The sequence below is a fragment of the Canis lupus genome, chromosome 12 (genome assembly GCF_011100685.1).
Source record: "Canis lupus familiaris isolate Mischka breed German Shepherd chromosome 12, alternate assembly UU_Cfam_GSD_1.0, whole genome shotgun sequence".
In the NCBI taxonomy this organism is placed as follows: Eukaryota; Metazoa; Chordata; class Mammalia; order Carnivora; family Canidae; genus Canis; species Canis lupus.
In genome coordinates, this window is record NC_049233.1 from 57,383,745 (window position 1) to 57,527,923 (window position 144,179).

General features: G+C 38.3%; 1 protein-coding gene across 3 annotated transcripts; it reads right to left on the reverse strand.

Annotated features, from left to right (window-relative positions):
* Positions 1–25,045: 25,045 nt before the first annotated feature.
* Positions 25,046–103,403, reverse strand: FBXL4 (F-box and leucine rich repeat protein 4). 3 transcript variants are annotated; one of them, XM_038554779.1, is made up of 10 exons: positions 103,248–103,403; positions 96,988–97,113; positions 86,985–87,102; positions 85,746–86,329; positions 77,201–77,546; positions 69,903–70,147; positions 62,375–62,588; positions 41,712–41,783; positions 37,160–37,472; positions 25,046–25,600 (listed from the first exon to the last, which is right to left on the reverse strand). In XM_038554779.1, the coding sequence occupies exons 4-10, from the start codon at positions 86,255–86,257 to the stop codon at positions 25,437–25,439; spliced, it is 1,866 nt and encodes a 621-aa protein (XP_038410707.1). In that variant the 5' UTR covers positions 86,258–86,329; positions 86,985–87,102; positions 96,988–97,113; positions 103,248–103,403; the 3' UTR covers positions 25,046–25,436. The 3 variants fall into 3 exon arrangements, with proteins under 3 accessions (XP_038410707.1, XP_038410710.1, XP_038410708.1); XM_038554782.1 differs by having other exon boundaries at positions 96,988–97,081; positions 103,248–103,368; XM_038554780.1 differs by lacking the exon at positions 96,988–97,113 and having other exon boundaries at positions 103,248–103,401.
* Between the last annotated feature and the right edge of the window lie 40,776 nt (positions 103,404–144,179).

Below are 144,179 nucleotides of genomic sequence, written 5' to 3' on the forward strand. Positions count from 1 at the left end.
CGCCGGCGACGCCCCGGGAAGGCGCCGCTCCAGGGCCCCGCAGGCCGGGCAGCCGGGCCTCCTCGGCGCGCCTCTCCCCTGCCAAAAGGGAGATCCGCTCAGTTTCTGGGTAAATATTCCACCGGTTCTGCTTTTACTGTTAATATTTAAACTCGGATTATCCCGTCTCTAAACGCGCGTTCCTAACCTTTGCGGGTGGCTGGGATGTAATAAACCCAGGCGGGGCCGGGCGGTGCAGCCTCCGCGGCCTGGGCCGCAGCCACCCCGCCCCCCTCCAGCCCCCGCCCCCCGCCCCCCGCCCCCCGCCGCCACAGCCGCGCGGGAATGAAATCAGCGCCTCCCGGCAGCTGACGGCTGAGCATCCAGGACGCTCGCAGGCTGAGCGAGGCCGCCCTTTATCCCGGGCCGAGGCGTCCTCGGGGGGCTGCAGATGGAGCAGGGCAAGCCCTGCGGCGCCCAGGGGGAGAGAGCGAGCCCCGGGGCCCGGGCGGGGGCTGCAGCCCCCAGACGGGGGTGGGGTGGGGAGGGGCGGGGGCGAGGAAGTGGGGCGGGGTGGCCGGTGTGTTTGTGGGGAGCACATCCTCTCCAAGCCCCCGCCCCCTCCCCCTTAAAAGAGGTCGCGGCCCCAGTTTGAGAAGAAGCCCGAGGATTTCAGGGGCGAGGAGGAGCGTGTGTGCCAAGGGTCAGCTCAGTGGTCCGGGACCGTCGTCTTTCCTAAGAGCTTCGCCCCATTCGCACCCTCCTTCTTCCCTCCCAACAAAGTCTTCTAACACCACGCACGGACTTGTTATGTAACAAAGTCTCCCCGGCGAGTTAACTGGAGAATAAAGGACACCCCAGCCCCACCCCTCCTTTCCTGTCCCTTCCCCTCCTTCCCCCCTCTTTTCTTCCCCCAGTGCATCTGTTCGCCAGGACTTGTGTCCTCGCACCTCGCACCGGGGCCGCAGGCTTGGGCCGAGTAGAACTTTGGCGCCCCACAGTGGCACCGGCTCGGAATTACTCTCGGTTCTCCAGCCTCCCGATCTGTGCAAGGGTTTTGTTTCAGCTCCGGGGGCCTCCCCCCTCCTCTTCCTCTCCCTCCTCGCTCTGCTCTCCTTCCCTCAACTGCTCCTAGCCACATACTTGGGAAGGTGACTTTATACATACGGCTCCTACAAAGGTTTCTCAGCATCCAGTTCTAGGTAGTTCCTGAGTAGGGTTTTGAACTGCTTCACCTGGAGAGATCAGACATTCAGGACCGGAAAGGTCCCCCCCCCCCTCCTTCCCCCCCAAAAAAAGGAAAGAAGAAAGAACTCCTCCCCAACCCTTGGTCCTTACATGTTTGGACTTTGGCAAGTCTTCAGCCTCTCAGAGAAGCCCCCAGGCTTTCAGGGGCATCCAGACCAGAATAGCAGGTTAGAAGCAATGGTTGATAATTAAATAGGAAGCTTCATCAGGAGGAAGGGTGCCCAGTAAATGGCTATTTTAATGCGCCCGCCCAGGCTACACCTGTGACTGCTTCCTATATAGTAGGTTTGTTCAGTCTTAGGTTTCAAAAGTGAATTTCTAGCTATTGCTGGAACAGAGACCTATCCATGGAAGAGCCTTCCAGAATAGGGACCGTCCCCTGAAAAATACCCACCAAGAGTATCAATTCAGCATAGGGGGCTGAACTTTGCTTCCTTCAGAGCCCAGTGAGTTAGTCCTTGTCCCACACGATAGACCATTCTCGCCATGAGCGATAATTTCTCCCTCTGCTTTTATCCCAAGTAACATTATAAGAAGGGAGAAGAGAGCAAGGAGCAGCAGCAGCTCGCAGCAGTACTCCTGGAGCTGGAAATGGGCCTGTGCTCAGAACCCCTGCATTCGTGTCCCAGCTCTGCCCTTATGTGTGAGCAACCCAGAAGTCAGTAGACACCCCCAAGTCTCAGTTGTTCAAATCTCAGAAGTGGATAATACCACTTCTTTCTTTACAACAAGGTTCTAAGTAAGGCTCAAATGAAATAACGCACCGGAAAGCATGTAAAGCGCAATACCAATGTGACCTTCTGTTGTCGCCAACTCCCCTGGAGCCCCTGCTGTGACTGTCCAGCAAAAGATGTTTTTAGCTTAAAAATAATGACGTAGCTTTAGGTCTCATCAGTGTGGAGAAAGAAAAAAAAAATGCAGGGATGGCCATCTCAATTGCATTATCTCCGAAAGGAACTACTGAACTGATTAGGTTTAAATCAGGACTTCCACTGCATGGGACTTTTTTTTTTTTTTTAATTTAGGATGTTCAGACTCTGGCAAAAACCATCATTAAGGCCTCCAGCGCCACACCACAGCAATCCCAGGGGGTTGTAGCTCCGCTGGGGTGCCAGGGCCAGCCTAGTACTCCAGCAACACCCCCCCGCCCCCGCCCCCACTTTAACATCTTACAACCTCTTGACATTTACAGCGTCCTTCTCTCGGTGTCATTTAGAGCAGCCTGCACAGCCCCACATCCACATAAAGCAGCACCAGCAGCGAGGGCACCAACCACCCGCAGGTTAGCTTGAGCCCACGCAGGCCTCCCCCCTGTGGAGAGGAAATAAAGACAGCTCGGATCCCGAAGGCTGTCGGCGACCCCGGGGGCGCCCCCGAGGGGCGCTGTGGAGGGAGCCGGCCCGACACTCCGGGGGACCCTTCGCCACTCCGCAGATCCACCCCACGCGCAGCGTCCCGCAGCCTCCCTGTGGCCCCGGCCAGTCCCTCCTTCGGCCCCTTGGGGCGCCCAGCCGGCCCGGGGTAGAGGGACAGGTTCTGGGCCTTTCCCCGCCAGCGCGGAAGCCTCGGCCCGGTGTCCCCGGGGCGCGATCGCGGGTCCCTGCGCTGGCGACTCGAAGGCGCGGGCGGAGCAAGGGTTGCGCCCCGGGCCACCTCCCCGGCCTTCTCCTTGTTGGCACCGCGGGGCCGCTCTTACCCTCTGTCTCCTCTGTCGCCGGCCCCCGGGCGCCACCATCGGGGCACCCCCGGGACCCGGCGAAGACACCGCGCGCTGACCAGGAGGTGGCCCGACCGGGAAGCGCCCTGCGCCTTGCGATCCGCCGCCCTGGGGTCCCGGCGGTGCTCCCGGGGCTCTCGCCTAGACGGTTACTACTGAGCGCCCCAGCCCCCCGCCCCCAGGCTTCCCCTGTCCTGGCTCACGGGGCTGGGGAGGGAGAGGAGGCCCAGGCTGCCCAAGGCCCCCGGAGGCGAAGGAGAGAAGTGAGGTGGCACCAGCACGTCCCCGATCGCGCCCATCCATCCGGCCTGAGCCAAAGGCTGAACACTAGGTGCCCCTTCACCTGGTGGCGGGTCAAGCCAAGCCACCAGCCCGAGAGCGAGCCAGGACTTCTTCCAAGGGCGTGGAGTCCCTGGGCCAAGATGTGTGGGCTCTGCTCCCTGCAGCAAGGCGTTGATAGCGCAGGTGCATGAGAGCACACGCCTTTCCCAAAGGCTAGACCCACGTTCAATCCATTAGGATTCTTAGAATAATCCAAGTTGGAAGGGAAAGGTAATGTAGCAATCTTTTTTTTTCTTTGTTCTTTTCTTTTTTGGGGGAGAGAGAGAGAGAGAGGGAGAGAGAGAGTGCTTTGGCAGAAAGAAGCAGCAAGTGGAGCGGGCCCTCCAGGTAGGAGGCGGCTGGCACCAGGCAAGGCAGGGGGAGCAGGAAAAGGCAGAGGGTGAGCAGGTTTGGTCTGCTGGGCCTGAGAACAGGAGCCGCGCCGGCATGAGAAGGCTGCTAAAGGAGCCTGCAGACAGAGTTAATTGGTAGAGGGTCTTGAAGAAGTTTTAATTAGATTCAAAAGGCAATTAAGAGCCATTGTAGAGGAGTGATCCGATGAAAATAATGCTTCAGAGAGGAAGAGAGTTGGCGCCCGTGCATCAGATAGATTGGAGAGGATGAAAAGCGGGGAGGTTAGCGAGGGGGCTGCGGGGAGCAGTCCTGACTCAAAGTCTGAGACAGGCAGGCAGATGATGGTGCTGACATGGCTGGAGGCGCTAAAAGGGGAGATAAAAAAAAATTGCCAGACCATGATTACATTCTTGGGGGATCAGATGGACAAGGAGAGACAGACGGGAACAAAGAAATTGTGCTCAGTTTGAGAGGTACTAGTTTCACTAGTCTCTCTCTCTCTCTCTACACACATCTCTACACACACACACACACACACACACAGTATCACAAAGCCATCAGGGTAGCAGGTTTTGCAGCAATACTTATCTATGTGTTGAACCTACCTGTAAGGTAGGTTCTAAGGCTAAGCTGGTTAAATCAACTTAATTTCAATTCAGCAAATTTTTATGAAGCGCCTCTCAGATGTTAGACCCTTTCCTGAAGGACGTCTCTGTCACCGAGCTGGAAAGAATAGGAAGGGAGAGAAAAATGAACATATATCAGAAGTCACAAGTTTTTCGTACATAGAAGGTGCCAACCGTGTGCAGAAACCTTTGTAGACAGACCACAGCCAGGGTTCTTGTAACTTCCCAGAAGGAGGCCTGCGTAAGCCATGTCGCTTTTTTTTTTTTTCATGTATTTCCTACCACATATTTTTCATCTGAATCCTTACTTGCTTCTAAGGGAGTTAAAGAAGTCTGTTTTTTGTTGTTGTTGTTGTTGTTGTTGTTTTTATTTTTTTATTTTTATTTTTTTTAAGAAGTCTGTTTTGAAGAAATTTAGATGTACATGAAACTTCCCTTATTTAACATGTCAAGTATCTAAAACAATGGGGGTTAGACTTGGGGGGTAATATATTTGTTTACATTTAATGCTAGATTCCCCCCAATAAAAGTGGGCAAACGCCTCTCCAAGATTTCCTAGCCTTGCAAAAACTGAGAATGGTGTACTAGATTACTCTGCGTTAGGAAGAAGGGAGCAATGTGAATAGACACCAGGTGGCCCAGGAGTCCGCCAATATTCCCTCCAATGTGGTGTACAGCAGCCGAGACTGCCTAGCTTAAAAGACAGAACATGAACCAACTTCGTATAATTTCTCTTCCTCTTTTGTATACCACAGACAGTCAACCTACAATGCTTTTATTTTCCACTTCCCATGTAAAATCAAGATGTCCTTGATTTTTTTTTCCCTTGGGAGCTCCATTTTTCAGAAAAGAACTTTGCACCTGAACATGTTTGTTAGAAATGAATATTTAGGGGATATGGGGGGGATGGGAATGAGACACTATTTTCAGCCATATTTGTCAGAATAAAATTTAATCCTAATTTGTTAAGGGAATTAAAGTTTCCAGAGTCCTTTCCCAAGCACTTTTTCAGATGTTCTACTCGCAGCCCACGCCAGCCTCTGAAGCACTTCACCAAATGCATCCTGTAAAAATCTCTCAGGGGTAACGCAGTGAGCAGGTGAGGCGACTGGTCCTGAGGTAGAGGATGTGTGCGTAGAGCACAGACGCTGCCCATGCTGCCTGTCTGTCCCCTCTGCCTGTCATCAGCAAGCAGCTAATTTGGAAAAAAGAGAAAGAGCTACTATTAAATAGTACAGCATGGGGGCTGAGTTCTTAGTTGCCTGTAGAGTGAAGCAACATTTTAGAAACCCATTAAACAAATATTCCTGAGTTTCAGGGAGTGTAGATTTGAATGGTATCTTAATCAGATGATAAAGTATAGAATTCTCTTTATAATTTTTTCAGTATTTCATATAGAAAAATCTAAAGAAATACATCACAAATCCCCGCATCCCTCCCGCACCCTGAGACATCAAACGTTTTCAGTATGTTATTTGCCTCTCAGTTATGACTCCCTGGTGGCTTTCTCCTCTCTTCTCCACCAGAGGTAACCACTATCCCGAATTTAGTGTTTTCCCACCATTAATTTCTTTATGTCTTTACACATACATTTTTATTCTTTTTTTTTAAGATTTTATTTTTAAGTAGTCTCTACACCCAGGGTGGGGCTTGAGCTCATGACCCCAAGATCAAGAGTCACGTGCTCCACCAACTGAGCCAGCCAGGTGCCCCAAAGTATATTTTAATTCTTAAGAGTTTTTCATGTTTTTAAAACTTTCTATAAATGATTTTAAACTTTTGAATACACCACACTTTGTAGAATAAATTTTAAAGACCTCAAATGCAAAAGACAGGTATCTTCGGATATACTGCTCTCCTTTTCAGGCTTACATAATGCAATATATTATTTCAAAGGCCTGTATGGCTATTCTAAACCAGTTCAGCTTTTACTTTATTTATTAATTTTTAAGATTTTATATATTTCTTCATGAGAGACACAGAGAGGCAGAGACACAGGCAGAAGGAGAAGCAGGCTCCCTCCGGGGAGCCAGATGCGGGACTCGATCCTAGGACCCCGGGATCACAACTGGAGCCAAAGGCAGACATTCAACCGCTGAGCCACCCAGTTTAAAACCAGTTATGCTCTTAAAAACTGAAGCTCCATATGATATTGTAAAAGGTAGAATGAATAGCAATTGTAATATTTATGTTTTGCCTTTTTCAATAAGCAAAACCTACATATTTTATAAATTATCAGCTTAGTCGTGTATATTAAGCCAAATACTACCATATGTGTGAACTTGCAAATAGCTATATGCCCCAATACTTGTCACTTCAGAAATATTTCTTTCCCAATGGAGGTATTATTTTTTCCTTTTCAGTACTTTGAAAAGTATTAAATGGTTCAAGGAGTCTCCTACTTGCATGTATTAAGAGAATTCAGATATGAGAGGTAGTTTCTCCAATTATGAATGAGAACGACAGGTGGTTTCCAGAGATGGCCCCAACCATAGTCCCCATCCTGCACACTTTCTGCACTGAGGTTTTGCCATTCTCTCCTCACATGGTGGAGTTACTAACCCCTACCACCATCCTATCTAAGCTGGGCTGGCCCTGGCTTTGCTTAAGAAAATGCGACCATGGGAACGACTCCACATGGCTTGCAAAACTAAGATTTAAGAGTCCCTGTAACTCCTATTTTTGAGCTCTTGGAACCCCCAGGGGAGAGGAGAGATGAGGTGCCTTAGCCAACAACCTGGCTGAACCCAAGCCTGGCCCAGTCAGCTAGCTGAATGAAGCCATGAGTGATTAGAGGCAAGAACAGAAGACTTGGCCAAACGGTCCAGACTTATTTGTTTGTTTGTTTTTTTATCTATTTATTTATTTATCTCTCTTGAGAGATAATAAATCATTATTGTTTCAAGCCATACATTTTGAACTAACTACAATGCAGTCATAAATAACTGAAAGAGAGAGTAATAGGAGAATGGGTTTGCGCTATAGGCCTGGCATATTTGCGCTGTAGAGGGAAGTCATAAAAAGTGCTCACAAGACAAAGTCTTACCAGTTCTGTATCTCAGTGAAATTAAATATTTAAAGAATTAAAAAAAAATAAAAATAAAAATAAAAAAATAAAAAATTCTTAGGGTGCCATTTCTGCTCAACTCACAGACCTCTGAGGTATGTCAGTTGTGAGCGAAAGAGACTTGACTTATCATAGATGAAAATTTTCAAATAACCAGTCCAAATGGCACTGCACTTATTGCTAAATGTGTGGGGAACCCTGAACTACTCTGGCATCAGTAGTATTTATAACTGCCACAAGGAGTGTAGCATCCGAGGACATGAATCCAGACCAATTTCCAGGACAACGGAAGCATATGAATTTTATGTGTAAGCTGATTCAGGATTCTTAGTTGGAGGAGAATTCAAAGCTAAGAAGAATAATATAAGAAAACAATTTAGCAGCCTTTAAGAAGATGAGGTGATGTGCTTTGGCAGAAGTGGGCTGATACTTTACAGAGGGAAAACCTGGAAAAGGCAAAGGAAACTTGCCCTTTATAGGAAACGGGTGGGAGGAGTAGTTCCTTGTAAGAATATTTTCTTCAAAGTAGTAGTAGTTGACTATTAGAACTCTTCCTTTTGCAAGTCACTGAAACTAAATAAAGTGGGCTTGACCACCTCCACAACACACACACACACACACACACACACACACACACACACCAAGGAATTTAATGGATCATGCAACATAAAACTTCTGAGGGACACCTGGGTGGCTAAGTGGTTGAGCGTCTGCCTTTGGCTCAGGGCGTGATCCCGGGGTCCAGGATAGAGTCCCATATTGGGCTCCTAGCGGGGAGCCTGCTTCTCCCTCTGCCTCTGTGTGTGTGTGTGTGTGTGTGTGTGTGTGTGTGTGATGAACAAATAAGTAAAATCTTTAAAAAAAAAAACACATAAAACTTCTTAAATGACTTGACTCAGAGGGACCAATGGCATCATCAGCACGGAGTCAGGCTCTCTTCGTCTCCTGGCAGGTGAACTCATTCTGGTGACCAAAACTGCTGGCTTGAGGATAGAAGTCAGGTTTGTATCCGGTACTACAAAGAGCCTAATCCTGAAAAGTTCCACTTGAGGCCAAGAATTAGTCTTACTGCTCATTCTTTTTAAACAGTCAGTGTGTAGTGTGTGTGTGCATGTGTGTGTGTGTGTGTGTGCACATGCGTAAAAAGAGCTGCAGTGCTCTGATAGGTCAGTCCTGAGTTCACGTGATAACTTCTAAAACCAAGGAATCAGCTCCATCTAAATCATATGTCCCTAGAGTCTGAGATGGGTTTTTTTCCCAAAGAAAGTCAGGGTGGTAGTGCAAGAAGTGTTAAAAGGTAGTGTGAACAGGAAAAAAAAGGAATTAAAAAAAAAGGTGTTTACAATAAATGTACTTTTGATACAGGTATGCTTATATTTTAAACATCTCTAGGCTAAGACCTAAAAGTAAAGGTACTTGCAGAATTCTTACTTTTCTATCTTGACTTAGCAACTTAAAAAAACTGGGTTATATCATAATTTAAGTGAGTTACAAAAGTGAACGTTATTAGTCTCTTAACCTATAGTTTCCTCATTTCTTACTGTAGAGAGAATAGACTTTTCTAAGAAACTACTTTTAGAAGATTAAAAGATTTCATCTAAAAAATGTACTTATTTGAAATTCCACAACATTCTTAACGAAAAAATATTATCTGCATAATTACATTAAATGGCTTCTGGAATACATTACCACTAATGATGCTAATAGAGTTAGTCCAGATGCAAACTATAAAAACATCCATTATCTTTTGTCCTTGAAGGAACTTCAAAAATTGCTCTTTTTTTTCTTGTAGGAAGCCTCCTAATGCTAATACTCTAATTTCTTGTATGTTGTTTTGTAAACTGTCCTACAGAGCCTCAGTATCTCACAGAAGTTTCTGAAATGATTCAGAAAACATATTCCAGGTTTGTTTTTGTTTTTGTTTTGTTTTGTTTTACCTTTTTCTGTGGTTCAATTTCACATGTAATTGATTTAAAGAACATACTAGCTAACATATTTAAATCTGATGTTTATGTGTCTTCCTAGTTTGTATTTATCCTACAAGTAGTAGGTAGGACCATACACAACAAAAACACTTTCTACTATTTTATAAGAAAAAAATTAAGTTACCAGTATTGAGAATACATAAAGTTGAAAATAGATTTTGTTATGCATCAGTGTTAACTTGCAGAATTTACAAAAAAATGTCTGCAGTGATAAAGTAACCTCAATATTTTGGATCTCAGGTTCATAAAAAAAAAACAAAAGTCCTACAAAAATGATGTTTATTTTAAAATAGATATTTGTAAGATAGGCAAGTGCATGGTGATTTAAAGCTCAGTGAATGACTAGATCTCTCCAATAAAATTTATATAATCCGAACTGCCGCTAGCTTTAAATGATCATATGACATGGTCGTTAGTATGTATACAATGTTTTGATTCCAGTTAATAAAAAGTTTTTATTTTCTCATACGTTATTTGTAGGTCACAAGATTTTTTGGTCTTGTTGGGAAGCGTATCAGTCAGGGCTCTCCAGAGAAATGGAACTGACAGGATATGTATGTATGTATATATGTATAAATATTTGTACAATAATAAAAGGAGTTGGCTCATGGTATTATGGAGGCTGGCAAATCCCAAAATCTGCAGGGAATGATGACAGGGTAGAGACCCAAGAGAACCAGTGTTCCAGTTTGATTCCAAAGACGGTTTGCTGTAGAACAAGGAAATGCCAACATTGCAAGTAAAGCTCAAAGGCAGCATGCTGGAGAAATTCTCTCTTGCTTGGGGGAAGCTGAGCTTTTTGTTCTATTCAGGCCTTCCTTCAACTGATTGGATAAGGCCCACCTACATTACAGAAGGCATTTTGCTTTATTCGAAGTCTACTAGTATAAATGTTAATCTCATCGAAACACAAAGAAAACACCCAGAATAATGTCTGATCAAATATCTGGGCACCTGGTGGTACCACTTTGACACACAAAATTAACCACACTTGTAGTGTACCCCTTATACACTTGGCATCCATACATATGTTCTGAAACTATGCTTAATCTCTAAATAAAGAAAATGAGGTCGAAATTCCACCTCACATGATGCAACTATCCTGCATACAACCAAAACCCACTAACCGTTTCCCCAAAAGAGAAGTACACCATTCTTAGATGATGTTTACTCTTCCTGATATCCTGTAATATAAATACTAGGATGTAAAATTAGCAATACTTAAATACCATGATATAAAGTCAATAAAGCTTATATTACATGATAAGGAGATAAGAGAGACTAAAACAAAGTTAAATGCTTTAGAAATATGCACACAAACATTTTCATAATGAAATAAAGAGGAAGTACTCGTGACAATTACAGTCCTTATTTCTGTAACTGGTCACGTGGTCATAGCTGGGATTCATGACTACCTCCTTCCTCTACCCGATGGCTTTCCCCCTTTCCTTTAGCAAGCACCTCTGCTGGTCTTGGTTATTAATGTGATAAGGTGACCCAAACCTTCATTCCTGACCGTGTACTGGCACATCAGGAAATTCTAGGCACCAGACCAGGAGGTAGGTAACAATTAGGGAAATCTGGGCCAGGGAGGGAGTAATGTCCAAATAGGTGGACTGTTTCAATGTGGTCTAATCTTTTCCTTTTTTTAAGGATTTTATTTATTAGAGAGAAAGAGAGAGAACACATGAACCCATGAGTGAGGGAGGAGCAGAAGAGGAGGGAGACGGAGAGAGAGAATATCTTAAGTGGACTCTGACCCTGAGCATGGCACCTCATGTAGGGCTAGATATGACCTGAACCAAAATCAAGAGTTGGGCGCTTAACCAACTAAGCCACTCATGTGCCCCTGGTCTAATCTTATTTTACTAAAAATGTAAGCATTGCAACAGCTATTTTTTTTTTTTCAGTTTTCAGTGCTTTGGACCTCTTGTCTTAATAACCTCAGTTCTATTCCAGCCAGGCATTTATTGTTATTTATATTTTATTTATTTATTTATTTATTTATTTATTTATTTATTTATTTATTTATTTTTGAATTTTTATTTATTTTAAAGTAAGCTCTATGCCCAGTGTGGGCTTGAACTTGCAATCCTGACATCAAGAGTCACATGCTCTATGGACTGACCCAGCCGGCTGCCCCCAGTCAGGTGTATTTTTATGGCATAAAAGCCTCTACCAGACATATGTTGGTTTTAGAGAGCATGTATCAGAGGGTGTTGAGAAATCAGTTATCCTTTTAGTTCTTTTTTTTTAATCAAGAAGATTTCTAGTTTTCAGAGGAAATCTTGAGTGCTATTACACATTCATATACCTATCCCATATATGTATCACATGAAGATAAGTGCTCAGTTTTATGGGAATGTAAATCTGGTGCCTTTCACCAGCATTGAATTCATAGTTGGAGTTTCATATTTCAATTAAGTAATTAAAACTTGTTGAAATGAAATATCATCTTTAAATTGCCATAATTCAAAATAAAGTATCACACATAATTAAAAAATAGACTAGAAGAAAGATGGAAAGAAGAGAGTTTGCAAAAGGGATGATAAATCTAAAAGTAATAAATTAAAATGACTTTCAAAATAGATGGAAATTAAGAGAAAATAAAACTGCCTTTAAAAACATTCCTGTTTTATAAAGCGTGGATCTTAATAGTCTTGGCTTATACTGGAGACAGGCCAAGCTGTGTATAATCTCCAGAATTTGTTCAACAAATATTTACTGAGTACCTACTCTGTGCCAGGTATTATTTGAATTCCCAGGGGACAGAGCAGAACCAAACCAAGCTCTTGTTCTCATTGAGATAAAAATCATAGAGGGGTGGTTATAAATCAACACATAGTATGTCAAATCGTTGTAAGTGCTCTAAACAAAAATGCAGGGTAAAGGCTAGTGATTGATGGGTGGGGGAGAATATGCTACTTTAGCAGAGTGTCAATAAGGGGCTCTCTCTGCAGTCAGTATTGGAGCAGAGCCCCGAGGAAAGCAAGCTGTGCAGGGGAGGAGACACACGGGGAAGAGCACAGCAGCAAGGAGCAGGTGCAGGGGCAAGGGCGGAGGTTGGGGAGATAAGATCCCAGAGGACAAAGGTTTTGGTTTTTATTCTGCAGGGTTCTAAGCAGAGAAAGGGACATGATGTGAGGATGTGGATGTGGAGATTCGATTGTGAGGGAACAAGGGAAGAAGCAGGGAGAGTGCACGTCACCATCTAACAGCCATTCCAATTTTGCAGTATTTCAACCTGAGGTGGGTCTACCCTATGGATTTGGAGAATCTAATACTAATCAAAGCACTTTCACTTCAAAGGAATAGTAAGAGGGACACCTGGGTGGCTCGGTGGTTGGGCGTCTGCCTTCGGCTGAGGTCATGATCCCGGGGCCCTGGGATCGAGTCCCTTATCAGGCTCCCCGCAGAGAGTCTGCTTCTCCCTCTGCTTAAGTCTCTGCCGCTCTCTGTGTGTCTCTCATGAATAAATAAATAAATCTTTAAAAAATTTTTAAAGGAATATTAAGATATTTGGTTTCCAAGTTTCTAAAATTTCTTTCTGAACATAATCCTATCACTTACAGAGGTCCGATATGCTAAATGTGTGGGGTTTTTTTAAAGTTAAATTCACAAAATACAACCACCAGACAAGGAATGTGTAATTGAGAAGCGTGCGATTACCTATGGGGTGCTTGTTAGAAATGTAGTGTTCTGGATGCAGTCTAGGCTTGGCGTCCCTGGGGGTTTGGGGGCTGGAAATTTACATTTTAAACAAGCTCCCCAATGATTCTTATATATAATGTTGCCTAAACCAGCAAAGCTCAGAGTAATGGAATTACATCAGTTTGAATATTAAGATTAAAAACAAGGAGAGTTGTACTCTATTACTTTATCTCAAATCCCTTTTTTAATAGGGTGGGATATGAATAAAAGAAAATTAAGATTCCATTGCTCTGCTATAATTCTAGGAAAAACAACGAGTTAAACCATAATATAAATTGCAGAAGGATATGCTTTGTTAATTAGATGACAATAAAAAAGCATTCGAATGAGAGCTTTATAGTAAGAGTGACCTTAGGAAGCTTGTGGAACAATTTTCTTATTTTACACATGAGGAACCTGAGAGGCAGAAGAGTTAAGTAACGGCCACAAAGTAGCACAGTCCAGACCCTGGCTGGGTTTCCTGGGACTCCTGTTTCCCTTCCTTTTTTTTTTTTTGTTTTTTTTGTTTTTAAATCAGTTTCTTTTTTTTTTTTTTTTTAAGATTTTATTTATTTATTTATTTATTCATGAAAGACACAGAAAGAGAGAGGCAGAGACACAGGCAGAGGGAGAAGCAGGCTCCATGCAGGGAGCCTGATGTGGGACCCCATCCCGGGACTCCAGGATCACGCCCTGGACCAAAGGCAGGGGCTAAACCGCTGAGCCACCCAGGGATCCCCTCCTGTTTCCCTTCCATTGTTCCCATGACTACCGCATCAATTAGCTAGGGCCACTCCAATTAGTTTATCATATTGTTTATTTCCCACACAATTAGGTCATATTTGGGGGAATCTTTTTATTTTTTAAAGGATGAAATACAAAGAGTGAGGATCCTTCTAAAAATTCTCAACCTAAACCAACGGATTCCTTTTTTAAAAATTAAGATGTTATTTCCTTTTATGTTATTTTGACCTACTTTGGCTAGAGTGAACTCAAATATTTGTGGGAAATTGTGGTACCTGGGGTATTACTGTTCAGAATTCTTTGTTCCCAGCACCTCTGGCCATGACGTATAACGGCTCCCTGGAAGGAGAGTAGTGTTGTTGCCCTATGATTGGGCTTGGCCACATGCCTTGCTTTGGCCAACAGAATGTGAGCAGGCTCAATGAGCAGTATATCTACCGGAACACTTTGAGATGCATTTCACCCTGCTGCCAACCCCCTTCCGCCAGTGCCCTTTGCCACTAGAGGGGCACATCTCAGTTAGGGTCTTCTCCTTCAGCCTGGGTTCTGGCTGGAGCAGACCTGAACCTGAACCAAGCCTTGGAGAACAGCTATGGCATCCAACTCACAGTAGCCAACACGCCACATGAGTGAGGAATGTGTTATTGGAAGCCACTGACACATTTGAGGTTGTTGTTCACTGTAGCCTGATAAAGGCTAATACATAAATGCTTCCGACTTTGGGTCAAAAATCCAGTACCTGAGGCAGGAAGATATCAAAAGTTAAAAATTCTGAGGTTCCAAGAATCTTTGTTATAAAAATGTAGACGTGTCTCATCAGCGTGCCTGCATATCCATTAGTGATAGTATGTTTTTACGCAGAGTTCAGTATATGATAGGTACATATTTGAGTTATGGTCATTTGTGTTTGGAAAATAGGTGTAATGAATCTCCATGACAATTTCGTAATGTAAAATTGCAGCAACACGCAGAAGGGAAATGTCACAATTTATCTGGGGATATAATTTTCAAAGTCCATGGAAATACAGGGGAGTTTTTTTTTTATTATAATCCCACAAATACACACTGCTCTATCCATTTACATGACCAGTGTCAGATTGACATCAGCAACAAGAATTTGCTTCTCCTTATAAGTTTTTGCAAAGTTTTTAGTATTCTTAATTCTCTGACTAGTGACGATCTGATAATAGTTTAGGAAAATCTATTTTAACTTAATTTTTTTGGTGTATTCAGTGGAAGGAAGAACTTCATAGATTTTGAAGGACCAGTTGACCACAGAGGACGCAGCCTCTGCGGGGAAACTAGCTCTAGCTTCTGATGCCTGTTTCTCCGTCTGGCAGCCGAGAGCTGGAGGCAGTTCACATCAACTCAGAAGAACAGTGTGCATCTCCTCCCAACTCAGCACCCAGTGACTTCACGTGGAAAGCCTGAAATGGGTCACGCTGGGAATATTTACATGACAAAAATTGGAAAGTGCTACAAATCAGGGCTTCTCCCCTCACCAGAGAGTTAGTGGTTAAACATTTATCAAAAGGCTTAAAAAGTTCTTTAACACTTGATACTTTAATGTTCAAAACATCAGAAAATAGATGGCCTAATTTGATTTCTGAGGGAGGATGTGAGGCTACCGGGTGAAAACCGGAGCTAGTGGCTCTGACAGTTTAGGACTGTTGGTGCTGAGGAATAGGGCCCGATGATGCTCCAGGAAGGCCCTTCCGCTCAGACTGGACACCGTGGTACGACGGAGGGAACAGGGTGGGACACGGGACCCCTGACTTTGGTTAAAGCGTGTACATAGATGGGCGATCAGCAGATATTTTGAAAGACGAAAGCAGAACAGTTGTCAAAGAGTCTTAAGATTTTTTTTTCTCTTAGCTACACGTGGTCAGACACTACGGACAGATGCCAAGGAAACATATGCTGGAGACACACATTTTAAGGTCTTTCAATTTTATGAATATTTCTGATTATAAGGACTTATGAATATTTATTTTAGGTTTGACTGGGTGGAATAATTTTTAGAACTTTTAAACAGAGGAAATAGGGCTTCAGCACTATCAATCCTGTATTTGGGGGTTTTGTCAGCAAAAACATCTCAAATAAGAACAATGGTGTGCCAGACTCTGTGTTAGCCTTAGTAATTCTCTAGCTTTTGTGGTTGTAATCTTAGCAGCAATTTATAAACATTCTATAGGAGGAAGCATAACTTCCCACTAAAAAAAAGTTAACGAAATTAAACACATATTTGCCTAGGAGACTGAAATGTGTATGTGCGTGTGTGCGTGTGCATGTGTGTGTGTGACTACACATACAATAAGGTTCACATGAAAGTATCTCTTTGGGAAGAAACAGTCTTGTAATAAATTTTTAAAATTTATTTAAAATTTATCTTAAAATAAAATTTTAAGATCTTATTTATTTCTTCATGAGAGACACAGAGGGGAGGCAGAGACACAGGCAGAGGGAGAAGCAGGCTCCCTGCAGGTTGCCTGATGTGGGACTCGATCCCAGAACCCAGGATCATGACCTGAGCTGAAGGCAGATGCTCAACCACTGAGCCACCCAGGTGTCCTGTAATAAATTTTTTTTTAAGATTTTATTCATTTATTAGAGAGTGAGAGAGAGAGCACAAGCAGGGGGAGGGGCCGAGGGAGAGGGAGAAGCGGGTTCCCTGCTGAGCAGGGAGACTGATGTGCCCTAATCCCGGGACCCTAAGATCATGACCTGAGTCAAAGGCAGACGCTTAAGTAACTGAGCCATCCTGGCGCCCTGATCTTGTAATAAATTACCAACTTCTATCATAGACTTTAGCAAAACAGGTGCTAGTTCTGAATTGTTGTTACTCTAACTTTATATTCAATATTTTTAAGTAGTCACCGATCAGGAGTTAATGTAGATTTTCTTTTTCTATTGCTACAGAATTGATGATTAGAATAGTTTATGGAGTAGCACAACATATAAATATTGAATAAGGAGCATAACAGTAAAATCCTACAAATATTAAAAATCCTCAGATGGTACAGCATTTCCTTTAGCCATTCCCAATGACTAGACTATCATGTTCACAAAATTTTAGGATACCAAAAATAAATACATATTCCAAAGATCTAATAAAGGAAGAAAAATTAACTTAGAAATTATTGGCCAAAATAAAAAGTAATCGTGCTCAGAAATTTTTTTTAAAGATTTTATTTATTTTTTTCATGAGAGACACAGAGAGACAGACAGAGACATAGGCAGAAGGAGAAGCAGGCTCCCTGTGGGGAGCCTAAGGCAGGACTCGATTCCAGGACCCCCGGGTATCACGACTTGAGCCAAAGCCAGATGCTCAACCACTGAGCTATCCAGGTGCCACCAGAAATTTTTTAAATCACATCACCAAAGCATTAGTCAACTTCCTAATCTTTCTCTTAAATGATACATTTAAAATATTTTTATTAGAAATAAATTATAATGCATGATCTTGAGGAAATATATTGAAAGTTACTGTAGTGAATACTTTTTTAAAAAGATTTATTTATTTTGAGAGAGAGAAAGCACACAAGCGGGGGGAGGGGCAGAGGGAGAGGGAGAGAGAGTATCTCAAGCAGACTCTCCGCTGAGCACGGAGCCGTATGCTGGGCTCAGTCCCACAACCATGAGATCATGACCTGAGCAGAAATCAAGAGTCAGGCTCTTAACCGAATGGGCCACCCAGGCGCCCCTGTAGTGAATACTTTCTGTAAGACACCATATAATACTGCTTTAGTACTTTCTAAACTGTACCCTGAGAGACTATCGCTTCCAATACCATTGACCAGTATTCCATGGAAAATTGGGAAATACTACAAACCTTACCTCATCTCACCTTACCTCTTCACCTCCACTAGACAGTAAAGGTTCTGAAGTTCAGAAGCAAAGAAATCTGCCTAACTGTGCTGAAACCATGGGATCTCATTATTTTTTTTCACCATAGAATTTTTTCTTGGCACCTGACCACTCATTAAAAATTGCTCTGTGGGGCAGTCCTGGTGGCCCAGCAGTTTAGCGCCGCCTGCAGCCTAGGGCGTGATCCTGGAGACCCTGGATCGAGTCCCACATCAGGCTCTCTGCATGGTGCCTGCTTCTCCCTCTGCCTGTGTTTTCTCTCTCTGTGTCTCTCTCTGAATAAATAAATAAAATCTTAAAAAAAATAATAAATAAAATTAGGTGTTTTTTAAAAAATAAAAATAAATAAAAATAAAAATTGCTCTGTGATTATCTCTGTGCATTCCATACATCTGGTCCTTCCCACCTGAATATGTGCCTAGCACAGAGATCTCCACATATATTTGTTGTCTGTATATACTGTTGACTAAGCAGATGGATGAATATGTCTTAATCTTGTGTTATTCTTTCCATTCTAGTTCATCAAAAATAGTTGGGGTGCAACAAGAACTGTAGAATCTGGGGGCTAATTAGTAATGAAGGGATTCGCTTTCAGAGAAAGCAAATGCCACAGTACATGATACCTTCTAAGTAAAAGCAGGAAAACACTGTATCAAACTCTGGTTTGAGTAACAAACAAAACAAACTTTAAATAAATTCGTATTTGGGGGAATTACAGAGAAAGGAGAGAGAAATAAATAACAGTGTGAATGCAGTCTGCAGTTTAATTGCAGATTCGTGTAATTTTAGAGTTTAAAATGAGCTGATGTCATTTCATAACATAAGGATGGATTGTGAGTGTTTAGCACATAGATGATGGTTCATCTACCAGGCTTATCCTCGTCTAATTTCATAGAGGCTGTGACACAAACCTATTTACCCAAACCTTCCATTATATTCAGCGGTGTCCTGAAATGATCAGTTTTGAAAGTGAGCTAATGAGATACTCAAGCTTATCTTATTATTCTGAAGTACAGAATAATACAAACAATAAAAATCATTAGACATTGAACAGCATTTTTATACAAATAAAATTTAAAACATCTCAGTTAGTTGTCTGCACAGATTCTCATTTGTAACAGAAAGAGCTGTTTTATCTTTGGTGTAATCTACTCAATTTATCTGATCATATGACTGCTTTGCTTTTAAATTTTTCCTTGAAAATTTTATAGCTAGGACTGCACCAATTTACTTCGCCAAATACACTGATAAAAATCTTCCTTCCTCTCAAAGTGTCACTTTCAACATAATTACCTTTTTCCTTTCAAAACGTAATAAACCATTAATAGTATTCATGCGTATAAAAATTCAAGCCCAAAATTCAGACTTATAGGCAAAAATCTTCAATACACTTTCCGCTGTGCCAAAGGAAAAATCTTGGCCTCTATCCACATTTATAAAACATATATAATAAATCATGATCCTTGATTAAAGTAATTTATCTTTTCCCTTTTGACTTGTTGCTATTGCTGTCAATCATCACCTCTTTTGCTTATTGACATTAATGTACTGCTAGAGGACTGGGCTGCATGGATAAAATCACAGCTGCTAGAATAGTTTTTTAGCAATAGCTAACACTGTGTTAAGGGTCACTGACAAAATTTTCAGAAAGGCTGAAAAAAAATTTCCTCTGAAGTATTAATTTAGTATTAAATGTGCTAAGAAAGGGGACAAACTAGAAATAACACTGAAAACTGTGATAAATGGCTTTGAAAATGAAAATTACTGTGTCAGAAATGGTGTCCTTTAATATTGTAAAGTGAAAAATGAAAAGTCATTCATTATTAATGTACACGGTAACCAAGTGAACTTTTTATTTCATTTCATATCTCTTTGTTAGTATTAGTATACTTGTAAATATGAGTTTTCAGTCTTTAGTTAATTCCTGGGAAACACCAAAAAAATAGAAACACTTCTTTTAAAAATTCACTTTTTTCTTTGCTACATATTGGCTGAAAATTAATCACCCTGAAAGAAAGGAAGAATATTAGCTGTCTAAATGTTTTTCTATATATTGTGTATTTTTAGGGTCTTATTTCAGGGCAGTTTAAATTAAGAAGCTCCTTTACTTATGCTCACAGAGTTAGGGATATATCTTTATCTATTACTAGCCACTGGGAAGATAATTTATCTTACCAAAATGCTAATATTAAAAATTTTAAGTCAACTGACAATATTAATAGTGATGGGTCATTCGGCTTCAAATTTTAATGGACAGTCTATATATTTTCTCTTGTTAAGGGAACTCTTATACATTGCTGGTGGGAATGTAAATTGGTACAGCCATTATGAAAAACAGTATAGAGGTTTCTCAGAAAATTAAAAATAGAACTACCATATGATCCAGCAATCCCACTTCTGGGTATATATCTGAAGAAAATGAAATCAGGATCTCAAAGAGATAACTGTACTCCCATAATCATTTCTACATTATTCACAATAGGCAAGATATGGAAACAACCTAAATGTCTGTCAACAGATGAATGGATAAAGAAAATGTGGGGTGTGTGTATATATTATATATACACAGCCCACACGTATATGTTATTATATCATAACATATATAACACACACATATGGTAATGCAATAGTATTCAGCCTTGAAAAGAAAGTAATGCTGCCATTGGCAAATACATGGAGGCCCCTGGAGGACGTTGTGCTGAGTCAAACAAACCAGACACAGAAAGATAATACTGCATGATCCCATTTATATGTGGAATCTAAAAATAACAAGTTCATAGAAGTAAAGTACAATGGTTACCAGGAACTAAGGGAAGGGAAATAGGGAGAGATGCTGGGTAAAAGGTAAAAAGTTTTGGTTATGCAAGATGAATAGGTTCTGGAGATCTATGTACAATGTGACTATCGTTGACAAAACTTATTGTGTATTTGAAATGTGCTCAGTTGTCACCATCAGAAAAAAAAAGTGGTAACTATCTGAAGAGAGATACCTTATTTAGCTTGAATGTGGTAATGACTTTACAATGTATATCAAATAATCAAATTGTATACCTTCAATATATACAATTCTTACTGGCCAAATACACCTCAGAAAAAAAGAAAAAATACAAAATTCTCTCACTGTAATGGTAAAAATTTTTTCCTAAGTCAATAAAATACTGTTTTTCATATTAAAATCTAAGTGGTAAAGTGAGAAAGATAAAGGCTGAGAACAGGTTTGAGACTAGTGTATAAAATTAGAAATGGGCAAACCTGAGCTCAGTAACGACTTGCGAATATCCCAGAACAGTGTTCACAGATTTGGTCCACCGGCCAGATTCAGACTGCCACTTGAAAATGGTTTTTAGATTTTCTAATGGTAAAAACAATAAAATCAAATCAAAGAAAGAAGAGTATTATATGACACACGGAAATCACATGAAATTAAACTCTCAGTGTCGGTAAGCAACTAAGAGTTTTATTGGAATGCGGCCACATTCATTCATTCAGGTCTATGGTTGCTTTGGCCTGCAGTGGAAGCGGTGAGTAGCCACAGCACACACCTACCGGGTTCTCGGCGGTCCACACTGCTGCTCCGCACGTTACAAATGGCAGGGATGCAGTTACGACTCTTCTGCATTCTGCATGCCACACATGTTGCCATACCACAATGTTTTCTTATTACCAGTGGACACCCATTGTGCCAGAACAAAAAGGAAAAGGAAAAAAAGAAATGTGGACTTCCAAGTTTCCTATGTTTAAGACAGTATGGATAATTTTGTTGCCACATGAGATGGCAAAGGTTGTGTTTAACATGCCATGACACTGTCACTGTTCCGGAAAAATACTATACATACAATGGAATGATCACAGTGGCCAGAAAAATTAGGAAATTTGAAACAAGGTATCTCATTACAGAATTTTTTTCTTAAAAAAAAAAAAAAATGAAAAAGCTGCAGCCAAAGCAAGCTTCTGCATGGTTCATTCATTAGCCCCGTGAGGAAAGCCTTTTACCAATGGTGAGTTAAATTGTTTTTGATTCATCAGCTAAAGAAAAGTGTCCAAAGTAAACTTGCTTAGACTATGTAATTAGGCTTTTGGCAAGGACAGTGGCTCGAAGAGTTGAGAACACTGGGAACAACATCAATAGTCAATAAAAAAAAAACAAGGCACATGATTCTGAGTGGTTTTCCCTGGCTCTTGCTGAGTCAACAGATGTTACTGCTACTGCCCCGTTATTGTTGTTTATTGGATAAGTCCGTGCTAAGGCTCAAGTGACGGGAGAGTGATTTTCTACAAACAGTCTGTGTGGAGCAACTTCAGGCAAGAGCATTTCTCAGAAGTTAAGAAAATAGGACCTCGGTGTACCCTGAAGTAGAATCTGCTAAGATGTGTTAAAAAAAAAATATATATATATATGTGGAGCAAAAAAAGACTTAGTTGGTCAAATTTAGAAGAACTTGTGAAAACGTAAAGTGTTGAAAACCTAAGGTTATTTACTGTACTATTTATGGCAAGTAGTTGTGGAATATATGTGACTTGACCTTGTGTTAATGACCTAGTGCTCTCGGCAGGCAGTGAATGCCACTGAACCATCCTCAGCTGTCACCCGTCAGCTATAGAAGCTGAATACTCGGATCTCTCCTACCACACTGCAGTCTGTTGGCTTAACAGTGGTAGTTTTATCGTGAGTTTTTGAGTTCAGAACGGATATTGCAATTTTTCTGGACCAGAAGAAATACCCTCAACCACAACTACAGAACGCCAAATGGCTTTGGAACGTAGCTTTTCTTGCAGAGTTGATCATGTTTTGTAATGAATTCAACCCAAAATTGAAACACTGCAAAACAGTGGGAACAGTTATTCCCACGTATGTGGGATTCAGGAAAGGGCTCCTCCGGACCCAAAGAGCATTCTGGAGTGGTGCTTTTCAAAGGGTGGCCCTCAGACCAGCAGCAGTCAGCATCCACTGGCTGCTCATTAAAATGCAAATTCTACTGAATCAGAAGGTCTGGAGGTGGAGCCAGCAAAACCGTGTTCATATGCGAAACTTACACTAAAGTAATTTTGATGACAACTAATATAATTTGAATCACAAAGTAACACCAAGCAGCTTTATACATTTCCTGTGCTACCAAAAGGTAAGACAAGAAGCAATATCTCCGTTCTCACAGGAATCTGCAGCATGTATTTTTCTGAGCTCAAACCATACGTCCAGCAGTGGGTTTTTTGAACCCCGATGCAAATATGAAGGAAATCTCCATTTTTCAAATCCATTCAATTGTGCAATTGAGGAGCTCCACCCAACCTTCAACTGGAAGCGATTAATCTGCAAGGTAATGGCATGCTAAAAGGAAAATACCAAGAGAAGAAGGAATCTAATAGAATTCTATCAATGTCTTCCAAGCGATAAATATGCTCAGTGAAAATATTCTCATGGATTAACATATGTACTTGGCAATACTTATCTGTATGAAAAGATATTTTCAAAGACAAAAATATGTAAAATCATACCAGAGATCAACATTACCAGATGAATACTTACAATCAATTCTGATGACAGGAAATAGTAACTCTGAATCCCAACTAAGTGAAATATTATCCTCCCCAAGAGTATTTCATTCTACTTGTTAGTGGAACCATATCACAAAAAAATTTTCTCAATTACTATGTTTTGAATTCTGTCCTTCAAAATTTTGTGGAAATTCACTTTCTCTATCATTACTATAATACCTATATAATAACCTCAATTTTGCCTCTTAGTCCGTTACAGAAAATGTTCGCTTGACCTGCGCTCTAGAATCAGAAGCCACCCTGGACACTTAAAACATAGGGTGAAAGCACCGCCTCTAAAGCCAGATGTCCGAGGCGTGTATAATGGCTCTGCCACTAGCAGCTATGTGAACATGAGTAAGTTCTTCGATCTTTCTTTGTTTCCTCACCTGTAAGTTCGTGTAAGTAATGGTATCTACCTTATGGCGTGTAAGTATGGTATCTACCTTATGGCGCAGTTGTGAAGATTCAGTGACTCAGTAAACACAAAGCACACAGAGCATCTGGCACAAAAGTAAGCACTAATTCCATGCCAGTTGCTAATTCAAGATAAAAGTACTATTTCACCCAGTTGGTAGTCAATTCATAAGTCTCTTCCTCCTAAAAGTTCCACCAGATAAAACATTTAAAATGTTGACATACATTTGTCAGTGAAAAGCAAATCCAAGTGCATGAAGGTAACAATGTAGGTCAACCCAGCCCTTTCCCAACTGCCCCTTGCTTCTGCCATGAACTGGAAAATAGGGTGTACCATACACGTGACAGCAATCCTCATACAGATGGTCTCTTACATGGAGGAGACTGTATTACTATTTTAATATTTTAAATGTCATGATATTACATTCTTTATATTCTATAAAAGAATAAACACAGCACTACTACTAGTAATAATTTATAACCTTTACATTTTTAAAGTTTGACATATTGTATGGCCTAACTCAATAATATATTCTTATTCAATAAATATTTACGGAATGACTAATATTTGTCATATGTATAAATTCACTAGCTTAAGTACTTTGGGGGGGAATGCTTTCATATGTATACTGTTGAGAATACCCTCAAAAATTGCCTAGAGACAAATATTAATCATGCTAATTTTTTTAGCTAAATGTGTGTGTGTGTGTGTGTGTGTGTGTGTTTTAAATGACTCCAAGAAATTCTACAGTAATGGTGTCCAATATGATAACCACCAGCCCCCGGTGACTCCTGAACGCTAGCACAACTGAAGTATGGAATTTTTAATTACATTTAACTGCAGTTAAATAAAATGGCCACAAATGGCTAGTGGCTGCCATACTGGACAGCAGAGTTCTCCAGGATTATTCTAGGGTGTGCAGATGTTGGAATTTAACATATTGCCCTATGTGGGAAAATAAATTTTGGTATACTGTATCCTTAATATTAGTTTTCTACTCAAAATGGCCTTGTCATTTTATGCCACAAAATTTTTTCTGTTTACTTTCAGAGCAGCAGAACTAAATCAGTTCACTATTTAACAAAACAATGTTGTTTGTTTTTTTATCTGCTGTAACAGCTTTCTAATTATTTAAGGTGCTGGGGCACAGGAAAAAAATATATAAATAAATGAAATCCACATATATTTCAGAAGTCTTAAACTTTTCTCTCTGGCAAATTTTTAAGGCATCAGCTTAACAGTTGGAAAGTTGTTTTCTTTAGTAGTTTACCTCTGTTCTTGATTATGCTCATATTTTTATACTGGTATTATCCAGTAGTAAAATATATATGTCAGAAGAAAAATGGAAAAACTAAAATTCTCAAGTTGAAGAATTGATTTATCAGCTTAAAAATTAATCATAGCACATTAATTTCTCCAGTTAAGTCTGGAAATTCTGTATACACCCAAACAAAACACTGGCCAGGTCATAAGGCTTATTAATAAGACATCCTTACATGGAGGTGTGAAAAATTATTTTTATTTTTAAATATCATGATACTTTCTGGCTCAACATGTTCCTTTAAAAATAAGTTAAAAGGTTTCCATATTATTCTTTTATTACACAGGTAATTACTGACTAAAGAATAATATTACTGATTAACATAAGGTACACATAATGTGAGCCACTCACATATTCTTCAAGAAAAGTGCTTGCAATATCTTCTCAAAACACTTGTTTACATTTTTACTTGATTTAATGGACAATTTCATATTTTTTTCTTCAAAAATCTACAAATGCCTTAATGGAATATTAAGACATTCCCACCATCATAAAAACTAAACAAAACCAACTCTAAAATAAAACCCTACAAAAGCGCATTGATTTTATTATAGAACACATATTAAGTCACTGCGTAAAGCTCTTTTTTATGAACACTTTTGGAAAGCTCACATTGAGTTCCAGCACAGCTCTATTATCAATCTGTGAACAGAAGGACACATCAAGCAAGGAAAGATCTTTACAAGATTCCAGAAGTTTTCTTAAGGATGCTGGACTTACCATTCTTGTTCCTGTCAAAACAAAACAAAATACCATCAATATAATATTTATATGATATCCTGATAAAAACCCCTTTTTTATTGCTTAAAATGCACTTAAAATAAATTGCCTTTTAAAAATTAAAAGCATTTTAAACAAAAGACATACTGAAACAGTCTTGTAAAAAAATACAAACTGAATTCTCCTAGCCAATTTGGTATCTAGGACCTAGATTTTGTCCATACTCTACCCACTATCTTCATTCCTACCTCCTACCCTTTCCAATCAGCTCCTCCACACCTTCCTATTTCTGTCACCCAACTTTTCCTTAACCCATAGGTCAAATCAGACAGAAGGGCTTACAGTGATTCCACCTCATATTCCATGCAGTGCAATTACTACGCAACCACCCCTGCAGAAACTTCTGTGTGAGGCCCTGGAGATGCAAAGATGAGTAAGACATGTGTCTGCCCTAAGGAGCTCATTGACCAAAGCTGGAAACAAATAACTACAATACAGTTTGGTGAGTTTTACAGTAAGTGGTAGGTATAAAATGGCATTACTGGAAGTCAAATGACGGATGATGAATATTGTGTAGCCCATGTCAAATCTGATGAGATTATGGGACATTTAGATAGAAGCTAAATTATATACATTATGAAAAGCACCTGCTACATAGCAGGTACTCAAATATCACATACCAGTAGGCTTTTAAGATATCATCTGTTGTAAAACAAACCTTACTTTAACTACAGGTTTTCTAGAGAGAAAAAAAATCACAATTATATCACATATACATGCACGTCTACTGTGACAGGGACCAAAGTGTTGGTAGTGTTAACCTATGCCTTTTCCCTGAGAAATCCCTTCTACTCCCCTCTCTGCCATGGGTTCCAGAAGTGGCAACTATACTGCCATCTCGACTGTGGCTGGCCCCCCAGATCCTCCTGGGAATTTAGAATGGGAATTCAGTAAAGCCTTCACTGTCCATAGATCTCTTGAACTAAAGACGCAAGAATCTGGTTGGGGCTGTCATATTTAGCCACCTGTACCTAGAAAGACAGAGATGGCCAGCATGACAAGAAAAGAAGGCGGCAAAGCCAAAGGGAGAAGCAGACCTAAGAGCATCTGTGAGTGTACAGGGATAGAGGGGGTGGGTGTAGGTGTCTGAGCATGAAAGACAGGAAAAGAAAGAACAAAAGAGAAAACAGCTTCCTTGCCTTTTGATGGCTTTCTAGTCTGTCCTGAGGTCTGACCATAGCTAGCTTCTGCCTGTGGATCTCAGAGAGACAGCTCTATCTCCATAATAATTTTCTTTCCCTTATGTACAAGTTAGCCTGAGTGGGTTTTGTTATACAAGCGCAGAGAACCTCAACTAAGACACTTGGCTATGTGGTGTTCTTTACCCACGGCTGTGGCTATCTTCTGTTTGACAGACTTGGTCATTAGAATCTCCGTTTCCTTTTTTTTTTTTTTTTTTTTAGATTTTATTTATTTATTCATGAGAGACACACAAAGAGAGGCAGAGACACAGGCAGAAGGAGAAGCAGGCTCTCCGCAGGGATCAGGCCCTGAGCCAAAGGCAGAGGCTTAACCACTAGGCCACCCAGGCGTCCCACAATCTGAGTTTCCTGATTAATTAGAAGTTCCTAAAAGCCTAAGAGAATGTCAGGGAAGGAAGTTGGGAGATGAAAATTTAACTAGACAAGGGCACCTTGTCTTCTCTTCCAGAGCACTGTGTGCTTTTGTTTCTTATCCACTTATGACACAACTGTGTTCTCAGTTCCTTCAGAGCAGGGGCCACCTCCTTCATGTTCACGGGCCTATCTCCAGTGTTGGAAACGATGCCTGACACAGTATATGCTCAATAAGTGTGTAATAAATGAAGGGATGAAGGGATGGTGTTTAATTTCCCAATGCCATCACCCTGGCTTAGATCCTTATCAGATGGATGACTGCAGCTAATCTCCCTCATTTTGATCTCCTCCCTCTCCAATTCACTTACCACTTGTTTCTAGATTAATATCTCTAAAACACAGCTCTAAATATATCACTTATGCCCGGAATTGAAACCTGATAATAGCTCGTCCTTGTTTAATTTTGTGCAGATTCCTCATTCTGGTGTTCAAAACTCTCCGTGAAAGCCTCCATTATACTAACATTCTAAGTCAAATTAGATTGCCTATTCTCTGAAGATACTCTGTATTTTTGATTCCTATGCTTTTGTTTCATACTATTCATTCTGCTTAAAATGCTCCCCTCCCCCTAGTTCCTATTCACTTTTCAATGATGCCTTTCAAATACCTATTAACCTTTTTAATTAAACTTCTTATTTCTCTAATTATAGATACTCTCTTTTCTTTGAGCCCCCAAATGGACTCGCTTCTGGCTTCCATTAAAGTTATTTATATATTGATTTCCCGTTTTTTTGTTTTGGGTTTTTTTTGTTTTGTTTTGTTTTGCTTTGTTTTGTTTTGTTTGCCACATTATAAACTCTCTGAAGGTAGAGACTGTATCTAACTCAGCTTTGGTTTTTTGTTTTGTTTTGTTTTTAAAGATTTTATTTATTTATTCATGAGAGACAGAGAGAGGCAGAGACATAGGCAGAGGGAGAAGCAGGCTCCCTGCAGGGAGCCTGATGCGGGACTTGATCACATTTGAAATAAGATGTTCTAATATATTTGCATGATGGCCCTCTCCCATCTAAAATTTGTTTTGGCATAATAATGACACTTCCTTGCTCTTCTTTTCTGAGTAGAGTTGACACACAATGTTATATTAATTTCAAGGTAGTGATTCATCAAGTTTACACATTATGCTCCATTCACCCCAAGTGTGGCTACCCTCTGTTACCACGCAATGCTGCAGTATCACTGACTACATTCCCTATGCTGTGCCTTTTATTCCCATGATTTACTCACTCATTCCATACCTGGAAGCCTATACCTCCCACTCCCTTTCAACCATTTTACCCATTCCCTCCAGTGCCCTTTCTTCTGGCAACCATCAGTTTGTTCTCTAGAGGTCTGATTTTGCTTTTTGTTTATTCATGTTTTGTTTTTGTTAAGATTCCACTTAGGAGTGAAATAATGTTATTTATCTTTCTCAGTGTGACATGTCATGTCACAAAATGCCCTCCATGTTATCATAAATGGCACAATCTTATCCCTTTTTATAGCTGTGTAACTTTCCATTGTCTATCTCTATACTGTATTTTCTTCATCCATTTTTTTTTTATTGATAGATTGCTCCTGTATCTTGGTTGCTATAAATAATGCGACAATAAACATAGGGGTGCATATATCTTTTCAAATTTGTAGTTTGGTTTTCTTTGAGTAAACACCCCATAGTGGAATTACTGGAACATATGGTAATTCTATTTTTAATTTTTTTCAGGCACTTCCATACTGTTTTCCACAGTGGCGGTACCAATTCACATTCCCAGTGACAGTGCATGCATGAGGGTTCCTTTATTTCCACATTCTTGCCAATATTTATTTCTGGTGGTTTTGATTTTAGCCATTCTAATAAGTGTAAGGTAGTATCTCATTGTGGTTTTGATTTACATTTCCCTGATGGTTAGTGATGTTGAAGCCTTTTCATGTGTCTGTTGGCCATCTGTATGTCTTCTTTGGAAAAGTGTCTATTCAAACTCTCTACCCATTTTTTAATTGTATTGTTTTCTTGGTATTGTTCTTTACTATATTTTGGGTACTAACCCCTTACAGGATATTTACAAGTATCTCCTCCCATTCAGTAGGTTGTCTTTTTGCTTTACTGATGGCTTATTTTGCTGTGCAAAGCCTTTTATTTTGATATAGTCCTAATAGTTTATTTTTGCTTTTGTTTCCCTCACCTTAGGAGATGCATCTAGAAAAATCTTGCTACAGCTGATGTTAGAGAAATTACTGCCTATGGTCTCTTCTAGGATTTATGTCATTGCAGGTTTTTACATTTAGGTCTTTAATCCATTTGGGCTTATTTTTGTGTAGGGTATTAAAACGTTTTATTCTTTTACATGTAGCTGTCCAGTTTTCCCAGCATCATTTATTGAGAGGTTGCCTTTTCCCCATTGTATAATCTTGCCTCTTTTGTTGTAAATTAATTGACTATGGAATCCTCGGTTTATTTCTGGGCTCTCTATTCTGTTCCATTGATCTATGTCTCTATTTTTGTGCCAGTAACACACTGTTTTGATTACTACAGCTTTGTAGTATATCTTGAAATCTGGAATTGTGTTACCTCCAGCTTTGTTCTTTTTCAAGGTTGCTTTAGCTATTTGAGGTTTATTGTGGTTCTATACAAATTTTAATATTACTTGTTCCAGTTTTGTGAAAAATGCTGTTTGTATTTTGAAAGGGATTGCACTGAATCTGCAGATTGATTTGGGAAATATGGACATTTTAATAAAACTAATTCTTCCAATTCATGAGCATGGAATATCTTTCCATTTATTTGTGTCATCTTTAATTTCTTTCATCAGTGTTTTATAGTTTTTAAGTAATGTACAGTTCTTTCACCTTTTTTGTTAACTTTATTCCTAGGTGTCTTATTCTTTTTGGTGCAACTGTCAATGATGATGTTCCTTAATTTTTCTTTCTGCTACTTCATTATTGGTGCATAGAAATACTGCTCATTTCTAGGTACTAATTTTATATCCTGCAGCTCTACTGAATTCATGTATTACTTCTACTAGTTTTTTGGTGGAATCTTTAGGACTTTCTATATAAAATCTGCAAATAGCAAGGGTTCAACTTCTTCTTTTTCTTATCTGATTGCTGTGCCTAGGACTTGCAGTATTATGTTAAACGCGGTGAGACACATCCTTGACATCCAGACATCCTTGTCTTATTTCTGATATGAGAGTAAAATATCTCAGTTTTTCACTATTGAATATGATGTTAGCTGTGGGTTTTCATATTGGCCTTTATTACACTGAGATATGTTCCCCACTTAATAATTACTATTATGTTACGGTAAGTTCATTCCACTTTGTTGAGAGTTTTTATCATGAATGGATGTTAAATTTTGTTAAATGCTTGTTCTGCCTCTAATTGTGATAATTTTGATGTTTATCCTTTGTTTTGTTGATGTGGTGCATAACATTGATTGATTTGCAAATATTGAACCATCCTTACATCCCTGGAATAAATCCCACCTGGTCATGGTGAATGATCTTTTTAATGTACTGTTGTATGTGGTTTGTTAATATTCTGTTAAGAATTTTTGCATCTATGTTCATCAGGGACATAGGCCCATAGTTTTCTTTTTTCATGTTCTCTTTGTCTGGTATTGGTATTAGGTAGTGCTAGCCTCATAGAATATATTTGGAAGCTTTCCTACCTCTATTTTTTGGAACAGATGAAGAAAAATAGAATATTAACTCTTTAAATGTTTGGTAGTATTCACCTATAAATCCATCTGATCCTGGACTTTCGTTTTTTGGTAGTTTTTCAATTATCAATTCAATTTTGTTATCTGTGATTGGTGTGTCCAGATTTTCTATTTTGTCCTGGTTCAGTTTTGGAAGACTGTGTTTCTAGGAATTAATCATTTCTTCTAGGTTGTCCAGTTTGTTATAAGCTTTCACATACTCTCTTATAATTCTCAGTTTATATCTGTGGTGTCAGTTGTTACTGGTCCTCTCTTATTTCTGATTTTATTTGAGTCCTTTCTCTTTTATTTTTGAAGAGTCTTGGCTATGCATTCATTGATTTATCTTTTGAGTCAGCTCTTGATTTTATTGATTTTTTCTACTTTTTTTTTTAAGTCTCTATATCATTTATCTCTGCTCTGATCTTTCTTTTATCTCTTCTACTCACTTTGGGTTTTGTTTGTTCTTCTTTCTCTAGTTCCTTTATGCGTAAGGTTAGATTATTTGAGATTTCTCTTGTTTTTTGAGGTAGGCCTGTATCACTATATATTTCCCTGAGAACGGCTTTTGCCATGTCCCAAAGATTTATGTTTTGTTTTCATTCATCTCCATTTTTAAAAAATTTCTTTTGATTGCTTCATTGACCCATTCATTGGTTGTTTAGTATCATGCTGTTTAGTCTTGGTGTTTGCATCTTTTTCTAGTTTTTTTCTTGTGATTTATTTCTAAGTTTTTTTTTTCTTGTGATTTATTTCTAGTTTCATACCATTGTGATTGGGAAAAAAAATGCATCATATGATTTCAATCTTCTCAAATATATTGAGGCTTATTTTGTGGCCTAATATATGATCTATTCTGGAGAATGTTCCATGTGCAATGAAAAAGAATATGTATTCTATTTTCAGATGGAATGTTCTGTATATATCTGTTATGTCCATCTAGTCCAATGCGTCATTCAAAGACATTATTTCCTTGTTGATTTTCTGCCTGAATGATCTATCTATTGATGTAAGTGGAATTATTATCACTGTATTACATCAATTTGTCTCTTATGTCCATTAATATTTGCTCTATGTATTTAGGTGCTCCAGTGTTGGGTGTGTAGATATCTACAAATGTTACATCCTCTTGTTGGACTGATCCCTTTATCATTATATAATGCCCTTCTTTGTCTCATTACAGTCTTTGTTTCAAAGTTCGTTTTGTCTGATATAAGTATTGCTACCCTCTCCTTTTCTTTCACTTCCATTTGCATAGTGAATGTTTCTCCATCCCATCACTTTCAGTATATGTATTCTTTAGTTCTGAGGGGAGTCTCTTGTAACCATAAAGATGAGTCTTGTTTTTTATCCATCTGCCACCCTATGGCTTTTGATTGGAGCATTTTGGCCATTTACATTTAAAGTAATTATTGATACGCATGTACTTATTGCCATTTTATTATTTGTTTTCTGATTGTTTTTGTAGTTCTCCTCTGTTCCTTTCTTCTTTTGCTCTCTTTTCTTATGTTGATGAGTTTCTACAGTGTTGTGTTTGGCCTTCTCTCTCTTTATTTTTTGTGTATCTATTATAGGTTTGGGTTTGTGGTTACCATGATGATTCTCATATATAGCATCTTAAGTATATAGCAGTTTATATTAATTTCATGATCTTTAAGTTCATACACATTGTAAAAACAAAATATTTTTTTCTTTTCCCCCATTTTATGAATATGTTGTCCTATTTTATATCTTTTAATTAATAATTTTCTTATGTCTAATTATGGCCATTTCTTTTCCACCCAAAGAAGTCCCTTTAACATTTCTTGTAGTCTGGCTTAGTGGTGATAAACTCCTTTGTTTTTTGTTTGGGAAACTATCTCTCCCTCAAATCTGAATGACAGCCTTGCTGAGCATTCTTCATTATAGGTGTTTTCCTTGCAACACTTTGACGGTATCATGTCATTCCTTTCTGGCCTGCAAAGTTTCTGCTGATATTCTTATAGGTTTTCCCTTGTAGACAACTTTTTATCTCTTTATCTCTTGCTTTTTAACTCTTTTTAACTCTTTATCTCTTGCTTTTAAGATTCCCTCTTTATTGTTAACCTTTGACATTTTAATTATAATGTGTTGTAGTGTGGACCTCCTTGGGTTCATCTTACTTGGAACTCTCTTGGATGTGTATGTCTATTTCCTTCCCTAGAAGAGGGAAGTCTTCAGTTATTCTTTCTTCAAATAAGTTTTTTACTCCTTTCTCTCTCTTATTTTGGGACCCCTATTAAGCAAATGTTTGTTTGCTTGATGTTGTCCAAGAGATCTCTTAATCTATCTTCATTTTAAAAAATTCTTTTCTCTTTTTCATCTTCATCTTGGGTGATTTTCATTACCTTGTCTTCCAGATCTCTGGTACATTCTTCTGCATCTGAAATCTGTTGATTCCCTCTAGTGTGTTTTGTACTTTATTGTATTCTTCAACTCTGATTGGTTCTTGTTTATATTTTGCATCTCTTTATTGAAGTTCTCACTGGGTTCTTTCACTCTTCTCTCTAGCCTGGTATCTTTATGATCGTTACTTTAAATTTTTCTCAGGCATGCTGTTTATTCCTGTTTCATTTAGTCCTTTTCCTGAGTTTTTTTTTTTTTTTTCTTTTTCTTTCTTTTGGAGCATATTCCTCTGTCTCCCCATTTTGCTTTCTGTGTTTGTTTCTATGGATTAGGCTGAACAGCTACTTCTAAATTTGAAGGAATGATCTTGTGTTTGGTCATTCCCTATGTAGACTGTGTGCTTGATGACTTTGCTAGCTGGCTGGGGTTGTGGCTGGCATGGACTGGGGCTGGGAGGTGGGGTATTTTCCACATAGTAAGTGCCCTGTCAGGACAGCAAAAACCGAAATAGATGTAGGCCAGGGTGTCCCAGGGTTCTATGCACTGATAGCACTCTAGCAAGATAGCTAATGTTCAAATGGGTGTCCCAGGGTGCTCTGCACAGGGGCTGTCCTGGCTGAGTGGCTGGAACTGATGTATGCAGGCCAGGAGGTCCTGAGCTCTCTGCACAGAGGGGCCCTAGCAGGATAGCTGAAACTAAAGTGGGCACAAGTCAGGGGCACACAGGGCTCTACACACAGAGGACAGCTGAAGCAGAAATGGATATAAACTGAGAGTGTTCCTGGATTCTCCACATGGAGGGTGTGCCCTGAATGGTGACTGTAGTTGAGATGGGTATGAGCTGGGAGGTCCTGGGGCATTCTACACAGAGGGCATCTTGGCAGGACAACTAAAACTAAAATGCAGTCCTTGGGGTCTCCACACAAAATATGTCCTGGCAGGACAGCTGAAACTGAATTGGGTGTAAGTCGGGTTGTCCCATAGTATCCCATGGAGCAAGTGCCCTGGTTGCGTGGCCGCAGCTGAGCCCGGCAAAGGTGGAAGTGTTCTGGGTGCTCCACACAGGGTGTGTCCTGGACTGAAATCAATGCAGCCATGGGCCTATGGTATTTGGGGTGCTCCATATAGGAGGTACCCTGGCAGAGTGGCTAGGTGTGAAGCAGATGCCAGCCAAGATGGTCTGAACCACTCTGTACTGTGGGTACCCTAGCAAGCCATCTGAAGCCAAAGCGGTATAGGCCTGGAGTGTTTTGGGGTGCTGTGCCCCTGTGTCATGTTGGTGTGAAGGCCGGGGCTGTAGTGAGCACTGACCAGGGGTGTCCTTGGTGTGCACCACTTTGTGATCGCCTTAGTAGGACAGGGGGGCTGGTGTGGGCTAAGGGCCCAGGGCTCACTGAGGCACCAGGCCATTTAGGGGGCCCAGATCGTATACTGGTCTATGTTTTTAAGGGGGAGAGGGTGTGTAGACTATGTCCGTCAGCTCTGCCCACTGAGAGCATTCTAGCAGCCCCCGCCCCAAAATATTGGGTGCAGTTCTAGGGCTGACTCTTTAAACCAAGAACAAAACCAGACAAAAACTCCCACACAGCTTACTTTCTATGCTCCAGCACCACCACCCCTAAGGCGGGTGTGGCCTGTGGACCCTGGTCTCACTGCGGTACCTGGTTCACTGTGACGGCTGCAACCATTGGTCCAGATCCTGCTGGGGTCAAGGCTTTGGAGGCGGGGTGGGAATCTAGTTCCTCTGACCCAGAGAGTAAGCACGCAGCTCCAATGCAGTTTGGGAGTTTCAGTGCTGTCTCATTTATATGCTATTTGGAGGCCTTTTATCTGTGCCCAAGGATAGATTGCTCCCCACTGCAGCTGGCATTGTCAGGGGCGGGGTTCCTTTTGTTACTGTGTTTCAGTTTTTTTTTTTTTTTTGCTGTTCTATCTTTGGTCCTGCAGAAGCTGTTCAGTCAGCCCCCAGTTCTTCTTCAGGAGGAATGGTTCTATAAATAGGTAGAAACGGCTGTGTTCCCTGGAGGGAAGTTCAGGGTCTTCCTATGTTGCCATCTTGGACTGGAACCTTCCATATTTCCTTGCTCTTATGTTTAGGAAAGTTACAAATGTTTTCAAGAAGAAGCCATTATACTTCTTACTTATTTTTCTTTTATGTCTCTGCCAAGTAATTTATACGTTTGTTGGCTAAAGTTAGACCGCCTGACAACCAGTCCCCCTGTTCACCACAATTGTGCTTTCCTTGTAGGATCAGTGTTACCAACTACCTTTGTGGTTCTGTAGCATCTCTTTCAGAGGCTGGCTACTCTTCATCTCTACTGAGTGGGAGTGCTGTAAAACTGAGACTAACCAACAATACCACCAATCCTCTGAAGTGAAGCCTAATGCAATTAGTGATCCAGTTTTAAAGGCCTCAGTCCCGGGGCAGCCCGGGCGGCTCAGCGGTTTAGCGCCGCCTTCAGCCCAGGGCTTGATCCTGGAGACCCAGGATGGAGTCCCATGTCAGACTCCCTGCATGGGGCCTGCTTCTCTCTCTGCCTGTGTCTCTGCCTCTCTCTCTGTGTCTCTCATGAATAAATAAATAAAATCTTAAAAACAAAAAATAAAGGCCTCAGTCCCCTTTCCTCATTCTCTCTCATTTTCTTGAACTTCCCAGAATATTCCCCTTATAAAAGGTCTAGACTAATTCAAGGTGGAATGTGGGTAGGAGGGAAAAGAAATAAGAAAAGCAGTTGTGGTGGTATGAAAAGATAGTATCAGCTGGGGCCCCAAATCTGGCATTTGAACAACCCTGCTCTGCCATATACTAATTGCTGAGCTCAGTCCCCCTTCAATGAAAACAAAACAAAACAAAACAAAAAGATGATATCCAATTCCCTGAGCTATAAAGAACAAAGAAAATATAACATAGATGAGGTATCTATCTAGCCCAAAGTGTATATGTAACAGGCAAGAATTCCTCCCCTAAATTTTTAGGCAAGAATTTCTGCCTACAAGTAGCTTGAACAAGAAACATGCAACCATATAAGCAACACCTACAAATGTATTATAAACCTGGACCATGCATTTTCAAGGAAACCACAAATTCAGACGCTGAAAATCTTCAGGTTTTCCTGTTGCTGAATGTTTAATAAACAGGAAAGGATATAATTAGCACTTCATGGGCTAACCTGTGAACACTCAGAGATGACCAGAGAACACAGTGCAAGTGCTATGTGAGTTCACAAAGTACCAACTGTATGCACGATTGAGCCATGGTGTTGCCAGCACTCCTGGCTAAAGTAGGAAGTAACATAACCTCACTGGGCTCCCAGCTGATGGGCTGCAATAGGGACACAAGAAATCTCAAACTGGGAAGGCTTCTCAATAGATCTGCCTTGGTATACAATTATTCCTAAAATCTAGAATTATCAGGAATGAAGATTTGGCAATTTTCCTTAATCACAAGTTTAACATCAAGAAGCTTTATGTACATTTGTATTTGTATATACATAAATGTATCTATTTATGCATATATATAAAATTCATTATACAAATGGATTAATTTCTTCTTTCATAAAAATGCAGAACACAGCTCATATAAATTCTCACTCTTCTTACCAGACCAAGAATTAATGTTTATTTAGAGCTTTGTTAGTTCAACTGCAAAATTCTGTTATTATCCTTACCCTTTTACTTAAGTACAGATATAATTACTCTCCGTATCAATTGGCCTATCTTGCACTTCCTCAAACCAAGGAGTCTCACCAGGATGAAATTTTCTTGTATCCGAGAGGTGGTCTTTTCCTTGCAAAAGGTCTGAGATTAGCTTTTACATCAAGGCTTTAAAATAAATTTATATACTGTACGCTTACCTAGTATGTCCAGTTGCCGTAATCTGGTACAATTACACGCTAGTTCTTCAATGTCTGTGTCACACACAGACCTGTTAGCTGTAAGAAAGAGTTTTTGCAAGTTTGGGAGCTGGCGTGCCAGTTTGGCGAAACATCCGGTGCTGCTCTGCAGAGTGGGGCACCAGCCAAGGTCGAGTTCCTCCAGAAGCGGACACCCAGAAGCCAGTTCTGCTATCCCATTCTCAGTAATATTCTTACATCTCCACAGATCCAGAGTTCGGAGTTTTTTACACTTGGCTCCTATCATGCTGGCTATCACATCATAGTCTTCAATCTGGAAATCAAATCATTCCAGTCTCTTACATATTATGCTCAGAAATACAAACTGTGTAGAGCAAGTTAAAACATTCTTTTCTTTTTTTTTAAATTGAAGCATCCTTAATCATCTCCTGTTGTTTGCTTCCATGTAAACAGACCCATATTCTTGTTAATACACATCTGCCCACTCATCTCACAGATCTGCCACTGTTTCATAAAACAGCAAGAATAATCACTTACTTAAAAATCCATTTACCACAGCTCCAGACAGAGGACTTTATGAATTACATCCCAAAGTAGTATGAAATCCTCAGTCCCTCATAAAGGATTTGAGGATTTTGTGTTGTTCTTGTATGCCTTACATTTTCACCTTGCTGCTGCTCCTCGATGACAGGGCCTCATTTCTTCTATTTTATATATATAATCCATCAGCTTTGGTAGGTATAGAAGATCTCCCTGATGAGGGTGTGCCCTTCACCAGGCTCTAAAGTAGTATGTAAATATGCTGACAGTACTAATAATGATACTAGTTTGGGGTTAAATGAGGCATCTGGGGACTGAATATGCAACACAAAAATAATTTAGATTATGATAGGTTGGTGTCAGTTATTGCAGGTGTCCGCTAATTTCCTTCACAATCACGGGATAATCCTCTACTAAATAAGGATTAAACTTTTCAGTTCACGGGCTTTATATGCTTTAGTAATGCTTCTTTAAACAGGTTTCTTTCTTTTTTTTTTTTTAAAGATTTTATTTATTTATTCATGAGAGACTCAGAGAGAGAGAGAGAGAGAGACAGGCAGAAGGAGAAGCAGGCTCCATGCAGGGAGCCCGATGCGGGACTCAATTCTGGGACTCTGGGATCACGTCCTGAGACGAAGGCAGATGCTCAACCACTGAGCCACCCAGGCATCCCAAAACAGGTTTAAGAGTTTCATTTGATTGTTTTATAATCAGGAATCAAAATTATCACCAGAAGTCAAAAGGAAACAAAACAGCTAACATGTCCAATTATTATTTCCTTTTTCATTTTTTATTCATATTTTCAACCACAATGTGCCAGCACCACTCCAGGGGCTAGGAACAACAGTGAGTCAAAACACAAAGACTTTGTGCACATTTTGGGGAAAGATGTACACAAACGGGCAAAATAAATTCAGAGTGATAAGTGGTGTGAAAATAACCTGGTGCATTCAAGGAAAAGAAATAGGACTGAGTACGGCCCAAGGGGAGTGAGGAGACCCAAGGGGAGTAAGGAGAGAAGTGGTGAGGGTAGAGAGTTATGCAGGGGCCAGGTGATCAGGCCATGAAAACAATAGAGGATTTGAGACAAATATGATTTACATTAAAACAGAAGGGTTGGTTTGGATGGTAGATGGTGGGTAAGAATCGAAAAAACCCAGAGAAGAGGCCTGCATGAGCTTAGTGTAGAGAGGCAAAGGCTTGGATTAAGCTTGCAGCAGTGGAATTGCTGGACAGATTTGGGGCTAGATTTTGAGTCAGAACTAAGGCCTGATGGCTTTGATGTCGTTGTGATGATTTCTAAGGTTTTGATCTCCAGGAACTGTGTATGGGAGAATCATGCAAAAGACCATGAGTAACAGATTTGAGGGGAATGTAACTACTCGACTGTACCCAAACAATACAAACCCGTAGCTTTGAAAATTAGTGCAGCCAATTCTTTATAAAGAAGTAATTTTAAAACTTTCCAAAACCCATAATTCTGATTGCTATTATTTTGATAGTCAAAAATAAAATCAAAGGAATCTTCCTCCCTTTTGGTCAACTGACAAAAGAGAAACTGTAATAAACATGGTATTAAAGTGTCAACAAAGATCTGTGTGTTACTGTTCTGGTGAACCCTGGACCTGCTGTGAAATGCGAACAGTATTTCTATGACAGGTGCGGGATGTTTCAGCCACAATGCTAGTAATGGGATCAACAATGTTAGTAGTAGTTCTGAACTTCAATGTCAAGTCCTTAAAACTTAATTTCCTGACAACCAAATATCAATAGCAACCATATTTTACTGATAACTACATACTTTAATTTAAAAATAGCCAATTTGGGGGGGCATCTAGGTGGTGTAGCCAGTTAAGCATTCAATTCTTGGTTTTGGCTCAGGTGGAGCTCTTAGGGTCATGGAATGGAGCCCTGTTTTGGGCTCCCTGCTGAGCATAGAGTCTACTAAAGTTTGTCTCTACCTTTCCCTCTGCATCCCCAGCTTTGCACTCTTTCTCTAATAAATATATAAATCTTTAAAAAATAAATAAACCAATAAAATAGCCTATTTATCTTGATGCTTAAGAAAAGTAATGCTTAAGTAGCATTTTCTACAGTATATCATATATTAAGAGATTAGTAGTAGTAGTAGTCAGGTAAAGTTGGAAAACACTGGCTTACACAAAGGCATAGTTTCTTTGTTGTAGGACATACCACTGAAAACTCCAGGAGGAAGACAGAGGAGCATTATTTCCTATTTTTGACCAGGAATCCCTACCTCACTGCCTCCTAATATACATCCTTTCTTGATCAAAAATCTTTTAGGACTAATATTCCATTGTCAACTTGAAAATGCTGACTTAAAATACATCTCATTCTAAAGACAAACATAAATATAATTCCAAATACAAAGTGTCTGTGGCCAAAGGCCTGCTTTTCTAGAGGATGTTGCTCCAGTTTAAGGGGAGGTAAATGACAGGCAGAAAAAGTATCTCTAGCCATGATTAAGCAAGGTGCTTCTCAATCTAAAACGGGTGGGTGAGCAATAGCAAAGATCCAAGTGGCAGGAACTGGCTGGTCTGTAATCATAGACAGTGCCATCGAATGTCACCAGGCCCATCTAGAAGAGTCATCAGAGGGACCCAATAGTAGCCCATGAAATGGCTTGCTAAAGGTAAGAATTTGATCAAAAGTAAGGAAAGCCTAATGCTGAGTTAGTGGGCTCCCAAGACTGTTTCCAGATACTGGGGTCAGCCTAAGCCCATACCTGGGGTTTAATCAGGCCTGACCACCAGGATGGTTTTCACATGGGGATATGGACATAAACACGTGGCCATAACATGCCTCTCCAGCCTACACTGCCAAATCCTGGAGCATCTCAGAAGCCATTATTGAGCTCTAAAAGGTATTCACATGGGATTTCTTTTAGGTTGAATCCAAGCTCAGGACTCCAGGAGAACTTCTCTGATCTAGCAACCATCCTGCTTACACATGTCTGTCTTCCTAATAAGTGGACACAAAATTGGAATGGTTTGGAATCTCCCGAATCTGGTTTACTTTTGTAAGAAAGTAAAGAGGGCAGCCTGGGTGGCTCACCGGTTTAGCACTGCCTTCAGCCCAGGACCTGATCCTGGAGACCCGGGATAGAGTCTCACATCGGGCTCCCTGCATGGAGCCTGCTTCTCCCTCTGTCTGTGTCTCTGTCTCTCTCTGTCTCTCTCTCTGTCTCTCATGAATAAATAAATAAAATCTAAAAAAAAAAAAAAAGAAAGTAAAGAAGGATGGACTGTTGTTGCAGTGGGAGATGTACTTCCTAAGGTGTGCATACAAATACCAAAAATTCTACTGTCCCTTGAGTCTCAGTATTTATTCATAAGCCACATAATTTAGATGAAAAAAATTTAGCTCATTCCATTATATCATTCAATGGCACATCAAATCATAATTTTAAATCCGGAAGGACTTTAAAGATGATCTAGTCCAACGTCCCTATGCTTTTGGGTTTAAAGGACCAGTAACGTTTCAAAAAAATTTGAGTTCTAACATAGGGTATCCATCCTTTTTATCTTAACCAATAAGGACAATAAAACATACACCAAAACCAACAACAAACAAACAAAAAACAGGAACCAAATGTACCTAAATCATCGACATTTCCAGGAAAGAATTTCAGAACTTTAAAATCAGCTTTGTGACAAACTTACTGAGCTCCTGTCATCTGGGCATAACTGATATTTTGTAAAGAAACCCAGAGAGGCAAACAGCTTGTCTGAAATAACATCTGGCCTGAGGCAGAACCAAACTTTTTTTTGCCACATACACTTCTTTCCTTGCTCTCCTAGATAAATAATGTCAATGTTTCAAAGACATGCTCTCCAATTTAAGACAAATGTTTGAAAGCAGGGTACACAGTAGTTCACCATAAATCTGAAAGGCTGTGGGTGAGTGCAGAGTGGGTGGGTCAGGATAAAATTCACCCACGGGAAGAGAAAAAGAACAAGTGATGGAGCAAAAAGAATTGTCAAATACTTACCATTACACAACTGCCCAAACTGAGGTGCTGAAGCTCTGAACAGAAGTTCAAAATGCTAAGCAGCGCTGTTTGCTGCCATCGGGGACCACGTTGGTGGCAAATATGGAAGGTGAAAGAAAGTGAAACAAAGAGAAGAGGTCAATTAGACATTAAAGGCTGTCACTGCTTTTCCTGGAATAGAGCTGAAAACCTAAGTTACAGATACCACAATTGCCATTTAATGAGTCCCCAGGTGCTCTCACCATTGATTGGCTTGAAGTCAAGGTAATCATTACAGTTTCCATGTGAGTCGCCACTTCGTATATGGTTTTGCATGCCCCACCGAAACCTATAATTCCCTGTGACCTCTCAGCCCATTTCCCAAAGGTAAGCAATTCGAAAGTCTCCTTAAGATTGAACAATAAGACAAGCTAAACAGGCTGTCCCTCAAAAAAAGGAAAAAAAAAAGCCAAAACCCAGAGAGGGCTCATGCCACTCTGAAGAACAGCGGCAGCTCTGACATTCACTGATCAGCTGCTGCCTGATGGAGCTGCCAATAGAGTCACCCCAAATCAGGATTGAGCTGGTGACTTTAATGTCAAAGGATTCTCTCTGCTGACAACGATACCAACAACCATTGAGCACCTGTCACCAGCGACATGCTGACCGGAACATATATAACATGCACTTTCTAGTCATGTTCCTGCCATTTAAGCCCATCTGCTCTGTGCAATGAAAACGGTCTCACCACTAAAGAAACCCAAAGGTATGCTGGACTGCTACATAATCAACGTACCTAAAATATCTCGATGGAATGCCTGCCAGGAAAAATTACTAAAAAAAAAAAAAAAAAAAATGCAAAGCATTCACATTTTTTTTCTTAATCTGTAGGAAAAAACCTACTCAAACTTATGTGGCAAAATTTCGTTTTAAACATTTTAACTAAATCCTATCCAATTAAAATGAAAATGATAATGGACCACCTCTGTTTAATCTGTTCAGTTCAGAAACTGAAAAGTACCGGTCAGGGAAAGGATGAAGAATGTGTCAGTGACAATACAAAACAGGAGTTCAAACCCAGATGAGATTCTCACTGACAAAATAATGAGCTATTTCATATAAAATACAGATAAAGTAAATAAGGCAAAAATAAAATAATAGTTCAAACAGTCCCAGAACAAAACCAAATTCAAGGCTAATTGTTTCACTGTTGGGTATTTCTTTAAATTTAGCCAAAAAAAAAAGAAAGATTAAAAAAAAAAGCTTATTTGATTTTATGATTTTATGCTTGAGTTTCAATACCACTTATCACATTTATAAGCATGTGGCTAATAACCATGTAGCTCTCAGAATGCTGAGATCTATGAAGATAAGTTAATTTTCAGGTTCCCTATAATATTTAGCTATTTTAACTTACTAATAGATGGTAAAATGACATTAGGTTTGTTTTATTAAAATACCAGATCTGTATGACAAGGTTGTTTGTTAAGATTTTCTCATAAGCAAGATCTAGAACATACTAGAGAATTTTTAGAGAATTCCATATATTCTCGTGGATGAGGACTCACAAAAAATATATATACACACATCTCATTCAAGGAACCTGTTGGGAATTTATTTTTAAACTATTTTAATGGCAAATCTCAAGACAAGAATAGAATCCAATATAATGAATACCCATTTAGCTGTAACTCAGATTTATCAAACCTTAACATTTTACTTTGTTTGCTTACCCTTCTCTATTGGTGAATCCCTACAACCATTCACATACTTCCTTGGAGGCAACCTTTATCATGACTTGGTGTTTAAAAATATGCTTGAAAATTATATAATTTTATTACACATTATGGATCCATAAATAGCATATATTGTTCTACATGGTTTCTATACAAAGGGTACTATATAAATGCACATATACTTTTGCATCTTCCTCACAAGTATTTGAGGTCCATGTCGCTACTCACAGCTTTTGTTCACTGACTTTTTAGCGGTTGTATACTATCCCATTATGCAAATATATTACACAACATATATGCTCATTTGATGAAGTTTATGTTTCATCATAACAAAGAATGTTAAAATAACCGTTTTTATAAGTGCTTTCTTGTGCTTTTTATAGAAGAATATTTCTCTACAGCACATACCAAAGGAAGAATTTCTAGGTTTACAGTATGCTTTGACTTTATTAGATTTTGCAAAACAGCTTTCCTGAGTGCCTGCATCAATTTACTCTCCCATCAGCAAAGCAAGAGTGCTGGGTCTCCACATCTTTGCCAACATAGTCTTTTCATCCTTTTTAACGTGTGCGACCTGATGAGCATGGAATGGTATGATATGCATTAGTATGATTACTAGCAAGGCTGAAGATCTTTTCGTATGTTTATGGGCAACTCCTATTTCCTGCTCCATAAATTGTTTAATCATATCCTTTGCTGATTTTTTCCATTAGGCTGTTTCTTCCTTCTTGACTTGTAGGAATTTTTTTCTACACTGGATATGAATCTTTGTCCGCTCTATCCATTACAAGTATCTTCTCTAAATGTGAGACTTGGCTTTTGTTTTGTTTACAGAAGCTTCTGAGACATGAAATTTTAAGTTTTAATATAGTCATGTCAATCTTTTTCCTTTCTGTTTGTATTCTGTTGTCTTTTCTAAAAAGTTCCTCGTTATCCAAGGAAGAATATTCTTCTTTTTAAATGACAGCACTGAAGTTTTTCTTTTTCTTACACTTAGGTTTTAACCCAACTGTAATGGATGTTTATACATGGCAGGATATCAAATTTCACTTTTTTCTTTAAAAATAACCACTTTTCCTGGTTCAATTTGTTGAAGATTCTACTTCTACCTTATCCACCCATTTGTGGTGTCTTTTGTCATATTTTCACATCTCCATATGTGAATGAGTCTATTTCTGGGTCATTCTGTTCCTCTTGTCCATTTGCCTCTCTCTGCACCAACACTTACATCTTAATTATTATACTTCGTAATAAGTCTATAAATGTGGTAAGGTTTTTCATTTTTCAAAACTCTTAATTGTTCCTGGTCCTTTGCTCTTTTGTATGAATTTTAGAATCATCTTAAAGATTTCAGCCTAACTTTTAAAATACAGAAAAGATTAGTTTACTTTCTTCCCCTATGGTCATTATAGCTGATCCTTGAACAATATGAGAGTTAGGGGTGCTGACCTCTGCACAGTCAAAAACCCATAAGTATAATTTTTGACACCCTCAAGGCTTAACTACTACTAGCCTATGATTAACTGGAAGCCTTACTAATAACAGTCAGTTAAACACATATTTGGTATGTTGTATGTATTACATGCTGTATTTTTACAATAAGGCAAGCTAGATATAGGAAAATGTTATGAAGAAAATCATAAGGAAGAGAAAAATGCATGCAGACTACTGAACTATATGTACTGAAAAACATCCACATATAAGTCAACCCAAGTTCTTCAAGGGTCAACTGTATTTGATTTATTGGCATTTTAATAATTTCTGTGTCACAACTGATTATATATGAAAACTTCTCACTGAATTTCTCTTGTTAGAGAATATTTTTAATAGTTCTTTTAGTGTCTGCGAGTGGTAAAATCTTAACACACATTTATAGTCATTATTAACATGTTAGGTACTGCTATAATTATATATATTAATCTTTGCGACAACCCTATTATGTTTAGTCCTCACAGCAACCCTACACACTCATTTACTCATTTAACAAATATTTATTGAATGTCTATTCTGTATTAGGGACTGTATAGACACTTGAGATATATCAGTAAACACAGCAGATAATAACCCATAAGGTACATATCATTATTCCCATTTATTTATATCTTTCTTAAAAGATTTTATTTATTTATTTTAGACAGAGTGAGAGAGCACAAGCAGGGGAAGCAGCAGAGGGAGAGGGAGAAGAAGGCTCCCCACTGAGCAGGGAGCCCGAAGTGGGCCTTGATCCCAGGACCTTGGGATTATGACCTGAGCTGAAGGCAGACACTTAACAGACTGAGCCACCCAGGTGGCTCCTATTTATTTGAGAGAAACAGAAACAGAGAGAAAGCAAGCATGAGCAGGGGGAGGGGCAGAGAAAAAGGGACACGCAGACTCCCTGCTGAGCATGGAGCGCAGTGAGGGGCTCGATCCCAGCACCCTGAGATCATGACCTGAGCCAAAGTCAGATGCTTAACTGACTGAGCCACCCAGGTGCTCCTTTAAGTCACAGAGTTAAATACCTTATTTTGCCTTTATATTTTCCCTCAATCTTAAATGGAAATTTATTCAGACTTAAAATTCTAGGATGATACTCACTTTCTTTCATTACTTTAAAAGTATTACTCCATTACCTATTAGCCTCTATTATTTTGATAAGAAGTCTATCATTAGCCTTTTCTTCCCCTGTAGGTAATATTTCTTTTCTCTCTAGAAGCTCTTATCCCTTTATCTCATATTCTGCAGTTTCATCACAATGTATCTAAAGATCTATTTTCACTTATTGTTTGGTATCCTGAGCAAACATTGTTGATTCAAAGACATCTTTCATCAAGAAAGATGAAGATTCTTAACAATTTTCTCTTAAAATGTTGCTTCTCTATCATTTGTTCCTTTTTTTTTCCCTTCTGGAACTCCTAATAATGAACACTGGAGTCTCCCAAGACCAGTGCCTACAGTAGTTTAAAAAATAGGTCCACAAAAAAAAATAAAAATAAAAATAAAAAATATGTCCACAAATTATTCTATACTTCTTCCTTCCTTAGTTCTTCTCCCTTCAAGTGGGGGCTGGACTTAGTGATTTACTTCCAACAAAAGAACATAGTAGGAATGATGGTATGTTAGGTTACTGTGGTGATTAACTTATAGGAAACTGGACTGAGCCACAGGGTGCCCAGATATTTGCTCAAATATTATTCTGGGTGTTTCTGAGAGGGTGGTTTCAGATGAGATTAATATTCAAATCAGTAGATTGAAAGCAGGTAATTCCCTAATGTGGATGGGCCTTATCCAAGCATCAAAGATCTGAATAAAACAAAAGGCTGACCATCCTCCAAGTTAAGGGAATTCTTCCTGCCTGATGGCCTTCAACCTGGCACATCAGCTTATTCCTGACTTCAGACTGACAATGAAATATCAACTCTTCCTGGGTCTCAAGTCTGCCAGCCTTCAGACTGGAAACATTGGCTCTCCTGGTTTTCAGGTCATTAGACTTGGACTGAACTACACCATTGGCTCCTCTGGGTCTCCGGCTTGCTTACTCACCCTGTGGGCCTCTGACTTGCCAGCCTTCATAATTATGTGAGCCAGTTCCTTAGAATAAAGCTACACACACATACACACACACACACCTCTTATTACTGTGTCTTTGGAGAACCCTCATACTGTTATAACAGGTCTATGGTTCCTCTTGGTTCCAGCCTCCCTCAATGCTCACTCAGGAGAAGCCAGCTGCCATGTCATAAGGACACACAGAAAGCCTATCGAGAAGCCCATACTATAGAGAACAACAGAGGCCTCTGACCAATGGCTAAGGAAGAAGTCTGCTAATGGCCATGCACATAAGCTTGGAAGCTAGTCCTTTAGCTGCAGTCAAGCTCTGAGATGATTGCAACCTTGTTAGAGACCCTGGGCCAAGACTCTTCAGCCAAACAGCTCCCAGTCCCTGACCCACAGAAGCTGTGTGACATCATGAATGTCAATTGTTTTAAGCCACTCAGTTTGGGGGTAATCTATATACAACAATAAATAAATAATATAGTGACTGGCATAGAGTAGACACAATATATATTTATTAAATCAATGAATAGGATTATGATGATGATTAACTGTGTGTGTGTGTATTATACAAACAACGGAGAGTGGTGCCTGACATTCAGAGCTTTTGAATGCACTTAAGTTTAAGTGCATTCCTCAAACCTCCTTCTAATTTAGCAATTCTATCTCTCTGTTCAATGTAGAACTTAATCAATTTTTATTACAATGACTATTGTTTATTTCCTACATTTCTAACTAGTTCTTTTCTTTTTAAAGATTTTATATATTTACTCATGAGAGACAAAGAAAGGCAGAGACATAGGCTCTGCGAGAAGCCTGGTGCAGGACCCGATCCCAGGACCCTGGGAATCTTGACCTGAGCCAAAGGCAAACGCTCAACCACTGAGCCACCCAGGTGCCCCTAACTAGTTCTTTTCCACAACTATTTGTTCTTGCTATTTCAGTCTATGTTCTATAATTTATTAGTCCTTTTTTAAAAAAATATTTTATTTATTTATTTGTGAGATACACAGAGAGAGGCAGAGACATAGGCAGAGGGAGAAGCGGGCTCCCCATAGCAGGACTTGATCCCGGGACCACTGAGCCAAAGGCAGACGCTCAACCACTGAGCCACCCAGGCATCTCTCTTGTTCCATTTTAAAAGACGCTTTCATTTACTTCTTTGAACTCCTATTCCCTGACTTCACTCTTTTTATTCTTCCTTGTCTAATAGTCTTGCAGATTGCCCCCACCCAGAACTAGCACTTCTACTGAAAGTGCAGTGGTCCTGCTCTGCAGTGGTACTAGGGATAGTGCAGAACCAGGAGAGGCTTGGCTCAGTTCTGACCACAAGGTCCAACTCATGCCAGGGTACTATATACTTTTTGGTATATGTGCCCAGGCCCAAATCCCTCCCTTCTCTAAGATTTCCATCCAATCCCTGGGGTGGCCTGGACAGCCATCTAACACACTCACCTAGCTCCAACTACCCCCATGTTGGGACAAGAAGATTCTCTTGAGAAGTTTGAGGTACATTCCTATTAAATAAGTTCTTCTAATTAAAATTAAGAGTAAGACAAAAAAAAAAATGTGTTGCCAAGAACAGCATATCAACCTGTCTGGACTCCTCTCTAAGGAGAGGAGCCTATCTATTGCTTACCATTTAGCTTAAAGATTGTGACTTTGAGGCACAGGCAACATACTTTTGAATTAAAATTCTCATAATTATATATTTAGAAAATATTTTGTGTAAGGGTAGATGCATTCTGGATGAATTTCAAGCCACAGAAGAGGAATTCATGGCATACCATACATATTTATGCAAATATTTTACAATAACTTACAGTATGCACAAATTGGGGATTAAAAATTCATTTAATAGTAGAGAGAACTATTATTTTCATACCCGCCTTAAAGAAGGAACACAGAATAAAAAAGATTCATGTCAAATGATATTACACAACTTTGCTAAATAAGAGATGGGAATTGAAGTGCTGAGACTCCCATACAAGGGGATGGAAGTGATGGCTATGGGAAACAAGGATGACCTTGGGAGAGATGCTGTGAAGAATGCAACCAGGAATCAAAAACAGATAAACAAAAGGACAAACAGGTAGCACTGAGGTGAACAAGTACAAGTTTACAGTTTCATGACTTTCTCCAGAAGAGCTCATGAGAAGCCAGAAACTGTGGGAGTACCCAGGTTTAGAGAATACAACAATAGTGTGCAATTTCTCTAGGTCCAATTAACTAATTTCCTCCCTGAGTATCTTTAGGACATTCTTTCTCTATGCAATTCAGAATCAAAGGACTGCTAGAGATGCTGAAACGAAGAGGAGAAACTAGGAGAAACTAAAGAAAAATGAACTCTTTGTTTCCAGATATAAAAGGGCCCGCTTTGGGGAAGACCACAGATTCAATGATTTAGAGCAGGAGTTGACGAACTATTGCCAGCAAGCCAAATCCAGCCTACAGCCTGCTTTTGTAAATAAAATTTTATTGGAACAAAGGCACACCCAATCATTTATGTATTGTCTATGGCTGTTTTTTACACTACAACAGCAGGGTTGAGTAGTTGTAACAGAGACCATATAGCCTGCAAGGCCTAACGTATTTACTACCTGGGCCTTCATGAAAAAAGTTTGTCCGCCACTACTTAAGAGAACGATTCTACCGTAATGAGTGCTTTCAGCATTTCTACAGGTCTAGAACACATAAATGGATGGATTAAAGCTACATTATCAAATGTGCTATAGAAAAGGAATTCAGAAATAAAAAGTGAAAAATTGTATGAATCCCTTATTTAAGACTTAAGATATCTATTAGATCCCCAAGTCCACAAATTCTGATTAGTTCTGTAAAATTCAATAGAAGCACAAGAGTAGCTCTATAAAATTAAAATACAATTTAAATAGCTTTCAGCTTTAATAATGCAAAACAGCTGATTCATTTTCAATTGAGTTTGTAATTTTCAAACAAAGGCCCAACCTTATTTAAATCACCATGGAAAGGAATTCACTAAGGAGTGACTGGATCCATGTTAATTTCTCCTATAGAATTATCAAAACAGGAGTGCCTGGGTGGCTCAGTGGTTAAGCGTCTGCCTTTGGGTCACATCATGATCCCGGGTCCCGGGATTGAGTCCTGCATAGGCTTCCTGCATGGAGCCTGCTTCTCCCTTTGCCTATGTCTCTGCCTCTCTCTCTCTCTCTCTCTCTCATGAATAAATAAATAAAATCTTAAAACAGCAACAACAACAAAAAAGAATTATCAAAACATACTGTAGGTGAAGGCTGGCATTTAGTAGTAGAATATATGCTCCTAAAGAAAGAATTCTTTTGCATTCCACCTAAAATCTAACTACAAACCAGCTTCAAAATCCAATGGATAACTATATGGCATAGAGAATTATTATTAATGCCTCTCCTCATTATAAGGAAATTTATTAAGAGGTAAAAGAAGGAAATTCAAATTTTCATTCACAGTTTTTAAAGAAATGCAACCTATAAACTACATAACCTTCCATTCTCCAGACTTCTAAAGTCCTAACCAACAATACTTAATAAGATGATAACTAAAGTTTATTACACTCACATGTAAGTTTTAGACAGTCCAGATTTATGGCTTAGTAGAGTCATATTTATGCATGGCATGTACATTTTATAATACAGTGAGACACTGTTTAATCAATGTGTGCAGGACTGTGTTCACCATTTTATATTAATACAGGTTTATAGTTGTTATAACTAGTTTATGACCTTTGTTGCTCAGTTAAAATTAATTGTTGCTTATCTATAATAAAGAATGCAACCCTTAATTATAATATTCTTAATATAGGAAAGTAGGATTCCAAATCAGTATTCTCTACTCTAAAAAATGATTCCTAGAAACCATTCTAAAGGATCGTTAAAAGTTTATATATTATAGAAATATATTAGCTAAATAGAGACTTGTGACATCACCTGATCACAAACAAATGCACTTTCACTGATCATTATATTTCAAAAACATCAAAATAATATCTACAAGTAATGAAATGAGATTTTATAAAAGTATATTCACTATGAAAATTCATAAATTTGCATAACAGATTCCACCAAAGAAATCCAAAAAACACAATCAATTAGCATAATTTAAAATAAACATATGTATGGGGGCACCTGATGAGTTTAGTTGGTAGAGCATGTTGACTCTTGATCTTCAGGTAATAAGTTTGAGCCCCACATTGGGCATGGAGATTACTTAAAAAAAAAAAAAAGAAAAGAAAAAAACCATATATATGTATGAATCTTTCTCTAATTTTTTTTGCCCCAATGTTCTAATCTCAATAAATCTGAGGAAGGGAAATAGAATAAAAATTGAAGTATTTTGAGAACTGATTAAAGTACTTGAAACTATATATAGAGACAATCATTATTCTAGAATATTTAAATTCAATTACAGAGATTTGCTATGAACCTTCTACAACAAATTGTTCTCTTTTATACAGTTTAAATATACAGTGTGATATGGGTTATATAATGACACATAATCACAACTGAATATCAGAATATGGTTCAAATAATTTATTAAATTCCCAAAGGTCAAATGTATGATAGAACAAAATCTTGGACTAAATCACAGACATTGGCCACCCTGAAGCCTCATTTCAAAACCTATTTTTGCCCCTGTTGTTGTGGATCTCTTTTGTAATCATACAGTTGAACACAGCTTTGCTCCCAGAATACTACACTGACAAATTTCCATATCAGCCCATAATAGATGATGGCAGAGATCTGCAGTTACAAAGTCATGGCAGTTTCCATACCAGCTGAACTTGATAGTGACCTTACTGACTATATGTAAATATATATAGTTTCAATCAGAGGAGTAAGGGTTGGATTGTCAAAGAAGCATGTAAGAGGAGTCTGAGGCATATATTGGTTGACACTGTTCCATTGAAAAAGAGCACACTAGTCCAAAAACTTTATCTATCTTCTTTCCTGTTAGGATGAAAGTGTCAACCTGTTCTGTGCTGATGCCTTTAATCATTTAAGTCACATAACTAATTCTCAGTGTTCTCATTCTAAACTCACCAAATCAGTTTTATAAGTATAATTTGGTTTCCCTTATGATATGCCAACAGTGAGAGAATGTGCTAATCAGCTATCTCTAATGAATGATGTCCTTTCTGGGTAGATTTTTTTATATCTGATTTACTGGTAGATGATAATGAGTCTGATCCCCAGGAGATGACACTACCCCCACATCCCACCTCACTGCACTGACAAGTCAGACTTCTTGACCCTAAATGAACCCTGACCCTGAAAGAACCACAGCCTATTCTCTCGGGTCACATACAATCAACCCCACCAAAAGATTCACATTCCCACTGGCACTTCTATAAAGCCTATCAGGATAAAAAAAGTATAGATATATTCTTGTCTGGAGACATATATTAAAGACTTTAAAAGTTGTTTACTTTAATTTTTAACTCTTAATCCTGTGTAAGAAGAAATTATTAATATCCTTTTGTTTTATACATTATCCAGCCAAATTAATATGTCTGAAGTGGACTGCATTTAAGTGGCAGTTAGCCAATGACCACCTGCATTAGCTGATTTAGGTGACCAACATAGGTTTTTCCTATCTCGATTTCTCTTCTTGGACTGTTACCCACACCAGCTCTGTTACGTGAGTGGCCATCTCTTTCATTTAAGTTTGTTAGCTGCACTGACTCCCTTCAAGGCAAGGCCATCTCTACTTCTACTTACCAGTATAAAATAACATGTTCTTTAAATCAAATAAGAATGTGGTAAGGAGACCACCATTATCTCTGTGTCAGAAAGCAAATTCATGGCACTAAATCAAATCATACTGCTTTCAAAAGACAGTGTATGTATCCTTTGTGGGACAGCTGAGGCACAGGGTGGTATGCATTTTCATGTATGTATCTCTTCTTTGCCAAATAAACTGGCACAGATGACAGAAAATATGAGGAGAGTGCTGACATGCAACAGAAGTAAAGATCGGCTACTTTTGTTGTCTTCTAGTTGATGAAGATGAAGGCAGTGGGGTCCTTGAAACTGTCGTCCCTGCCTAGTAGGCCAAGTCAACAGCTGCCAAACCAGACTTGCGGATTACTGTCATATACTAGTCCCCCACAATACCTATAATCAGTTTTTTCACTTCTTCAGATTCTTTCAATTTATGCTCTATCATTCTTGAAGTGAGGCAATCAAAACTGGATGCAGGTGTTCCATTTATAACTCCAACTTTTAAAAAACACACTTGGTTTTCTTGTCTGCTGCTAAGCAACAGAATGACATTCTTACTGAGCTACTATCATGCCCCATCTTACACCCATTCCAGATTTTTTTTTTTTTTTACAAACAAAGAAAAGGTAAACAGGCTCCAACTTCTAACACTAATCCAGATTGTTTTAGTAAATGCACAGGATTTCTCTTAAAGATATTTTTTATGCAATATGTTAAAAAGTTATTGTTATGCTATCCTCTATAAGCTGTATTAGTTTATTAGGGCTGCTGGAACAATGTACCATAGACTAGGTGTTTTAACAATAGAAATTTATTTTTGCACAATTCTGGAAGCTAGAAGTCTGAAATCAAGGTGTCAGCAGGGTTAGTTTCTTCTAAAGCCTCTCCTCTTGGCTTGAAACTGGTCGTATTCTTCCCGTCTTCACATGCTCTTCCTTCTGTGTATATCTGTGTCCTAATCTCCTCTTCTTATAAGGACACCAATCATAATGGATTAGGACCCATCCTGATGACCTCATTTAACTTTAATTAACTCTTGAAAGACCCTTCCTCCAAATACAGTCACATTATGAGGTGCTGGGGACAGGACTTCAACATATGAATTTGAGGGAGAGACAATTCAGCTCAGAACACAAGTATTTAAGAGTAGGTTGCAGATATATGCCCCTTTAGAAGTAAAGTATCTTCTACTTATTTTCAAATGGTTCAGGAAAAAAAAATTATGCATATGGTAGGAGAATCTACTTTTTATGCTACCTTTTTTAAAGTCTAAAATCACTTTGAAATAAAACATTTACTTTTAAGTATTTAAAAGTCTATTTAATGAGTTAAATTTTTACAGCCCTCCTCTTGTGAAAATACATCATCACATATGGCAGAAGTAGTACTTGTAATTAATGTTTATCATACATAATAAGAATCTTGTGAACAGAGAGGAAAAGGACCAGTGGGGCAAAACAAAGTCATTCCCATCATTATATATCCAAGTCTATTACAATTATCTCTTCATCATGAATAGCAGAAGAACCTAAGTTCAATAGAAGTTTCTTTTCTAAGTTTCCATCTTTTGCCTAAAATGTTGTCTATACAACCCTAGAAGATCCATCAAATTCATTAAAAAGAAAACTACCCTATTTGCCAATCCATTTCACTAGTTTCTCTGGTATCACATAGTAAAATAAGGCATAAGTCTTGGCTCAAGGGCCACTGCATCTAAAAAGGTTGCCCAACAAGGGTCATTCTCCAACGAAGCACAAACCGGTGACATTCTTAGTATGCATTTGGGCTTACTGCACACCAGTCTACTTTATCTCTCTTTATCATAATAGTATCTTGTTCTTTAGTAGGCGTACGTTTACTGCTCTGCATCCACTGAAGTTCAACAAATGTATAACACTAACTCAGCAAATAGCTTATTTAGTGATTTTTTTGGTTGAGTTATAAGAAGACATTTGTTATTTCTCTGATGAAACAATTTTTCATCTCAATCGCAAACACATCTAAAAAATGAAAAAGATCTCATGAAATAAATGAATAAAACAAGCTGAACTATATTTCACTATCTTTTAGAGCTAAAAATTCTGAACAAATACAGTTCAAATATTTTCTTACAAGTTTTTCAAGTTGCAGATCTACCTATCCATCTGCTTAATACATGTGCTTATCTAATAATGAAAAAAAAAAAAAAGAACCGATAAGAGCTAGCTATTACTCATTCATTCAACACAAATGTACTGAATACCTACTAATACGTTCACTACAGTAAACACCAGACACCGTTCTATGTACTAGTCATGAAGAAGTATATAGTCAAACATGGTCCTTCTAATTATGGAGTTCGTAATTTAGGAATCAACATTCCTTGTACCAGAAATAAATCAAAAAGGTGAGAGAGAATTTAGCCTAAATTTCCCTTAGCACATGATGGGAAAGATACTCCTACTTTGGAAGATCTATAAGAATACTTCATGGAGGTGGAAATACTTGAGCAAATCTATTTGAGTAAATCTAAACTACCATTTTCACATTTACACAAGTTTATCTAATTTCTACACAAGGTGTGTAGTTTTTTTAAACATATAACCTTAATTTGTCTTCTCAATAGCCAATGTGATAGGGTAAACTTGTTTTTTTTATTTTTTAGTATTTTATTTTATTTTATTTTTTAAGATTTTATTTATTCATTCATGAGAGGTACAGAGAGAGAGAGGCAGACACAGAAACACAGGCAGAGGGAGAAGCAGACTCCATGCAGGAAGCCCGATGTGGGACTTGATCCAGGATCATGCCCTGGGCCGAGGCAGGTGCCAAACCACTGAGCCACCCAGGGATCCCCTTGTTTTTTAAAAAATATTTTATTTATTTGGGAAAAAGCGAGAGAGAGAGGATACAACCCCAGTTTCTGACAAGGTGACACACGAGGCTCACCGGTCAATGCAGCAGCCTTGATGGTGAAATGTGTCAGGTAGGGAGAAGCCCACTGCCCTGTGCTCATTGCCTATTTCACCAGGGGCTCAGGAAGGGGCCCCATCAGCACACCAGAATCTACCTACCAGCATGTAAGGCAATTCTGACCCTACTATACTTTCATCCTCCTGGGTCCTCAGTCTTATTGAGTAATCAGACCTATAACATGCCTGGTATGCCTAACCACTTAAGAACACACCACTAGATATCAACAACAACACATCATATTTTATATACCAGAATTATTTGTGGGATTATTTGTCCCAGTGCTACTGTCCACTATGGTATAATATTGAGAACTGGCCTATGTTTTCTTTTCTTTTCTTTTTTATGATAGTCACACACACACACACAGAGAGAGAGAGAGAGAGAGAGAGAGAGAGAGAGGCAGAGACACAGGCAGAGGGAGAAGCAGGCTCCACGCACCGGGGGCCCGACGTGGGATTCGATACCGGGTCTCCAGGATCGCGCCCTGGGCCAAAGGCAGGCGCCAAACCGCTGCGCCACCCAGGGATCCCATATAAACTGTTTTCTTAAAGCAGTTTATTATGTACTGATTCCACAAACTATTACTTAAATATTTCTAAATATAATTTAAATAACTTATTTATAAATGCAAAACTAAGACTTCAAAGTAAGTTTGTTCATAATAAAAATAAAAGACCAAAATTCCACTTCCCTGTAGTAGTTTCAACTAGAAAATATTTATAGAATATAAATTAATAGTTTATATCTTATACTGGATCATGACATTGTATATGTTAGTTCTAATGTTATACTTCCTTACCAATTGCAAACTAGAAAAGGAATAGGTAGTAGGATAAACTCTCTGCTTTAAATAGAGGCAGCCAGGATACCTGGGTGGTTCAGTGGTTGAGCGTCTGCCTTCGGCTCATGGTGTGATCCCGAAGTCCTGGGATCGAGTCCCAAATCAGGGTTCCTGTGGGAGCCTTCTTCTCCCTCTGTCTATGCCTCTGCCTCTCTCTCTGTGTCTCATGAATAAATAAATAAAATCTTAAAAAAATAGAGGCAGCCAAGTTATTAGAATAACTACCATTCTATGCTTTTATATATCTTATAATTTTATTTATTTTTTTAAAGATTTATTTATTTATTTATTTATGATAGACATAGAGAGAGAGAGAGAGAGAAGCAGAGACACAGGAGGAGGGAGAAGCAGGCTCCATGCTGGGAGCCTGACGTGGGACTCGATCCCAGGACTCCAGGATCATGCCCTGGGCCAAAGGCAGGCGCTGAACCACTGAGCCACCCAGGGATCCCCTATCTTATAATTTTAACTTAACACTGAAACCACCGAATCTGGGTTCAAATCCCAACTCTAACTTATTGCCCTGTGCCACTGGGAAAGTTACTAATCTTTTGGGACCTTCATTTAATCATCTGTAAGATGAGAGTGACACCTACTTTCATTGGACTAGTGTAAAGAATTAAATTATATGGATGCCTGGGTGGCTCAGTTGGTTAAGTGTCTGTCTTTGGCTCAAGTCATGGTTCCAGAGTCCTGGGATTGAGCCATGCATTGGGCTTTCTGCTCAGCAGGATATCTGCTTCTCCCTCACTCCTCCTTCCTGTTCCTACTCTCTCTTTCTCTCATATAAATAAATGAATATTTAATAATTTTTATTAATTATAAATAAGCAAATATATATATAAATAAATAAAATCTTCCAAAAAAGGAATTAAATTACATGCAAAATGTCTAGGCCAGCAAATAATATACTAGGAAGCTTTCCGAAACTTTGGGACTAAAACCCAGGTCTCCAATATCCCCTAAATCTTTGTTTACTATGTACACAAACTGACTTAAGTCTTACAAAATGGCACAGATGTATGTTTATTAGTGTAAATTATATATAGGCACATAAAGTGTAACTCTACCAAATCATAAATCTGACCTCTCTGAAGTTAAATGCTATAACAGACTCAACATTTTATAATAATAATTTTTGCTTATTTTAGAGCTTTGTAGAATTTAGAAAAATGGGTAAAAGTGGCACTGGATAATTTGTATTCCTTGTTTAAAAAAAACTCTCTGAAGAAGTTCAAATTTGTATCTTCTTTTTCTTCTCGTATATTTCCTTAAAGCCAACAGAGGCATTTAAAATTAATTGCTGTTCCTTTTTTTCAAAATAGTTTATAACATCTAAATGTACTGCCAACAATTATGTAGAAGGCTTAGAGAGAATCCAAACCCCTTAACTGTGTCTTCTTATTCCCTGTTTGCTCTTCATCCACCAACTGAGAACAGGACAGGAAATATACATGCATTGAAGAAAAAAGTAGTGACATGATGCTTTGCTTAAGTGACAAGGGAGGTGTTGGCAGATTGATATGAATACCACTGTAGTAGCTCCTGCTTAAGAGCCCAGCGGATCGTGCTGCCTTCTCCCTTTATTCCTGTCAGCTACTGAGTACCCATGTCAGTGTCTGATATTGAGCCCAAGGATGAGAAGACAACAGAGGTGAACAGAGTATAGGTAGAGAGCACTGAATACAGACTTTCAGAAGTAGGAAAAGAGAACACTGCCTGGCTAAGTTTTTCCCAGTTTCGAATTTCTTATGTCACTAAAATGGCATTATTTTTTATGTTATTATAAGTCAACTGTAAATCATTAAAATTTAATTTTATGAATTTTTTACATATTCAGTGTCAGAAAAATTGTATAAATTTATAAATTATTTTTGTAATATTATAGCAAATGGACTAATAAAAATAGACTTTAATAGGTAGTAATGTAGGTTACAACACAAATTTTATTTAGTGGAGTCATATGATTTTACATCTATATTTAAGTAACTGAAGGAAGCTGGAGCTGATGCTATCTAGACTTAGATACATATATATAGATCTCCACTCTTGAGATAGGAAATCTTCTCAGTCTTTTATAAACCACACTTTAAAAATATATATATACTTATATGTGGAATTTAAGGACCAAAACAAAGGAACAAAGGGGAAAAAAAGACAAAGAAAAAAAACACTCTTAAATAAAAAGAACAGACTGGGGGTTGCCAGAGGGATAGTGAATGGGAAGATGGGTAAAAAGGAAAAGGGGGATTAAGAGTACACTTAACATGATGAGTACTAATGTATAGAATTGTTGGATCATTAAACTGTACACCTGAAACTAATAAAAAATAAAAGAAAATGATTTAAGGACTATATAGTTATATTCTATCAGTTTCTTAAGGTAAATTAAAGAAAGCTGGACCACTTAATGATTTCCTAAAACCTGGATCATGTTAATATACAACATTTCAAAAGTATCCCATGGGATATCTTTTTTAAATAAGGTACATAGCAAATTAATATAATTTCTTGGGTTTTCCCCCTATTTTTCTTCCTGAAGATTCATTTAATAATTAACTTTGCTATATTTCTTCTTAAAGTTAAATATAACAAAAAAAATTTTAATGTGGCATTATCTTGCTCAGAGGATCTCAGATTTATAATACATAGGCCAATAAAATAGTAAATATATCAGTAAAAATAAGGTATGGTATACTCTAAGAATGGATGGACCTACCCAAGAAAAGACAGCTGACAATTTTATACTCACAAATGGTAAGTCATTTCACAACAGACCAATGAAAACATAGGCTAACATTGTCTTTAAACTGGCATTCAGAGACAATAGTCCTTTCATTTTACAAAAAAATGAATCTAGGAATTTGAGAGACTATGTGACTCAACCTAGATCATTAAGTTTGTCATGGGGCCAGAACTAAAATCAGTCTTCTTTCTACCCGAGCAGGTCACCAGTTAAACTCTAGCTAAACATTTTGCCCCCAAATTGAAAATATTTTATTAAACAGAAGCTCTTATACTCATACTTTCAGGCTTCCATAGATTAGAAAAAAACATCACATCTGTAAAAAGGTATATAATCTGATCTACCACTAAAAAAGGCTATATACCCAGATGGTTTTATAGGTAAATTCTGCAACAGTTAATTTCCATCTATTCAAGTGATGCCAGATGAAAGAAAAATGGGAGTTTCCCAAATCATTGTTCTATGCTGTCATGATCCTAGCCTCAGACCTGATAAAAACAGCATGAAAAAGAAAACCACAGCTCTTAAGAAAGCAGATATAAAAATTATTTTTAAGTATAAATCCTTAAAGAATATTTACTATGAACCAGGCACTGTTGCAGACGCTTCATGAATATTAAATCATTTAATCCTCACAAAAACTCTTTGTGATGCATACTATTCTTATCTCCATTTTATAGAAGGGAAAGCTGTAGCATAAGGGATCAAGAAACCTCCTCAAGGTAATAATTCATAAATGATAGAGCTGGAGTTCAAATTCATGCAATTTGGCTCCAAAATATTAGGAAATTAGCTTAGTGCTGTATTAAATTAAAAGCATGTAGGGATACAAGAGTCACTATTCAACATAAGTCATCATACTGATAAATAAAAGAAGAAAAAAGATGAATGCATTAATGGAGCCTTAAAAATAATACATATTTTTGATAAAATATTCTTAATCAAACAAGGATGATAAAAATTACTTATTAGAAAGCAGTATCAAACAACATATAAAATCAGTAAGCTGCATGAGGGACTGTGTCTTTAGTTCAATACTAAGGTTCCAGTGCCTAAAACAGTGCCTGACACACAATAGGTAGACAAATATTTGTTGTATAGATATTTTAAAAATGAAACATTAAAGAAATTCCTACTATATAAAAAATAAGACCGGTATACTTGCTATGACTCTATATTTAGTAAGTTCTATCTAACGAAGCAACACTTTAATCATTGAAAAACAAAAAAAAGTATTAATTTTGAGATTATGTAATTGTATTAGAAAATACAAAAGCATAAATAAAAAGTTATTAGAACAATTATGAGCATTCAGTAAGGTAAGCAGATACAAAATAAATACACAAAAAACAATAAACTCTAAACTAGCAATAACCAATCAAAATTAAATAGAAGAGGAAACTGTATCTGACACTATAAAATGCAAGAGAGAAATCTTTTAACCAGAAAGATATAAAACCTAAGTGAAGAAAACTATAACATGCTCTTGGATGTAAAACAAGGCATACATGAATGATGGAAGCCGTATTAAAGAGAAAAATGAAATCAAATGAATGTACTTTTAATAAAATCTTTGCTGAAAGATACAACTGGAAGAAGAATGTACAAGGATTAACAAACGTGTAAAAATAGAGATGAGACTTTCCCTACCACAGAGTAAAACATACCACAAAACTGCCCCATGATGAAACTATTTGTACCAACTACTATTTTTTGCAGCTAGTATTTATTGAGAGATTGCTATATTCTAGGCACCCTCTAAACATTTTACATGTGATTTAATTCTCACAATGCCCCGGCCCTGAGATCTGTATTTTTTTATACTATTTTAGAGAAAAGAAAACTGAAATACCACAGGTTAAATACATTGACTAAGATACCATTAGAGACAGTCAAGGGTTCGCTACAATGAGGAAGTATCTGGTATACAATTTTGGAAAAGTAATTTGGTTATTTTACTCATTCATTTCATTTATCAAATGACCAATCTTACCAAGTACCATCCTAGATGTTCGAAAAATGGCAATGAGAAAGACAGACAAGGCTCCTTCCTACCTTCCTGAAATTTATATCCCAGTGTAAGGAGACAGATATTAATAAGAAAACAAAATCACTTAAGAGTGATACAGTTGCTAAGAAGGAAATAAAACTGGATAATATGAAAGAAACCAGAAAGAGGGCTACCTTTTTATAAATGTCCAAAAAGTGATCTCTGAAAAAAAAAAACTTGAATTGAACACTGAGCTAAGAAAAGGGTAGCCACATAATAAGCTGGAAAAACATTCTAGGCAGGCAGAAAAGCCAAGAGCCATGAGCTGGGACCAGATTAGAATGTTCAAGTAATAAAAAGAAGGTCAACATGACTGAAGTAAAGGAAACGAGTATATGACAAGTGAGTCTTTACTACAGGGGCCCAGGCACACACTCTTTGATCCAGCAATACCATTTACAAGACTCTATTCTAGAGCAATAGCAGTAGGTGTATGCAAAACTCTGCAAAAAAGAATGTTATTGCTAGATAATTTATAAAAGGAAAAGAACTGGAAAACCCTGAGCGTTGTTCACTTGGGGAATGGTGGAACAGATTACGGTATAACCTATACTACACAGTTAATGAAAAGAGTCAAATGCTGTATGTAGTCACCTGGAAAGAAGTCCTAGAGATACTGGTGAAAAATGGAAGTAGATCAATATACATGAAAAGATTCCACTTTTCATTAATGAGACTCCTAAACTATGGTACTGAGAATTAATTTAACTCCTAAGTCTGGCCCTGGATAAATTCCACTGGGTTTCCTCTCTCCTGCACACTATCATTCTACCTCCTTCTCTAATTCATTCCTTGTCAGCATTTCAGCTCACCTAAGCTCACCGCTTAATTCTTTACCTGAAAACATGAACAACATTACAAAAATTTTAAGAACATAGAGAAGAACATTTTCCTGTAATTATAAAAACAACAGATTAGACTCTAAATAATTTTTAAATGACTAAATCAGCTCTATTAATTTTAGAATACTCAAGTGGCATCAAAATCTATTTAAGAATCAGAAAGCATATTATCATGAGCAATTACAGGCAACTAAATATTCAGTTGGCTATCACACTAGCAAAGATGTGAATGGTGATATTCATACCTCTACTTTTGTTCTGTAGAGAACAAGTCGTTTAAGACCGCATAATTTGGCAATGTGGTTGAAAGCTTGAGGTGGTAGTTTATCACAGGATGAGAGATTTAAGTCCTGTAAATTTGGACACATCTCAGAAATAATCTCCAAGCAAGTTTCATTAAGAAAGTGGCTGCAGGATAATTCAAGGCGCACTAATTCAGATCCACAAACCTTCAGAAACCTGTAAAAATAATGTTACGTGTGAATTTTGCATAGTAAAAGATATTTTTGCAAGTACATTGAATTACCTCAACTCTTAGTAGACACCTTCAGAAGAATGCATTTTTATTAGAGAAAATGTTAAACTTGTTTCACTTAAATTCTCATTTACTACCTATCAAAATAGGTATGATTAGGCTAAAATAAATCACTTTGATACGATAAGATGTATTTCCATCATATAAAAAGTGAGCTACTGCTAAGTAAAAAATTAAGAAAGCAGAGAATGTATATCTTCTATCTAAAATTCACATCTGAGTTGGTAAGGTCAAAAACCAAAAACATAACAAACCTCTTAGAAGATATTTTCCCCTAAACAATATCCACCCAGTTCTGGATAATTTATTTTGAATGCGACACAGAAGGTGAAAGCTTTAATTAAATGACCTTAAAATAAATCAGACTAGCCTCCTCTCAACTAAAGAAATATCTGAACTGGTTTAACTGTACTACTGTAATGTTCCTTGTAACTGTTACTATTTACTAGACTGATGTTGAAATTAATACAAGATATTCAATTGCAGAAATACACAGAAAATAATTCACAGAAAAATTCAACATGGCAGACATAAAACTCTATATCAGAATAGTAATAACAATATTTATCTTAGTTGCAGTACAGATGAGGGCAACAGTCCTGTCCATAATCATCATCTGAAAATAATATAAAACTAAATGTGAGTCTAGGAATATTTGAATCCATGAAACTTGATCAGTTAAGCATATTAAACACTTAAGTGCACCAATCATCCCTGTCTAGGACTCTTGACATTTTCTTGCCTATCACAGGGCCACATCAGTAACATGCCATTAGTTTATTTATGCCACATCTTTTTTTTCCTGAATGGATTAATTAGCTTTCAAGTATACATATAAAGTAAAATTGACTAAATCAATCACTTATGAAAATAAAGGAAGTAACATTGGACTTCTAAGTCAAAAGATTAATACTTTGCCCTGTTCCACTCCCTGGCATATGCCCTTGGAAAAGGCATTTAGCCAAGTCTCAGCACTTTCTCCGCTGTAAAACGCAGACTAGAATTACATAATAGCACTCACCACGCTGCCTCATGGTTTTGAACATCAAACAATATGTGAAGCTATTGGTAAAGGTCAAAGCACCCCACAAACATAAAAGTTGAATCCTGGACAACTCACATTATACAATTAAAAATTCAATTGCTACAAATTTATTTTAAATGTTGAAAATAACTATTACTCACATATCTTATTTATACCTGAACAACCATTTATCCTTAATCCACTGCAATATGTGTTTTGTTCTCCCTAAAATTTGCCCTTTCCTTTTAAATGCCAAATTCAATGCCCTTTCTTTTCAGTGCTTGAATTACCTGACTTATTGTGGCATTTCACACAACTGCCTACCCCTTCCTTAAAATTCCCCAACACTCCTCAAGCTACTCCTTCTCCCGGATTTCTGCCCACCTGTTTCACTACTGTTACCTTTGCTAAGTTGAATTAGCTAAATTGCAGTTTGCATCAAGCATGTTCATTCATTCATTTAACAAATACTTACTGAGGTCCTATTTTGACCCAGATATTACTCTAATGGGAGTTAGTGGACAAAACAAAGTCCCTGGTCTCATAGAACTTACTTATATTTTGGTAGGAGAGGCAGGCTATAAATAAGTAAACGAGTAAAACAAATACTGTATTAGAAAGTAAAAAGTGTCGAGGAGGAAATAAAAGCAGGGCAAGGCAATAGGAAGTATCAATGGTATCACTGAGAAGAGGAACAAGACCCAAAGCAAGTATGGGAAGTAAATAAAGCAAAGTATGGGAAAGAACATTCCAGACTGAGGGAAGGGTAAATGCAGCAGCTTTGGTGCAGGATACTCTGGAGGCAGGACACCATATAGAGCGAGGAAATATAAAGAGATTAATGCAGGAGGTACAAAGTAAGGGAGAGATGAGGAGCAGGTCAGAGGAGGAAGAGGCAGTTCATACAGTATATGTCCCATAAGCACTTTGGCTTTGGGCATTCTCAATCATTAGAGGGTCTTGAGCAGACGAGTAACGCAACCTCCTTGTGTTTTAGCAGGGTCACTCCGGTTTCTGTGTAGAGAACAGACAGAAGGGGAAGTGGAGTATAAACAGGGGGACAGTCGGGACACCACTACAACATTCAGGAAAGAGAAGAGGGTGCACTGGATCCAGGTGGTAGTACTGAATGTGGTGCACAATATTTGGATTCTGGATCCATTTCAAAGGTAGGCAATGTATACTAAATGATGACATATCTTCTCTACACTGAACTGAATTCAGACTCCTCTATTCCTCAACCACTACTTTTTTTTTTTCCCTCTTAACTACAATTTCCTTCCCCACTAATTTGTTTATACTGAGTTTATAAGCTGCCTCAAATCCTTTGGCAACTGAAACAGATTTTTGGTGAACCTAACAGCACAAGGTCAGGAATGGAAAAAACATTTGATGAGAGTTTACTGAATGTACCTTTCAATTATGAAAATTCACTTGACAAATTTAACTTTCCTCTACTCCAGAAGAGACTAAGTTCTATGGACTCAGGGTATTTTTTCCTTACTACAGTTAAACTACTCTCAAGAAATACGACAAAATTAACAATTTTACCTAACTTTGAGTATAAACATTATAGGTACTTCTTCATATTTTTGTAAGCTACAACCTAGAAATGGATGTAGAGTTTCAGAGAACTAAAGACTATTCTATTTTTATCTGATACTTCTACAAGTATTTGCAGATTACAAAAATTAAGTGAGTATATTAACTCAAAATCTTCAGGCACCTTATCTCTTGAAGGTCTTCACTATTTGGCTAAGCAGTTTATTCTATAATTATTTCTCATGCTGGACTTGGAATACTTTAACACCTCTTTTCTCATTACTCTCATTATTGAACTTTTTTCCTCTAAAGAATGTACAGAGTGATGTCAAGCCAATCAGCAGAAAGCAACTCGTTAACAGACTAGAAAACTTCCCTAACTGGGACGCCTGGGTGGCTCAGCGGTTGGGCGTCTGCCTTCAGCCCAGGGCATGATCCTGGAGTCCTGGGATGGAGTCCCACATCAGCCTCCCTGCATGGAGCCTGCTTTTCTCTCTGCCTGTGTCTCTGCCTCTCTGTGTATCTCTCATGAATAAATAATAAAATCTTAAAAAAAAAGAAAACTCCCCAAATTGTTTTAATAAATGACAAAATTTGAAAGCACAATAAAGATAATGATCATGCTTATACTACCTCTCTGACTTTCCCTCTCTTTTTCAATATTGCATATTTTTACTCTGAGCAGATTATTTGGTCAATATCCCCATACTGCATCTTCCTAAACTTACAGGATCTACACTATCTACTTTTTCATGATCTACAGTTCAAGAAGGCAGAAGTAACAGCAGACTCAATTAGCTTAACACAACTCTTGTTTCTTAATGCTCCTCTTGTAAGTCTTATTTAATGCATAATTACATGCATGTTTTTGTCTTGGTCATCCATTTATTCATCTCAATTGTGATACTAGTCACTTGAAAGGAGAACTACAGCTTCATTTCCTACAGCCTATTCTTTCCATGGTATGAATGCTCACAATGTATTTCTTGATATTGAGGGTATTATGAGAAGATCTAACTTCAAATGAATAATCCCAAACTAGGTCTCTTGCTATGGGAAAGAAATAAATGGCTTATCTTTATGTGGTGAATTAATTTGTCCAGAGTAATGTAGGTACATAAGAAGTAATTTACTAAATGGTAAACTTGCACAATGAAATAATAAAATCATATGAATAAATTATTTAATCTGAGTTTACTCATCAAAATAAAAGACACCAATCCTCTCAACTTGTGTGATGTGTAAAGGTAGGGGGGAAAATAAAAGGTAAGGGGAGAATTAGACATAAACATCTATGGCTTCTGATTGCTAATGGTACATTTTGTCAGCTGACTGTGAGTTTTATAAAACAGCATATTTAAGATCAATCTTTAATCTCATAAAATTTGGAATTTTATTTAATACATCTGATTCAAAATAAAGCCATTAAAAACAAAACTCTTTGTTGGCAGGGGAAAGAAAGTCTTAAAATTATCTCAAGTCTCTGGGAACTGATATTCTAAAAGAGACAACTGTATAAAGCATGGGTAGGCAATTGAATAAACAAATAAGCAATAAGCTCTTTATCCTATAAAATTTTAGCTCTGTGTCAAAACATCTAATAAAGTTCCTGAATCTAAAAAGCATCCAAGAATGTTTTATGAAGGAAACAATTAGAGGAGTCAAGGGTAAGAATATCTACATAACTGAAGTAGAGATCAAAGTGATTAATTTGGGCAACTCTCCGAAGAAACATAGTAGTGGAAAAATAAACCCAAGGCTTTTTGAGCATCAGAGTGATATGATTAAACCTCAAAGCACAAACAGGCAGGGGGGCAAAGAAATACCCAAGACTTGAGGGAACTGTATTATAAAAGAAAAGTGGAATTATAAAAGATGCAATTCTAATGAGTAATGATATGCATGAGCAGTACCTGAAGTTGCAAATCACAAATCTGGAGATAGAATAGGATTTTAATAACTGATTAAAACTTTAACTTCTTGCTATTCCAATTCAGCCTATTTTCCTACTATTTTGAATAATATAAATTCCTAAAAGTTCTTTGAAATCCAGTTAAACAGTTCCAACTTGTGAGGAAAGGTTTTTTGGCAACAAAGATAAAACTGTATCAAACTTTTCCCAAAGACTTGCTCAAAAGCAGCAGCTGATCATCACTGGGCTCTAGTTTAAAAATGTACTTTTTTTCTTTAAAATATTATAAATAAGTCTTATTCACAGTAATGAGCATAAATAGACCATACTTATTCATAGATTATTCATTAATAATCAAGCCATGAATATTTATTGTTTATTCTGGGAACGCTGCCTACAAGCCATAATGACTATCGATTCAGCAGTCAAGTCAAGGGGGCCACCAGCAATCAGTAGGTGAAACTCCAATGTCTCCCACCCAGAAAAGAATTCTCTCTCCCTGGTATGTAAACTTTTTATTTTCTTAATGGGAATGAGGACTATGCATAAAGGAATTCTATCAAGATTCAGTTTTACTGGCTGAAATACTACAGTAAAATATGGAAAAGTTAAATTTATGTATGTACCTTTATGATTATTCAAACAGCCCCACAGCAACTAACATGGCTGAATTGAAAATGGAAAGGAAATTGCTGGTGAGAAAGTAGATTGGAGCTTTAATCTTGCAAAAGAAGATCTTTATCCATTATGAGTCTAAAATTTAAAAAGTAGCATTACTAAACTTTCTTCTCACAAGTTAGGTCTCAGTTCCTGCACCAGAATGAGTCAAATAAAGGGAGTTCTGAAACAATGATTTAATATTACTGCTACATTTTAGTCATCATATCACGGTCACATGCAACATTTTGCCAAAGAAGCTGGACTTCAGCTGTTCACTACAACGTTTTCTTTACAGTCCACACTCATGAATTGTCATCCTGTTATTCTATTAATAAAAATACAGGAAGGATGTTTACATGTTTATCCTTATATCTTTATCTTTTCTGTAGCCTGATGTAGGAACTACGTTAAATGTCTCTTTACATGGCCAATGACACTCACTATAATTCCTTATGCACGAAGGGTGAAAATAAACAATAAATTCCCAGTACTATGGAACATCGAGGAAGGAGCTATAAGAGGAATTAAAATACCTGGAAGGTCCTTATAATGTAAAATAATGCTTACTGACAATAGCTACTCTAAGTCAGTCTTGACTTATATGATCCATAGCTGCTCTAAATACCCACAGTCATCATTAGCTTCACTTCTTCTTGGCCCTATTAGCAGAGAGGAAAAAAATCAAATGAAGTGGGTGGGGGATGGCAAGGGGAAGTAGAAAGGATTAAGCTCTGTTTCAATTGGTAGCTGTCAAATGTCAAGCAATTTTTAAAAATGTGGATTCTATAAAAATTCACCAAAATCACAAGCTAAAAAAGAAATGCCTATTTTTTTAACCATAGATATCTCCTCTTAAGCAAATTTACATAATAGAAAACATTTTGTATATACATAACATGCTATAAAAAAAAACCTGTGTACTCTCTGACCCACAATACCATACTGCTTTATCTAAGAACTCCTTTCCCTGGCTGTTTTTGGCGGGAAAGAAAGGAACTCAGTGCATCCACATTTCAAAACGTGCTGTAAGCCATTACAGCTTGTGTTTATTTTTTATTTTGATACAGAAACTATCAATATTAGTACTTGGAACACACTGTTACTATCCCAAACATTATTATTTCATCCGAATCTTATGGCATCAAATATTTATTTCTGGAACTGCATCTTTATTTTTATAGTCTAGTCAAGGGAAAACAAGGCTCAATATACTAATTTCTAATTCATAAACCACTGTGCAAGAATGTATCCACTGAGGATGTGTGAAAGGAGAGTGGTTGCTCATTTTTAACTTCTAAAAACAGGATAGATTATTCATTAATCAAAAATAACAGGTAATTTCCCCAAAGTTTCTACTCCTTCATTATTTAACTTAATGAAATGATGGGATTATACTGTAATGTACAATGAGAATAACCCTCATCAAGGTTAAGAGAAAAACACCTGTTTGTATCATAAGCAAAATTAATACAGCATTACTAAATGAATATGCACTTGTGTAAGCTTTCAAATGTTTAACAGGTGACATTTAATAGTAAGAAAACGAAATGCTTAAATAGAAAGGAGCAGAAACACCTGGGCAGGTCTGCAAGTGTGGTCGCCTACTTAGCATGCAATTGCATTTTCAACATAATTAGTTTAAATGAGCTTCTAAATTTGGGTGATGTATTGCACATGTAATTAAGATTTAATTAAAAATGTTCTATAATAAATTGTTTTCCATTTCTGACAAATCACATTAGAGAGGTGGATTTTGATTTGGAAATAGTTTTTAAAATGTGTTAATCATCTGTGCTGAAAATATGAGAAAGAAAAAAAGGAGCTCTGTTGAAAGTTACTTAGGATTTAAAAAAAATTTAAATAAAAGGAGGTAAAGGGGAAAGTTTCCCTTCATATTATTGTGAAGTTTAGCTGAACAGGATGATGAAACTCACTCACTTTGATAAATAGAAGCATTCTGAACATGATGATACACAAAATGGATTTCCTTTTTATTTGTGTAAAGTATATGGTAGATACTTTCACACTCTTATTACGGAAACTACTCCATAGTAAGTACTGCCTGCTGGTAAAGTATGTGCAACGATGCTTGGCACTCACCTGCTAAATCCTGCAACAGAGATGAAGCCCCTATTGCCAGTCCAAGATAAATTAAGCCACTGAACGAGGGTGCAGCGAGCCTGCAGAAATTCCAGAGAGGTGTCATTCAGTTTTGCCCAGTACGGTTGCAGATTGAGGTGGATGTATTGGAGAGGATCACAGCAATGCTGGTTCAGTAGTTTGCAAGTCTGTGCTAATCGACACAAGTCTGGTAGCGTAAGATGATTCAGAATCAGTTGAATGAGCTACATCAAACAGATTGAAAGACAATATCACTTAAGTGTATTATATGGTCTAATAAAGAACAAAAGTATCATGTATTTTATAACAATATTTTTACATACTAAATCACAATTCCCCATAATTATCCAAATCAGAAGAAACCGCATTTACATAAGATAATATATATTACATTTCAAACTGTTTAAAGCATATTGGCTCATATTGACCCATTTTTTTATAGTACAAACATATATTTTGGTAATCTAATACAGTTTTTCATAGACTCAACAACAACTGCACATCTACTACACCTCCAACATGGTGATAGATGAGAGTTCCCATTTTCAGAGTTTTGCAGAGTCCAGGGGGGACCTGGTAAGCACAATGACATGTTTTAATAGCTTTGAAAGAGAAGAACAGAGGCTGCTCCGGAAGATACCAGCCTAACTGCAAAGGGAGAGTATACTTGTACCAGGAAGGCTCAGCTTTAAAGGGTGAGAGCCAAACTAAGTGAAAGACTTGTTAGTGGTTAAGGACTGGGTTACAAAGAGCCTCACAGAGGAGCGTGAATTTATTCCGAAGGCAATAAATCCCCTGAAGGGATTTAAACTGCAGAATGACACGGTCAGATTTGTGTTTGGAAAGCTCATCACAGGGGATACCACTGGAGGCAGGGAGGCAGAAAGAGAACCAGTCAAGGAGCTGTTACAGAATTCCCGGAGGAAAGAGAAAACAGGGGCCTGCTGGCAGTGATGATGGAACAGCAGACAGATACAAAAAGTAGTAAGAGGAGGAATCTAAATTATTTTTAGCTCTAATTAAAATAGTTTCCTTGAACTAGTCCAAGATTTGGTGTTTGTTTGTTTGTTTTTGATGGTGAACAGGTTGGGGCTTCTAAACTAACTTTTCTAGAACTACTGCTAAAAATAGCCTATTCTGGACCAAGAAACAAAGGAAAAAAAGATCAAATGTTTGCTAAATGTTAAAAATCTTCAGATGAAAGAGAATACTGCATTTCTTGCTTAATGCAGTGTATTTGTCTAGCTACTCTTTTTGTTTTGCAAATATGCCCTTTAACCTAAATGATGCTCTTCAGTTTTTTTGACCATGTAAGCCCAATATTAATTTCAGGACATAATTACACTGTTTTAGCCAAAAAAATTACAAAATAGTGACGTGATATTTAAAATAAGCTTAAAAGGTACATAAAATATGAGCATTGCTCACTAATACATAGATTGTGTTCAGTAAGGCTGGGGTGTTTTTGCTCTTAAGACTGAACTGGACTTTAAAAAATATTAAAGATACGTGTTATAATAGGAAAATAAAAGGAAATTAAAAATTAGTCTAAAATCTCATCACTTCGATGACATGTAAACTGCTAAAATGTAAAGTATTATACAAACAACAAAAGAAAATGGGCAAAAACATTAGAAAACCCAAACACTGAAGAAAGGTAGAAAACGAAAAGTTTCTATCCTCAAATCTAATGAACCCTCTCTCCATTGATAAGCATTTACCATTTTTCTGATCTCTTCCAATAAATACTTATGAAATCCCATTTTGGATTTGCACTAAAAGAATGATACTATATACACTGTTCTATACCTTGCTTTTCTCATTTAATGATGCATCCATCTTGTAGTTACCTCTTTATCTGCACAGAGAAATCCAGCCCATTCCTTCTTATAGATGTGGTATATATACAATTCAACTGATTTCTTACTGATGTAGATCCTGGTTTTTTCTTCCCTGTCTCAAATAATACTGCAATATCACGTATGTACACGTACATATATCTTCACAAATGATGTAAATATACCTTAGTATAAATTACATGCTTTTAAGTTTTGACATAAACACAAAATTGCCCTTCAGTGTTTGCATCAATTTACTACAAAGAGTGTAAAAAAGTACCCCCTTAGGGGTACCTACATGGCTCAGTTGGTTGAGTGACCGACTCTTGGCTTTAGCTCAGGTCATGATCTCATGGGTCTTGGGATGTAGCCATGCATCAGGCTCCCTGCTCAGTGGGGAGTCTGCTTGAGATTCTCTCCCTCTGCCTCTCCCTGAGCCCTCTCTCTTAAAAATAAATAAATCTTTTTTTTTTTTTAAAGGATCCATTCTCTTGTCACCTAGACAGCATTGGTATCAACAAATTTCCTCATTCTGAGAGCAGAAAAAGAAACAAAAAAACAGTATAGCACTGTTTTGTTTTTGTTTTTGTTTTTGTTTTGTTTTGTTTTGCTGTTCTTTTTTTTAACTATAGAAATATAACCCTTTGCCAAGGGAGTTGCCAATGTTTCTTTCTTTTATGCTGATCTGTTTCTGGACTCCATTCTGTTGCATTTGTTTATCCATTATTTCTCTCGTATCAATAGAACTCTGAGTCAAATGAGTTTTGTTCTAATTTTCATAGACTTTACACATTGAAATGCACTGGAATGTTTGGTTGCAAATGAGAATCTATCTTCATTGTTGACCCACAAATATCAGTCCCACAGCTTCAGAATACACTTTATTATCTGGTGGGACTAGTGCTCCCTCCATCGCTTTTCCAGAATTTTCCTGAGTATTTTCATGTTTTTTCAGGTAAACTTTCAAATTAAAAAACAATTAAAAATTCTGTATTTTAATTAGGACTTCATTGAATACAAAGATTAGGGAAAACTGACACCTTTACTTTATTGTGTCTTCTTACACAAGGGCATGGTATGATTTATCATTTAATGATCTCTTATGTTCCTAGAGTTCCTAACACTATTGGTTTTTATCTATTAACTTTGTAACCTGCCAACTTACTTATTGTTCCTAATAGTTTTAGTCTATTCTCCTAAGAATTCTAGTACATAGTCATATTGCCTGCAAACGATGTTGATCTTATAGCCTCCTTTCCAAAAATTATTCCTTTTCCTTCTCATATTTTCAGCACTGGCTAATGCTTCTAGAACAATGATAAGTAACATTACTGTCTTGTTCCTACTTTAATTTAAATGTGAGCCACAAATGTGATGTATGTATGTAAAGAGATTTTTTAAAAAGTCAAAAGGCTATAGTTAATAATACTGTACTGTAAACTTGAAAGTTGCTGGGTGTAGATCTTAAGCATTTTCAACACAAGCAAAAAAAAAAAAGAATTAGTGATATGAGGTAATGTATGTATTACTTATCTCAATCTTGGTAATCATTCTACAATGTGCGTGTATGTGTGTGTATATATATATATGAAATCGTGTTGTACATTTTAAATATAATACAATTATATGTGTCAATTATTCCTTAATGAAGTTAAAAATACAGACAAAAGAATAGTGATATTAATTCAATAGAGTTTAATATATTAAAAATGATCATTTCAACATGTAATAATATAAAACTCCTGTGATATTTTATTCTTTTCTTTGTATGAAGTCTTTGAAATCCTGTATTTTATATTTTCAGCACATCTCAATTCAGACTAGCCATATTTCAAGTGCTCAATAGTACATGTGGCTACTGGCTACCACATTGGACAATGCTTTTCTAGTGTTGGATAATTAGATATGATATTAGCTTTTTGTTAATAATATCTGGTAGTAGACAATTACTATTGAATGGCTTAACTAGGTATTTTTTTAAACATAGATGGATAACAAATTTGGATATCTATCCAGCTGTCATTTGTCAACCAATTTAATGTATCTGCTATGATGAGATAGGATTTTTCTCCTTTTGACCTAGTACTATGGTATTATAATTCTCTAATACCAAAAACAACTCTCTAATACCAAAACACCCTTGAATTCCAGGAATACATCCTGAATGATTCTGTTGTATTATCTTTTAAAATAATTCTATTTATTGTATTTGTTTGCAGAATTAAAATTGGTCCTGTAGTCTTTTTTTGTGCCACAATATTATGCTGGCTTTATAAAAAAGCTGAAAACTTTCCTTCTCTTTATACCATGAAAGAGTCTGAATAATACAAGATTTATCTGTTTCTTAAATGTTTGAAAGAACCTATGAGAGGCATCCAGGCTTGGCAACAGTAGGACCTTAACTATCTGTAGAATGAATTAAAATCCTTTTGTTTTAACTTCAATATTAAAAGTTATATCAGGAGAATTTTTAAGTATTTAGTGCAAAAAGCATTAAAAATTAAATATATCCCTGTATCAGAGGACCAATAATTCACTTTTTCCAGATGATTTGCAATTTAAATAACACCCAGCAACTTCTGGCATTGTTCCAAACAAAAGTCACCAATGTTAAAAGATGTGTATTTTGTGTGAAAACATTCTATAATACTTAATATTACATTTTAATTAAATATTAAAATAGGAAAGGAATAACGAAAAGTCACTGAGACCATGACATTGATGTGTGAAAAAACACTTCGGGATTTTGATTAAACAAGAGATAACTGGTTTCAGGCCTACAAGACAATATCCATTAATCATTACATATCTAGTATCTAGTATCTATCACAATGTGTTTTTACATGGGGGCATCCTAGCATGAAGAATCATTTGATACTACAATGAATATAGGACTCCCAAAACATAATTGATCTATCTACCCTCAAAACCCACTCTACCAATAATCCAATTATTTTCAACTATGGAAACACTGTGTCACTTGACATATTTAAATATGGGGTGGGTTTTTTTTTTTTCACTTTAAATAATTTGGATTATCTTAAAGGAATTTGGGTAACTTTTTTTTTTTTTAAGTTTCTCCTTTGAGTCACTGAGAGATCATTCAGTGTCCTGCAGCATTAACTGATATGGTGTTCTGCTTTTGTCAGAGCCAGTTAAAGTCCTCAGGACTACAGATTCTTTCTCCAGGTTTCTTCCATATTCCTTTGTTATACTGATCAAACCCCTGACCTGTACTGGAAGGTTTCCCTCTCTACTGCCTCCTTCCCTTTGGCATAGAAACATGCTGAAATCTCTCCCAACTTGCATCACAAACAAAAACCTTACTACCCTGCTGCTTCCTCCACCATTCTTTTCTTCTTTCAGAAGGGAAGTTAGCACAGATAATTCCTATAATTCACTCTCCCTCATTTTGATATACCTTTTTTGAGTGCCACCACAAAGGGGTGAAGTGTTAGTCAAGATGACAAGGATAACTCATTACTGGTGAACAGTCTTCTCCATGGTACAGCCCATAGAGTATATTAGCAAAAATATTTTTTCTGCTTATACTCAGAATAAACTTTCTTTCACCTTCCTTCATGCCTTAACCGAATTTGGTAAGATTTTCTCATCCCTTACCTTATGTTCATGGCTCCACTAAACTAATAATCATAAAGGATTATCAAAGACTCCCAAAAACCAAAACCTGTGGGCACTTGTAATTTAGCTCTCTGCAGCAACAGGGTGGACTATGTCCTTTTTATGTTTTCTATGTCTCTTTTCTTCCTATTGCTTTGCTTTTAAGACTCTCTCATCTTTATTCCAAGCGCCTTTTCTGATGGGTCTTCCTCTATGGGACTATACGTTAGTATTCTCAGAATTCTGCTCTTGACCCTTTATTCATACTCTACAGTCTTTCACCAGTTAATTTTATCTACCATGGTGCCCCTCCCCTCTTTCAAGTAGACTCCCTCAAATATAAACTCAGATCTTCCTCCTGCATTTCAAACTGAAATACTAACTGCCTACTGCCCTCAACCAGTTGAGATGCTTTGATGAGTCACAGGCACCTCAAAGTCAGTATATCCTTCTCACCTTCACTCACTGTTTTATGATTAATGGCATGTCTCTCCACCTAGTCATTTTAACCAGAAACCTGAAAGTCTCTCTGATGTTCTGCTTCATCTAGATATGAACATTTACTAGTTACTTTCAATTTCTACCTTCTGATCTGTGGAATATTTCTCCTATCCATCTCCTTTCCAAATCTTCCAATATCCAGGCTTCAACATCTCTTCCCTCAATTACAGCAGTGGTTTCGTGACTGGTGTCCCTGCCTCCCACCCTGATCTCCTCTTGGTCTACTCTTCATTTACCAGCAGAGTAAACTAAGCCAGAAGCCTCATTTTTGTGTTATTCTCATTTTTAAAACAAATAAAATAAAACCTTTGATGTTTCCCTACTGACTGCAGAAAAGGTGTACAGTCTTTTTTTTTATACCATGACACATATAAAAGACAAAATTTACATGAAGGCCAAACACCTGGACAATTTTTCTAATTGTGAGCCAAGACATGTGCAAAAAATGACTACATATTATGGGTAATTCCTGGAATGTTAGCTATGCCATAACTTTCTCTCCCACTCAAAAAAGCATTATAAAAACTACAAGAGAACACAAGATAGTGAGTGTGAAACTATAATCTTGGATCTGCTCCAATTTTTTCCCAAAAGTTATTTATATAAGGTCTCAATTACTAGGACACTCCCACCCCCGATTAATTTTGCTGTGTCCTGAAGACACAGAATACCCTGAGGAACACTGGCTGAAGGGATAAAATGCAAATCTCTCAGTAAAACCCACAAGCCCTCTCTGATCCAGGCTGTGCACTGTCAATGGTAGGATGTCTCAATCACTGTCATCTACATGAATGGTGTTCTGTGGAGTCAGGCATCAAGGCAGCTCTGAGCCTCTATCCAATTTCATCTCTTACAGTCTCTGTTCTCCAATCCTCTTCTGGTCAGGGCACCATCCCCCTCCACAGTTGAAAGTTCATGTATAACTTTTGATTCCCCCAAAAGTCAACTACAAATAGCCCACTGTTGACTTGAAGCCATACAACACAAATAGTTGAGTAACAGAGTTGTGTATTATATTTATTATATACCATATTATTACAATGACATTAATCTAGAGAAGAGAAAAATGTTAAACTCCTAAGGAAAATGCATTTACAGTACTATACTATCAAAAAAAAAAAAAAAAAACCACGTATAAGTGACCCACACAATTCAAACCTGTGTTGTTCAAAGGTTAACTGTATATAATACATTAGATAATGTACCCTTTACCAGTGCTTGTATTTCTCTGATACCTACCAAAATAAACATTAATATCTGAACATTTAAAACGTACAGTGGTATGTCCAGTACTGCTGCTGATTACCTTTGGCTTACCTCATAAGGCAGTTTATCAAAATATCCATTATTTGGCCCTTCCCTGAGGGCAGTACTGCTAAACTTTTGGCTAAGACTGTCCATGCCACAACCATCCTTTTCTTCATAGTCATCATCTTCTAGATCATTCATGTCAATAAGTGAAGTCTGGAGAGAAAGCACTGGCTTGTCCTTCGTACCATGTAACACGACTGCATCTAATTCAGTGTAATAATCCAGAAGAGAACTATTTACTTCCAGCCGTATGAGGTTTGTGGGAAAATTTATCTGCTTAATACAAGGTTTAAATTGGCGAGCCTGGGAAGCATTCACCTTCGTCGGTGTCTCTGACCAAAGAATCTCCCATCTGCCAAAGAAAGAAACTTACCTATAATACACTTTGGAATGAGATTTACTGTCATCTTAAGGATATGGCCCCATGCCCAATATGTTACAGTGCGACGCACAAAGGTATTAAATAAGATGAACAGAATCAAACACAAGTACTGTTTTTAGTACATTAAAAAAATAATTAATTAAATGTCATAGACCTTGAAAGAATGTGGACTACTTAAACTATTTTTATAATTTCCTAGAAAGTTCCTTTTGGCAAATTTCACACTGGTCAGCTAGAAAGTGGCATAACTAGAGCTACACGAAGAACATCATTCAGAAAAAAAAAGAAACTCAAAGTCAAAACAAGACATATAGAATGAATAAAGCTCTGCTGTGTGCATATATCCTAACCCAACTAGACCGAGCACTTTGTCGCACCAGAGTCTCCTTTTCCAGCTTTTCCACTTCTGTTATCAGTGTCATACAAACTGAAAACGTTTGCTATCTCTGATTTTCTTTTATCCAGTCATTAAGTTTTGTCAAATTTTTCGTGAAGCTGTTGCTTTTATATGTTCTTCCTCTAAATTCCCATTTTTTCTCTTTTAGTCATCTGTGTGTGTTCTGTTATCTAGCAAGTACCTAACACATATCAGGTAAATAACATTTTCTCCTACTTCTCCAAACTGACCCTTACTTTCTAGTCAGATTAATCATTATCTTCCAGATAATAAATTTATTTCCACCTTTGTGTTTTTGCTCATGCTGTCTCCCCACAATGAAATGCCCAATATGCAATTATCTGCCCATCTATTATTCTTCATGGCCCAACTCACATTCCATCTCTTCATATAAGTCTCCTTATAAAACTACTTTCCAAAATTATTTAAAGATTCTTCGTAACATAGCATTGTTAGATATACAATATTCATATATATGTGTTATAAGTAACTATTTCTCTAATATTGTTTCCAGATATATCAGAGAAAATTAGAAACACAAAAAAATACTTCAATAAACATCTTTCCATTACTGATTACTTTAGTTAGCAGAATTTTTTTAATACAGATTTTATGTCAAAGACTAAGTGTTTCTAAGTCCTCAATACAAACTGCTTTCAAAGTTTATGCCAATAGCATATAAGAATGACTACTGAGGGGTGACGGGGTGGCACAGTCATTTGAGCCCACAACTCTTCATTTCAGCTGGGGTCATGATATCCAGGTACTAAGATTGAGCCCTGCTTTGGCTCTGTGCTCAGCTTGAGATTCTCCCTCCCTCTCCATCTTCCCCCTCCCCTTTCATACAGGCTCTCTCTCTCTCCCAAATAATAAATAAATCTTTTTTTTTTTTAAAGAATGACTACTGAAAGCATTATTTATCTTTGAAAATAATACGTAATTTCATGATAAGTCTATCGCCATGGTACATAATTTATATGTGATTATTAGTAACACTTAAAATGTTTCCATAAATTTACTAATCATATGAGTTTTTTTTTCTAATACATTGCCAGTTCGTTTCCTTGGCCTGACTTATTAAGATTTAAGTAAACACTGATTACAGCAAGGCATTTAAGAAACTGAAATAGATAGAAGAGTGTGAATCAAAACTGTAGAAGTCATCAACATGCACATACCCTAACGGTCTTTAGGCCAAGATGGCAGCAAGAAGGGCATACAGCACCATCCTGGAGAATGCAAAAGGAAAATATAGTAATTTCTACCTTTAGGAATAAAAGCATATAGCAGAAGCTCATGGGAATATAAGGATATCACTAATCCTTATAGTAGGAACTTTTGGAATCACTAGAATCTTTATAACCACCTCGTATCTGCTACTGTTGCTGATTCTCTCCTGACAATGAGGAATAAAACCCATCAGACAAAAAGAAGGCTAGACCTAGATACCCCATGAGCTTAACTGCAAAAATCTTGAGGGTTTCTAACAATAGAATTGATTTGAACACTCTTATGTAAATCTATGCAGTTAAATAGAGCTACCCATACAGGTACAAGGAACTGAGGTATGAATCATTTAAAACCATGTTGGTAAGGGAAAATGCATTCCTAATTTCAGACAGTATATTTCCAAAAATCATGAGGTAAATGGTTTCACTATTTGTAAATAGTAAACTATTACTACTTGTTGCCACAGTAAAATGACATTAGAGAATGTTAGAGGAATGTCCTGTGTCTAGGAAATAAGGACCAAATGGGACCCTGTGAAATAATTGCCCATACTGGTTTACAACACACATGCTCTAAACCAGTCTATTTTATTACTTAGCTTCAGTGGGAAGTTTTTATGAGGCTTAACAGAAACACTGAAAATGTGACATAGAAATCACCTTTGCCAGGTCCTTTGCAATAAATAAATACACAACTAATGTGTTCTTCATGTTTATTTTGAACTGTATTATCATGTAAATTACATTATAAATTTACAAATGTAAGCTTAAAGAAAAGCACTGACTAGAGCAGAAATATTCTATTTTAATAAGGTTAATTATAATACGGTAATTAATCTACTAAAGTCCTCACTACCTACCTTGCAAAATGCACAAGTTAGATGATGCTTTAAATTGACTTCTTTAACCTTTCTAGTTTATTTAAACATACCAGGATTAATGCTATCATAACAACATTTTTGTGTCTTCTATGTAGCATGAATATTATATACTTACTTATACATATATCTGAAGTTGTAAATATGACAGCATACATAAAGAACAATATCAACATCATCAGTTTTTAGAAATATTTTAAAATATATCTAAATAGAAAAGCTGTCATGTATCTGAATTATTTATATTTTATTTTTTCTTGATAACCTGAAAAGTAACAAAAATTATAAAAAGAGAAAAAATTATTTTATAGGTCTGTGGCCTTCTGAATTAAACTAACATTAACTATAAGACCAATACAAATTGATCCTGAGGTGTCTACAGTAAAATGAATTATTTAAAATTTCCTAATAAAACTAGAATATATTATTTCAAAGTCAGAACGAGAAAGATACCTATTTTATTCCATAAGAGAATATGCCCATATTATTTTATTCTAGAAAACTAAAGCCAGAATCTTAAAATCTAGTCACTGAAAACAAGCAAGCAAATACAAATGTACATGTGCACACCTGTGGGTGTACACACACACACACTTTTCTGTGAGATGGCCCCAAGTCTCTTAATCCTCTAAACCCAGGGCAGTGTTAATGAAATTAAACTGCTTTAAGTCATGCTACTAAACTGTTTACTATATGTGCTCACACACACTCTCTACATGTATGTGGGACAAATCTGACAAACTCCAAAGTCCTGTGTATTTTAAATCTACAGTATCACATATGTAAAATTCAGTTTGGAATTTCAAAAAAAAAAAATCCTTTCTTTTTAAAGATTGTATTTACTTATTTGACAGAGAGAGAGCGAGAGAGCACAGCAAGGGGAGTGGCAGAGGAAGCAGGAAAAGCAGGCTCCCTGCTGATCAGGGAGCCCAAAGCAGGGATCATAGGATCCTGGGGCCATGACCTGAGCTAAAGACAGACACCTAATAAAAAACTAAGCCACCCATGTGCCTGTGACCTCCCACCACTTAATTCTGGGATGGTAACCAACAGCATTCTCTCCATCAGCCCACTTACTTCTCTGTTGGTTGCACTGAATGCCTACTATGTGTCCAGTTCTTAGAAACAAAGAAACAAATGTGATGTTGATCTATTGCTTCCCCATTGAGAGAGTTTCTCTAGGGCTCCCCAGAAGCAACTGGTAAATAGAGAAAGAGAGACATTCACCAATGGAAACCAGAGAAAGCAAGTTTTCCAGAGCATTTAGGTTGGAAGCCAGGCCCATGGATGCAAAAAACTTCTCTATAACCAAGATGTCGCCTGGTTAGTAAGCGTATCTAGTAGCCAGCACAAAGAAGGTTCTCTTGCCAACACTGTTCATTTCATCAGCTGGAAGTAAAGAGACAGAAGAGGAACACCAACAGAAACAAAAGAAAAGTATTTCCATAGTACACCTACTCACTCCCTGCCTCGCAGCCCATCTCTAATTGGAACTGACTAGCATCTGCTTTAACAAAATTATGCTTCTTGGCCTACAAAGTCAGGACTAGACCATGACCAATTTGTGAAATTGTTGCTTAAGCAACTTCCTTTGGCAGCAAATTCCCTCTGTGACAGCCACTTTTTCTCTCCCCGCTTTCTCTGACTTCAGTATTATATAATTAAGTGCTTTCACACTCAAAAATCCATACCACTAAGTTTTATCCCCAAATAACTTTATTCCAATCAGTTCCTTTAATATGACCTCATTTTATTATTTTCTTTCTCCTCTTTTCCTGTCTCCTTCCAATGTGTAACCCTGTGCTAGCCTAACTTCTGACTCTTACACAAGCATACATTAAGATCTTATCCTCAGGACCAGGACATGTATACTATCTGTTTTCTTTTCTCTTAATCGGGCACTAGGCAAGAAGTCAGGAGACTGTGAGATCTTATAGAACTACCTGTAACTTGTCTGCTTCACTTACTGAACAAAAAAATGCAACCAGACAAAATAGGGAAAGATTGCTTTTAAATTTTGAATACTCTGGGACTACGAGTCCATTTCCTGCAAACAAATTCCTGAGCCACTCCAACACACTCTCTCGTTTGCTAACTCTTAAGGTGGGCATAAAACCATGTGCTCAATTAAAATCACAGGCAGTACAGTCCAATGGTTCCCAAACAACTGCGTGTGGCAGAGTGTTCCACGACTAAATGTGAAAAATAAGGAACGTATTGGTATACATGAAAATATGCACATGTATACATGTAAAATTGCCAACCATTCTTTAAGATCTGATCTAGCCAATTTCCCACTATAAACTGAGGTTTCTTTTATGAAGTGATGGTGACGATAAATTATGTTAGTATTTCATTTGTTTGTCTTTTTATGTGTACTCGTTTAGCAATGTAAATAATCTGACAACCTATATCAGTTCTCTAATTTTTATTATTATTATTATGTTAGTTTATGATAGCCAACTTTTTCTACTGTACTCCACTTAGACCTCCTGGTCAGTTCTGTGGGCCCACCCTCCACATCTCCTTGCTTTGCTGCTAAGGGCTTCCACCTACAGCCTTCTTCAGAGAACTACTTGGGCTCCTAGAGCCTCTTCATCCAGAGGGTGGCATGTTCCTGGAAGATCCTCATTCCCATTCTCCTTCCCACTTCCCCAGCCCACAGTCCAAAACAGACGGGTACAGAAGTATAAGAGTCCAGCTCCCTGGCAACCTTTCCTCCAGGCTGGCTGGGACTTCTTCCTTTCCCTACAGCACTCACCCCACTCTCTTACTGGTTCCAGGAGCCTTTTCATGGCAAATCACTTGTGAAACAACAACCTTCTCAAGGTCTGTTTCTGGGATACTGGTTCCAAAACCCCTGGGATTCTCAAAGTCTAGAAACCAGTCATCTAAATCTTAAGAATGGCACTTCCATGTTTGTGGCCCTCCTCTAGCTTGTTCTCTACATTTAAACCTTTCTCACTTCTTTAAACACCAAGACCCCACCTCATGATTTCACTTTTTTGCACGTGCTCTTCTCCCTCCACCTTTCCCACCCAAACTAAAGCTTCACTCAACTTTCAGATCTCAGTTAAGTCACTTCCTCAGGGAAGGCTTGTCTGAGGCCCACAGATTAGGTTTTCCCTCCACCAGCACACTTTCCCTGTGATCTCCCAGTCTTCTTCCAGGCTGGCCTATAAAGCTCAAAGAACAAGAGCCATGTTTGTCTGGTTCTTTGTTCCATTCCCAGCAGTGAACTGACAGAGAAGGTGTTTGGTGTTTCTGACTGCTTAAAGAAATTCACCAAATATTAACAGTTACTGAATCTGAGAAGAATTGTGGGGGCTTTTTGTGTGTATTTTCTTTCTTGATCTTTTATAACAAGCTTTTTTAAACAATGAAATATCTATTGATCTCATAATCAGTAAAATTTAAAAGTCTCTTTTCTTATCCTGCAATAATATATATTAGATTCTTTTTCTCTTAAAATTTGATGGTATTTTCCATGGAATATAGCTAAAAATCAGTTAAGCAAATTAGATATACATCTGTAAATAAAGTTGTCGCTTTAATTAAACCATATACTACAACTCTCAGCTAGGAATCCAAGAGCATGATTTATACTTAAAATCAGTTATACAGACATTAGGGTTTAGATTAAAGATATTACATGTTTCATAGATCTCATTCCCAAATTTGACTAGCTTTTTAAGGGAAAAAGTGTGTAAATTTGTCATTAGAAGACAAAGAATGACAGAATCTAATAAAACAATTTTCTCGTAAGAAAGGATCCTGCCCAAAGCACCTTTTCTCTCAGAAAAAAACAAACAAAACAAAAAACAAAAAAACACCAAAAATCTGTATATTAAAGGATGCTAGTTTTCTGTTTTTTTAAAAAATAGATTCATTAATACTATTATTCACGATAAATTATCAAGGACATTCTGAAAAGAACGAGTAAAGATTATTCCAGCAGTTTCCAGCTTGAGCTGAGCTGTACTCTGCAAATGTTTCCTGACCCTGGGGAGTTATACTCCCTTAATGTTGAAGGCACAAAGGACTTAAAGGAAGCAGTGTATCAGGTGGTAACTGATCCTGTCCCCACTCCTCTTCCAGTGGCAGCTGGGGACTCACAGTTTAACATGTGCCCACCAACAGCTCTGGGGTTAGAATAAGCTCAAAAGCACAGGGCTTTTTGTCTATTTTGTTCATTGTTCACTGATGTATCTCCAATACCCAAATCAATGCTTAGCACATGGTGGACACACATGTATTTTAATGAATGAATGAATTAGTAAAGTGATAGATCTAAAAACTGATATCAACAAATAAAAAAATGAGCAAATAACATGATCAGATAGTTCAAGGAGAAGGAAACATAAATGGCTCTTAAACATGAAAGCATATTCAACCTTAGAGATAACAATAGTCTTTTAACTTAAGGTTTACATGAGATAACATTTTCACCTATCAAAATGACAAAAATATTAAAATTTATCAACATATTCTGTAGGTGAGGCTTGGACAAAACATGTATGCATAAAAAATGCTAGCAGGAATATAAATAAGCAGAGCTTCTTTGAAGAGAAATTTGGCACTATATATCAAAATTACAAATACATAGACCCCTTGGCCCAGCAATTCTTTTGGGAACCCAACCCACACACGTGTGAACTGATTCATGACAAATAAGGTTATTCATTGCATTAATGTTCATAGTAGCAAAAGTATGGGAAAACTAAGTACCCATCAAAAGGAAACTGGTTAATAAGTTGGGATACATATACACTGTGCATTACTTGCAACCACAGAAAAGAATGAGGGACCTCTCTTTGCACTTACATAGAAAGATACAGTATACTCTACTAAATGAAACAAGATATAGAATGACATGAATAGTATGCTTATTTTTGCATATAAAGAAAATAAAAATATATTTGTATTTGCTTGTACCTGCATAAAGAAACTGTAAAAAAAATAAGTGGATAAAAGCGGTTTTGGGTCATTGGCATATGGAGAAGAGAGAACATACAAGACTGCATTATGTACTTTTTAGATTATTGAACCATGTGAATATATTACCAGGTCAATGATTATATTCTTTGAAAAAGAAGAGGCTGAACTACAAAAAAAAGAGAGAAAAAGAGACAGAACGAGGCACTGCTACCCAAATTTATATAAATAAATAGGCTTTTAGAAAGAATGCATGAATTTCTGAAAGCAACATTTGTTTTTAAATGAATATGCTTGTTACAAAGATATCCCCTAACATTAAAGCTAATTCCCTAAGTACCCTCCCTAAAACAATCACTTTATAGATCTACTTTGAGTTACTCACTGTATGTAAAAGCAATAACATGATGCTTGTTTGTAGGTCATATTTCCTACTAACTTCACAGACTTGCCCACATCCTAATTAGTTCAAATCACATTTTCTTTATAGTAAATTGTGACACACAAATCTCACCATCTATGAACATTAAGGTACAAGGTGTAAAGAATGCATTACATCTTTAAACATGTGGTCTTTCTTTCCCTATTAGAAAACCAAGGAAAATTTTAAAAATCCAATTTGTCTAAACTACTTAAATTACTTAAAAGAATACAAAAAGACTTCTAATAGTAAAACAACCAAAGCCGTTCAGCCATATACCATGGTCATTAAAAAAAAAATGAGTCTTACCTTACTTCAGCAGGTGGAATTGGGGAATAGGGATTTGCAGAACAAGCCAGAATTCTAATGACTGCTCCAGGATGATAAGTTTCCAGAACATGAACGGCTGTTGGATACACCTGTTGTTCAAAAGTAAGTTCCACGTAGTCTTGGCTTTGAAAATTAGGCGGTGTCCTCTTGAACGGCAAGGAAGCACTAGGACACTGATCCCACCATGTTCCGTAAGTTCGAAATACAGCTGTCTGAGTGAAGTCACCAGAACTTGGAAATACATTTGGTACACCTGCCAAATTCCACATGGTATAGGACATACTATTCTCACTTCCATAATGGGAACTGAAATCCACTACTTCTTTGGCATACTGGACCACCTCTGCGTTGAGAGGGGAAGTCCGGCTGTTTGATTCTATAGTTCTATGGCTGTTCATCATTTCTCCTCTTGCAGCTGTCCTGGCTCGGCGCCGAAGGCATATATAATAAAACATAGTCAGAACTGTTAACATGGGAAAGACTGGTGACATCTAGGTGTGAATTATGAAGCTTCAAAAGGTCAGGTGTCCTCAGTAAGACGCATGAACTCTTTGAAGGATGTTCTAAAAAAATGAATGGCTTGGTAAAGTAAAATAATTTAAATATGCAGAAAAATTCATGGATACGGTAATAATCAAGTTTTTCCCCCAATGTAATCCCCCAGAATGAAACTGAAAAAGCAAAATTCACTGTAAATATAAATCTCTGGTACAATTTATCAAATAAATTTTCAAGAAACCTAAATATCGAAAATGTATACAATTTTATGCTATATGGGAAGCAAAACTGGTAATATAAGGCAATGGAAAGTATATGACCCCAAAAAAAACCTATTTTATACCAAGTTATAACTATCTTTCAGAAAACACTAAAGTCCTTGAACTTTTAAAATGAAAATCATTTCAAAAATATGGCCAACCACTAAAACACTGCTGTAAATCCAAAAGAACCTTAAGGCATTTTATAACTTCACATTTTAACAAATGATGCCCTATTGTTAATTATTACTCACCTCCAAACATGCTAAGTATAGATTTCACATTATGGGAATATAGTTTTCTGGAGCTGACAGTTAATCCAGACCAACTAAATTAACTGCCTTACACATCACAGATCACCAGACAGTGTTTAATTTATAACTCTTAGCAGTATTTGTTAGGGCTTTCCATGGCTGGCTGGCATCTGGTTTGCTGCCAGATACTCTTAGAAATCACTCACCCCAGAGAGAATGGTCACAGGATACACACAGGAAATGCAAAAGTTGGCATTCATCCATGTGGCCTGAAATCTGCATGCTGATTTCAGGTTCAAATGTTGAAATGTCACATTCTTTTACCTATAAGACAACAGTTTTAGAAGATATTTTTATTTCCAACTTAGGAAGTCAAATATCCCAAAAGGATTATAGATCACCTTTTAGATAAACAGATAAACACAGATAACAACAGCTACTTGTTAAGCAGAACTTTCATATTGAACAGGTCACATATTTCTGACTTTGTGGACAATTCTGAATTACTACTATAATTTTAAAATTTCATGATGGAATGTCATAAAAACATCATAATGACTCCTTTCTATATAAACAATACAAACCTATAGCTTATGGATCCAAGTGTGTGGGCAGACATATATTGTAGGGACCAAACAGTATTGTTGATCTCATTGTTTTATTATTTATTTATTTATTTTAATTTATTTATTTGTGACACACACACTCAGAGAGGGAGAGGCAGAGACACAGGCAGAGGGAGAAGCAGGCTCCACGCAGGGAGCCCGATGTGGGACTCGATCCCAGGTCTCCAGGATCACGCCCTGGGCTGAAGGCAGTGCTAAACCGCTGAACCACCCAGGCTGCCCTATTTTTTATTTTTAAAAAATTTCTGAGTACAGTTGACACACAGCGTTACATTAGGTTCAGGTGTACAACATAATGATTTAATATCTCGACACATTATGCTATGTTCACCACAAGTGCAGCTACCAACTGTCACCATACAACCCTATTACAATATCATTGATTACATTGCCTACACTGTGACTTTTATTCCCATGACTTATTCATTCCATAACTGGAAGCCCGAGTCTCTCACTCCTCACTCATTCTACCTATTCCCCTTTTCCTCTGGCAAATATCAGTGTTTTCTGTATTTATAAGTCTGATTTTGTTTTTTCATTTTTTAGATTCCACATATAAGTGGAATCATTTGTCTTTCTCTAATTTCAATTAGCATAATGTGCTCTAGGTCCCACCATGTTATCACGTACATGGCAAGGTCTCATCCTTTTTTATGGCCATATAATATTCCTGTGTGTGTGTGTGTGTGTGTGTGTGTGTGTGTGTTTACTTTCTATCGATGGACACTTAAGTTGCTTCTATATCTTGGCTATTGTAAATAATGCTGCAAAGAACATAGGGGTATGCATCTTTTTGTGTGTTTCTGCTTTCTTTGGGTAAATACCCAGTAGTGGAATTAACTGGATCATATGGTATTTCTATTTTTAATTTTTTGAGGAACCTCTATACTGTTTTCCTCAGGGGCTGTACCAATTAGATTCCCACCACCAGGGCACAAGGGTCTCTTTCTCTCCACATCCTCACCAACACTTGTTATTTCTTGTCTTTTTGATTTTAGCCATTCTGACAGGTGTCAGGTAATATCTCACTGTGGTTTTGATTTGCATTTCCCTGATGAGTAGTGATGTTGAGCATCTTTTCATGTGTCTGTTGGCCATCTGTGTATCTTCTTCAAAAAAGTGTCTTTTCAGGTCCTCTGCCCATTTTTTAATCAGACTGTTTCTTGAAGGCAGGATCTAGCCAAAGATCTTCAATTCTCAAAGTATTCAGTATGTGGTAGGCACATAATAGTTGATGTGTTGATAGAAAGGTGATGAACAAATAAAACACACTATAAAAGTCTTAAATAATTTAAGATTATATAACAGCATTCTTGTGCATCTTAATCCCAGCCAAATTCAAACACACTGAAATGCTTGACAAAACATAACCAGTGAAACAGTAAATAAAGAACTGAGCTTGAAACAAGTGAGGAAAATCCACAGTTATAAGAAACAAAGGAAAGTCAAAGTGCAGAGCAGGAGCTGAAGTTAATACAACTCCTGGAATCAGGTATAGATAGATAGGCCTTAATGGTTACAAGGGGACTTTCTAACATCCATGCAAAAAGGTTATTTCAAGCCATAGGTCACATGTGGAAAGAGCTTCATAAAGCCAAAAAATCAGGAAAGATTGATTATCCTATCTATGAAACCAGGAATGTGAAAACTTAACTCATTGCCCAGGAAGCCTAAGGAGACATGACATCAATTTAGATAATGGGGAAAAGTCACCAATGGGAAAACAGAATCCTATTAGGCATATATCATGCACAGAACATGGACCTAAATTCACACTACTTTCATATGAGATTTAGAATCTCCACCCCAACCCCAAGCCAAAAGAATTTAAAAAGATAAAGTAGTCCTGAACTGGTAAAACTTTAGAACCTATTAGGGGTAGATATGAAACCTCTTTGCAGGGATACTTTCATGACACATGACACAAGACAGACTAAACCCTTACTAAAGATACATCACAGTAAAAACTCACAGACTACAAGAGAAAAGGAACCACGATAAAGGACACTCAGTAGGCAGACTCACTAAATGGAGGAATTTGCACCCCAGGAACAAGACATAATAGAACAGTCTGAACAAGACATTTTCTAGAGAAGAGTAACAAAATATGTATTAAAATAAATAAGGTGTTTCTGCAGCACACGTTCCTAGTGCTGATGTACCACGAATCAAGAGTCAGGTTCTCCTCAGGAAATAGAACACCAAGTGCTAAAGTATAGATCATGTTATAAGTGTCGGAAAGAAACAATCTAGTATATCACTTCTTTATTCAAATATTTCACCTACCACAAGTATAAATCTGTCACAAATTACCAATGCACTAATCTCAAATCTTTAATGTCAAAATTTAAAATGATACACCTTTTACAATATACACTTTATTTCAGAACAGGCCCGCAGGTATATTAACACGGGTAATTGCCCAAAGAATTTACTTGGTCCTTCTCTTTCTTAAAAGAAAAAGGATAAAATAAACTGCAAAAATGAAATTTAGGAAATAAAAAGCAATTGGTAAGCATCCAACTCAATTGACAGAAGACTGCCTGTTTTACTCCTGGAAATCTTCATGAGAAGGACAGAATTCCATTTGCCAAAGTGGATGGATGAGTTTGGCTTTATAATCTTTTTTTTTTTTTTAAGATTTATTTATTTATTTGAGGGGGGTGATATGCGGGGGGTGGGGTAGAGGGAGAGAGAGTCCCAAGCAGGCTCTGCACAGAGCACAGAGCCAGAGCAGAGAGATGGAAGGGGGCCTCAATTCCATGACCCTGAGATCATGGCCTGAGCAGACACCAAGAGTGGGAAGCTCGACTGATTGTGCCACCCAAGCCCCCTGGCTATATAATCTTTGGACATCACTTCTCACTCCACAGTCTATGGCCTGCTTCAGGAGCTACTTTCACTTTCTTTATAAAATTGCATTTATCAGAAAGTAAAAATTTTATAAAACCAAAGGAATACCTGCAAAACAAGATATCATCATTCATGTGAACTTTCACAACCATTCTTGCCAAAAAGATGGAGACAAGTTGTGAAAGTCAATTTTTTTTTTTGAAAGTCAAATTCTAATTGACATACCAAGCCATGGACTTTGTTTCCCAGCTAGCTTTTACTATTATAACTTATGAGATAATATAAAAAGTAGCAAGAATGCCATACAAACAATATCATTTTTAAGCTGCGTTAGAGTTAAGTAAAATTTTACACTGAAGCAACATATGTAAAAGTGAGTTATAAACTGTAAATGTATGTATTATATATTCAAACTTCTGCAGAGTAGAAGAGCAATATAAATGGATGCTTGATTTTTCCAACTATGAATAAAAAAATCATTATTTTTTGTAAGATAAAGCTAAAACTGACAAGTTTTTGAAAGAAGTAAAATCAATGTACGATACACTGAACAAGCAAATATATTTATTCTTTTCCAGCAATACTGCTCAGAAAAATGTAATAAAGTTAAAAACTGTTTTTGAAAATAAACAGGGCATAGAAATATAAACAGGAAGTGTGCAAACCCACTGTTAACACCCTTCATTGATTCTCAACTCCTTTCCAATCATCTAAGATGACACTATAAAAGTGTTTGGGGGTGGGGTGGAGAAGAACATATGGAGGAGAAAGAATAGCTCACTCTACTTTTCCCTGGGAAATGAAGCTGAAAAGGGGAATAGAGCCATAGTCTCAGGACTCATGTGGGCAGCAACAGCCAATGCTGAAGTCCAAATTGTCCAAGTACTGTTTGGATTTTTGCCAAGGCATAGAGGCAATTTGTGATAACCAATGAATATCCCAATGGGCAATGAACCAAATGCAAAAGATACAATAACTACTTTATGAGGAGAATGGGATTCAAAGTCAAAATGACTTTTCCCACCTGGCGCAAATAAATAAGTATTAACCTGGTACACTAAAGTGTCCAAAGGGGTGATTGTAAAATATACCTTTCGAGAGATATGTTCTTTTTCAGTTCATTCAAAGGGCTACTTTACTTTTTAAAACCCTCACAACATATAAAAATACTGTTTTCCATTTAACAAAAAATCAGAATTAGAAATAGGGTGATTGCTATTTTATTAGCTGTCTAATCCAATTACTTATCAACAATGGCTATGAGGGGAAAAATTTTCCGCAACACACGGAACCTTTATACCAGCACAATCAAGGAATACAGAACAACAGTCATCTTAACTTCTATCCTGAGACTTTCATACTCCTTGGGAAACAACTTGCTCTACACGACATGATTTTATTATAATACAACTTTATTTTCAACTACATCTTTCATATTATAAAATGCTTAACAAAGTTAAATAATACAATTACAGAGCAAGCAATAACAGTGGAAAAGAGAAATTAAGAGGTATAGGCAAGGGAGAACATATGTTTTCTACTGAGATTTGAAGTGAGATGGGGAGTCGATGAGGCGGAGAGAAGCAGGATGGCAGGAACTGCAGAGAAGACGGCTCCTGCTCCAGCACAGGAAAGAGGAGGAAGGAAAAGGACTTTCCATAAAATAAACAAAAGGAGGCCATCGGAATGAACTCGAGCCAGGACCACGCTAAGGCTAGGTTCACAGTGCAATGAAAGAACCTAGAAACAAGCTTACAACTCCAAGAGGATTCTCAACTTAAGGTGAAAAGATCTAGAAAAGGAAAAAGGACAGGCAATAAGGCATGGCCAGATACTGAAGGCAAGCCACAACACAGTCCTGTTGCAGAATGACCCACAGAGACAAGCCACTGAAGTGAAGAGGAAAGACGAGGGCCTAGGCAGCTCCACAGCATCACACCAAACCTAACAGGGTTGCATAATGTGGTAAGAAATCAGTTAAAAAAAAAAAAAAGGCCAAACCTGGTAATGTTCTCATTTCTGAATCCTGCTGAAACTGATCAAGAGACACTATTTTGAGGAAAGGACTTTTCTGGACAAGTCTACGAATCAAGACATCAGTGAATGGAGAAAATATCAAGAAGAGGGGAATTATATTTGAATCCAGTGCAAGAGCTGCCACTCACAACCGGCCTTCTTTCTTGGCCTGCCCCCTCACACACACACACCACATGCTTTTAGGTCTCCTTCTGCCTGTCTGATAACTTCTCCCTGGGCCTTCTTCCTCTTCATTCTCAAATAGACAGAGGTACCATTAAGAGAAGACTGTCTTTTGATAAAATGAGATCCAAGAATGTTCCAACTACCTTGGCACCTATCTTCTCCCCTTCCCTTCCACTTCTCCACACTCAGCACCCTTGCTGTAGAATATATGCCTCACCCCAACCACACGTGTGCTTGCACATCTCAGCATCTTCAAGTCTTCCACTGAGGCTGGGCTGCTGGCTGGAACAACTTGTTCTTTCCCACCTGGCACCCTCTATTCATCCTTTAAGGTCAGGTCCAGACTTTGTCTACCACTCACTTTTTCTCTGCTCTTACACTCTTGTGTGCCATTTCTTACATGGTGAGAGATTTTTTCTATCCTAACAGACTATGAATTCCTCAAGTTCAGAGAATGTGACTTAATCATAACTAGACCCTTAGGGCTTAGCACATGCCAATATATGCTCAATAAGCATTTGTTCTGTTTTTTGAAGACTGGCAGAGAAGATGGCCAGAAATGAACACAGAAATGAAACCAGGGACTCTTCAAGATAAGAACACGTCGACCGAAAAATGAAGCAAAAAAAAATTCCATATCTTGATACAGAGCAAAAGAGGGGAAAAGTGGATAATAAAAACCGAAACACAATAGGTAAGAATCAAATGTATGACCTTCTTTGAAGCCATCCAATAAGGAATAGTATACATATTGAAATTTTACTGTTCAAAGAGAATGTAAAAAAGTAGTAACCTCCGTTAGTACAAAAGCAGCCCCTGAACACATAAAAGAGACTTGACCTTGGCTACAAAGAAACTCTGATTGAAATTAAAGAAAGATTCATGAAAGAGATGATTGGAGAGGTAAAAGGAAACTATTTTCTCAAATACAATGAATTTTTTTTAACACTCCAAATCTATGTTAAGACCATAGAATGATTAAGAAGAACAGGAAAAACTATGAGTGGAAAAGAAGTTCTTAGAAAAAGTGATAACCTAGGAACAAGAGGGCAGAAGCCAGACAGGGAAGGCAATAATAAAAGAGCAAGGGTAAAAAGACAGGTTGGTATGTTCTGGTATTAGACGAGCTAGGGAGGAGCAAAGGCTGAGTGGTAGCAAAGCAGCTCTTTTTCTTCACAGTAATTATTTACATTTCAATGTACTATGTTAAAATAATGTACCACTGTCAGTAAGGAGACTATTGGAAGTGGAATATTACGATTTTACATGCATCTCTCCTCCTCTAAGTAAATTCTCCTCCAGTTAAAACACTTATTCTGATCACAGTTTTTATTCAACAAGACTCTGATATAGAATAAACTTCTTAACTGAACTATGTGTATGGACAGGGAAAATACAGCCTCCTAGCCTGCTTCAGAGCTTCTTGAAAATCCAGACAAATAGAGTAAAAAAAGGCAGCTGAACCACTCAGGAAGGAAAAACCTAAAGGCCAAGGAAAAATCCTGAAAAACAAAAAGACCAAGAGTACTTCTTTCTCTTCCAGGAATCAAAGTAGAACTCAAAAATAGAAAAAGTATGGCAGCAGCAGGCATTTCCAAACTTCTGCTGAGTTCATGAACAAATGGTGAGGACCATGTTAAGAAGTGCATAAGAAATCAAGTCAAGAATAACCTTGTCAGAAAACAACGGAGAAGGGGAGCCTGGGTGGCTCAGTGGTTGAATGTTTACCTTTGGCTCAGGTCATGATCCTGAGGTCCTGAGATAGAGTCCCATATCAGGCTCCCTCAGGGAGCCTGCTTCTCCCTCTGCCTGTGTCTCTGCTTCTCTCTCTTGTGTGTCTCATGAATAAATAAATAAAATCTTTAAAAAAAAATTTAGATTTAAAATCAATTTAACCTAGAAATTGATGACGGTTAGTTCTCTCTCCTCTTTCCTAAACTTTCTTTAACAAGCATATCTTAAAAACAACAACAACAACAACAAGCATATCTTAACTTATGAAATATTTCATGAACTTTCTTTAGTAGAGAAAGGAATCAAGGAGTCAATGTTTTCTTTTCTTTTAAAAAGCAGAGCTGTAGGGAAAGATGTTTGGTGATTTAACACAGTGGACCTGAAAACCCTCTTCCTGCCCAAAGCACCATCTCACAAAGTGACAAGGAAGGACGTGTTTCTAATAACACAGGTATGATATATAAAGTACTTTAGATAAGCTGCCACCATGCCATATTATCTTTATCTTTTATTCTCTTGTTAATGATGGGTAAGAATAAATCATCTGAATGGGAAGAACTGTGAATTTAGAATAACCCTAAAACTTTGGCAGAATCACAATGTATTATTTAATTAAAATCTAAAATATTAGGGATATTTGGCTAAGGGCAATTTAAATGGACTCACTGAAGAGAGGAAAAAAAACTCTCTAGCTACTAAAACCATAAAGTATACTGAATTTACTTTATTCAAATACTAACTATACATTTTTGGACAGTAAAATAGAGCATTTTACCTAATAGAAATATATTGAATTTATACTCAGCCTTCCTGACAAAAATCCAATTAAAAGATCATGGGTACATCACAGCTAACCATTCATACTAAAAGAGCAATTAACTAAAATGTTGTAGTACTGCTAAATTAACTTTAGTGTGTAATTCACATTCCAAAAAAAAAAAATTAGTATATAGTTTAATGAGTTTTGACAAAGATATATACCAATGCGATCACCTCCAAAACTGAAAATAGAGAATATTTCCATCAGCCCAAAAGGTTCACTGCCGCCCCCTCCCAATCATCCAGCCACTTCTTGCACCAGATAACAAGAAGTTTATATAACTATAAATCAGACTGTCCTTTAGAGTTACATATAAGTGAAATAATATGTATGTGTCCTTTTGTGTCTAGGTTATTTTGCACAGCCTATCTTTATCCCTGTTGTTATGTATATTCACGGTTTGCTCCTTTTTATTGTTGAATCATATTCATGATACAGACATACCCATTCGCCTGTTTATAAACATTTGGGTTGTTTCTTGTGCCAAAATGTTTCTAAAATGTCTGCAACATTTTACATTTCCATCAGCAATATATGAAAATTCTAGTCGTTCCACATCTTCATCAACAGTTAACATCATCAGTCTTGAGCCGTTCCATCGGGTGGGTAGTAAATATCAATTGACTAGTAATGATGTGGAGCATTTTTTCATGTCTTTATTTGCCATTTGTATCTCCTTTAGTGAAATGTATATTTTGCCCATTTTTAAAAATCAGGTTTTTTTGTTTTCTTATTATTGAGTTGTAAGAGTTTCTGCACATTCTACATACAAGGTTTTTTATCAGATAAATGTTTTACAAACATTTTCTCCCAGTCTGTGCCTGGCTTTTCATCTGTTTGATAATACCGTTTTTTTTTTTCTTTTTTTAAGATTTTTAAAATTTATTCATGAGAGACACAGAGAGAGAGAGAGGCAGAGACACAGGCAGAGAGAGAAGCATTCTCTCCATGTAGGGAGTCCTATGTGGGACTCGATCCCAGGACTCCAGGATTACGCCATGGGCTAAAGGCAAACACTCAACCACTCAGCCACCCAGGTGTCCCTATTTGATAATATCTTTTAAAGAAAAAACTTTTCAATTTTTATTAAGCCCAATTTATCATTTTTTCCCTTTATGGCATATTTTTGGGTATCCTAGCAAACATTTTACTTGAGAGCAACGTCAAGCATAATTTCAAAAGGGTAACTCTGGGACAGGTAATATTTAATATCTTAAACCTGGAACGAGTTAATTACAGATTAATGAAATTTTAAGATGATACCAAATTGGATGTTGCAAATACTTCTGGTGGGAATACAAAATGGTATAGCCACTTTTGAAAACTTTGGCAGTGTAGTATAAAGCTCAACAAACCCTTACCAAGCCATCCAGCATTCTCACTCCTATATTACTTGTCCAAGTGTATTGAAAATTTATTTTCAAACAAAAACCCATATACAAATGTTTATTTATTCATAATCACTCCAACCTGGAAACATCCAAGATGTCCTTCAACAGGTGAAAGGATAAACCATCATACATCTATCCATACAATGAACCACTGATTCAGCAAATAGCACGGATGAATCTTAAAATGATTTTGTAAGTGAAAGAAGCTACACCTAAAGGCTACATATTGTATAACTTCATTTATATGATACTCTAGAAAAGACAAAACTATAGGGAAGGCAAACAGATCAGGGATTGCCAGGAAGTCAAAGGAAAGATGGGTTAACTCCAATGACTACAAAGGGTCCATACAAAGGAATTCCTAGGGTGATAGGACTATCCTGTATGCTATTGATTGCAGTCTTTGTTTTGGACCAAACAAAATCAAGCTAGAGATTTAATATCCCCACATTGGCCTATTTATGGTCCTACTTCATTAGTCTGTTCTTGACCAGCATACTCTGAAAGATATCTATTAGTTGACATGTCCTGCCCATTCATTGTGTCTAGGACAAAGCCCGATCACAGAGACTCTTCCACTCACCTGGCTTTAGGGAACTACCTTTCTAGAAGAGAGAACAGTGACCTTCATGACTTCACAGAGATTCCCAACCAGGAACAAATCAGCCAACATAGATCTGCATTTATAGGTAGGCACAGAATTATCCATCTTAAAGACAAAGAAATAAGTTGGGCAATTAGAGCAAATGGTCTCCAATAAAAGTTGATAAACAATAGAAGAGTAGTTTTAAAATTATAATTGTTATCTTTAGTGTGAATTAATAGAGTATAGAATTCATAAAACAAGTAGAAACTAATTTTAAAACATTTTAAGGTCTTTGAAATTAAAAACATGGTGGCTGCAGTAAATTACAATTTTAAATGAAAAAATAAGTGACTTAGAACACAGATGCAAGAAACCTAATGCTTATATAAATGCAAGAGACTGAAGCTGATGGAAATTCAAGGAAATGCTAGAAGATAATGTATATTTCAGGAATTCTAAAGAAAAAACCTGACTCAAACTGTTATTCACATAGGAAAAACAACACAATGAAAAATATTTTTGGACATACAAATATACTTCCCAAATTCTTCTTAAGAAATATCTTGAAGAGGGATCCCTGGGTGGCGCTGCAGTTTAGCGCCTGCCTTTGGCCCAGGGCGCGATCCTGGAGACCCGGGATTGAATCCCACATCGGGCTCCCGGTGCATGGAGCCTGCTTCTCCCTCTGCCTATGTCTCTGCCTCTCTCTCTCTCTATCATAAATAAATAAAAATTAAAAAAAAAAAGAAATATCTTGAAGAAAGTATTCCAGTCAAAAAACAAAGGAATTAAATTATTTTTTAAAATGAAAGACGTAATATTCAAGTAACTAGTGACCTTACAGTCAAATTTAAATCTTTACACATATAGTACTGGTGAAGATGAAAAAGATGGCTGGGGGTGGAGGGGTGGGGGGGAGGGAACATATGTAAAAAAATCAAATCAATAAACCTAAAGAATGTAGGGAAGGCAAGGAGTCACTATTGAATGGAGGTATAAGGGAAACAGTTATAGATGATTTTAGAATTTCTGAAATTGCAAGGAAGAGGAAAAAAAGGAAAATATGAATAGGTTAAATTTTCCTATTAAAAGATAAAGCCTTTTGCACAAGGATCTTTGTAATGAAACTGTTCTATATTTTGGCCAAGGTAGTGGTCACAAGATCTACATAAAATTATCTTAGCAAAGAATTAAATGCAAACACACACAAGCACATGTAAAAGTCATGAAATCTGGATAAAGTCTGTAGATTGTACCAATGTCAATTTCCTGGGTAAAATACTGTACTGTGTAGTTTTATGCAAGATGTTATTACAAGAGGAAACTAGGTGAAGGATACATAGGATTTCTCTATATTCTCTCTTATAATTGCATGTGAATCTATAATTCTTTTTTTTTTTTTTCCTTCAGAGGATGGAAGGGACAGAGAGGAAGAGAGAGAATATTAAGGAGGCTCCACACTCAGCAGAGAGCCCAACAAGGGCCTTGATCTCATGACCCTAAGGTCAGGACCTGAGCTGAAATCAAGAGTCAGACGCTTAAATGACTGAGCCACCCAGGCACCCCTCAATAATTATCTTTCTAAAAAAAGTTTTAAAATGAAAAAACAAAAAAACAAAAAAAACCCAAAGACAAACTTTCAATTTAGGAGGAGGGAAGACTAGAATAAGAAATAAAGGTCCAGGTATATGATGTTTGATGTTTACAAGAGGCAAGTAAAATGATGTAGAATTACTAAAATTAAAAATATGGGCAATAAAGATCTGATATACACAAAATGATAGAGATGGCAAGAGTAATATCAGACAGTATAGACTCCCAGGCAAAAATTTAGCATGACAAAATGGTATATTATATTTTGTAAGAATAAAATCCAAATAATTACACATAGGATGAATTCAACCAAATTCATAGTCACAGTAGGAAACCAACATATTTTGCTTACTGATTTGTCAGTTTTGAGGAAATAAATAATGTAGTATAATAAGTGTGTCAGGGAAAACAACAGGGAAAGGATGGCTTATCAAAATAAATGTTTTAGAAAAATGTCCAGACATTTAGAAAAATAATTTAGAATATTACCATAGCAACCGTTTTTAATCTAAATTTATGATACAAAATATGAAATTAAGAGAATATGTACAAAGTATTTTAATAATCCTGAGGTGAAAACTTAAGAGGTATAAAGGAAGAGAATAATAGGACAACATTAATATTATAAAAATTTCTGTAAAGTTCCCAGAAACAGCATTAAAACAATAGACCATGAAAAAAAATACTATTAAATGGTGTACCAAGTCACTAATAGCCACAACACATAAAAAGCCATTACAACCAATAAGAAAAAGATACACTTCAATAGAAAACTGAGAAGATGAACACATAAGTTAAAAAAGAATGCAAATGACTGATAAACATTTACAGATTTTTAACTCTATCAATAAAGAAATGTAAAATCAAAACAGTAAAAACAGCATTTTTCATCCATAAAATTTCTAAAATGTAAGAAACGATTGTATCATGTTGATACAATTCTTGACAGGTCTCTCATGTTTCTGCACATCTTATAAGCAGGGGGCACTGATAGCCTTTGTTCCAGACTATCTTTTCAAGGATGTCTATATAGCAAACATCCATGGTAGATAAAGAGAGATTTCCCTTTAGAGTAATGGGAAAGTCTGTAGCATTATAAATATAATGCCTCTCTGTAGGGAAAAGGTTAAGCAAGTTTACTTGCAGCCCTCTATGAACGATTCAGGTTCTCCAAACTCAGGGTTCCTGTCCTGTAATCTACTGTGTGTGCTGGAGTCATCTTGTCCTTACCACATCACCCAGAAGAAATTGGAGTTCAAGCAAGCTGCATAAGAAAATGACAATACTCTGGCTACTGCTGTTGCTGTGCTTTGTCTCTGGCCCAAGAGTTTCATGTCTTCTGCCAGTGTCCATGAAACTGTTGGCTTACAAGTAGGGTTAAATCTCAAGATCTGTGACAATTCTTGGCAATGATATGGCAGTGGCAGCATTCTTATAAAGTGTAAAAATTTACTCAAGTCACTCAAATTTTACATTTGAAAAGCAATATGGCACGATCTATCATTATTTAAAATATATATAGCCTTTGACCCAGCAATTACATGTCTAAGCATCTACACCAAGGAAATAAGCAAATGTGCAAATAGATAAATACAAAAATGATCCCTGCAGTTTGTCTGTGATAGAAATAAATTTGAAATGGCTTAAATATCAATAGGGAATCAGTTAAACACGTTTTAGGTTATTCCTACACTGAAATACCAAAAAAGACCTTTAAAAAACAATTTTCTATGCACTGATACTGAAAGATGCTCATCAATTATTACTAACTGGAAGTTATAGAAAATTACATAGAGTACACTGTCATTTATGAAATAAATGGAGATTTGTACACATGTATTTCTAGTCTCTGAAAGGAGAACAAATGATTAATGATGATCTCTGGGAAATTAGGTGAGATAGGTGGGCACACAACACTAACGTTCTCCTTTGGCTACTTCTGTATTACCTGATTTTTTTTTTTTTTTTGAAGAATGTATACATTTTATAATCTAATAAAGTTTCTAAGTATCTGTTAAGTTTTTACACCTAAGACATACAGTTAGGATAGTAAAATACAAATGGACAAGGGGCTGCCCTGGATGTTACTTCTATCTGCATTTATTCCTCAGAGCTGCTGAAACCACGTACAGAAAGTCCTGAGTCATGGCTGAGGAGAGCCTATACTTCTGAACAACACAATGCAAAGCTAAAAGACCTGCAGATTTTGAACAGCTGCTTTTCTACATACAACTCTAAGGAGCAACTCTATGCGGCACCAGTTCTGAGGTATCAAAAGAAGGGATTTACTTAGCAATGGTTAATGATTCAACGTACCATGAAATAGGTTACCTAAAAGTAAATAATAATAATTTCAAGAATAGTGAAGAAACTTTAAAGGGGGGCAGGGCACCTGGGTGACTCAGTAGGTTGAGCGAGCAATTCTTGATTTTGGCTCAGGTCGTGCTCTCAGGGTCTTGGGAATCCAGCCCTGGTTTAGGCTCTGCCCTCAGTGTGGAGTCTGCTTGAATTTTCTCTCTCCCTCTCCCTCTGCCCCTTATTTATTTAGAGCACTGCTCCCACAATAAACAAATAGATAGATAGATAGATAGATAGATAGATAGATAGATAGATAGATAAATTCTTTTAAAATAAAGGGGGTATATAAAAAAGGAAATCAATTTAACCCCACTAAGTGTCGTCATTCCAAAAATATTTAGTGGTCAACAATATACCAGACACTGTTTGAATCACTAGACATTAAACACACTATAAAGCTAGAGTAAGAAAAGCAGCATGGGATCAGTACAGGAAGCCAGAGATCACAGAACAAAAGTTCAGAAAACGTCCTTAGAACACACAAGAATGAGGAAGGACCTTGGATAAATAAAGTATTTGTTATCAGCTGGGAAAAACAGAATCCAACAAATGATGATGGGGTCCATGGCTCACAATTTTGGGTGGGGGAAGCGCCTTACTTCCTTTTTCACGCTAAATTATACGTGAGGCAAGTTAAAGAGTTTTGGATGATGACTAAGTTCATTAAAAGTACTAGAACAGGGGATCGATCCCTGGGTGGCTCAGAGGTTTAGCGCCGCCTTTGGCCCAGGGCGTGACCCCGGAGACCCGGAATCGAGTCCCACATTGGGCCCCCCTGCATGGAGCCTGCTTCTCCCTCTGCCTGTGTTGTGTCTCTGCCTCTCTGTGTGTGTCTATGATGAATAAATAAAATCTTTAAAAAAAAAAATTTAAAAGTACTAGAAGAAAACAGGTGGGTACATATATATTTGCAGTTCTCCAAGGTTACAGCTCCATGAAGTAAAACCAGCATGTTGATCCCAGGAAATTTAAGAGCGCGAGGCAGAGACTAAGACGGCAGAGAACAAAGGGACAGTTTTTGCTGACTATATTTGAAAGTAAAAGACAGCGGTTAGCAATATTTTAAGACGCCACGGTGAGAGCAGTACGATAACTGCATTACTCGATCACGGCGTTATAGAGAAGAAAGTTAACCACTGCGCATGATTTCTGATTTTTCAAGTCCGTAAAACCGGGAGAGAAGCGCCGGAAGTTGAAGGGCTCAGAAAAGCCAACATCGGAGCTTAAAAAGTTGGTACTCAAAAAAAAAAAAAAAAAAAAGGTATGAAAAGAAGAATCCAACTCAATGAGCAATTCGAGAGTGCCCACCAGGGTGATGGGGCACATCGCCGCCCGCGGGGCGCCCCCAATAACCTAAAAGAGCTCCTGAGGAGCTGCAGGATCGTGGGTGCATTAGGAAAATCTCCCTGTACTTCACCAACAGGTACAATACGGAGTGCGGACCTACAGAGGCATTAAGCGAGCTCTTTAAAGGATACAGCGTGCCTGAACCCAAGGAACCGCACGCCAGGAAGCAGGAAAGGCAGCTGCTGTCCTCCAAGTGGAACAATCAAGATCACCGCACCTGGCGTCAGATCCCCCAGGGCAAGGTGCCAATCACGGTGTCCCGTCAACGCCGCTACCTGACCACAGGCTTATTAATCACCTTGACTTTCTATTTGTTCGTAAATCCCGATTAGTGACTGCAGCCCACGGCTATGTGCCAATAAGCCCTTGGGAACCATCAGGGCGACCCCAAACCTCTCCCACTGCCAACATGAGGATGGGGAGGCCGAGGGGGTGGTCACCGCCAACACTACGCCCAGGGACACCCCTGCACTTGGGAACAGGGCTGCCGCCCGGTATCTTGTCGCAGTCCTAGACCACGGGCCTGGTTAGCGCAAAGCAGCGATGCTACGGGGAAATCAAGGCAACACGCACGGGGGCAACAAGGACACGGGCGGGCAGGCGGCCGCCGCGGGCTGCACTCACGGCTCGGGCCCGGGGGCCCCGCGGGGTAAACAGGCCCCGGCGGGGTGGGAGTCGGGCCGCCGCCGCACGCCGTGCGGACACGCTGGGGCAGAGAAGCCGCACGCACGGCGCGTGAGCCGCTCACGGGGGCCCGGCAAGCTCGGCGGGCGGGGGGCGGGGGGCGGGGGGCGGGCGGGCGCGGGCGCGGGCCCGGGGGGAGGGGCGGCCGGCGGGGACCTCGGCCCGCGCCCAGGCTCCCCGCAGCGCGGCGCTCCGCCCTGGCCCGGCCCCGCCCCAGCGCTCAGGGAGGAAGACGGAGACCCGCCGGAGGAAAAGAGGTAAAGGAAGGGCCGTACCCTGCCGGGTCCGGGAGAGGTGCACGCCCTGGGCCTCACCAGCGACCCAGGCGGCACCGGGAGACGCGGGCGCGGGGGCGGCTCCCAGAGTCCCGCGCTGCGGCGCGACGGCTCAGAGGCCGGCCCAGCGCGACCCGGAAGGAAGACGCGGAGACCGCGAGGAGGGGCGGGGCCGAGCGGGGAGGCGGGGCCAGAGGGCGGGGCCGAGCGGGGGAGGCGGGGCCAGAGGGCGGGGCCAGAGGGCGGGGCCAGAGGGCGGGGCCAGAGGGCGGGGCCAGAGGGCGGGGCCAGAGGGCGGGGCCAGAGGGCGGGGCCAGAGGGCGGGGCCAGAGGGCGGGGCCAGGGGAGGCGGGGCGCCGCCGCAGCTGGAGCTCCGCGCGGCGTCCGCCAGGACCGCCCCCTCCCAGGCCGCGGGGAGGAGCTTCCTACTGACTCCCCAGCCCCAGCCGCGCCCTATAAATTGCTCACTCACTACCCAGCAGGCAGTGGTTGAAATCCACTGCGGGAGTGACGCGTTCCTTGCACCAGGCCGCCGTCTGTAGTGTAGTCCTGCCAAGGCTTTTGCAGTCCAGAGTTGGCGAGCCGGGTAATGCCTAAGGTCCTCAGAGCAAAAGCGGAAAACAAAATTATAGGTGCTCTGGAGGGCCTGATTCACCAAGTTTGCAAACCTCTTCTGCCCCAAATACGAATCCATCCTGCAAGCTCATTTCCCTCACATTTGGAAACTGTTGTCCATAACCTCTCATGAACAAGATGATCTCACGTCTCCCCTACTCAGTTACTGTTGTTTCTTTTCAGTAGGTATTGTATCTAATTCAGTGTTAGATACAGTTAGATATTGTATCTAATTCAGTCGATATTGTATCTAACATCAACTTTTTAAAGTTTGCATTATACTGATCTTGTTACAAGATTTCTATTAAGATGTAAAAACATTGAAAAATGAAGAGATGTTAACACATCACTTGCTATTTATTTGCCCCTAAAGAGGCAAAATAATATATTTATTTATAAAGCACACATATGAACTGAGCTGATATATGATGTGCAATAAAGATTCTACACAAAACTGGACATTTTTAAAAAGAATACATGATGTCCAGTAGAAATCGTACGCAAAACTGGACATTTTAAAAAAGAACTGAAGCTTAATCTCCAATCTCCCTTGAGTGTGGGTGGCTTAGTGACTTGCTGCCAAAGAATATGGAAGAGAGGAAAAAGTAGCTTTATTGTGGAGAAACCTGGTAAACACTACCTTGGTCAGATGAAAGTTAACACCATCAATGATAAACCAAGTTGATAGTATGCACTCTGATATGGTGTGATGAGAAAGGCACTTCGTCTCCATAATATTCTTCCTCAAAACCCATAAACCCCATCTGGCCTTGAAACAACGTCAGAAAACCCAGAAAAACCTACAAAATACCTGAATAAACTGTCAGGTTAATGGAAAAAAATATAACAAAACAGACAAGAAAAAACTGAGAAATTGTCACAGACCAGATGGGGATTTGCATGATAGGACCACTAAATGTTACATGGTATTTTGAATGGGATCCTAGAACATGAAAAGGATGGTAGTAGCAAAACTAATGAAATAGGAATTCAGTTAATAGTAATGTACCAATGTTGCTTTCTTCATTGTAGCAAAGGTACTATTATAATATATGATGTTAATAAGTAAAGGGAAAATGGATGAGTGGTATGTAGAACCTTCTGTACCACCATTGCAACTTTTCTGCAAATCTCAAGTACATTCTAAAATCACACATGGACTACAAATAAATTAACTTATTAATGAGTAAACAAAACCTGCTCTTTTATGATTGCCAATGAGACTTAATTGAGTTGATGTCTTTAGGCACTCAGACCCAGTCTAACTAAAACAGTTTCTTACTTCTAATTTTTAAAAATATATTATTTCTAATTTTTTAATAAAAATATATTTTTTATAAAATGTATTCAGAAAAGAACACAAAATATGAATGTCAAGTTTGATGAAACATGAACATGCCCATTTATTCATCACTAAGATCCAAAAATAGATCATGGGGCACCTGGGTGGCTCAGTTGGTTGGGCATCTGCCTTTATCTCAGGTTATGATCCCAGGGTCTTGGGATGGAGCCCCACAATGGGCTATCTGCTCAGCAGGGAGCCTGCTTCTCCCTCTCCCTCTGCCTACTTGTGTGCTCTCTCTTGCTCTCTCTATCAACCAAATAAAATCTTAAAAAAAAAATATCATTACTAGCACTCAGAAACCCCAACTTATGGGGGATCCCTGGGTGGCTCAGCAGTTTAGCACCTGCTTTTGGCCCAGGGTGCGATCCTGGAGACCCAGGGTTGAATCCCACGTCAGGCTCCCTGCATGGAGCCTGCTTCTCCCTCTGCCTGTGTCTCTGCCTCTCTCTCTCTCTCTCTCTCTCTCTCTCTCTGTCTATCATGAATAAATAAATAAAATCTTTAAAAAAAAAAAAAAAAAAAGAAACCCCAACTTATTTTCTTAAATCTCTATCCTTTACTCCTCCCCAAAGGTAAACATTTTCCTGACAAATACTAGACTGATTCTTGCCTTTATGTAGTTGCATTCATACATTATATACTCTTTGGGGCCTGGCCTCTTTCTCTCAACATTAGGTCTATGAGAGCTACTCATGTTGCTGTGTGTAGTAGTGGTTTCTTGAGTTTTTATTGTATAAATATACCATAACTTACTTATTCTACTCCTGGTGAACATTGAGCTATTTTTGGTTTTGATTATTGCAAACAGTGCTGTTATGACATTCTTATTCATATCTTCTGTTGCATATCTTTTGCATGCCCCCCATACATTTTAATCTCCTTGGTGTATAAGAGATATAGTAGTTGGTGCTATTATTTGTTTAGTGTTTTGGTTTGGTTTGGTTTGGTTTTTTTAAGGCACTTAAGGTGCTGCTTGGAAAGTATAAAAGTTTATATTTTAGGAAAGTGAAAGACTAGGGCAAAATTCCATTTCTGTGACCAGAGTTTCGGTCATCATTGCTCAATTTACCCTCCCTCCAACCTTCTTGTCTCAAGTGCCATAACATTGCCTTGCTTCATTTGCTGAGCAGAAGAGCCAAGTAGGGCCAAGGAAAGGGGCGATACTTATCAGTTAGTGATGGCGCTGATTTAATGGGTGAACTAGTTATTAAATGGAATGTTGTTTGGAGCTGAATAGCATCCCACGCCATAACAGCACTATTACAAATAAAGAAAGTCCCAACAAAGCTTAATTGTGCATAAAGAACCAGCTCAGCAAGCTGGTTATGATCCATTCTATGTTCGCTTCAAAAGTTACAATGTTCTACTCAGATGGGGAGGCGGGCAAAGAAGCAGCAGGTTCAAAACTCTTCTTTGTCTCTTAACTCTTAAAACACTCACCATCATAGCCTCTCCCGTTTCAAGTGATTTGTCTTTATCTTAAAAGGAAGTATGTGCCAGTTATAAACTTTCAGGGTGAGGAGTATGTATGGCAATAAAACACTGGATCAGAGGGGCAGAGATAGCATCTATTCCGCACACTGCAGAGAGAATCAAAAATGTTTTTCCATCATTGGTACCAAGTAAAGTCTCCTGTCCAGTCAAGATCTCTCAGAAAATGCAACTCTATACATTTTCTGCCTAAGTCAGCCAAAAAAAAAATTTTTTTTTTTACCTCTTTGTGAAATCTGAAGTTAACTAGTTTGTTGAAGAGTGGCTTTTGGTGAGTAATATTAGCCAAGATTTTTATTAAGCCATGGACCAAACAGCATGAATAAGAGCCATTAAGGGTAATCTCTTGGCGTACTTTCTTAAACCTCTTACAATCTATAGCAAGTTTTATTTTAATATTAATCTACCACAATATTCACCTAGAAACAGTCACAGCCTGATGAAAAAAAATAAGAGTTTTAAGCAAGTATGCCCAAAAGTCATGTAGTCCAAACCCCTGTATTGCTGATGAGAAAACTAAGACTCAGAGAGATTGACTTCTCCAAAACATTCTATCAGACTGTCCATGACACCTAGTTCTCTGACTTTACATGTGGAGGGTTCTTTTTTAACAATACAGCATTACTTTATGATTTAACAGAAGCCTAACTAGTCCTATTACCATAACCTTGAAGTACTCTGAATACAGTAGAAGAAAATTGAACTTGGGAGTAGGAAGACCCGTGTATCCAGCTCTGCTATGTAAGTAACTCTGTGATCTTGGATAAGTTACAACTTCTCTGAGCTTGTTCTCAATTCAATGAAATGTGCCTAACTCACAGGCACTGGAGAGATTCAAAAAGATCATATATATGAAGGCACTTTGTGAGCTATAAAGTAGTATGCAGATGCATGAATATTATTAATATTTATTAAAACATGTTGAGGATAAGAAATTGAATCTTTCCAGCACAAAATGTCAGAATAGAACTTTCACGTCCATTCTAGTCTAATCCTTTCGATTGTTACCAGAGGAGGGAAAACCCTAGAAAGACTGGATAATTTATCCAAAGACTTAAGGCAAGTTGCTGGCAAACCAAGACTTGAATTAGGTCTCCCAACGTGCAGTTTCAATGAACTTCTAATGTGTTTGATAAGTGAACACTAAGTACCTATCAGTAAGATGGCTTAAAACAACCTGATAAAATTTAAGACTGAATTTACACAGGCCTAGAAGTGATATCTTGAAATACTTTTCAAAAGTAGTTTTTAAATATATTTTAAAAATAAATGCTTGTCTAACTCATACTGTCTGTGCTGTTTTGCCTTGTAATGTTCCTTTTCCTGTATCTTGGGTCATTTACTTAAAAACTTTGCATTAATAAAACATCTTTGGTGGTTGGGGTGCCTGGGTGATCCAGACTTAGGCTTCTGACTCAGTGGGGAATCTGCGTCTCCCCCTCCCTCTACCCTTCCCCATGTTTGTGCACTCTCTCTCTCAAATAAATAAATACAACTTAAAAAAAAAATGTCGGTGGTTGAGACTAACGTAGGAGAAAGACCAACTGGAGACAGTGGACAAATCGAATCTCTTCCTGATGTAACTTCCTGCCTATTGTTCTATGAGGATGGAAAACACAGCCACGAAAATGATGCTTGTGGGCAGGGGCTCTGGTAAGGCCAACTGAGGCTACAATCTCTCTTCTTCCTACTTTTCCTTTTTTTAAGTAAAGGTGCTTTTGAAAGAGTTCCTGTGTATTTATATTAGGCAGAACCCTGTGGTCTATTCACAGAGTGACATGGCGATCAATAGAAAAAAAGCAAAGATTTTCTGTCCATACAGGTAAAACAAATATCTGAGAGTTTCAATGTTAATGTTCCATATAATTCAGTCCTTAATCCCTCAGAATTATTTTGTCCTCAATGGATGATTTGAGGGGACTGGATTATCCAGATAAACACGTATCATTCACCTATTTATTCATGCCCTTGCACAACTGTGCATGTCCCTTCCTCACTGTAATATAAGCTGTATATTTAAAACAAAAAATGGAAAATGCTATTTTCTGGGTAACCCAAATCCTTTGGAATAAAGAAGTATATCCTATTTTTGTTATTGAGCCATAAATATGTTCCCCATCTAGTTAATAGGAGTAATAAAATGTATATAGTAAATACAAATGACTCAAGAATAATTTATTAAGCATAATTTAAAATGAAATCCTTACAATTGCTGAACTTTTATTATAAAGCTTCCACGAAACCCAGTACTCTTTGCTGAGGCACTTCTTTCATCCAACAATCCTGCATCTCTCATGGACAGTGTATAAAAGAACAAAGGTCATCTGGCAAAAAGCTCCCTAAAAGTACATCTTTAAGCATCATTCTTGGAGGGGGCATCTGGGTGACCCCATTGGTTAAGCAGCTGCCTTTGGCTCAGGTCATGATCTCATGGGTCCTGGGATTGAGCCCCTCATCATCCTTGTCCTCTGGCCCCCCTGCTCAGTGGGGAGTCTGCTTTTGCCCCTGCCTCTCTCCACCCCAATACCCCCTTATATTCTCTCCCACTCGCTCTCTCAAATAAATAAATAAATAAATAAATAAATAGAAAAATAAATAAGATATTTAAATAAATAACATTATTTGAGATACTCCATTTGGGATTTCTTGGTTAGATTCCTCAGTGCCTTACTGAGAAAAATCCCTATATTTCAAAGTTATTTAAAAAGAAACATAGAAAACAAATTTACTAATAAGGCTTGCCTTCCCCACCACCCCCACCCCCCATTATAAATTGGTAGAAGGTTTCCAGAATTTCCAGGAGAAATTGACTTTTCCTTAATAGGTTTCTCAGAATGTTACTTCAGATAAAGCTCCCTAATATATACTATTCTCTAGCTATTTTTTTTCCTTGCTTATCATTTCAGCCTCTAATGGTGAGAGATTTGATTGCTTTTGAGTAGGGGTCTTTTCCTCTAAATCAAATGAGTCATAAAGCAAGTCACTGAGAGAAGAGGGTGAGAAGCCAGGATGGCCTGCTGGCAGTGTTCCCCCCCTTCCGCTCGCCTCCTGGCCTCCTGCCCCCTGAGAATGCTTGCAGCTGCCAGCACAACACAAACAACTTGGAGATGGGCCAGACGAGATTTAACGATGGTCAGTTGGGATCGATCTGTTATGGAACTGGGCACTTTATTTACTATTTACTAAGTAGATTGCTATTCATATAGTGTTGGGCTATTTTATAGGATAAGATATCTTGAGCTAATTTCATATTTGCATGTCCTATTTCCCTAATAATGAATATTTTTCCATAGCCTTTAGTGCAGCTGGTAAACAAGCTTAATGCAATTGCTCAAAAGTACCTCTTCAGAGAACCAACACAAGTATTTGAAATTTAGAAGAGTGGGTCTTTGAGCTACTTCCTTTGAAGGTCATATTTTGAGGATGGGAAGAGGCACCTTGATATTTCTATGAGCAATATTAGTTTTCATTCTTCAAATAATTTATGTTCATTTAGACTGAGAGTTGGGATTCACATACGAATTGTACTTGATGTTTTTTTCTATTCCAATTTTGTCTGTGCCTCCAATTACAAACAGAAATCTAAGCAAGCATTCTTTTCCATGGAATACTTGACAAATACAATTTAGGTAAAAATGGTCCTATATGTCAATACTTCTAAAACTTTAATGTGCAATGGAATATTATTCAGCTATGAGAAAGGAAGATAGTCTTTGATTTGTAACAACGTGAAAGGATCTTGAGCACATTATGCTGAGTGAGATAAGTCAGACAGAGAAAGAAAGACAAGGACTATCATCCCATTTACATGTGGAATTTTAAAAAGTTAAACCTGTAAAAAAAAAAAAAAAAAAAGCAAAATATTGGTTACCAGGGAATGGAATGGGAAGGATTAAAATGCTGATGTTTAAGAGAACAAACTTTTAACAGGTAGTAAATAAACCATAGAGATTGAATGCACAGTATCATGAATACAGATAATATAGTGTTATACCATAATTATGTAATGCCATAAATATTGCTACACTGGCAATCCTGTTACAATATATAAATGTGTCAACACATTGTATACCTTAAACTCACACAATGTTACATATCCAATTCATCCATTAAAAAAAAAAAAAAAACCCTTAAATGTGCATATGAATCTCCTGAGAATCATACGATTCTCACTGGATGGAGCCTGAGTTCTAAACTTATAACAAGCTCCCAGATGATCCAGATGCTACTGAAACATGCAATACACTTTCAGTAGAAAGCTTTAGGCCATTTCACCTGCAGAGGATTATATCTGAACTGTGAAGACTTACCATGAATAGGTACTAAGATTACAAAGCAATACCTCAACTTCAACTGGAGACTCAAATAAAGTAAATGGATAGAATCTTGTTAAACATTTGTGTTGACTCCTTTAGATGGTTTTAGATTTCCTTGGGAATAGGGACAGTCAATCCATATTCTCTTTCTGTTTTACTGAAAAGTAAGGTTCAAGAGAAAAATCTATGAAGTGTTGCCGTAAGCGGGCATCCTTTTAGGCTCAGAAGACTGTGGTGAGCCCATCTTACAGGGTAATTGAGAAATCCAGCAGCCAATAATAGAACAGTTTGGGGGTTAAATTCTGACATATGCCAACACTGCATGAGCTTGACCAATTTAACTTTTTATACGTCAAAGTTGTCCACCAGTAATGTCATGTCTCCAGCTGCTGTTCTGCTCCACCGTGCCTTTGTTTTCACCCAGCTCAAGTGTAGCAGGGAAATGAGGGCATAAGAAAAACATCAGATTTGTTATTCACAGCAACAGCTCCAAGCCCAGACAGCTTCAAAGTAAATCTGAGCAAGGTCTTGCTGTGACTTTGTGACCAAAGACTTAATGTTCTCATACCATTAGTGGGCTCTGGCACTTTATCAAACCTGTGATATTGACTAACTACCAGTAATTGCTGATTTATGGGCAAAGTTTTCTCAGCCTTGTTTTCTTCAGGACTTTAATATACCTTCATCTTCTGGAGACGTGTTGAATCAGTCAGTTCACGTTCTCCGTGAGCTTTGCTGTTGACATATCTAAATAGAGGACATCTTGCCCTTTTACCTGTTGCTGCTGAGATGACTTTGTAGTACTTCACTTGCCTTAAGTTATCACTTAAGGAAAAACGCACTTCTGGGCATTCAGGGAGGGTAATTAACAGAATATAGCATGTGGGAAATAAATTTTGTTCTATCATTTTTTAAAGCTCTTTACTTAAGCAGGATAAGATGATGATATAACTAGAAGGATTTCTAAAGAGCATCTAGTCCAGGATAACATAGATTTCACTTCTAGTGTCATAGGACAGAGGAACGAAGGCAGATATGCCTTTTATTTTCTGATAGAGAACTAGTAACAACCCTAACTTCTAGTCCATGCTTCCCTTCTCTTGTTTTTTGTTTCCTTTTCTTTTCTTTCTTTCTTCTTTATCTGACACTCTCTACCTAGATACAAGTACCAACCAGACCTCAAAATTAGATCTGAGGAAGGATTAGGGTCATATCAAGAGCCTAAGACAACTCTATCAATTTCACTTCCCTTCAAACTTCTTCTACTTATTCCATTATTAACCAAGCACCTGGGGCTTCTCAGAACCACTTCCACAGCAGCCTTTGTCCTCTAGCATTTCCAAAGGTGTCCATATTACTATGGGTGCTTTGTGCCCGAATGATTATGTTACAGCAACCTTTGAACCATACTATAAAATATTTATGACCAAGCCACAGCTCACAATAGTGGGACACATAGATAAATCTCTGGTTTCCAGTTAATTCCTTTTCCAGAATCAAAAACTCCTGTCAGGTGCCTCCTTCATCTCTTTTCACACTTCCTCATTCATCACAAACAGCACTGGGAGGGAAGCAGAGGTTGGTGAGACCAAATGAGACCTTATAATATCTTGGAAGCATCCAAGGATAGAAATATATTTTGTCCTGTTTATTTCTAGATTCAGGAGAGTGCTAATTGCAGCCAAGACGTCTAGAGCTGATTTAGATTTCTCTCCGGCAATGTGACCTTGGCTGAGTTACTTCACCTTTTTGATATTTTGTCAAGTGTGGATAATAGCATCTCCTCTTAAATGTGGTTAATCAAAGAAGATATGCAAAAGAACTTTGCTCTCTCCACAGGAAAGGTTCTAGTCTATATAAATATAAGGAATTATTAAGATACTGATATTTTCAGGCTGAGTTGAGTTTGATTGAATTTTATACCATGAAATGTGCATGTTCAGTGATTTCTTTATTGGTAGGCTGATTCTTAGTATGTTAATGAAGACCTATGTATAGTTTTCTTGATTAACTCATGGCTCAGGACTTGTTACTTCAAACACCAAACAAGATTCAGTTTTTTGAGACATTGACTCCAATATCTCAATTATTCATCTTAGGAATTAGTGTAAAATTAGCACAGATCCCTGTTCATATGGAAATAGATGGGTATGTTAATTGGAATGCTGTAGCTGGAAAAAATCTTGCATAATGAAAGGATTGATATTAATATCTTTGAATGGAAAATGTATATCATATTGTTAGTAAGAAATAATTCATTCACATGTACTTGTTCTAAACAATTATTTTATGTAGTTTATCTCACTTCCAAAATACAAGCTATTCAATGTATCTAGGAAATATTTTGAAATGGAATTATGCTAGCATATTTTTAACTTAAAGCAAAAACTATGTTGAAACACTGAAATGTCTTCCTCGCTCCTTCTTACTATGTTTTCTATCACTTCCTGTGTTCAAATTTTCACATCATCACTGTCAGTCTTATTAATTCCTGATCAGATCTGGATAATTACAGGACACTTCACTAACTATACGGATAAAATACTACTAGATGTGAGTGATAGCTTGCCATCACTAAAATCCCTTAGTTATTTCAGGTAGGTCTCTCAGAGCCTTTTTTGATTTTATATGCAAAAGGAAACCCAAATAGTGGGAACAATAATTTATAGAAATGCTGAGTGAGATGAGATACCAGTTTACATCACATGTACATATATATGTATGTACATGTATTCCTATATATAAGTGTACACACGCACAGCCTGGACTCAAGTTGAGGCCTTTAATCAGTTTTACATTTCTGAAGCTTTTCATTATATATATATATATATTTTGCCATTCCTTTTCATTTAGAAATTAATTCAATAATATCATATTGTGACATTATAATATCACAATCTATAATGTGAAAAGCACTCTGCTAAATGTTGTGGAGTAAATAAAAACCAGCAAGGACCTCACTATCTAGATGTACAAATATCCATGTGTACAAATATCTTAATCACAAGAGGACAGCTTAGAAGCAGTATAAACAAAATTCTGTGTGAGCATAAAGTTGAACAAAACTGTCACTAAGCATGGCTGCTTAAAGGAGTTGGCGTGTTAACTGGGCTAAAAAAAAAAAAAAAAAAAAAAAATTCCGGGGATTTCCAGGCAAAGAGAACAACATGAAAAAAAAAGCTTGCGGGGGGAAAAAAAGCAAGAAGTGTTTTGGGATTGGTGATGAGAGAGAGTTGCAAAGACTATCCAGGTATCTCCTACTTCTTTTCTACACAGAGCACTTTGTGATAATCTTACCTCCTTTTCATCAATGCTGTGAAAATTGGTTTTGAATACAGATTGATATGTGAAGAAATTCTATAGCAGAAAGTGATTTCCCCAGGGAGAACATACACAATAATTTCACTGCTCTGAATCACCAAAGACAACTGAGGATGGCATTACCTAACGTAAACATTCATGGGGGCCTAGGGAGTACCCAAAAGGAAAAAAGAATCATCTGATAATATGATGTTGGCAACCATGTGACCAACCCAGTGCACAGAGAAGATGACCGGCAAAGCCTAAGAGGCCACTGGATGAGAATCTGCCAACTGAGACACAAGTCCAGGCACCAAGTACCAATTCATACTCCAGTTGAAGCCCTGTGGTGACGGGGACTGGGAGTTTGGGATGGCATGGAGCAAATATTGCTGAAACCAAGGTGTTTCTTCAACCATTTCTAACTCAAGATTCTGGGAATAAAACCCTCAAACATACTATTTATTGACTTATTTGCTCAAAGGGCCTATTCCACTTAGTGTGACTGTATAACAAGTTACTCTAAAACTTCATGGAGAAAAATAACTATTATGTTTGCAGATTCTGTGGGTCAAGTTTTTGACATTAGCTTGCCTCTGCTCTATACTATCTGGGCCTCAGCTGGAAGACTTGAAAGCAGAGGACTAACTGGATCAGCTGAAGGCTCATTCTCTCAAATATCTTGCATTTACGCAGGCTGTTGGCTGGACAGTTCCTCTCCACCTGTGGTCTCTCTGCAAAAAAGCTCGTTTGACTTCATCACAATATGGTGGCAGAGTTTAAAGGGCAAGCATCCTAAGGGACAGAGCCACATATGGCCACATGTCCTTATGCGCCCTAGCTTTGCAAGTTATATAGCATCACTTCTGTGATGCTACCTGTGGAAGTGGTTGCAAGCTCCTGCCCAAATCCAAAGTGAGAAAACAGAGACACCACCTCTTGGGAGGAAGAATGGCAAGGTTCTGAAGAGCATGTCAAACCAGAAACACTGCTATAGTCATATTTGGAAAAAGGATCTGCCACAGGGCCCTATAGAGCTCATAGAACAAATACTATTGCCCATCCCTCTCTTTCCCTCTCTTATACCTTTGTAACTGTTGGTGGTTTCTTAAATGAAGAGAGAGACAGAGGATTAATAAGTCTGGACGCTGCTTAGGAGAATTATGGGTTATTAGCTTATTATGAGTTTTCAAAATTCAAACTCAATATAGATTAATATTCCTGGAGTATGGGAAGGATAAAAGTATCTGAAGAGGTGGCTTGGGATAAATCATTGAGAACTTTAAATGTCATGCTGAGAATTTAGGTTTTACGCTGGACTTGGGACTTGGTTTTGTGGCAGTGGAGAACTGACTGCAGAGTTTGGATCAGGTGAGTGACATAATCATTTAGGAAAATGAGACATTCTTAAGGCCTCGGGCAGGATGGCAAGAAATTAGAAACTGAGAGAAAACAGAAGCTCTCTTTTTTTAATTCAAGTATAATTAGTACAGTGTTGTATTAGTTTCAGGTGTACAATATAGTGATTCAACAATTCTGTACATTACTGAGTGCTCATCATGATAAGTGTACCCTTAATCTCCTTCACCTATTTCACCCATCCCCCCCACCTCCCCTCTGGCAACTACCAGTTTGTTCTTTATATTTAAGAGTCTGGTTTTTTATTTGTGTCTTTTTTTCTTTATTTGTTTTATTTCTTCAATACACATATGAGTAAAATCATACAGTGTCTTTTTCTGATGGTCTTATTTCACTTAGCATTGCATTCTCTAGATCCATCCATGTTGTTGCGAATGGTGAGATCTCATTCTTTTCTATAGCTGAGTAATATTCTGTTTTGGTGTATAGCCACATCTTCTTTATCCATTCATCCTTGGATAGATGTTTGGTTTGCTTCCATATATTGGCTATTGTAAATAATGCTGCAATAAACATAGGAGTGCTTTGCTTATATCTTTTCAAATTAGTGTTTTGTTTCCATTGGGTAAATACCCAGGAGTGGAATGATTGGAACACATGGTAATTCTATTTTTAATATTTTTTTTAATTTTTATTTATTTATGATAGAGAGAGAGAGAGAGGCAGAGACACAGGCAGAGGGAGAAGCAGGCTCCATGCACCGGGAGCCTGACGTGGGATTCGATTCCGGGTCTCCAGGATCGCGCCCTGGGCCAAAGGCAGGCGCCAAACCGCTGCGCCACCCAGGGATCCCTATTTTTAGTTTTTTGAAGAATATCCGTACTGTTTTCCATGGTGGCTGCACTGACTTATCTTCTCACTACCAGTGCATAAGTATTCCTTTTTCTCCACAGCCTTGCCAACACCTGTTGTTTCCTGTGTTTTTGATTTTAGCCATTCAGATAGGTGTGAAATGATATCCCACTATGGTTTTGATTTGCACTTCCCTGGTGATGGGTGATGCTGAGCATCCTTTCATATGTCTGTTGGCCATCTGTATGTCTTCTTGGGAAAACTGGACAGCTACATGCCAAAGCATACAACTAGACCACTTTCTCACACCATACACACAGAAAAAAAAAATCTCAAAGTGAATTAAAGACCTAAATGTGAGACCTGAAACCATAAAATTCCTAGAAGAAAACAGAGCGATAATTTATTTGACAGTGGTCATAGAAACATTTTTCTAGATATGTCTCCTCTGGCAAGGGAAACAAAAGCAAAATTAAACTGTTGGGACCACACCAAAATAAAACAGAAATTCTTTTAACTGACCTCCTCTTTTTTTTTTTTTTTTTTATTTATTTATTCATGAGAGACACAGAGAGAGAGGCAGAGACATAGGCAGAGGGAGAAGCAGGCTCCCTGTAGGGAGCCTGATGTGGGCCTCAATCCCAGGATCCCAGGATCACAACCTGAGCTGAAGGCAGATGCCCAACCACTGAGCCACCCAGGTGCCCCTTAACTGACCTCCTCTTAACAGAAATGCCTAACTGATTCTAGTTCTCAATGCTGTCTCCAAAACCCATGGACTGATTTGCAGGATACTCTGGATGCTGAGACCAGTAAGACATACCCTAACACTCCTTTGTATTCCTACTCCTTCCAGATGAGTTGCTTGCTTACCAAGAGTCAGGATGTTTGTTCCCAAATCTGTTTATGAGCTTTAATTTCAATTACATAATTTAATTAAATATTTTAAAACAAATGTAATGATAGGTGTGAAAGGAAAGAAGGTTGTTGTTCTGTGAAAACCAAACTATCTGCTTTGGGAAAGACTAAAAAAAGGTTTAATAATTACTGTAGGACTAAGGGTGGATGGAGCAAAGGTAAAAGATTGAGGTAAAAAATGAAAACCTGGAAAGATTCTATAGCCAGTCTTGCTCTTTCAGAGTAGATGGTACAGTATAGCACAGTGGTTAAGAGCCCATAAAGCTAAATTTAGTGAAACCAGTTCCAATTCTATCATCTACTATCTATATGATTTTGGGCAATTTACTTAACTTTTATATGCCTCAGTTTTCTTTTTTTTTTTTTTTGTATATGCCTCAGTTTCCTTATCTATAAAACAGAATTACTAATAGTATCTATATCATAGTTTGTATGAGGATTAATAGAGTTAAAATTAATAAAGTGCATAAAAGAATATCCACTATATAGAAAGCATTAAAGAAGGCTATTATTATTAATTATTATTATGCACCGTGAATATGACTTTTAAAAGAAGGACAATGCAGGGGCGCCTTGGTGGCTCAGTGGATTAAGTGTCTGCCTTTGGCTCATATCATGGCGCCAGGATCCTGCAAATGAGCCTTACATCAGGTGTCTGGCTCAGGGGAGAGTCTGATTCTCCCTCTGCTCATGCTCTCCCTCTCTCTTTCTCTCTCTCTTTCTGTCTCTCATAAATAAATAAAATCTATTAAAAATTAAAAAATAAAAGCAGAATACCAGTAAATGGATTAATTCAGGAAAATGCTATGGCTACATTATCATATGTTCACAAGGTATAAGTGTATCATTTTTTTATAATTCTTTGCTGAAACAGACTTATAAACAACGTTGACAAGCCATTAGTCCCAATGATCTGAGATAAGAGATCCTTCTCCATCTGGAGGGCTCTTGCCAGGTGAGGGATGCTAGGAGTCTATGGCAGAGGCAGGGAGAATGGAAAGTAAGCAGCAGAGATAAGAGACTTAATAGAAGGAAACTCAATAGTAACTAAAAACTGTACACAAAAGGAGAGCGAGGACTCTGACCCCAAAGTTTGAGCCTGAGTACTTGAAAAGAAATTCTTCAGAAGAGGACAACCCAGGTGGCTCAGCGGTTTAGTGTCATCTTCAGCCTAGGGTGTGATCCTGGCGTCAGGCTCCCTACATGAAGCCTGCTTCTCCCTCTGCCTGTGTCTCTGCCTCTCCCTCTCTCTCTCTCTCTCTCTCTCTCTGTCATGAATAAATAAATAAAACCTTTTAAAAAAAGAAATTTTTCAGAAGAGAGAACTCTATTTGGGAAGGAAATAATGAAAATGCTTTATTTAAATATAAATGTTTTTTAAACTTTGATATTTCCCAGGATTTGGTCATGAGCCCTCTGCATTTCTTCCCCCAAACAATCTCTCTGTATAAACCCATCTTGTGGCTACGGTTAGCACATTCTAATCATGTCAAAATTCATAATCCAGCTCAAACCTCTCTGCTGAGCTTTAGTATATATAGCTGGGTCCCAAATACAGCTCTTCTTGAATGTTCTACACAACACTCATTGAACATTCACTGTGTGCCAAGCAATTTATCATCTTCCCACTAACACCTGTTCCTTTCCCAATTACTGTAACTAATGATGCCATCATGTACCCAATCATTCAGGCCATGGGTGATCTGGAAACCAACCTAAATGTCTCTTCTTACCCCTTACATTTAATTGATCTTTAAGAGTCGCCATTTTACCTTGTAAATATTATTCTAATCCATCCCTTCTGCCTCCTAACTCATTTCCCTGCCTTCATAACTGATTTCTCTGCCTTCATGCTTTCTCCCTCCTAACCCATTGCTACCAGAATTACATTTGTAAAATGCAATATGAGTGTATTGCACAAATGGTTAAGACTCTTCAGTGGCTTTTCATGATCTATAGGATCTAACCCAAAATTCTATAGATAGTACACAGCATATATGACTCTCCAGATTCATCTCTACCCCTCGTACCCTATTATCAGTCATACGGATTTATCATGAAATAATCCCCCCCCTCACAGAATTTATCATTCAAAACCTTGGCACAATGGAATTTTTAAGGCAGAAGATTTTAACCTAATCAACAAAGACCATCTCTATCAGCTTCAAAGAACAAAAAAAGAAACTATGCCAAAAAAACTTTCTCTATTCTTTTTAAGAAAGTTTACCTAGTGTTAAGTGTCCTACTCTTGATCTTGGCTTGGGTCTTGATCTCAGAGACTGACTTCAAGCCCTGCATTGGACTCCAGAAAGAAAAGAAAATTTACCTCATATAATTCCACAGGGAAAACATCCTCCAAAAGGGATGTTTGCAACCTATATTTTATTCTAAATATTTGTTTTTTAAATTTATAACTATTTGCTTCTAGTTAACAACTATATTTTGTATTTTCCTGGTGTTTACTTCTATGATTAACAGTGATATTTTTATAGTATAAAGAGGACTAGAGCTCTGATTTGTAATGTTAGATCTATAAGATGAAAAGAATTTGTCTAAGAATGACTCGACTTCTAACAATCATATAAGAACCAATTATGCTGTCAGAAGTGCCCTATACACAAAGTTAGAAATGAAAAAGAGAACAAAGAAGATATTAAAAGAACACCAAGAAAATACTTTGCACAGCTCTATAATAATAAAACCTAAAAGAAATGAACAGTAGTCTAAGAAAATATAAATTTCCAAAATTGGCCCTTGAAGAGGTAGTAAATCTAAATAAATCAATTTTCATGGAAAAAAATAAAGTTGTCACAGAACTACTACTTAAAAATGTGCAGGACCCAGATGGTTTTACAGATGAATTATTTCAAACTTTCCAGGAACAAATTGTTTCTATGTTATATAAACTGGTCCAGAACATAGATAAAGAAAGAAACTGTTTCTTTTCCTTATATGAAGTTAGCATCCATTTAACAAGGAGAGCACAAACTTCAGACCAATCGCCCTTGAAGGAACTGACACAAAACTCCCAAGTGAAAGATAAACCCATTTACTTTAAATGTTTTAAATGTTAAGGAATGACCCCGCAAAGTTAATTTCAAAAATGCAAGGATAGTTCAATAGTGGAAAATATATTAATAGATCAAAAGGAAAATCATATTATTATCCTGTACTTGAAAAAAAAAAGAAGAGGCATTTATTTTTATAAACTTGAACTTAGAAAATGCACAGATATTCCGTGCTTGGCATAATTATCACCTGCTCTTAAAATGGGTATGAAATAGTTAAAGGAGATGCTCTGAGATGTCACCAGGTATCATAAACTTCACATATTCTGTGCAGGGGAGGAGGCTGTTTCAGTCCAACTCTAACTCTCTCCTCCCAGAAATGGAAACTGAAAGGTAAAGTCCCTTGCACAGCACTGCCCTGGAGCACAGTGGGTATAGACGATGCAGGGAGCACAGAACACCGGCCACATAGAAAAACCCCACTTGGGGAAAGCAGGAAGATCGGCAGGCATTTTAATGAGCATGTTGTCAGGGAGACATACAACTGATGGAGCAAATGCCAATGCAAGAGCTGTTCATCCTCTGGAACTGACATTACAGCTCTGGTGTGAAGAGGTGATCCCTTAGCGTAGGTGAGAGAGGACCTGAACAGTGGGAAATGGAAAAAAAGGCATTGATCCTGCTCAGTATAAGAAGAGCATCCAAAGTGTGGCAGGACAAAAATCATTACCTTAGCCACCCCTGGAACCACACTAGGCCTGCGCGTTAGTTTGGGATATTTATTTCTAATTCAGTTCATCATAGAATTTGTAAGGTAAAGAGAGAGGGATGTGCTGAAGACCTTGGGGCCTGCAGGTACACGGCCACTTCCTAAGGAGAGTCTCTGGAACTGCTTTGTTTTTTTGTTTTTGTTTTTGTTTTTTTCTTTCTTCAAGCACTGGGATGAGATGTGCTTCTGGCTTCAGGTGAAAAGCCACCTGCCACTCTAGCAGTGGCTGACAGGAGAAGGGGACAGTATAAGAAGCAAAGGCAGCCTTAGAGTGGAGCCTGCAGGCATTAAACTAATAGTAGAGGATTAAAATTGTTTATAATGCAATGAATATAAATCGAAGTGACAAGATGATGCTTGAAATGTAAGCACGTGATTACCTTTTATTTATTTATTTTTTTTTTAATTTTTTAATTTATTTATGATAGTCACACACAGAGAGAGAGAGAGGCAGAGACACAGGCAGAGGGAGAAGCAGGCTCCATGCACCGGGAGCCCGACGTGGGATTCGATCCCAGGTCTCCAGGATCGCGCCCTGAGCCAAAGGCAGGCGCCAAACCGCTGCGCCACCCAGGGATCCCGTGATTACCTTTTAAAAATACACTTTAGGAGGCACCTGGGTGGCTCAGTGGTGAGCGTCTACCTTTGGCTCAGGTTGTGATCCCAGGGTCCTGGGATCAAGTTCCGCATCAGGTTCCCCGCAGAGAGCTTGCTTCTCCTCTGCCTGTATTTCTGCCTCTCTCTGTCTCTCATGAATAAATAAATACAATTTTAAAAAATTACACTTTGAAGGATGCCTGAATGGCTCAATCAGTTAAGCAGCCTGACTCTTGATTTCAGCTCAGGTCATGATCTTGGCATCCTGGGATCCAGCCCCGTGGCCAGCTTCCTACCCAGTGGGGAATCTGCTGGTCTCCCTTTCCCTCTGCCCCTCCCCTTGCTCTCTCTCTCTCTCTCTCTCACACACACACACACAGACACACACACACACACACACAAATAAATCTTTAAATATATATGTATATATCTATATTTTATATATATATAAAGATATATATACACACACACACACACACACACACACACACACACACACTTTGGTGGTTTGCATGCAGAAGCAGCTATTTCAAGAGTCCCAAGACCACTGTCAGGCTGAACAATTTGTTGAAAGGACACACAGGACTCAAGAAAGCTTTTATACCCATGGCCATAGTTTACTACAGTGAGAAGATAAAGATGAACATGAGCGTAAGGTAAAGTCTGGGAGACACCAGACACAAGCTTCCAAGTGTCCCCTTCCAGTGGAACTGCACAGGGACACATGCAATGCTCTCAGTAACAATGTTTGACAGCACCTACGAAGTGTTCTCAAGTAAACAACTCAACGGAGTTTTGGTGTCCAGTGTCTTTACTGGAGGTCAGTCATGTAGGCATGCAGGGCTGTAGGATGCTTAACCAACTGAGCCACCCAGACGCCCCTTTTTAGAGCTATTTTAGAAGCATAGCAATATTGCATAGAAGGTGTAAATATTTCCCATATACTTCCTGCCCCACATGTGCAAAGACACCCCCCCAGCACAGTGGTACCTTTGTTACAATTGACGAATCTATATTGACATACCATTAACACTAGAAGTCCATAGTTTACACTAGGTTGTGTTCTTCGTGTTGTACACTCTATGGGTTTGGAAAAATGTGTAATAACAAGTATTCACCATTATAGTATCATACAGAGTAGTTTCACTGCCTTAAATATTTTGTTTCCAGCCTATTCATCCCTCTGTCTCCCTAACCCCTGGAAACTTTTGATCTTTATACTTGTCTCCATAGTTCTGACTTTTCCAGAATGTCACATAGTTGGACCCATTTGGATTTATCCTTTCCAAATTGGCTTCTTTTACTTGATAATATGCATTTAACTTCCCTCCATACCTTTTAGTGGCCTGTTCATTTATTTGAAGCACTGAATAATATTCCATCATCTGGATGATCCACAGTGTATTTATCCATTCACCTACTGAAGGACATCTTGATTCCTTCAAAGTGTTGTCAATGATGAAAAAAGCAGTGATAAACATCCACGTATGGGTTTTTCTGTGGAAATGTGTTCCATTCCTTTGGGTAAATACCAAGGAGCACAATTGCTTGATTGCATGGCAAGAATATGTATAGTTTTGTAAGAAATTGCCAAACCATCTTCAAAATGGCTGTTTGGTTTTGCTTTCCCACCAGCAACGAATGAGAGTTCCTGTAGGTCCTTATAGGAATCACACTTTTAGAGGAACCTTATTTGGTCAAACAGGTAGAGCATGGCCCAAGGCCTTGGGCATGCAAAAAACACTCCAATTAGGTAGATTATTCTAAGGTGTCAGAGGTTATCTCCCAGCAGTTAGCCAAGGGCCAGCCCTGAAGACAGCTCTGGTTTTGGAATGTGCGGAGTTTGAACCATGAGTTCTGCTGAGTTAACTCTTTTCTGCTCCCATAGCTCAAGTCCTGAGCACCCAGCTGCTATGGTAAGTACCTGGTCTACAACCAAGTAGTATGAGAAGCAAAAGAGCACTCTTTCTCCCAGGCAGTCTGAAGAAACAGGAAACGCCCAGTGGCTAAAATGCTGACCCTTCTCTGCTCATACTAGGTTGTTTCATTATTCCTGGGGTGGCATCACTCCAACTCCCCCAACTCATCCTTACTTCTAGTTAGCACTGTACCCTGCTGGGAGAGATGCAAAATGAAGCCCTCTACTATCCTCTGGGCTAGAAATGCAACCCCTCCTCATCCCCTTGGCCCAGGGAAGCCATAAAGAAGCTTGCCTGGGTTTGATTGGGAATTGGTGAGTTGGAGTTCTTGTGAAAAGATCCATTTGGTTAGAAAAAAACAACCTGCTCTCAATTCTTTCTTTGGAACTAAGCAAAATATTAATCTTGAACTAGACTACCTTAGATCCTCTGCAAGGCTAAGTAGGATTTGACCCTACTGAACGAAGCATGTACTCTAGGTTGGCAATACCCCATCTGTCTCATAACCAGAATATTTGGGTTCGGGACACAAACGTTTGGGTGGGGCTGAGAATGATGCCACTCTTAATGACCCCCTAAGGCCCACCCTCGATATTTCAGGTTAGACAAGGCCAGACCAAGAAAAATAGTGTGTGTCATTTTAAGGACGTTGGATTTATCCTGGAGTTAGTGAGAAGTTATTGGAGGAATTTACATGGGCCACAGCAGACTAAGGTTTATATTTTTAAAATATTGCTCTGAACACAATGAGGATGGAGGGAGACAGGAGTGGATACCAATTTAGGAGGTTGCTGCATTAATTAAGGCCAACACTGAGCACTGAACAAAGACAGTAACCGTAGGAGTGGAGAGGAGTTTGGAGGAGAGATATTCAGAGAGTAAAACTGATGTGCAGGAAAGCATCTAGCATAATGGCCACATTCTGTGTTAGATGAGAGAAAGACAGAGAATGCTTTAGTCTCGGGTTTCCAGGAGGGAATACACAGGAAGGTGTAACATCTGCATGGTGGACAACACATAGGAGGGATTAATGACATCTTTATTGATTGTTGGAAGAGGAATTTTAGGAAAATTATTCTGAAAGCAGTTAAGTCCCAGGCCCCAGAGAGAGGTGAAATCAAAACTTGAGAGCCCCTGATTCGGGTGTGACAGAAAGAAAAGGCATAAGCACTACTGAACTTTCAAAAGAAAGATCCATAAGTTCTGATGATTGATTAGTAGAATACAATGTATAAGGGGGGTGGGGGGCAGTGAGGATGAGTCACACTTCCAACTTTTAATTCCTGGCAAAGCAGCAAAGTTACATGACTGGAGTCCCATGGATGAATGATATTATTAATTCCAATAAGAAACTTCAATTTGAATTTTGTTGTATGGCTAAATCATTTCTCTCCATTTGGCAGAAAAGTCTCATTATACTTACAACCATTATCCCCATTGGGAAAAGAAGTTTACTTGCCCAGAACTGAGCTGATTGCCAAATTCCTGTTTGGGCTGATGATGTTTAAGTGCCATAGCTTTTGTTTCTAGGTTACTCTTGCTCCCTGATGAATGGGGATTTAGTTTGTGTAACCATTTAAAGCATCAAGTTTTAAAGCCTGATTGTAACTTCTGGTTGGAGATGCCTGACCTTTTATCCACATTTAAATATCTGAAAAACATTTGGAAACTTCAGCTGGGAGATCAAACAAAATTCTGTCACAAAGGTTCCTGACCTTTCTACATCTCTGAGAAAAGGAATTAAGACTTCAAGCTTTCTTAATACACATTTGAAACTAAGCTCTTTGATTGAGAGCTTTCTGTTCTGCATTTGGCTCCTCAGCTTCACCCAGTGTCAGTGTGAAGTCTGTCACTCTTTATCCATTGCTTTCTCTTTTTTCCTCTGACCTCTATAAAGTTCAACTGACTTTCAGGTGAATAAATACAAGTCTAGATTGTGTTTAGATTTTAGTAGATATTGCCAAAATGGTCAGAGTCATAAACTGGGAAGCTAAAATGTCAATCATCCCAACACTGGCTGGCAGAGGCTTTACTTAAATTTGAGACCTCAGTGTTGTTTTCATTTGAGTAAAACTGAATATTTTCCACCTCTTCATTTATTCATTCAATAACTCCTTTTTCAGGCATACTGTGTGCCCAGTATTAGGGATACTTCAGTAACTAAAAACTAAGACCTTTCACTCATAAAGCTTATGCTTGAGTGGGGATATAAAATCATAAGCATAATAGTTAGCATATCTATGGTATGTGAGGAGGTGATTAGTTCTCTGAGAACAAGAAAAGTATAGAGTAGGCTACGGAGGAATAGACCTGAAGGAGGTGAGGGAAATAACCAGAAAGATAACTGAGAAAAAGAGCATTCCAGCCAGAGGGAACAGGAAGAGGGAAAGACCCTAAGACTGAGTGCTGCCTAGAATGTTCCAGAAACAGCAAGGAGGGAGGTTTTAGGGGGTTTAGCAGAGAATGTAGGCTGTTGCAAGCATAAGCATGGATAGGTACTCTGAAATACCCGTTGACAACTCCAAACCATAATTGACCTTTGATTCCTATGCAAACTTTTCTTCACTCTCTCATCTCCCAAATGAGTTTTCTGCTTGTTAAGCTCTATTTGCACCATCCTGCTAAACCATTCCTGTCTACTTCTACCTCTATGCCTTTGTATATTCCACATGGCACCACATTTTGTACCTTTATTCCGATAGCAAAATCCTCCCCTTCGCTAAGGTCTACCTCTTGGTTCATCTATCCTTGGTGATGTTTTCCTTAAATTCACTTACCTATTTTGGTTCATTTTCAGAGGGCCACACATTTTATCCCTTGAGTATTTGCTATCTTGTGTCATGCCTTTATTACATCATGCATGTTACGCTTTTCTCATAGAGTATGTGCTTCCTAAAGTTTGAAATCGTTCATCTATATTTAAATAGCCTTTGCAGTTAGGTATAACTGGGTACACAAGCATGAGTAAGACTTTATCACTATCCTGGAGGAGTTCCATCTGGAGAGAAAATGGCTGGCAAATCAATAACAGTGATACTCTAGGATCTGTATACAGCTATGATTCTGCGAATGACAGAGCACTCTGAATAGAGAGGAAAGAAGAACCACTATACATTAGATGCTACACATTATCTCATTTAATTCCTACAATAGCCTGGCAGATAGAGGTTATAAGTCTCATTTTAGAAGCCAAGGAAATTGAGGTCCAGAGAGGTGAAGTCTCATGACCATGGTTATTCAGGCAGATATGATCAGTCCTGGGACAGGATTTAGGTCTTTGATTTTTACTTAACTACACAATTTTTCCACTTGCCTATTATGCTTTACCAGTCCAAAGAACACAGCAACTAAGAAATATGTTTTATAAGCAGTCAAATAAAATAGCAATTTCTTTCATTTGTCCTTATGTTGCCTTTCAAATATCAGAGGATGCCCATGGTAAACAGACTTTTCTTTATTTTATAAACTTCAATCTTGTCTCTCCTCAGACTTTGATTTAAGAAAAATGAAATCCAGTTCTAGCTATATTTTTCTCTTACAATTCCTATTACATGTTTGTTTAAAGATCAGTTGTGAAACGGAAATGTCAAGTTTGAATTCTAACTCTGCCTTTCATTTATTACAGGTTACTCAATTTAGTGGTTTTAGGTTGCTCCATTTATAAAATAGAGATACCTGTATGAGGATCCTGGTAGAATTAATTAATATTTTAAGAACATCTGATATCATGCATCTGAAAAATATAAGTTAAGTGAACATAATTACAGTTTTCATTGCATGCATAGAAAACATGATAGGATACATGCATTAGCATATTAGACAATCGGGTGACTTCTCCAGTAACTGTTATGGAAAAAAAACCAAAGACCACCCAAATGAGAACAAACAGGGGCTCTATATTCAGAACTTGCTATCACAAGGGAGTCAGCCACCATCACTTGCATTGTGGCAGAGACTCAAAGGCAAGCAAAAGAGTGGGAAAATGCCATAGTAGAAAGAAGGGAACTTCTAGGTGTGTTCTAACTGGAGGCTGTTAACATCGGGAAGCTATAGGCTAACTAGAAGTGGAACATCCTAAGGGAGTTGTTTAGAGTGCATATTTGGTTTTCTCTGGTTGGCCTTTAGTTGGGACCAGAGACAAAAATTAGGGAAGCTGTCAGTTATTAATCAAGTCCCGGCCACTTTGTTACAGACATGATTGTTTGGTTTCCTGGATTGGTTGCTAAGGGGAGTGGTCTGACTTTCCACAGGTCTGATTTAGGGCAGATTAACTTCCTAGGCTAGTTACTGTGGGTGATAGATGCACTGCCTGGGCTGGTTGCTGCACATTGTGGGTCAGAGTTCTATTTTTACATATGGCCTGGCCATGGCCTGTGTGCATATTCAATCTTGCAGTATAGGTCTATCAAAAGATGATTTAGCAGGTCTCCATGGTTTACAAGGCCCTACATGCACTTTAATGAATTGCTGTTTTTAAAAATTCACTTCTAGAAGCATCTAGAGTACATATGCTGATTTTTCTAAGCATTAACCTCATTAAATTTGTTATATGAATAATTTGGGCGTTTCCTTCTCTTGTCAAAACTTTTAGCTAAATATGCCAAATGTGACCTAAAATTTCTATCATGATTTATAAGAAGATATATGTAGGATAGAAAAGTCACTGTTAGATTGTGAAGAGTTTATTACCATTGTTAATTATCATTGTTAATTAACCCTCTGAAAAAAGTAGACTGACCATATATGTGTTACATTTTTGAAGGCTTATAGAAAAAAATAAAAAACCTGCAACAGGGACTCAAGATGCTACACACTAAATGATAAGAAATTTCTAGAAAATAAAATTACATTTAGTGGTGCTTTGGTGGCTCAGTGGTTGAGCATCTGCCTTTGGCTCTGGTCGTGATCCCAGGGTCCTGGGATTAAGTTTCACATCAGGCTCCCCATGGGGAGCCCACTTCTCCCTCTGCCTGTGTCTCTGCCTCTCTCTATGTGTCTCTCATGAATAAATAAATAAAATCTTTTTTAAAAACCACACATCTAAAACTCTTCATGACAAAAATCATAGTCACTAACACAGGAAAGGTAATTCAGGCATATGCTGAGTCATAAGACAGCTATCAACATTGTGGCTTCAGTAAATATTCTCTTGATCATTGCAAATGAAAGTAGCCAGAAAGACAGAGTAGACGTGTATCCACTGCTTGGATAATTTTTGATTAATGACGCATCTCTTCTCTACTTTTAGTTTTTATTATCAGAGGACGGATGAGACCTTTCCTGGCCCGAGGGGGTAAACTCAGGACTAAACTAATCAATAGGTCAAATTTCATGACTACAGTGATTGGTTCAGAGGTGGGTTCATGACCTCACTTGGTCCAATCAGAGTTAATGTCACGACTTTTAATGAAAATGCTGGAACAAATATTCTCATACTTCCCTGGTAGGCGTGAGCCATGAAGACTATTCCCCAAGGGCAATTGGTAGCCAGCTTACAACCACAAGAAGAGTTCAAGTCCAAGAATAAGATCAACAAAGATGAAACACAGTTCAACAGTGCACTGGAGAAACTCGGTTTTCTACCATCTTAAATAGAGAAAAACCCAGTGCCTTCCCTTGGGAGTCTCCTTTACTACTCACATAGAACACTTCACTTCTGGACACTTCAGGTCATCAAATGTGTCGAGATTTTTCCCCACAATAGCAAGCAATTCTCTGTGACACTAGCTGGCTATCCTATAATTTAACTCAACGCTAACACTATCTACCTGGAGATAATATCCAATCCCAGATCCCACAGGTTAAAGGTAGTAGTCCCACAAGAATATACTCTCCTTCTCTCCCCCACCCCTGCCCCTTCAGACACTAGTTGCAAGTCCAGGCTGTCTCCTGCACTGCTTCTATTATTTTTTTTTTTAAAGATTTTATTTATTTATTCATGAGAGACACAGAGAGAGAGGCAGAGGGAGAAGCAGGCTCCCTGCAGGAAGCCCAATGCAGGACTCCATCCCAGGACCGCAGGACCATGACCTGAGCCAAAGGCACTCAACCACTGAGCCACCCAAGTGCCCCTGTCACCTGTGCTTCTGACCAAGTGGCTATAGATGGCCAATTCCAACAACCCCCTCTTTGGGGTCAATCAATTATCTAGAGCAGCTCACAAAACTCAGGAAGGCACTTACTTGCATTTACTAGTTTATTGAAAGATATAATAAAGGATTCAAGTGAACAACCAGATGGAGAGATACATGGAGTGAGGTCTGGGTAGCTCCAGAGCACAAGAGCTTTTTTCCCTGTGGAATTGGGGGTGCATCACCTTCTCGGATATGAAGGCGTTTCCAGCCTAGAAGTTCTCTGAACCCACTACTATTGGGATTTTGCAAAGGCTTCTCCTGGAGGCATGATCAGTCATTAACTGCATTTCCAGCCCCTCTTCTTTCTGGAGAATGAGGAGCAGCCCTGGAAATATGGCTTTTCCCAGCTTCTAATCAAGGCTTGGTCTTTCCAGTAACCAGCCCTTATCCAGGAGCCATCCAGGAGCCCACCCACAGTCACCTCAAAAGGATGAAAGATGCTCCCTAGTGCTCTTATCACTTAGAAGTTTTTGAGGGTTTTAGGAGCTCTGTGTCAGGACCTGGGAGCAGAGACCAATATATGTATTTCTGCATTATCCACAAGCCATAAAGAGAGATGCCAGAGAGCAACTGATGATATTGTTTGATTCTTTTTTCCTTATTATAACTCTATAATCTATATCTTTTTCTGATTATAAAATAAATACAGCAAAGCAGAAAGACAACATAAACAAGGCTAAAGAAATAGGTAACCCGTGACCCATAATCCTCTCATCTAGAGATGACCTCATAAACATTTCAATAGAGAGTCACCTGGATGAAGACAAGCTTGTAGGGGGATATATTTGGGAGACAAACCAGAACAGCAGCACCTTTCATATTTATCATATAATTGCAGTAGACTGCAATTGCCATGCAAGATGCGACAATTTTTTTCAGCAAAAGCCCAGTTGCAAAGAAGATGATTTCTTGCAAGGAGCAGCTATGGCCTCCAACGTTTGACTACAGACAGCATGAGAAACATGGCTGGTCCAACCCAGGTTTGATTCGACAAACTCACACATGTAATCTCAGTGTCAAAGGAAAACTGCGAATCTCTAGTGGAAGCTGAGGCAAAAGTCATAGCTTTGAAGGGGAATGATGTGTTCCAATCCCTAAGGCTCCCCTACCCTCAGGAAGCTTTCCATCAAGAAATGTGCTTTTGAGCCCCTGTGGGAAGTGAAATGAGCAGCCAAGTGCTTAGAGTGATTTCGGAACTCTGTCTTCATTTGATCAGAAAAGTGCTTTCCCCTTCAGGCCTTTCATGCACCTTACAACTTAAGGCAAAAGCTCCCATTCCTAGAGACATTTCTGTGCAGTGAGAGAACAAAGCTTGGTGCATCAGTCCTACAGAGACTTTTTTACATGTAAAAGAAACCAAATTGGACTGTGCTAGAGTTATGTAAATGAGCCAGAGACAGCCCCAGATAGCCTAAAATGGCCCCACTGCTATTTACTTCCTCACAGCAGGCTAAGACCTTTAGCCCAAAGCCTGCCAGGCCCAAACTCAAATTTTCACACGTTGAATTGCTTTAAGTAGAATCCAAATAAACATATTTTTAGCCACTTGGAGCCTACCTACTTTACATACCCCGTGAAACTGCACCCAATATCTGCTAACCATAGATAAGACAAAGCCTGTAGCTATTAAACGAAGCCAACCCCCTGTTGCCCTTCAGAGTTCTCTGACCCAGAAACTCCCTACCTTACCACTGAAAAGGAAAGCACATAAACACATTGCCCCCACTCTGATTTCCCCCGGCTTCTCCAGGACTTCCTTTGCCCTCTTCCTCTTTTGGGTGGTGGCCTCCGGCTGCTGTTTCTGGAAGGTCCCTCGCCTCTCAGGCTGCCTGTCCCAGCACTCCCCAGCAAAGCTAGTTGTGTGTTACTGTGGTCCCGTCTCAATTTTGTTCAACCCTGGCATCTCTGAACTTACCAGAGCCAGCTGAGTTCGAGCTCTTTTAATGTATTTGTGCTATTTTGTTCAGAAATGTATTCCCGAAATCAAGGTCTTATCAATGAAATAAATTTCATTGTTTATTCATATGAATACACTTCTCCTGCTCATCCAAGTTTTGAACCAACTGACAGATCAAGGAGTCAAGAGGAAGGTGATCAAACTTCTGACAGAAGCATGAAGACCATGGCATTGGTGCGTGGCAACAACAGGCTTCCTAATGCTGCCACTCAGAATCAGGCACAGCTTTGGTCATTCGGCCTCAGGAGGGGCTGGAGATCTAACCTTTCCACTCCAGAGGCAGATGGGAGCTCAGTCTCTGCAGGCAGCCAGGCAGAGGCACCCCGAAGTGCTAGGCAGGGGAGAGAGCTCAGGCTTTCCTCAAGTGCGCCAGCCAGAGAGGCCCCTGAGTGACAGGGCAGAGAGAGGCTGAGAGCTTCCTCGTGGGTGGCCCTCCCACCCAGGAAGATATGGCAGCGTTGGGAATCGGTGTTCTCCAATAGCACACTCTCTTCTGCGACCACAGCTCTACCAGTGGAAAGTTTCTGTGGAGAAAGTTTAGATCCAAGCAAGATGACAAGGTTTTACTTGAGAACCTCCACTTCACAGACATAACGCTTACAGGAGGAAATCTACTATTTCTTCTGATAAAAACACTCCTTCGAATGCTCAAGTTCTATCAGTGAAAATGACTACATTTATTTGTATGTTTTGGGTAACAGCGTACATACCTAAAAACATGTCAGTCTCACTGAAAGAAACACAAAGGACTGATCACCCCTAGTTTAGAGTTACGAGACTTCCATATTTTCTTCTACGCTGGGAAAACATGCTATAGTTTGGGGTTTGTTTAGAACCTCTTCCGGTGATTACTTTCTGGCCTTTCCAAATGAACAGTTCCATCTTGGTTCTGAGAAAGAAGAGGCTTTAAACTGCAGCAGGGGCGAGAGCAGAAAATAGAGGTAAGGAAAGCTTGTGTGGGAGCACCTCACCTTATGCGTCTCTACGGCAGGTTGTCATACAATGTTCAGCAAGTCACTACCTATGTGGGTTACAAATCCACATAGGCTCACCTAATCTCCCTGGCACACCTCTGTATTTTGAGGTGTATTTGTAAATAGAAACGTGGCGGAAATGAAGCATACAGAACTTCAGTCGCAGGAAATGAGGACAGAAAAGTTTTGCACGCAGGAGAAGGAGAGGTTATATGAGGGTACCGTGGCTGTAACTGGAAGCCCTGAAACCCTGAGCGTGTTGTGACACTGTTGTGACATTTAAGAAGAGGTACACCAGACAATTTAGATTTCACTGTGACATATGCTGTATAAATTCTTTAATGTTTAGCTTATCTTGCACTAAACAGCAGAAGAATACTTAGTAAGTGCAAGTAGGTCAACATCACTTTAATTTGCATTATCAGTTCAGAAGAACATTTTACACTATATGTGTTGTGATAAAACACTGTGTCATTTCTGTCACCCGATGCAGAGTATTTTTAGGTCTTTGCACATTATGTGTAGAGATATTTGGTATTGCCTTTAATGTAACTTGCCATCTGTGTTCTAGTTTCTAAGCATTGGCAGAAGTAAGCTAAAAGCATTGGCCAAACTTCAAGGGGTTAAGATTTTTGCTAACAAATATGGACTATTTGATATGAAAACCATCATTGTTTGATATGTCAAATAAAACATTTGTCAATCAAAAGTCTTTAAGCACTGGGCTATGTGACATTTACTCTTTTATAAACCAACAAAGTCCCTGGTGGCATGCCTTTTTTCCTCTCATTTAAATAGTGGTAGGAGAACAAATCATACTTCAGGGCAAGTTGATAACTGCCAGTCACGATTCCTGCCTTGTTTACTATAATGAGGAGGGTAATAAATGCATCTGACCATTTCGGCTGGCATTTGCATAGATGAATGATTTGTCCAGTCAGTCGCTCTCCAGTGATTTGGGTCTTTTTGTCAGCACAAAGAGCATTCAGTCTCTCTGGAATTTACAGCAGCCAAGCTCTCATTAGCAAACATCCTTTACCATGAATGATTCAAATAATTACCACTGAAATAATAAACTGTTTCACAAAAACATTTTATTTGATGGCTCCAAACATCAACTTTTCTGAATTGTTGACATTCAAATAAGCCAGAGAGCTTCATTGTTAAGGAACAATGGCTCTCTTGTTAAAGGGTGGGCATTGTTTTACCTCCAATAGACCTTTAAACTTGGCCAGCTATCAAATGCGTCCCTCAAACTGCCAGCCAACATTCTGGGTAATCAGAGGGCATGTACCAGATGGAGCTGTTAAAACTTTACATATTCAAACTCCAGGAAATTTTCTTTAGATTTTCTTTTGAGGTTGCAAACCTAGAACTCCAGATTAATTAGCAGCTGCTACTTTGTATCTTTTTGCACCTAGTGGAGCCAAATAATATTAAATGTCCTCACTTATACTAAGCTATTCAAGTGCGAGTTCTTCACTGTAATGGTATTCTATGTGTATAATTAAGTGTTATTTGATATAGTTTTGGAGTTCAAACAAATGAGCAAGCAACAATTATACCTTATTATTATCTTCTCTAGTGCATAGCCATAGGGTTGCTCTCAGTGCATTACCAAATTCATAGCACCAGGCAGGCAGCAGTTCCTGTTATCAACTTTTTTCACCCTCTGCGCCATGCATAATTTAGAGAGTTTTATTAATTTTGAGCTGGTTTAATGTATGCGCATGTTCTAAAGATCTAGGTAGATTGTATGACTAAGTTTAGCTTTCATAGTGCAATTGTTTATGCATGTAAATGTCTGAAAAATATTTTCCCTCAAAGCTTAAAAAGCTATGGTTTCATTTAAATAGATTAACTTGCACATTGCACCTTCTTCCTTACCTGCAAGGAAGAATTCAGGAAGGGAACGAATGGAATATATTTCTGTGCTTTGCAAATTTCCTCATTACTTTGCTTTCACTTTCAAATTTAGACATGTTATATATAGCAAGAATGGAAAACCGTCAACAATACTGAAATACCTTGATGTTTCTACAAAATTACAACACGATGAGGGAAAATCGTGATCATCGGGACGCAAAATTTTTAAATGTTAACTTTGAGGGATAGCTTAAGGATGTTAATAATACCAAGTAGATTTTATAGACTCTATAGCCACGGTCTCCTAGAAGTCAAGGATATCAAAATTACCCTTTCAAGATGTGCTTGATATAGGCGGCCCCTTAAAATGGCATACCAGTGCTTAAGCTTCCATTTCTATCCCACAAAGATAGATGCAAACTAGAAACATAATTTGTCATACTTAAAATAATTTACTTTGCTTTATCAGGACTTTGTGCCCAAATTCTCAAGTTTCTCCTCTGCCGCTAGCTCAGAACCTTTGCCTCCGAACGGTGTGGCTTTTCTGTTTCCCATTCCCTGTGCTGCCTGCTTTGGTTGGTAATCATGGTCAAGACTACAGAGCCCATTTTTCATTTTGTTATTTGGCTTGTCAAACCAAAGGTCAAGAGATGATGAAGAAACCCTAAAATAGCCCAGGATTGGCAGATTTTCCCCTAAGTTTTCTAGTGGAATTTGGTGCTTATGAAAGTGAGGGAATAAAGAACTGACTCTAGCCATAAATCATGCAGGCGAGAGCTTTCCAAGTATTGCATGGTTTCAACTGCCTTGTGCCCAGAGGCCCAGAAATGAAAAGTGGGCATCCTACCATTAATAGTGCCATCCTCATGATCTTAGGGCTGAGGGCATGTGAGAAGAGCTTTCTGACATCGACTCATTGTTTATGATGGGAGATGTGGGCAACAAGTAAGTGCAGCCTTAACTCTTTACGTGTGACGTGACAGGATATACGAGGCGTGACTTGATACACGAGGGCTATAGGATCCCAGGATGTTAGTTCCAGGAGCGACATCAAGATCACAGTAAGCAGCAGAACTTGTACTTGAATCCAGGTCTCTTGGCAGTGAAGGCAGAGGTCATTCTCTTAGTGAGACCATAGTGATATGCCCCTGAGGCTCAAATCTTACTTGTGAGGACCTCTCTTGTTACAAACTGACACAATCACGTGCCCTATACGTACCCGAATTTCCTTTCAGGTCAATATAAATGATTCTGCACAGTGCTTGGCCAACAGGTCTTTCAGTGATGATGTGGCTCTAGATGCAGTGACAAGGATTGTTTGTGGTAGTGTTGGCAGTCCTTCCCCAGTGCTCTGAAAATTATAAATTCTCTGGTATTGTGCCACTGGAATAAGGGAATATGTATGCTCTTTTTTTTAAAACGCAGGGATTTTTGTTTGTTTGTTTAACAAAATATTCCAGGGACAGCTACTATCAATTGCTGAAATGTTTAAGCCCAGATCTTCAACTCACTGGACAGAATATTATTTTCAGTTCCATTTGGAGGGAAAAAGAGAATGACCCCTGGTTCCTTTTGAAACAACTAATTCAGACTCTTGAATTGTCCCAAAACTCTGATGTAATTGACATTGTGGTTCGGTTATAGAATTTATGTAAGACTTCCCTCCTTAATCAATGCACTGATAGGATGAAATTTTGCTTTAAGCTCTGTTATAGGCTGAATTGTGACCCCCCCCACCACCACCACCAATGCATATGTTGAAGCCCTAACCTCCAGTATCTTAGAATGTGATTGTATTTGGACCTAGGGTCTTTAAAGGGGTGATGAAGGTAAAAAAAAAACCTGTTGGGATTGGGCCTAATCCAATCTGACTGGTGTCTTTACAAGGAGAGGAAATTGGGACAAGAAAATATACCAGGGGTGCACTCACACAGAGAAGAGACCACTTGAGGAGGGAACAAAGAGCGCAGCCATCTGCAAGTCAAGGAGAGAGGCATCAGAGGAAACACACCCTGCCAACACCTTCATCTTGGACTTCCAGCCTCCAGAATCCTGAGAAGATAGATTTCTGTTGTTTAAGCCACCCAGTCTTTGGTATTTTGTAATGGCAACTCTCACAAAATGTGTACAAACTCCTTGAATGTATAACTTTCTCTTTCTTCTAAAATAGCCCTTATGGAGCCCTTGACCTCAGCCATATTTCCTCCCCCATCTTTTGCCTAGCTCACTCCATTCTCATCTTTCAGTTTTAAGCTTAGTTAACACCTCCTCCAGGAAGCCTTCCATCACTGTGCTGCCCTGGTCCAGCATTCCTCCGTTGGGTTCAGTTGCTGTCCCAACACTTATCCCACGGCGCCACGCAGCAAACCCGAATTAACTCTTGCAAGCAATAGCCAAGGACTTGCTCACTTGGAAGAGAAAAGAACATCTGTTATAGCTCTTAGCGGCATTGCTGGCTGTGTCTCTGTAAGGAAAACAAGAGAGTTCCGAGGACATGTGCCCTGTACTAGCTTTGGTGAAACGTTTTCCTGATCAGGACTGGTTTAAAAAGTAGAAAGCAAAAAGAGTTAGGGTAGGCAAGAAAAGTTGCAACCAAAGGGTTTTGTAAAGCCAGACATATGTCAGCCCATAAGTGGGAACAATATAAGCTAGAGAGAAATGTGGGGAAGTTCTGTTGTTAGAACGCATATGCAACGGAAAATTAGCAACTTGAGAAATAGAATAAATAGTAGTGTAAAAGTAGGATTGTTGGAGTCCTGGACTTGGGCTCTCAGGCTTGCAAAATGCCATGCCCTACCGACTGCTGGTCTCCTAGAGGCATATATACACATGTGTGTACACTCACACACACTTGCACACCTGTACACACACACACACATGTGCACGCACACGTGCGTTTAAAGGAGAAGCAAACTGGATAGTCCCAGAAGGCAGCTGTCTCTCATTAACACTTTACCTAATAATGTGTACTTTCCCTATTCAGCCTTTATTAGCTGCTTTGAGACTGTTTTTTTCATATCTGGTCCGATGTGGAAAGTCTTCTGATTGCACTTAACTAAAGCAAGAAATCCACCTACTAGAACTGCCTCCCTACCCGAAGTTCCCTGAGAGCAGAGGCTGTTTCCATGGCATCGTCAGTGCCCAGGGGCACAGGACCTCAAGCTCACTGTCCCCAGTAAATATTGTTCTTGAAGTGGAATGAACTGAATGAGGGAGAAAGAAAGAGTAAAGTCTAGAATGAGAGGAAGCAGAGAGGATGCTTTCTTGCTCTGGCTTATTCCTCAACTACTTGCCACAAACCCAAAAGCCTCTGGTGTTTGCATTTGTTCACTCTTTTTGTACTTGAACCCCTCTTGAATGACCGCGTGTATAATAGTCTTTTTTCATTTTGAAAGAGATGTATCCAAGTTTCCAGAGTTAGAATGACAAATTGTGCCCTTCCTAGCTTACTAGATAAATATACCGACATGACCCTTCCGACAACTTTTCCCATTTGACTCGAAATAGTTATCATGAAATAATTACAGATGCTCTCTCCTGTTACGTGGAATAATTGTCTCTCCCACCCCCACCCCTGAACTTAATCTCTAGGCTTTAATCATCACAAAAAATTTATTTATGCAAGGAAATAGCAAGTTATTCACTCAGCTCATTTTATTCACCATTGTCTTCTGATTTCTTCACACTACTTAATTTAGCACGTCAAGGTGAAACGATTAGTTTATCTCACCTTGACACGGCTATAGTCCACTGACAAAACACGTTTGTGACATTCTTGTTGGCTACTTCCTTTCTGGTAATAGCTACCTCCTGAATTACTTATCGGTGGATGATATTTCCAAGTCAGAATAAGTATGTGACCAGCAGGTAAATCTGGTCGATAATAAATCAGAACAAATAAGGGCATCAAAGCAAATGCCATCTCTTAGGACCACTGCACATGATAAGTGGTTGTTTCGGATCAACATCTGCTTTTACTTCTCTTGACGATAAGAAAAGCCCAATTAACACCCGCAGTTTAAAAAGATGCAACTTTTTATTTATCTAAGACTCTACTGCTAAAAACCTTGCCAGATTTACAATTCTAAAGACAACAGCTTTTTGTAAATGTGTTTTATTTGCAGTTATAATATCTATAGTTAAATCAGTTCATTAAAAATAGAGTTGTAAACTATCTCTCAAACTGCCATATTTGCGTGTTTAAAACAAAATGATTAAATCATATTCTTACACTGCATTTGGGTAGAACTGTGAAGTTGTCTAGTATTCAAAATAACGTCCTTAGTTAGGAAATCCTTTCTTAATTAGGATAGAGGTTAGGACAGTGTAATTTTATATTACACATCTAGTCACTCAAGCCAGGATTAAGTAAGTATGGTCCCTAAGCACTTCACCATGGTCGTATTTGCTACGCTTAACTGGGAAAGAGCTGTTACCTGTCTAGGTCTCAAGGCAAATGAGCAATAGGCATAGAAGCAGTAGAAAGAGTGACACCGTCTTAAGCCCAGAACAGCCCTGAACTACCCAGAGGTGCAGAGCCTTCAGTCTTGGGGAAAGCAGGTTCTTGCCTTTTGAATTATATTATTTCTTATAGCCCTACTTGGCTTAATTCTTTTTCACAAGAAAGCGAAGGGACTTTTTTCTTTTAATAAGAGCTAAAAAGACCCTAGAGTTTCCACGAGGCTCTGTTGTGGAAGAGATCCTATGAGCGAGGGGTGCATGGGCAGAAGGTGCTCTCTGGAAGGAGAGCCAGAGACCTGGGTCCCCAAGCGCAGAGCCGGCTCTGCTAATTGTGTGCTTTGGGTTTGCCTCTTAATCGCTCTCTACCTTTATGTCTTCATTGTTAAAATAGGAATACTAATAGCTGCCCTGCCTGCATAGTTGTTATGAGGATCAAATGAATTAATAAATGTGAGAGTGCTTTGGAAAAGTTAAAAGTGCCACTCAAGCGTTAGTTATTCTTATTTGGCTTTCATATTCTTCGGAAACCCCATTTATAATAAGGCCCTCCTGGAGAAGTAGCTGTTTCTTGAAATCCCATGAAAGCTTTGTCTTTGTATTATCTCTTACGGGTTCCTTTGGAAGTTCAGCAAGTCTGGCTGTTCCCTACTGTGCTGTGCATACATTGCCCAGAGCGATTCCAGGGCCGGCCTCCACAATGGGCAGTCTGCTCCGTGCACCGTCAGCTCATTGAGGATTGGTGCTATGGTGAGGAGATTAAAAATACATAGGCTATTTTTTGTGTTTTTCTGATTACAAAACTAATACTTTTTGTGTGCGTGTGGGAAAGGAAGGGTTTGTTTTACTTGCAACAAGCGTGGAGAACCAGGGATATTTACCAAAGCATGCCCCTTGAACAACAAGATTGGGGAAGTCTTAAACTAAGGAGGTACACATTCACGAAGGGGCACGATAAAGGACAATTCAGTATAGAATTGGGGCAGAAGTTATCCTAAGTCAACAGAGTCCAGGTCCTAGTTGATTAAAGTCTCCAGGGCCATCGAGGGTGGGTATCAACAGCTTTAGGGCTCCAGTCAGTTCTGTGTTCACATACTTAAAGGAGTTTCCTGCAAACAGGATGCAAGAATATGCATTACGTTAATCTTTGCTTTTGAAAAGGCAATGGGAGTTTTACTACTGATTTATTGTCTCTTATATGGTTAGGCTATCTCCTGGCCTGATAGTGGCTGTCTTTATATTCTTTTGTTCCCTTAAAATTTTTAACTCTAGAGGTCTATTTTTCTACAACTTTAACATACTTCAGGGGTTCTGCAAAAAATGGGCTTGGGCAGGTAGCATGCATCTTGAGAGAAAAGAACAAAACTGGAGGTATCACAATCCCAGATTCCCAGATACACCACAAAGCTGTAGTCATCAAAGCAATATGGTACTGGTACAAAATAGACACAGACCGATAGAACAAAATAAAGAGCCCAGAAATAAGCCCACATTTATATGGTCAACTAATCTATAACAAAGGAGGCAAGAATAAGCAATGGGGAAAAGACAGTCTCTTCAACAAATAATGTTAGGAAAACCGGACAGCTACATGCAAAAGAATGAAACTGGACCCACCTTTTAGCACCATGCACTAACATAAATTTAAAATGGACCTGAAGACCAAAATATGAGGCCTAAACCCATAAAAACCCTGGAACAGAATATAGGCAGCAATTCTCTGACATCAGGCGTAGCACTGTTTTTCTAGGTAAGTCTTCTAAGGAAAGGGACACAAAAGCAATAATAAACTATTGGGATTACATCAAAATAAAAAGGATTTGCACTGCAAAAGAAACCATCAACAAAATAGAAAGACAATCTGCAGAAGGGGAGATGATATTTATACATTCTTAATAGAACATTTTGAATTGACAGAAACTCACAAAGAGAGAATGTAAGTTACCTACTACCTCAACACCAATCCTTCAATCCTACTACCTACACATAATTATTGTCAATATTTTGATACATGATCATGCATGGCCTTCAGGCCTCTTTCCATATATACATAATACAGTTGTGTATTTGGAAATATACATGTCATTAGGGACCATTTTTCAGCAGATAGGGACCAGATGTTTGTTACTTCCCCCTCTCCCCATCCTTATGTTGAAGTCTTAACTCCCAACATGACTATTTGGCAACAGGGCTTTTAGGAGGTAGAGTTAAATGAAGTCATAAAGGTGGGGTCCCAGCCCAATAGGATTAGTGGCCTTTTTAAAAACAGGCACCAGAGAGACAGTCCCCTCTCCTCCTACCCCTCTCCCGCTGCTCTCTCCTCTCTCTCCCCACCACATGAGGACACAACGAGAAGGCAGTGGTCCTCTGCAAGCCAGGAAGACAGCTTCATCAGATACCAAATTGCCTGGCACCTTGATCTTGGATTTTCAGCCTCCGGAACTGTGGGAAATAAAGTTTTGTTGTTTAAGCCACCCTGTTAGTGGTTTGTGTTCTAATAGCCTGAGCAGACCAAAACATGCGTATTATACACTGCTTTATCATTTATTTTTTTCACTTAACAAGTAGATGATGAACATTTCTCTGGGCATTAACTATTCTACACTGTGATTTTTAATGCTTAAAATATGACAAAAAAATAGATGCAACCTAAATTTTTAATAATCCCTATTGGACATTTTAATGATTTTCAATTTGGGGTTATTATAAATACTGTTGTAATGAATACCCTTGGATATTTATCTTTTTTACATAGCTCTCATTCCTCAAAGTAGAACTGCTGGATCAAAAGGAATGAATATTTTAAAAGTTTTTGATATATGTATTAAAATGTCCTCCAGAAAGATTGTATCAATTTATACTTCTACTGACAGTTATCTGAGGTTTCCTACTATCAAGAACTCCCACCAACAATAGGCACTATCACTGTAAAATGGTATCTGTTGATCTGAAGGCAAAGAGGTATCTCATTGCTATTTTAATTTGTATTTTTAATTCCTAAATTAATGAATTATATTTTTGGGACATTCTTTAAGGATAGCAAGGAAAGAATGTCACTCTTAACATATAAATATTAACAATTTTATTATTAAAATTCTAATTTTTCAATATGACATATACCTTACCACTTGTAGAGCACACCTAATCTACTCACCAACCCTGCAGCTTCCTTTTTTTTTTTTTTTTTAAGATTTTATTTATTTATTCACAAGAGACACACACACACACAGAGGCCGAGACACAGGCAGAGGGAGAAGCAGGCTCCATGCAGGGAGCCTGATGCAGGACTCAATCCCGGGTCTCCAGGATCATGCCCTGGGCCAAAGGCAGGCGCTAAACCGCTGAGGCACCCAAGGATCCCCAACCCTGCAGCTTCTAATACAACTTCGCTGCTTTACTTTTCATGATTTTTAGAAGAAATATGGAATTTTTATAGGTTTTATGGAAGCTGGAATTTATGTCTAAATTAGCCTTAGAGAAACTTCTAGGAATCCTTAATACAGAAGATTATGGAATGTTTCAACGTAAATGATGCTGGTAATACAATAGGGTCTTTAAAATAGGTCTGTTTAATTTTACTACCTGGCTATTTTTTTCCACATGCCCTATATATCCATTCTTACTCTTCATTATGACATATACCAGGTGCTAAATAAATATCTGTTAGATCATTGAATGGATTAATGAGGGAATAATCTATTGTTTTCTCACTTTAAATTGAAGCAAATTGTATCTATTCTAAAACAATTCTACCCATTTCTATTCCCATGGCATCCTCCTTTACGTTCTTCTCTGCTATGATAAATTCTACTTCTTTTCTTGCACTATCTCCTGAAAGTCCCTCTTTCTGGAAACTATTGGACGGCTAAAGAGTCAAGGAATTGTGCTTCTCATGCTCTAACTCTGGCCAAGTCTTCTGCTGAGTTTCAAAGTAACAAGGGATAAAATTAAGGAAAGCATGAGTCACAATTTCTCTAAGTCACATGGAGAACAAATGACATGGTGAGTTCCCACTTTATTCTTTTGTTCAATCAGAATTCGCCATAGAAAATTTGCCCTAAATTGGTCTTGGAAAATTTATTGTTTATTTTTTTCAGCCCATTACCCCTAGAGGCTTTTTTTAATCTTTATTTTCTTTTACTGAGACTAACCTTGATCTACCCTCCACTTTTGTCCACTCCCAGTGAAAATATCTTTTCTAAAAATTGGTGTCTGTTTTACAGTCGTTTGTGAAGAGGCAATTGCTGAGAGATCTGTCATAACATTTTTGATACAGTTAAAAAAGAGTTAAAAGAAATTTTCTTCAAAAAGACCAGTACAAAAGTACTCCTACATGTACTAGGCTTTCAGATGCCTCAAATATTTTCATGAATGAAAGCCCTTTTGGTTATTTTCATTATAGGGGAAATTCTTTTGTGGAAAATTCAAACCAACAAAGAAAGCTCAGATTGCAGTTCTAACATTTTTCAGCAGAGTTGACCAAACATGAGTCCTAAATTGACGTATTATGAACACAATAAATAAGGTTTTAAAGGCTGGCTAGCACTGCAAAGCTTTTTGAAACAGACCTCTCCTTTATGTATCTATCTTTCTGGGAGTTCATGGATCATGAGAGGACATGGAATTCGAAAGCCTCTGGTTATTCTTACAATGGCCACAGCTAATGGACAGCTGGGCAGCAAGGGTCGGTCACTTCCTGTAGAATCATCTGTGATGAATCATCCTGGTTGCCAGCTTGGGAGTGCAGGAGCTCTTACATTGCCGACTAGAGTTATTAAAAGACTGCACTGGCATTGTAAAAGGTTAATTGCTAATGGATAAACAATTCAACCCAAACCATTTCTGTTGAATTCCTACTTTGTACAAGACACAAAGATAGTAGTGTTGGCAGCTTTGACATGAGCAGGGTGGTGTTGGTGATGGAGGTGGAGGTGGTGGTGTGTGTGCCTGTGAGGGAAAGAGAGTTACAAAGAGGAATGACCTAATCTCTGCCCTCAAGTGTGGAAATACTATAATGGAGGCAAAGCTAGGGGCTGTGGGAGCAAAGAGATGGG

Coding starts and splice junctions, on each gene's coding strand:
- FBXL4 (XM_038554779.1), bottom strand. CDS start 86,257: ATGTCACCAGTCTTTCCCATGTTAACAGTTCTGACTATGTTTTATTAT. Junction 70,148..77,200: donor TTGATAAACTGCCTTATGAG/GTAAGCCAAAGG, acceptor TGTTTGATGTAG/CTCATTCAACTGATTCTGAA. Junction 37,473..41,711: donor GTTTGGGCAGTTGTGTAATG/GTAAGTATTTGA, acceptor TTTGATTTCCAG/ATTGAAGACTATGATGTGAT.